This window comes from Scomber japonicus, chromosome 19 (genome assembly GCF_027409825.1).
Source record: "Scomber japonicus isolate fScoJap1 chromosome 19, fScoJap1.pri, whole genome shotgun sequence".
In the NCBI taxonomy this organism is placed as follows: domain Eukaryota; kingdom Metazoa; phylum Chordata; class Actinopteri; order Scombriformes; family Scombridae; genus Scomber; species Scomber japonicus.
This window is the reverse complement of record NC_070596.1, coordinates 17,678,836-17,802,970: the sequence shown is the minus strand read 5'-3', so window position 1 is coordinate 17,802,970 and position 124,135 is coordinate 17,678,836. Positions and strand designations below refer to the sequence as shown.

At 39.7% G+C, this 124,135-nt stretch overlaps 10 protein-coding genes across 17 annotated transcripts; 6 read left to right on the top strand and 4 right to left on the bottom strand.

Moving 5' to 3' along the window:
• Nucleotides 1-9,225: 9,225 nt before the first annotated feature.
• On the bottom strand, nucleotides 9,226-21,340 carry traf2b (Tnf receptor-associated factor 2b). 4 transcript variants are annotated; one of them, XM_053340307.1, is made up of 11 exons: nucleotides 21,263-21,340; nucleotides 15,804-16,006; nucleotides 14,718-14,796; nucleotides 14,403-14,501; nucleotides 12,082-12,243; nucleotides 11,908-11,982; nucleotides 11,535-11,609; nucleotides 10,402-10,632; nucleotides 10,004-10,307; nucleotides 9,598-9,746; nucleotides 9,226-9,493 (listed from the first exon to the last, which is right to left on the bottom strand). In XM_053340307.1, the coding sequence occupies exons 2-11, from the start codon at nucleotides 15,977-15,979 to the stop codon at nucleotides 9,275-9,277; spliced, it is 1,569 nt and encodes a 522-aa protein (XP_053196282.1). In that variant the 5' UTR covers nucleotides 15,980-16,006; nucleotides 21,263-21,340; the 3' UTR covers nucleotides 9,226-9,274. The 4 variants fall into 4 exon arrangements, with proteins under 4 accessions (XP_053196282.1, XP_053196281.1, XP_053196279.1 ...); XM_053340306.1 differs by lacking the exon at nucleotides 21,263-21,340 and adding an exon at nucleotides 16,476-16,489; XM_053340304.1 differs by lacking the exon at nucleotides 21,263-21,340 and having other exon boundaries at nucleotides 15,804-16,150.
• A 612-nt stretch (nucleotides 21,341-21,952) lies between these two features.
• Nucleotides 21,953-26,804, top strand: coq4 (coenzyme Q4 homolog (S. cerevisiae)). Its single transcript, XM_053340019.1, has 7 exons — nucleotides 21,953-22,022; nucleotides 23,171-23,314; nucleotides 24,505-24,601; nucleotides 24,704-24,806; nucleotides 24,957-25,086; nucleotides 25,480-25,573; nucleotides 26,511-26,804. Exons 1-7 carry the CDS (start codon nucleotides 21,953-21,955, stop codon nucleotides 26,674-26,676), a joined length of 804 nt encoding a protein of 267 aa, XP_053195994.1. The 3' UTR covers nucleotides 26,677-26,804.
• Nucleotides 26,805-31,387: 4,583 nt separating this feature from the next.
• On the bottom strand, nucleotides 31,388-36,732 carry bspry (B-box and SPRY domain containing). Its single transcript, XM_053340018.1, is given in 7 exon segments — nucleotides 31,388-32,532; nucleotides 32,994-33,118; nucleotides 33,204-33,229; nucleotides 33,395-33,625; nucleotides 35,262-35,360; nucleotides 36,231-36,681; nucleotides 36,683-36,732. Coding segments are annotated over 7 exon segments (1,518 nt in total). The 3' UTR covers nucleotides 31,388-31,996.
• A 3,744-nt stretch (nucleotides 36,733-40,476) lies between these two features.
• On the top strand, nucleotides 40,477-45,612 carry zmynd19 (zinc finger, MYND-type containing 19). The gene is made up of 6 exons (XM_053340191.1): nucleotides 40,477-40,654; nucleotides 42,423-42,482; nucleotides 42,565-42,671; nucleotides 43,339-43,479; nucleotides 44,006-44,186; nucleotides 44,396-45,612. Exons 1-6 carry the CDS (start codon nucleotides 40,604-40,606, stop codon nucleotides 44,537-44,539), a joined length of 684 nt encoding a protein of 227 aa, XP_053196166.1. The 5' UTR covers nucleotides 40,477-40,603; the 3' UTR covers nucleotides 44,540-45,612.
• A 4,679-nt stretch (nucleotides 45,613-50,291) lies between these two features.
• tmem141 (transmembrane protein 141) lies at nucleotides 50,292-53,089 on the top strand. Its single transcript, XM_053340232.1, has 5 exons — nucleotides 50,292-50,419; nucleotides 50,578-50,644; nucleotides 51,941-52,024; nucleotides 52,133-52,243; nucleotides 52,437-53,089. The coding sequence occupies exons 1-5, from the start codon at nucleotides 50,366-50,368 to the stop codon at nucleotides 52,496-52,498; spliced, it is 378 nt and encodes a 125-aa protein (XP_053196207.1). The 5' UTR covers nucleotides 50,292-50,365; the 3' UTR covers nucleotides 52,499-53,089.
• Nucleotides 53,090-57,310: 4,221 nt separating this feature from the next.
• On the top strand, nucleotides 57,311-68,701 carry sapcd2 (suppressor APC domain containing 2). The gene is made up of 6 exons (XM_053340296.1): nucleotides 57,311-58,140; nucleotides 61,858-61,991; nucleotides 65,913-66,059; nucleotides 67,234-67,335; nucleotides 68,338-68,457; nucleotides 68,566-68,701. Exons 1-6 carry the CDS (start codon nucleotides 57,333-57,335, stop codon nucleotides 68,692-68,694), a joined length of 1,440 nt encoding a protein of 479 aa, XP_053196271.1. The 5' UTR covers nucleotides 57,311-57,332; the 3' UTR covers nucleotides 68,695-68,701.
• A 7,865-nt stretch (nucleotides 68,702-76,566) lies between these two features.
• Nucleotides 76,567-77,549, top strand: LOC128380556 (proteinase-activated receptor 3). The gene has a single exon (XM_053340412.1). It carries the CDS (start codon nucleotides 76,614-76,616, stop codon nucleotides 77,502-77,504), a length of 891 nt encoding a protein of 296 aa, XP_053196387.1. The 5' UTR covers nucleotides 76,567-76,613; the 3' UTR covers nucleotides 77,505-77,549.
• Nucleotides 77,550-79,366: 1,817 nt separating this feature from the next.
• Nucleotides 79,367-84,724, bottom strand: LOC128380594 (zinc finger protein 329). The gene is made up of 2 exons (XM_053340462.1): nucleotides 84,438-84,724; nucleotides 79,367-82,749 (listed from the first exon to the last, which is right to left on the bottom strand). The coding sequence occupies exons 1-2, from the start codon at nucleotides 84,622-84,624 to the stop codon at nucleotides 81,134-81,136; spliced, it is 1,803 nt and encodes a 600-aa protein (XP_053196437.1). The 5' UTR covers nucleotides 84,625-84,724; the 3' UTR covers nucleotides 79,367-81,133.
• Nucleotides 84,725-84,843: 119 nt separating this feature from the next.
• Nucleotides 84,844-96,261, top strand: LOC128380413 (PH and SEC7 domain-containing protein 2). Of its 5 annotated transcripts, none has more exons than XM_053340224.1 (18): nucleotides 84,844-85,057; nucleotides 85,952-86,124; nucleotides 86,286-86,349; nucleotides 88,073-88,786; nucleotides 89,311-89,395; nucleotides 89,598-89,937; nucleotides 90,029-91,051; nucleotides 91,963-92,043; nucleotides 92,144-92,256; nucleotides 92,350-92,408; nucleotides 92,540-92,629; nucleotides 92,734-92,777; nucleotides 92,878-93,047; nucleotides 93,567-93,637; nucleotides 93,777-93,922; nucleotides 94,035-94,179; nucleotides 94,811-94,957; nucleotides 95,073-96,261. In XM_053340224.1, the coding sequence occupies exons 4-18, from the start codon at nucleotides 88,256-88,258 to the stop codon at nucleotides 95,358-95,360; spliced, it is 3,333 nt and encodes a 1,110-aa protein (XP_053196199.1). In that variant the 5' UTR covers nucleotides 84,844-85,057; nucleotides 85,952-86,124; nucleotides 86,286-86,349; nucleotides 88,073-88,255; the 3' UTR covers nucleotides 95,361-96,261. The 5 variants fall into 5 exon arrangements, with proteins under 5 accessions (XP_053196199.1, XP_053196201.1, XP_053196200.1 ...); XM_053340226.1 differs by having other exon boundaries at nucleotides 85,952-86,174; XM_053340225.1 differs by adding an exon at nucleotides 85,720-85,774 and having other exon boundaries at nucleotides 85,952-86,349.
• A 9,602-nt stretch (nucleotides 96,262-105,863) lies between these two features.
• On the bottom strand, nucleotides 105,864-115,098 carry pax8 (paired box 8). The gene is made up of 11 exons (XM_053339766.1): nucleotides 115,077-115,098; nucleotides 112,382-112,547; nucleotides 112,028-112,225; nucleotides 111,733-111,809; nucleotides 111,388-111,513; nucleotides 110,685-110,860; nucleotides 110,363-110,483; nucleotides 109,875-110,120; nucleotides 109,139-109,240; nucleotides 107,883-107,972; nucleotides 105,864-105,934 (listed from the first exon to the last, which is right to left on the bottom strand). The coding sequence occupies exons 1-11, from the start codon at nucleotides 115,096-115,098 to the stop codon at nucleotides 105,864-105,866; spliced, it is 1,395 nt and encodes a 464-aa protein (XP_053195741.1).
• Nucleotides 115,099-124,135: the final 9,037 nt, after the last annotated feature.

The window sequence follows — 124,135 nt, the reverse complement described above, 5'->3', positions numbered from 1 at the left end:
GACACTTTCCACGTATTTAATGAAATCTTCCATGTTTTGAAGTGTGTGAGTGGGTCATCAACTTTTTCCTTGGTTACCTTTGACAGCTTTCTTAACTGTCATTTCTTTTTCTTTCTTTCTTTCTTTCTTTCTTTTTTTTTTTTTTTTACTGTGGCTCCGTCTTTTCAACCGTGTCTCCTGTTCTCCGCTGTTGTTTTCATGCTCCCCTTTAAATAAAATTATGCCCTGAAAGGTCAGAAGTCTGAATAAAGTTCCCCCTTTTGTCAGTTTATTTATTTACAAAAAAAAAAGACTTTTGAAGTTTTTCTCAATAAAAACCTTTTGATTTTCTTTTGTGACTCAGTTGAAAAAGCAACTAAAGGTTTATTTGAGTCCAGACATACACTCAACAAAGCCACTAAAACAGGGTCAACACAGATTACCATGGGAACCACTGGTTTATTACAGGCTTTCTACAGTACACATAGATAATCTAGTAAAGCTTTTGTAGATGTCAGAGGTTTATAAAATCCATCTCAACCTTCATTTCTTCCTTACTGTAATTGTAATAAGGCTTAAAACTGAACACATGAGCAGATGTTGCAATAAAGACAACTAAACTTCTAAATTGACAAAAAAAGATTAAGATTTTATGCTGTGAGACTGAATTTGGACACCAAATGATGAAATTGAATGCCAATCCATCGAAAAGAGCGTCAACCTCATGGTAGTGCAGGAGGAAAGGTCTGGAGAGCAAAGATCATTTGTATTTATTGTCTGGAAAACATGATTGCACCAAATTTCATAGCAATCCATCAAATAGCTGTGAGATGGATTGCAAGAGCTTTCATCTGCATCTCATGGTCTTCTTCAGCCAAAGATGATCCTTTAACAGAGAGAAAGGTTACAATTCACCGATATATGCGTATACTACCATCTGTTATTCGATGTTCCAAAGAGGTCCCGTAAAAATTAGGAAATTCTCATCTGCTGGGGAGGACCATGAGATGTGGTTGAAAGCTCTGGAAGAATCTAGTAAATGTGCCTTAAATGAAAATGATTTTTTCAGAGCCAGAAGTCACGTGACAGAAGAGCTTTTATAATTCAACACAACCCCTTTCCTGTAAGGTATGTGCCTTGTGGTCATCAAAATGACCAGAAGTCGTGACAGAAGAACTTTTAAAATGAGTTGAGCCACTAAAAATATAGTAATGACTCAAACCCCTTCCTCTAATGGGGTTTACGCTTCCCCTCTTTGCTGTATTTAACAATTTGTCAACCACGTATGTCCGGAACAGTCTTGAAAGGGGAAGATTCGAAAAGGAAGTTCAAATGGAGCCAACATTAGATACTGTGGGTCCATGATAGAACTGATGCAGGTCCAACTGATCCATTTTTAATGTTAGTTCAAGAGTAATGGGAGGTTTAAAGTCAACAGTGTCCACTTTAAAAAAAAAAAAAAACATCAATTCATCCAAATCACAAAAGAACAAAAAAACAAATTTTCACTGTCAACGCTCGTGTCCATGCAGTTAGCTTTAGTTTTATTCTTTCAGGTTTGAATTAGAATTAAACAGGTGGATCTGAGAAGCTGATTCAAAATTGCATTGCACTCCAAATAATTGCTAAGATAATTTACTAAAAGCCAAAAATTGTCAACCACATAGTAGCGCTAAAGGAAAACTCCAGAACAACACGAAAGTCAGTAAAACAATCTCTATCTAAAACTATCCGATCGCCTACTGTAGCTGTACATTTACTGGCATTTAAGCAGTGTTACATGAATGACACTAAATGACTTCACATGTATCAAGCAAGAGGGTATGGATGTGTCATGTAGTTCACAAGGTATGTGTGAAAGCAGTTTTAGCAGCTAACTTGACAGAAACTTGGTGCTTTCTTTGATAGGAATTCCCACTGAATTCTTACATCATTACTTTCTGCTGGCAGTAGCTCTTGCTGTGTCAGTCTCACCACTGAGCTACCTCAGCATAATAGTGAACACAAACGTGGGGTTTTCAGCACTTCAGTTTAATTTTGAGGTACTATTTTACTTCCTACTCTACACTACATTTATTTGATTGAACTTTAATTACTTTTCAGATGGAGATTTGACACAATGGATATCTAACAAGCTTTACAATACAACACATTGTTGAAGATGAAACCGGTGGTTCCCAACCTTTTTGTCTTTTGACGTCTTACAAAAAGCAGTGTGTAGTTCAGCTTCATTGTTGATTTTCATTGTGCTTCTCTCTTCTATCCTTCCTTTCTCTCCTCTCAACCCCAACCGGTCGAGGCAGATGGCCGCCCACTCTGAGTCTGGTTCTGAGGTTTCTTCCTGTTAAAAGGGAGTTTTTTCTTGCCACTGTTGCTCATGTGGGAATGTTGGGTCTCTTTAAAGTTAAAACCTGAAGAGTTCGGTTTAGAACCTGCTCTATGTGTAAAGTGCCTTGAGATAACTTTGTTGTGATTTGGCGCTATACAAATAAAGATTGATTGATTGATAGTCAGGGTCATGTTGCAGATATCTATGAGTTGTTAACGTCTCCACCAAATAGTGATGTTTCCCTCTAAACTTCACATATGGTTTCATTTCAATAAATGTTCAAATAATCCAATATTTCACCATGAGTCAAACATTGGAGAAAAAATGTCCAAATGGAGACAAAGTGACACCAGCGCTGGATCATCTACGAGATATTATTGTATGTGTACTGTTAACATGTTATCAATGTTTCATTTTTTAAATATCACAGTTACCATCCATACTGGTATTGCCGTTTTTTTCTTTTTTTCTCTTGCTGTTCACTAGTCGTTCTAAGTCAAGTGGTTGGTGGAATCCACACCTCAACTATAATGATGACAGGTTGTAAAGAGTAAAACCTAAAACCTCTGTATATCATGTTAATTAGGCAAACTAACCAACCATCCATCCATCAAATTATCTGCTGCTTAATGGGGGCTAGGTCATGGTGGCACTAGGCTGAGCAATGAAACCCAGACATCCTTCTCCACAGCAACACTCACCAGTTCCTCCCTGGGGATCCCAAGTTGTTCCCAGGCCAGGAGAGATATATAATCCCTACAGTGTGTTCTGGGTCTGCCCTGGGGTCTCCTCCCAGTTGGATGTGCCTGGAACACCTTTAAAAGGAGGCATCCTGACCAGGTGCCCAAACCTCCTCAACTGGCTCCTTTCAGCAGCTCTACTCCTAGCTTCTCCTGGATGTCTGAACTCCTGACCCTATTGCTAAGGCTGAGCCCAGCTATCCCCTGGAGGTAACTCATTTTGACCGCTTGTATCCATCATCTTATTCTTTCAGTCACGACCCAAAGCTCATGAACATAGGTGATGGTTGGAACATAGACTGACATAAATTGAGAGCTTCACCTTCAGGCTCAGCTCTTTCTTCACCTTCAGGCTCAGCTCTTTCTTCACCAGAACTGTCAGGTACAACACATGCATCACTGCTGATGCTGCACCAATCCACCTGTCAATCTCTCGCTCCATCTAAAGCCTGATTTATGCTTCCGACGCCGTCGTTGACCTTTCGAAGTTCTGCGTCGAGGGAACGTATCCTGAGATAGCTGAACCCCTTTGCTTGGGGCAGCAACTCTCTCCCAACCCTGTGTGGGCAGTCCACCCTTTTCTGATTCTGATTTCTAGATTTGGGGGTGCTGACTCTCATCCCGACTGCTTCACATTCGGATGCAAACCGTCTCAGTGCCCGTTGGAGGTCATGATATGTTGAGGCCAACAGAACCACATCATCCACAAAAAGCAGGGAAGCAATTCTGTGGTCTCAAAGCTCAACACTCACCTCCTCCCGGCTGCGCCTTGAGACTCTGTCCATGAAAATCACAAACACAATTGTGACAAGGGACAGCCCTGAGAGAGCCCAGCACCCACTGGGAACAGGTCTGACTTACTGCCGAATGACTTGAAGCAGCAGCTAGTACCCAGTACCCCAAGCTGCCCTAAGTGATACGGTCATAAGCCTTCTCCAAGTCCACAAAACATCCAAGACTGGATGTGTGAACTCTCATGATTCCCATCCCTGCAAGGTTGAAGGGCTAGTCTGTTGTTCCACAGCCAGGAGGGAATCCACATTGTTCATCCTGTTGTTTTGTAGATGCAGGACTGAACGCAACAGGAAGCCTTTCCTGTCATCAGACTGTTTAATGTGCTGAAGTGACGTCTGTAGTTTTATTTTAGACTGTGTGCTGCATACACAAGGTTTTTTTTTTTTTTTTTTTTTTTTTTTTTTTTTTTTTTTTTTTTTTTGGGAGTTATATCCTTTAGATTTTTTTTGATTTAACATACTGTAGTGCACTTTTTTATTAGGATTTTTTACGAGTATGTTATCATTATTTATTACAAATATATACTTTTTTTATTCGTACAACTTTTGGGTATAGTTCATTGGATAGTGAAGGATCAATATCAAGTATCTATCTATCTATCTATCTATCTATCTTTAAACGGTCTGTTGCAGAAAAAACCTTCAGTTTGGCCAGTAGAAATTTAGGGTTCTTCTCAACGTGTATTTTCAATTGAAAACAAAACGAACTTCAAGAGTCAAAAAGACACTGAGACAAGCGGAGTTCAGTGCAGTAATAGATTGACTGTGCATAACATAAGTAGACCAGGGCTGGTCTGTTGACCAGGCACCGAATGACAATCTGAGACTTGCAAGATTCATCTAAGTAAGATCTTATTTGCTCTGACCCTGACCATTCTCTCACACATGACGTCAAACATGGCCTTGACTCATGGATGTCTTACTTACAGCTCTAATACGTCCATGGCTTGAGTGTGCTGCCAAAAAATTAAGCATTACTTGTCATGATGACCTTGAGCATGCTGCAAAAAGTTAACTGTTATGTGTTACACGTCATTTCAGCAATTTAGTATTGAATTTCCATAAAGTTGAGGAACTTGTAAGACAACTTTTAAGAGAGAGGTCAAAAGTGCTGCAGCAGAGGTCAGGCTATCCTGACCTAATACGGGTTGAACACTTCCTATAATGCAACCAATGGCATTTTTAATAAACGCTCCAAGCCTGGTAAATGCTCACTTCTTAATAGTCCACGCCCCAGTTTGTAAAGCAGACCTGGAAAGACTGTCATTAGAGCCAAAGAGGTCATTACACAGCTGCTGTCACAGGTCAATAACTATTCCTCCTAAGTTGACCTTTTTGTGGGGAACCCAGTGGGAGTTCCCCCCGTAATGTTTTTAGTATGTATTTTTTTATGTAAAGTTCTGCAGAAACCATTCAAGGCAACACATTCTGTAACATCTGAATAGAAACAATGCTCAGTTTATCGTGTTCGGATATTCATATCCGCTATAGTTAAAGAACAGTCTAACCACTTGTGATCTAGTTTTGACTCAGTTGTGGGGTGTATGTGTGGTTTCTGTCTTCACATCGTGTGTGCACCGCTTGTTTACTGACAATCGCTCAGTGCACATCCTACAAGAAAAAACCTGAAACTGTCACAGAACCACGACACATATCATCAGCATAGCTGCAGTTAAAACCATACCTCAGTTTTATACTGAGAGCCTCATTTATAATTGTAGATATGTCATTGCTTCTTATGTATCATAGTAAAGTCCATCTACTGTAATCCAAGACATGCAAGCAAGGGTTATGTTGCTGACAAATGTTTTGTATGACCAACAGTCCAAAACTCAAGACTTTCTGTTTACTTCCACACAAAACCAAAGAAAGCAGCTACTCCCCACTGTTGAGCAGCTGGAAGAAGGAAATTGTTGGTATATCAGCTTGAACAATAAAACGTATGTTTAATCCAAATATTTTATATTTTATAAGACAACATGCCACCAGTGTAAGCAAACATATGCACCAATATAAACTGTATGCATGGCACAATAAAAATATTTTACATACAAAAAAATTGGCATCATAAGTTCTAAAATTCATGAAACATGTTGCAATACTATGTATAATCATTAAAACACACAACAGCAGGCCACTAGACTAAGAAGCTATGGACATTTTATTATGTACTAGCTTCTGTATCCATAGCTACTGTATGATTGTTGTAAGATGGAAAGGATCATATTTAATAGAGCGTATTTGAGTTTAGTGATAAATATGTTTTCATTTACATATTAACTGATTTAATGTATAGTTCACAGTGAACGGTGAACAGTGATTTAAATAGTATGAGTATGTAACATAGATTATATACAGTTGGGGAGTAACTAGTTACACATAATGGTGTTAAGTTAGTTACAGGGGTTACTTAATTATAAACTAAATGTCTGTTACAGCAAAATGTAAAAAGCACAAAAATGTGTAATTAAGGCTTGAGAGTGGCCATGTTCCAGTGGAGGAAATTTTAAAAAACATTTTATTCTGAAATCAGAAAAGGGCTCAAAATAACAATAAATAATAATTTGTTTACTAGCTGTTAAAATGCTATTGAAATGGAAAGTTTCCATGTCAAACCTGAGGAGACATCTGCAGGTATATAGCCTAGGTATCTATACAGTAACTGTAGTCACATTAAAGTAGAGAAGGCAGGCTTGTCAGGTGTGGGGGACTTTTGTGCAGTGATACAGGGGGATATTTTGTTTTGATATACAGTGTCTGTTTCTGTAAACAAGTAGTTAGGGTTTTCTACATATCAGCCATGAATACTCTGCCTGTAAATGGTCATACTCAATGCATCTACTGTAATGGGATTTCCATATTGATTGATTTATTCTACAAACAAGGCAACACAGTTACTCATCTGTGGGTTTAGGTAGTCACATCCTCTGACCTTAGGTGCCACATCAATACTGCGCCATCGTTACCAAAGTGATTCATGGATTCCCCAAAACACCACAGACAGTTGCCTTCACTGTCTCAAGGAGACAGTAAGTATGTCTCTCTGCCAAGATTTTAGTGAAGCCTTTACTGTGAACTCAAGGCCCATGTCTGGCCCTAAATGTGGAAAAATTCCCTAACATGGGCTTTAATGGTGTCACAGTACCAATTAAGCCAACGCCAGACTTTTGACTTAAATAAAAAAATATATATTATAAGTCAAGTCATCATAAAATATCATTATTTTAGAAGAAATTAGCTCCCTTATACATCATTTCAGTACAATGGTTACATTATATTTCAAATAGGGTAACTAGTAACCTTCCCAAACCTGATTAGGTAGTATATAAATGCGTTAATGCGTATAATCACAACAACAACAAAAAAAAAGAAAAAATGTAAATAACATAATCACATATTATGAATGAACAAAGTGAAGCAATCTTAAAGCCTAACCCACCTTAAATAAGGTGTGGCATATTATAATTATAGAGATATAATATAATCAAGGTATTTTATACAAATATCATTATTTAGTTATAAGTTATAAGATTTGAGTGCTTAAATGGTCACCTTAGGGCAGTGGTAGGAAAATAGCAAGCTGTGGGCCCTGCAAAACCAATATTTGGCCCCCTGAAGAAAGTTTTTACTTTCATAGTTTAGGTCAATATCTTTTTATATACATTTTCACAAATCTACTGTAGATAAACTAGATAAATACACGGCTCCTGTAAATCCTAATCACTGTAATATAACCGTCTTATACATAGTAGTGTTCTCACACAAGAGAGGGATTAAAACTATAGGTGTGGTAACTAGCACAACAAGATTTGAACAATGTATGCTGCTGAAATTAAATCTAATTAATTAAAGTTTAATGTGTTATAATTAAACAACTTTAATCTACATGACCATCACAGATTTGTTCTTCACAAACACAAATGGCTGGCAGTTGAACAGAAATTGTGTTGATGCTTTTTTCCCCCATTGTCAGAGAAAGTCTTCATCAGTGTTTTAAATCCATATTATTCTTAAATGACTTAAAGTGACCCTTACAATTGTTACACATTTTTTGTTTAGGTTAAAATGCTATTAATAAGGTAATGGCACTCTAAAATGTTAGAGAGATCCACCAGGCATAGAAACTCATTATTTCATTCTCACATGGTTCTGTGAAAACTCTGACCAATCATATCATTCCATTGTACTGGTGCATGCCCCTCCAATGAAAAAATCCTTAAAAACTGGCTCATGCTTGAACCTTAATAGCTGACCATTGCCTTAAGGTGACAATTCTTGTAGCATTCAGTATCACACCACAAACCATACCAGTGTTTTTTTCAGGTTTTAGCCTATTTGCAACAAATATAACTGCAAATTGATTTATTTATTCATTCACTCAGATGTTCCTCAGCGGGTAATGCTCATGGAACCAGCAAGTCTTCCTGGAGTCTGAATTCAGTGCATCATTTTCATCATATGAGACGATATTTGTGTTTTTCCAACCATTCCAGGCAGCCATAGACTTCCATTAATATCTGGGTAGTTCTTCACATATATGTCTTGGGATTTTCTATATTTGTCATTATTGCCAACATGTCATATACCGAGCCAATCCATATGTTTGTCCAAAAACTATTAAAACATGAGCCACACCATTGCACCTGATTATCTTGAAATGGCCCTAAAGACTAATAACGTAACACGGCTGCATTTACAGTTCTTCGTTAGCTTGTCATGTAACGTACCGCAATCTTTTAAATACATTTAAAAAAGGTTGTGATACGTAGCATGACGAGATAGCAAAGCACATAAAGGGAACCATGTTACTGCCTATGCTCTTTGGGGTCTATATTACTGCCCTGCTGAGACTGTAAAGGGTGTTACTAGTCTTTGGAGCCGTTTCTTGACGAAATCACATGCCTACTGGTGTGCCTCACCGACATTTCTTCAAATCTTTTGAACAACATCGGAGAGGAATAAGATTCATCATGCTTTGGATACAAACACAATACTTGTAAATAGGGTCAATTCATTGTTGGTTTGGCTCTGCACTCTGAACTTGCCCGCCTTATTCTCTGACTTCAGTAGAGCTAACATTTTTGTCTAATATCCATTTCTCTTTGTAAAATCAAAACTAATGGCTGCTTGAAATGTTTGGATAGATCCCCAAAAAATACAACTTGACAAGGAACTGGTATGATTTGTTCTATTATTCTTATGTTAATTTATTATTTATATACAAGTATATATTATATTGTCTGTATATGTAAAAATATATATATTTTTATAAATGATATATGTAATTAATATAAATATATATGTATAATATTTTAGGTGCCATAGAATGATCTTGTTTACTATATAAATTGTATTTAATATAATAATAATAATAATTATCATCATTATTTTGATTTGTTTGTTTTGATGGTGTAACTTCCACAGCTGACACCTTACAAGCCTGTGAGGTCTACAATGGCTTTTATGAAAATTGTGTCATCTTTCAAATAGGCGCTCTTGCCAGCGAGTTTTGCCAATGGACAGAAGAGTGGGCAGCCACTGGCGATGTTCATCTCACTGATCGGCCTCTGAAAGGAGGTGGAGGTGACATCCGGGCGGAAAGCATCGATAATGTGCTCCCTGTTGTTCTGATCCAGGAGCATGAGCGTCACCTGGGGGAAGACGAGGAGAAGGATCAGCTTGTTTTGTGCCATTTGTTGTAGGAGTGCTGAATTACCATTAGTGATATAATAATTTATAAAATCACTTTTCCTACCTTCTGGCTGAAAGGCCATTTGAGCAGAGCGTCAGACTTGCCCTGCATGACGACAAAGAACAGGGAAAGATGGGTTCCTCTACCCGTCCCATCGCCGTTCAAATACAGCCTCAGACACATTTTGTAGCCGTATTTGCTGGAGTAAAACGCTGTGAAGAAGAATACAAAATGAATACATAACCAAAGAAGCATGTCATGTGAGATTAGGTGTAACATGTACACTCCCTGAAGGTCAGCTAGGGTGTAATGAAGTGGAATTTCCCTTGTCTGCAGGCCAAGGGATGAAATAATTTAGATGTCACACGATCTTTGCTCTCTCAAATTCAAAAGCTGGGAAACAAGATACGCCACATGAAAAGAAAGACCTTTGAAATAGAAGATAGGTGGTGATTGTCTTTCATCTTACCTGGTGAGAACATTGCAGGTGATCGACCAGCCACAGCCTCTTGTCTTCGGCGTGAGAAGTCAGAGATTTTCCAGACAAATATCCCATCATAAGTGCAGAACTGAAGTTCTTGCACCATCTGTTCCGTCTCAGACAGCTGCAAATCTCTCATCGTCAGCGTCCTCTCTAGCTGACGCACTTTATTGGACAGATTCTCAATCTTTTCTTGGTCTAAACGATGTTGATGGGAGAAGGCTTCCAATGTAACTGAACTGCGCTCCACTTCCCGGTTCAAGACACAAACAATGTTTTCTAAAGCATTCACCTGTCATGAAACAAACAAAAAAAGCTTTTAGATCTTGTTCCATGCGTCTTATTCAAATCCTACACAACAGAGCATCAAATCTGCTGAGATTCACCTTTTTCTCCAAGTCCACGGACTGCGCAGAGGCTGCAGCTCCCGCACCCACACCCATAGCAGCTCCCTCCTCAGGAGCCCTGTACAGGCCCAGACCAGAGTCTTCCTGCCACTCACCAGGACCTGAAGCATCTGTACTTGTCTTAGTTAGCGACAGCACCATGGGCAGCAGCAGACGCAAGTGCTCCATGGTGCTGCTGTGCTCATGATCGCTGATCTTCCCGTTCTCTATCTGAGAGGGCACACAAGAAACAACAGAGCTGCTACATAAACTGAAATGGTTCAACTAGAGGGCATAAATGTGTGCTAATCAGGTTTTAGCAGTGGTTGCCTTTTTCCATATACTAGTGAGAAGAGTGCACAAAAAAACAGCACAGACAAAAATATCTTTGAATGAATTAAAACACTTGGGCAGAAAATGATGTTTTCATATATGCTGCCAGCTTACACAAAAAGCTGATTAAGAAAATAGATAGATATTGTTATTTATTAGTCATTTATGCTGATATGGATATATCTGCTAAAATGCTGAAGCTAAAGTCAGCTGATATTCCTGGCTGTGCTGATGTCTGGCCTCCTCTGTGTTTTTTTCCACTTGTTTTTTTTCCCCCACCCTCTTTAGTGAGCTATTATTGTGCCGATTATAGTTTGACATTTTGGGAAATATGTGTCAGATGAGAAGCTTGATACCATTCTTGTATGTGTCCACTAAATATGAGCCACAAGGTGATTAGCTTAGTTTAGCATGAAGACTGGACGCATGGGGAAACAGACTGTACAGAGGTTTATAAAACTTCACTTATGAGCAGCTCTAAAGCTCAGTAATAAACATGTTATGTCTCATTTGTTAAATCTAAAACTATGGTTTTAAGAGGGGTTATTTACCGGACTATTTCTACTTCTGGAGGTGTTGGCAGGAAGATTTTATTACCTTTGAACAGAGCTGAGCTAGCTGTTTTCCAGTGTTTATAGTCTGAATGCTCCTGGCTGTGGCTTCATATTTAACACACAGACATGTGAGTGGTGTTAATCTTTTCATTTACCTAATAAGCAGATTTCCCAAAATGTATTTTTGTTGACCTGCTTCAATAAAAACAACACTATAAACAGCATTTTATGTGATATTGTACGTACCACTGATTTACAGCCCACTTCACTGAATGGACAGGCACTCTTGGACTTGGCACAGGACTTGCTGTGGTCATTGAACTAAAAGTAGAACAGAAACAGTAAGTGCATCAAATCCAGACAAGAAAGTGAAAGGCATGTCAGAAAGAAACTTAAATGATCATAAAGGAAACTAAGTCATCATTTCACGAAACCTTTGTTTGACCATTAACTTTCTGTTCAGAGGATCAGTATGTGAAACTAAAAGGCTTGTAGTCATATGATTAGTTGGCTTCCATTTACTTAGTATTTTCTGTTAATTGCCATTATTCTGTATGATTTTACATATTCTCATCTAACTGTAAGGGAATTTAAAGGATAATTTGAGTAGGACTCAGACCTTTTCTCTTGGGATCTTCTTCTTTCCACAGTCTTTACATTGCAAGGGAAATTTCACGCATACCTCGTCATGGGCCTAAAATACACCAAACGAGTCAAAACAGAACATTTATTTTTTATTCATGAACGTAGACACAACCAGCAAATGCGTCACAACATACAATGTGTCTCTCACCTTGATGTCTTTAAAGTTGAAGGTCACTTTGCAGTATTTGCAATTGAGTGTCCTTGCTTCACATTCTCTCTCATCATGTCTGTCCTTCTCTGTACGAAGGATTAACATTTGACAGGCCTCGCACTGTATCCGCTCAAATTCACAATGACGTTCATGCTGAGCCTAACAAATGGGAGGAAAGATTATCATTATTATTATTATTATTAAGGCCACTTCCTTCCTGTCTGCCTGTCTGTCTGTCTTCCAGAGCAGGTGTATGGTTTTCATTGCTTTTCAGAAGATAAAATCAAAGGACAGTTGGGCTTTATAGTTTTACAGGCTATGTGAGCACAAAAAGAACAGCAGTACAATAGAAAATCAAAACAGGTTATATAAAACTCTCTGAACCTTTAGTAACCCATGGCCTGAGATTGCACAAATAAACTCTTGTAACTGACAAACACACCCATGTATAAGTGGTACAGGATGTTCTGTCAGCAGCAATGTGGAAAAACGAGCTGAACTTTTAATCATTCGTTCATCTCTGCAAAGTATAAACAAGCAGATGGCAACTAACAACATGGTAACAGCAATTTAATTAAGAAAATCATGTGAAATAAGTCTGGTTCTGTAAGTGTGTTTGTTTACTATAACCGAATTATGAGAAATATTCTTAGAATTATAATGTATTCATTTGCACATACGGTGTATGATTTAAAAAAAACAAAACAATATCTATATGTAAAGCAAGTGAGATTTTTAAAAAAAAGAGTAAATGTGTGAATAATCTGACCTTAAAGCAAACACAAAGGAATCCCCCCCAAAAAGGGAAATAATCATCAGATGTGGAAATGAAACAACAGAAACAGGAGCACAAAAATGAGTAGAAGTACAACATGAAAATACTTTTTTTTTTAATCTATTTTTTTCTACAAAAAGCTTTAAAAAAAAAAAAAAGAAAAAAAGGTGCTCTAAAGTGGTTGATAATCTTGTGTAAAAAAATCCATGAATATGTTATTTTTGAAAATTGGCGGGAAATTGAAGGGTGGTCTCGCGAGGCCACGTGGAGGTGACGTGGAGTTCGTGATCCCGGAGGTAACTTTCATAATGACTCCCAACAGCACGCTGAAGCCACAGAACAGGAGCCGCAGGTATGTTAGCCTGTTTTTCGCTTCCACTCCTCTCTCTTTATTCACACTCTACACCAGCAAACCCTCAACTGAATAACCGAACATATTATGAATCATTTCTAACAGCTGTCCGCTCAAATCCCTGTACTTACCACACCGCCCAGACACTATGTTTAGCCTATTTTTCCGACTTCGTAAGACCGGTCTTGGGCGTGTATGGCTAGCGAACTACAGCGCGGATCCTTACAGACAACAGTGACTAAGGCGGCAGCCCACGAATATTCACACAGGCATGGGTGTATCACACCAGCATAGTAATCATTTATAGAAAATGCAATAAAGCTAACGGACAGTTTGCTGCCATACTCATAGAGAGAAAGCACGTGTTACTTCATCAAAGAGGAAGTTTGATCAACATGCTTAACAGTCAGATCTGCCTTTGCAACCACATGCAAAATAATCTACAGTATCGCCTTTGTGTTCCTATTTCAAAGATTTCCTCTATCACATAATTTTAACTGTAGAGCCTTATTAAGAGTGCTAGTTATAACGTAGGTTTAGTAATACCTTTAGTAAATATTTAGCTTCAGAAAGCAACCTCCTTTATTTAGGCACTGACTAACTTGCCCAACATAAATATTTAGTCTAGAAACAAAACTGTGGACAGATGACATTTGATCACACCAACACAAATAGTATTCACGATTCATGAAGGGACTTTCCACAGCTGTACAAACCACTCAGTCTGAAAGATGTCACTTACTGTCTAAACCTGTTTCCTGTTTTTAAGTCCAGTTTGTACATGAAATGCTTCCCTTGTGAACTAGAGCCTAAATCTAGCAGCTTTGTTATCATGTAATAGTTAACTGACCCTTCATTCTCAGGGAAGCTTATCTTGCTTCAAATAGCTTTTATATCCTGGTATTTTTCCACTGCTGGTAACACAGGGACTTTCCATCCACTTCCTGTTTCAGCTGCAGTGCATGCAAGAACACCACATGATCCAGTCAAAGGGCTTTAGGGGAAAACCCATTCAAAGTATGTCAAGCACACACACGTGGGTACTGATACTAACTGTACTGTTTCAGTAACTTCAATGATGTGGTACAAACAGAAAGAAATACTCAAATACTAAAAAGTAATACAAATACTCTAATAGAAAGCAGAAGCATGATCACAGTCACACAAGGGGAAGTTGAACATATACTTCACCTCATACTCTTTTATTGATCCTGTCCAACTGCAACCCTGGTTCAAACACCTAGCAGGCAGACTTGCTATTTCTCGCCCTGCTGCATTGTCTGGAAATGCCTGGTGGGTAAGCAAGAACAAAGAATCCTGTCAGCTCCTAATTATAATAGCTTCCAGACATAGTGGGCTGCATCGTGGTAGACTTCAATGAGGGGAAACTCTGTCACATTTTTTCCTTCATACAAATACAGTGTGACTGTGTTTATGTTACCAAGAAGATGTCTCATAAAGTAACAATGTGGATTGATACTTTACACTGCATACTGCAAAACTTACCTCACTACTATTAAGAATGGACATAGGCTCCTCATATATTTCTTCTTGGCGGCAGGCTTCACATGGCTTTGGGCCAGAACTAACAAACAAGACAGGTTTGGGATTGTATAGTGAAAAACAGTTGGTGGGTGCCAACACTCAGAAACAACTACCCTGCTGATCAACTGCTAGAACAACTGATGACCAATGTGGACCACATAACAAGTAGATGAATCATTATGACAAGCAGCAGCAGTGAAAGAAGTGGTGTATTGCAGTACAAATGCTAGAAATTACAAGTTTGATGAAGAGTGGATAGATACTGGAGAAGTATGAGACACATAAATAAGTGGTCCACACACACACACACACACACACACACACACACACACACACACAAACAAAAAGCACATGGGAAATCGTCACCGTCTCATGTAATGAGTTCTCATGTACAAACAAAAGAAGCTTTCAGACGGGTCATGTGAAATCCCCTTTCACAAACATCACTCTGAGCCTGACGTTTTTACATGTGAAACAGAAATTCACATGTAATGAAATCCACATGGTACAAAGCATTTGTGGCCTTTAAAGCTTTTTTCAAATGTGACAACTCATATTTCAAAAGTATTTAAATAGATTCAAATACATACTTAATATTAGCTTAATATTTTTGTTGTATTTTGCTTCATGTATAGTTGTTTAATATCACCTTATATTTTCTGATACTGCCAAAGTATCATTAAATATAAGGTGATGGAGCAGTGTATACTTTATGACTACCAATTGCATTCATGCAGAAATAATGACACATCAGTGAATCAGCAATTAATGTCTGGGATGGAACAAAGTGGCGGAAAAAAGAAAACACCTTTAACGTGAATCAGCATGGGAACATCCTTGTGATTCACTGACTTCAGTATTAGAATCCAGCCATGTGAGGATGAGTCTGCATAATGTAATTGATCTTGAGTGCAAAAAAATCCCCAAGGCGAGCAGAGATAGGAACACAGGATGTGTTGAAGCATGTCCAGGGAGAGGGTAAGCATTAGGGTGGGGAGGGGTTTGCATGTCACACGGTTGTGGGTGGTCTGAGGACCTCCGGTCTACCTGGTGAGCTGCTTGAAGCAGTGTACACAGAAGCGGTGTCCGCACTGAGCCTGGACAGGCTTCCTCAGGACCTGGAGACACTGCTGACATTTGTACTTATTCTCCATGGGCACTGACAGGACACTGAGGGGGAACCCTGGTAACGAGTCGATGCAGTCCAACGAGATTCGGGCCATTCTTCTCCATCAATCTGGCACTTTATCCTGTGAATGAAAACCACATAAAATAACTTAACAGCCCAACAAAAACACTTATTTAAAAACTCTTACTGCTTTTACATCTATCAGAGTGTTTTGTGTTTCCACTGACACAACTACTGAGTTATACAATGGTGATCACAACACAGGTTTTCCAAATATACAAATAAGTTGTTAGGGCATTAATTCAAAATAGTGGAAAACCATTGATGCCATGATGGAACTAAAACAAGTTTGCATGTGTTAATACACCACCTCCAGTGGCTGATTTGCTGTTAGCGGGTCATCACTGTAACTCTCATTAGTAGATCACATTAAAATACCATTCACTTATATAAGAGGTCTATCTGGAAGTGCATGCCAAGTCCGTTGACCTGTTTTCATGAGAAGAGGAACAAATTATCGTTATCGTTGATCTTTGACAAAAAGAGAACGGATGTCTAGAATGTAAACATCGCTGACGAAGCTGACTTACGGCAAAGATAAAAGCCTGATGATCAGAAATCGGAAGAAACAGGAAGAAGTCACTAAATAGTGTACTGTGTATCATTTGTCATCTATTCAAAATTCAACTGTTCAGAAAATGTAAAACTGTTTGTTCGTCAAAACATGTTGAAATCCAAAAGCTCAGTCTGGACAACAGACTTCACATAAACGACTAACTTGAAATTCATTGAAATTGATCCAAATGCAACAGATCACAATGGCCGCCAGTTGTTACAGTTCATGAAATACTGGTCAGATCACGAAGCTACTTGTTACAACGCCACCATGTGTTCCATCTGTGTGCGTGTTTGTATTCCTTGAGTATTGACCGAGTTTTTTAAATGTTGCTCGAAGACAAGGGTACCAAACTATGCATCATGAGAGGCCAGCTGGTCTCAATCTTCATGCTGCATGTTGTAACACTGCGGTTTGAGTCATGATGCCATTTGCTGCAAAACACTTGGAATTTACTAATGAATGACGTTAGCCGGCTAATAATTGTGTTTGTGCTACCATCTAGTGGTGTGCTCTGTCAGCGACATGTGCAGCACATTTTGGCACAACAATTAGCTTTTGTTTGGATGGCCTGAGGGGTTCATTCAAACCTTTATTTTGGTGGGATTGCTAAAAATAACAGGAAGTACTGAGAACAACTCTGTGGCACACAGGAACATCCGCTATTAAGGAGCATAGCGTACAGTCCTTCAGATGACCCAGGGCTGGGATAAGCCCAGGATAACACACGTAGTATTTATCCAGCAGAGCAGAAGTGAGTTTGTGAGTTTGAACTTGTCTCTCTACCTCTCCTTTTTCACTCGTGACAAAATATGTCGGTCGCCTTTTGTAGACAACTATGTTTGCCTTTCAGCGGAGAAATTAAGTTGACTATGTACTCGACTATATAGCGCTATGTATGTATGAGTATTAAGTTGACTATAGGCCTATGTGTATATATATTTATATGATTAGGCTATTATTAAGTCGACTTTATGTGAACTTCTCTTTTTAAATGATGGTGATTAATGAAGCCATATAATATATTAAGTCATCTCTTTTCCTTCAGGCTAAGCAGCAACTCAGGCTAAGCCTGACAATTAGCCTGGTCCGGACCAGGTTAGTTTGCCAGCATAAATTGCCGTGGTAACTGAGCTTGAACTATGCCGAGCTTGCTTTACGAAACCGAATCTGCTGGAAAATGAGCCAGACTAACGAAATAAGGAGTCTTCAGGCTTTCCTTCTACGTAATACATTTCATCATTAATACAAAGTTCATTCTTCCATCAAGTCTCAGTAAACGGCAGCCAATCTATGGGCAGCAACTGATAATGCCAACAATTCAGCTATTTACTATACAATGGACTATATTAATCCATCACCATTTAATTTGAGGGTCTTAATGCTGAGCGTGTATATATCTCCACAACATAGCGCCGTATGAAAAAAGTAGCGCCCATGGCATGTTCACTACTTTCTAACCATGTCACAATGCAATGCTCCACATTTACAGTCACACAACTCTACAGCTGACGGTGACGACACAAAACAACAACGATTAGTTAGTGTCCAAAATATTCTTTAGTGTCTATTATATACACAATAAATATTATATAAGGAGTCGTGAAGGAGTGAATAAGTGAGTGATTTTGGACAGTCTGGAACTTTCTGCTTCTGTTTCACATTAAGCATGGATAAAAGCTTGGGTGATAACATGTCCTAGCTTCTTATCAGACACGTTCTTCTAAGAAAGAAACAACAGTGTTATCTACCACACTGTGTGGGTTGACTGATCACAAGAAACGAGCACCAACTGTCAAAATTACATTGAGTGAGATTAAAAAGCCAGTTGAACTGTGTCATAGTAATATTTAAAAAAAAGTTATTTTCTGTTTGTAACATGTAAACTATGAGAGAAAAATCCCTTAAGTGGGAAATGTGTGAGAAGTGTTTATCTGAAAAACCAGCAGATGTCATCATATACCGAAATATTCCCACGTCTACACAGATATCACTGCCAGTAAATATGCATGCAGCTGTTTGTTGCTTTATTGGGTTACACAGCTGCAGAAAATGGTTTATTATTCGGTTTGTGTGCTCTGTATGTCAACATATAGTTCATGCAAGCGTGTCAGGAAAACCCGTAAAGATTATCAACTGAATGCAGCTGAGCATGTCCTTAGATGAAAATGAAGGCAAGGTAAAAGCTATATGCAAAATATGTAGCTTATCTGGTTTCAACTCTGCACAAAAGTCCCATAGCTTTAGGCATTGGCTCTACGTCCTCATTTGCTTTAGTAAAAGCATATTTGAACAGAACATTTGTCAAACCCATCAATTAAAATCCAGTCATTCAAAATGTCACTGAACCCTGTCACACAAATGTCATGAATGTTTGGTTATAAAATGCTGAACAAACTGTCCAGACAAATGCCACGGAAACTTTTTTCTGCTGACAACAACAGGTCGTAGCAAGACTTTGGAATAAGGAGAAAACTACATGTTTTTTTGCTGATGTGGCTAAAAGTTTAAAAAAGAGCAAACCCAAATCCTCTTTTCTGGAGAACAGAACTGTTGTGTAATGTATTTATCTCCTTCTCAGAGGACATACTGGGACACTTTTATTTGGATAAAACCTTTGAAGCACAAAGCGCTTCTGTAGCCGAGTGGTTAACGTGCATGGTACATATTGGGAACATCCCTGGTTCGACCCCAGCAAAGGACCTGTGGTGCAAGTCAATCCTTCTCTTCCCCCTATCGGCCTATATGCAGTTATGTTTATTACATTTCTGAGTTATAATGAAGATCTTCTGATCAAAAGGACTAAAACAGCAGCTACAAGACATGAAAATGTATCTTTAAATTTAAATTTCTCCAAGTGAAAGTGTCCCAGCACCTGACTGGTTACGACACATTCATTTTGTTGGCCAGTGCTGATTTTTTTAAAAATGTGACCCACCAATTAAAATTTTCTTTCTTTAAGAGAATTTAATGAGAAACAAAAAAATGTCATTTAAAAAAATAAATGCATTTCCTTTCTTAGAACTATAATTGGCAGAATACAGAAACATGTTTTAACTTTTCATTAATGTTATATTGAAATTAAATTGTATGTTCATTAGTTATTTAAACATGTTACATTTTTCTTCTTGATATTGGGCATGTTCATCAGGGTGATGTTTTTATTTTTAAGTGTCTGATTAAGTTTGTTGTTCCTCTACAGTTTATTTATGGACTTGAAGGTTTTACAAATGATGAGCTTTTTGTCTCCTTCCTTCACAGTGAAGAGCAGCGGCTGTGTGTGCTATATGAACCAAAGTGCATCTCTGCAGAAAATTGATGAAGCGTCTCACAAAGAATGCCACGCAACCACCAAACAAAGAGAGATAAAGATGCTGGTTCATACCTGTCTCTCTTTATCACTCACTCTAACCTTGTTTCCTGTCTGGCAAGACTTAACTGGCCACTGTCCAATACAAACAAGTTTTGGCAATAATGTGCCAAAAAATCATCTTAACAATAGAAAAAAGAAAATGCCATAAGGATCATACTTGTGACCGAATATAACCAGAAATGCATTAACCCATATTAGTAACACATGAATGTAGAATTTCAACTAACATTCACAGTACTCCTGGTATTGTTTCTATTTTTACTTAATTAACATTTAAACCTGCTAAAAATAAAGTCATTTGCTAAATCCTAACTTTTGTGCTAAAATTTAAAAGCATTTTAACTGTTTAAAACAGTATTACTGACATTTTGTTATAATTCAAAACTAAACACTAAATAAGTTTTGCTGCATCATTTTTGTATTGGTTTATTTGTCATTGTTTTGAAAACAAAGTAAAAATAATGTTTTCTCAGTTTTAAACTTTAGTCCCATTATACTGAGAATTAAAAAATTGCAATATTATTTTACAGTGAATGTTGTAGAGTGATGACTAGTAATTAGTCAATAGAAGAACACTGTTTAGGTGGTAAACATTTCACATCTTTCACTTCTCACAACTAGTTTCACTGGGAATTCACACTGTTCTCAGGGTAATTTTTTCTGAGAAATCATACTCAACACAATGGCTGACATTTACTGTCATGAGTAGTCTGTGATGCATTTCACTATAGTGTGTCACAGGCTTTATTTGTCCAACACTGTCACAAAGATTACATTTCCAAATACTGAAGTCAGACAGCACTGTTGAGTGATATGAAAAACAGCCCTGAGCCTGGCTTTACTAAGTAAATGCAGTATACACCCAACTCACTGCTTGGACTCCGTAACCATAGAGACCTTGAGACACTAGTAATTAAAAACCACACAGAAACTATCATTAAATCACGTAATCTCCTCTAGAAACCATCTGCTCACTTCTCTTTCTCATACACCATACTCCTACAGTTCAAAGTCCTACTCCTTCCACAGAAGACTAACAAAGTACAGTCACACATTAAACACAAATAACACTGCTGGGTAAACAGAAACTTGGACTGTATCCAAACATTCAACTGCACTGTAAGTCACTGTCGAATGAAGTTTCACGATCCTGCATATGAATTGGCAGCTGCATAGTCAATTTCCAGTTCCCAGTAACCGTCCCTGTGCAGCCCCTCTAATATGAGACAAGCACAACACCACCGTATCTGGCTGCAGGCCCACAAGGACCCGCCATGTTGCTGCAGTGTTTCCTGTCCTCCTGTACACGACTTGCACTCTCTGAACCAAACTCTGCCTCTCACAAACCTTTCCCTCCGTGATGAAAACAAGTCTGAAATCTTACTCACCAAGTTTGTAAGGGTGACCTCCACTTATATGAGGCAGACAACCCTACCCATGTACTTTTAGCAGAATGAAGTGACGCCTACACTGTGGAAACACGTGACCACCAGACTGTATAAAGTCACCGCATCGAGAGCTCAGTATTCAAACACTGATGTATGTGGAAATAACCCTGGTGTATATAAAACCCAGCAGCTTATTTTCCTACTACTCATTTCTTTTATCAATCCTTTTTTTTGAGCTGTCATTTTCTACAAATAACATCTGATATCAAACCTGCGCATTTTTTTTATCGTAATGGATTGCTAACGTCACACAACTTTCTGAAGCTAACGTTAGCTTACAGTCTAAGTTAGGCAGGAGTTTTACAATTATTATGTGTTCCGCGACTCAGTTAGCTAACACCTAATTCGCTTGTTTTCTTATTTATTTCCTGTATAACTAACCTTGGCGTCTTGCTTGAGTTTTTGCCCGTAGACAGAAAATGAAATTGAAGGGCAACTCAACCTTTAAATGTTTACAAGTCTGATTCTTGTGGTTAATTTTGTGAGTCAAGGCAGTTGGGAGGGGCGGGGTCTATGCACCACTTGGGTTAAGTATTGTAAACTGACTCAACCGGTTCGTTTGGGCTAGTTTGGGCATACCCGGTGTCTAAATCAAGTGACACATCTACCTGCGCATGCGCATTAGTTGAAATGTGGCTACGCATAGTGAAGAATCTTCATCGGTTTAATCACCGACACCGACGCGTTTTGACCTCAAAAGGTATGAGCACTGCATGTATGGTCTGTGCTATGTGTGGTAATGGAAAGCTACCACTAAGTTTGGGTAAATTAACTGTTTTAATGCAGCTAGACATTAATGAATGTCGAAGTCTAGCTGCTGACATAATGTTAATGTGTTAGAGGACACTTGCAGGAGACACTCATCAGCTGTATTTTAGTCAGCATTAAATGAATATCTGAGATTATTTTACAGTGTTATATCGGTAATTAGCAAGTTAGTCAGATAGTGTCGTCTTTGCAGGACAAGCAATATAGAAATAGTCCATCTCTGAGGCGGAGAGATGGATGCGACCATCTTCCAGAGTAATGATATATTGCTACTGAAATTAGTTTATATTATTTTGTATAGAGTAACAACCAGCTCCTAAACTCTGCCCACAATCAGTAGTTTTAAGTATTCACCTTTTCTCCATTTACTGTACACTGACACCTGAGAGTCTGTTTTCACTGCGACCTCTAACTCTCAGGATATGTACCGTGTACTACAGCCTGCATCAGTACACTGATATTTTTGAGCTTTGTTATATTCTTATTCTGTAGATGTGTTATTGTTATATGGTCAATTACGTTTTTGTGTCTATGTGGTTTAGTCAAATTTTAAAGTTGTTGAAATGTGAAAATAAATGTATGAATAACTTGCACTTTCTTTTTTTGTGGACCCAGTATTTCTGCTTTTATTCCATTTTGAGAGAATATATTAAAGGATTATGGCAAAAAAAATGTCTCAGTGGTGTAACCTTAAAAACTTTGTACCAAATAATACACTTAAATACACTGTGGGTGGATACGATATTTAATATTTATCTTTCTTTCTAAGGGGTGTCATGATCAGCAGATTGTGATACACACATACACCTAATCATATGACATAGTTACTCATTTGAACAGAGAAGATGAATAATAAGAATTCCCATTACAGTGGTTACACCATTTGACATTTTTCAGGAGCATTCAGTCTTTTGGTAAAAATTGTGCAAATGTCATATCAAATGACATAAAACCAACAAAAATAGAAAATGTACATTGAAGACCCATATGAGGGGAAATAAACAACAATCAAGTGCATTATTAGTCTTGGTCCAATAGGATAAATGTTTCTGAAGTTGCTGCTGTACCCTTGTCTTGCAGTGTGTGTCCAAAAGCTTCACAGTGACTTTACAGACAGTAACTATGAAGGGTTGTATCCAGGACACATCCCCACCACATCCATCCAGAAAGCCTTGCTGGCTGTCGGGTCTGGGGTGGTTGCATTGCAGAACCCCTACAGACATGGTGAGACTCACACATGTGGCTATGAGTCTTTGTCAATCTTTTTTTGGTCATTCTATTCTCATTCTCTTTTTTCAAAATATGTCTTCTCACTGGAAAAAAACCCCCACAGTATAACCAAGTCAGACAACAACATGCAATAGTAAAAACCCTAATGTTTCAAACTTTATAAAGTTTCACAAAAATGTGGACTGGCCCAAGCTGTAGTGACTCATCATCATCATCATCATATATTTCTACAGATGTCTACATATACAGATTTTTCTCTCCAGCCTTAAAATGAGGCTGAATCCTAGCTGACTCACTGCAGTTTGTAGCTTCTTTCTTGTCTGTTTTATTATACTATACTGTTTTAAAATATGTTCCACATTATTTAACACATTCTTGTCCCTTTTTATCTGTTTTACACTGTTGCACTGTTAAGTTGATAAAATCTCTGTCAGCCAGAGACCCTCGTCTCATATCAGAAAACCTGCAGTCTTGATATGTGTCCTGAAGTACTTTAGAAATTTAAAGAAAGTTTCCTGTTTTCAGAAAAATGATACCAACAGGGACTGTACCTGAGATTCTTTTGAATGTATAATTCAAGTAGAGTCAGTCATCCTCAAGCTTTTATTCTCTGGAGGTCACAGTTGCTTGCAGAAATGAGAAGACGAATAGAAAATGTGACCATATGTTAGCCACCCTGAAACTTATGGAGGAAGAGAACTCATGTGGAGATAAGTTTAGAACCAGCAGGTGTCTTTAAAAGGATACACCTGATATCTGTTTGTTAGTATCGGTTGATCTCCAAGACTGTTCACTCCTGCATTTAAAATGTATTTTCCCTTCTTGCCTGATAAACACTCAGCTTCCAACTCAAGGCTTCCAGTAAGTAATGCAGACTTTCCATTAAAAACGTTTCTCCACCCAAACCGAGATAATACTGATGACGTCTGTTTATTTTATCAGACTTTAAACATCTCCCCCACAAGACATCGAACAGCTGGTGTCACAGGCTGAGTGCTACTCACTGTGATGAGTGAACTGATCTTCATGTGTAAAATGTATCTAGTATTAAGTACTGAGATACTTTTAAGTAAAATTATAAACTCCATTATGAGTCTAAATGCACAAATTTGACATTCCTTGAAACCTATTTTATTAATGTATCAAATTTGACAGCCTATTTAATTCCATGAAAATCTTTACAGACATGGTTGCAGTGCTTGGAGAGACGACGGGACACCTAGCGTTAATAAATCTCAGGGACAGGATGAAAAACGACCCTGAAGGCTACACTATCCTAACGTGAGCCACTATAATGTTATTTTATAGCTTTCTGATTTAGGTGCTTTTAAATTACATTTCCTCCATTGTGTTTCATGCTAAGTAACTGATCTGTTATTACAGAGAAAGGCCCAGGATCCGGCTGTCTACACTTGATCTGACAAAGATGGCCTCATTACCTGATGGCTCTTTTGGGAGAGAATACCTCCGTTTTCTGGAGGACAATGTGAGTGCTGTTTGATGGGTTGGAAAACATTATAAAACCTAAATGTATTAATCAATTTATATTTGAGAGTGATCTGATCACAATAGTTTTTTTTTTACCAACACCTTTTCGTTAAGGCTCACTATCATGTTTTCTTAAATTGATTCTCAGCATGTGACCCCTGACACGAGGGCAGATGTGAAGTTTGTTGACAACGAGGAGCTAGCTTACGTCATGCAGCGATACAGAGAGGTCCATGATTTGTTGCACACATTACTGGGCATGCCCACCAACATGTTAGGTGAGTCAGGCTTCACATAATTTGAAAATGCATGTTAAATTGTTTGTTTATTATTATTATTAAAAGGAACTTCTCTCATCGTTTTGGTAGCCAGGCAGTTTTGAAATTGTGTTTATAAATGATATTGCTAAGTCTCAGCAAGAATAATTACTGATTAAATTCACTTCAGAACTTAATTGTGTCTCTTATACTCTCTCTCTCCATGTCAGCAAAGTTCCTTCTTCCAAAGCACTTTTCTTTAAAATGTTTACACTGAACTAACTGAAAGAGAAACAGAGTTTTTTGCATTCAGGTTTTCACCCAGAACAGTTGACTGCTTTGTCATTCTTTCATCTTTCATCTTGAATAATCTTAAATCGAATTGCTGTTTGTGTCTCATTCTGTTGCTTTCAGGTGAGGTGGCCGTGAAATGGTTCGAAGCTGCTCAGTTGGGGCTTCCCATGTGTGCTCTTGGAGCTGTGTTGGGGCCACTTCGGCTAAATGCAAGGTACAATCTGCACTGCACTTTTATCACTGTGCAGATTTTAAACAACAGCAGCCCAGTACTGAGACATTTAGTAAGCTCTGTTGCAGGATCATTAGAGGTACAAGTTGCAGTAAACTGTCAGTAAATAGTTTAACATTACCATATAGTTATTTTGTCCAAAATAATGTGTAATACCAAGAAACTGGCAATTATTATCCTTTTAAGTCAAGAAAGTTTTTTACTTTTTGTTCCAAAAGCAACTTAAACAATAACTTAGTTACTGAGATTCAATGAATAATTGATTAATCAACTTATTATCTGGGCTTACTATATCCTGAGTTTCGCCTCTCAGACTACATGGGCCTACAAGTTACCACTTAAATGACTAAATGACCATTAAAAAGTATTACCCCAAGCACCTACAACAATGCAGAATGCCTCATTTGTATCAGCAACAAATTATTTCAAAGATATTTTAAATATTCTTTTTAGGCTTTTGCCAAGCTCTAGTGTGTGGTGTGACAGAGTGATATTGTGATCCATCATGTGTGGGTAGTTAAGGTAGTTTGCAGCTGATCCGTAAGTCAAAATAAAATGATTATAGTCCATAGTCAACCAAAGAAAAATACTGGCAACAGAAGAAAATGCTGCCATGACACAGAAGAATTTGCGCTCCAGCTTTAGCTCGTAGAGGCTCACACATCGTCCACCAAGCATTTTAGAGTACAAATGGCAAATTTATGACCATTATCCTTTTCAGTTCTCACCTTTGCGTTGACATCAATGGAAACACCTATAACTGTAAATCAGTGCTGCTGGTATGAGGAACAATGCCAATTTCTTCAGCTGTGAATTACTGATCCTTCCTCATACAGTAACTGTTCCCTTATGGGGAAATTGCCAGTTTCCTTCTCATTGTTTAATCATATTCACAATGTTCTTTTCCACCTTTTCCTAGCCGTTTACAGTCACTGTTCAAATCCTTGGGCCCTTGGGCACTACAGAATGGGCGGCATGCTCGTTGTGTCCTCAGCATCTTTTATGAGAGGCGATGGGAGCAGAGACTCGAGGATCTTAGACAGGAGCTCAACATCATGCCTCCGCCACTCATACCAACAAGATGAGCACCTGAGAAAGAGCCCAAAGAAGATCCAGGTTTCAGGAATCGCTGCAAAAAAGACGTTAGCTGACAAACAAGAAATATAAGTGCAACACAATGGAATTTTTTGGAGAATGAAACTTAGAAAACTAACTGCTGAGGGAACAGAGTCGGGGAAATTTGACACTTGTGAAACATTGGCGAGTGGGTTCCTGATTAATTGTCAGATCTCAGCTGATGAAATGCTTACTGTAAGTTTTTATGACCCTCCAAGGGCTGAAAGACAGCAGGCCATGTTCATTCACCATTTATTGTTGATAATGTGACAGATGTCTATGTTTGTACTGATCAATAAAAAAAACAGAAAATTGAAAAACTGAATTGTGTCTGTAATTGGAAATATCACATATCTAATCAGTGTCAAAAAGAAATTTCGGTCCACTATTACTATATTTATGCTAATATTTGGTATTTATGTAATTGTTTTTCTATTTTAATACAACTGTCACCTTCTTAAGAAATAATAAAAAAACATTGCACTTGTAGCTGAATCCTGTACTAACACTAAAAGATGGGAAAGAAGCATATGGCAGGTTCCAAAGTCAATAAAGTGGAGCTGTGTCTGTTCTCTTAATGAGTCAATATGTGATAAGTAATTTTTTATTGTTTTTACAGGACATAGACAAAGAAAGGAAGTTGAATTGCGCACACTGTTGGGATGTATGAGACATGGAAATTCTGAGTCTTATCAAACATTTCTTTAAAACGAAAATAGTCACCAACAGTCTAAATGTAGTCACACTGCTTTTGACACAGTGCACAATGACACCTGGTAATTTGACTAATACTCCATGGTATGTAAACGGCAGTTACATTTGAAATATCCCCATAAATGAAGTAATAAAAACCTGCTGGCGTCTGAATCTTACAGTATTATATTGTTGTCCATCACATTTGTTTGTGTCTTCTCAACATAATTTAATTGGATTAGTGTTGAAACTTTGTTGGAATATTAAATTTACAGTGAACAGTGTTGAAATAGCACAGTTAGCATGACTAAGCTGTTACAACATTACACCACTTACTGCTTACGTGGAATTACCACATCCAGTGTTATCCACCCTGTAAATCAAACAGTCATACACCCTGATAAAATGATATTTCATCATCTTTCAAGGTTTAATAACTGGAACAATGATTACACATTGTTTTTCCTCAGGGCTTCAAACTAGTTTATGATTAATCAACAGTTGAAACAAAACCTTTAATGAGTCACTATCTGGTTTGTCTTTCATCTTATCTCGCCATGTAGTTCCTGGTTCTCATACTTTACATCCGTTATTGCTTCTCTCTCGCGATGAGTTACTTTCACTTTAAGTTTCCTTACTCTAACTCATGTCCAGTGTTGGGGAGAAACTAGTTACACGTTGCTTAATTTAACTACAAAATAAATATAACTGTAATCTGTTACAGTTACTGAGAAAAAATGTGATTAAATTATATGAAGTTACTTATGAAAATGTTCATGATTACAAAGAGGGTTACATCTGAAGTCAGGCTTTTAAGATTTTGCTCAGGAGGGTTTAGCCTAATTTCTTAATATTTAACATGTTGAATGCAATAGTACGGTTTTTAATTCTTTGAAATCAACTTAAAAAATTAAAAAATTGTAAATTAATTATGACATGTGCTTAAATTGTGTCACAGTACCAATTAAGCCCATGCCAGACTATGACTTTTCTATTTATTTCATTGATCTAAAATCTACATTTTCAAAGATAAATCTTGCTTTATAAGAAAAGGTCTCTTATAAATCATCTACATTTTCAAATGAGAGATAAATCTTACTTTATAAAAAGGTCTCATAAATCATGTCTGTAATCATGAAAAACACCTGAATTTAGATTTTGGTGGGCTTAATGGGTACATTTACTCCAGTAATTGAAACTATTGGAAAAGTAATCAAATGAAATCAGTTACATTACTTTGATTAAGTAATTGAAATGGTTACATTACTTACCTCATTTTAAATAGCCTAGTAATTTGTAATCTATTACATTTCAAAAGTAACCTTCTCAACTATGTTCATGTCTGACATTAAATGTGAGTGTATCAGTCTGTCTCTTACTGGGGTAATTTTAATTGGTTGTGACTTTATTGACTTTGCTGCCCTCTGCTGGTTTTATGCATTAACATCTGTGATGAAGCAGAGGTGTTCATTTCTGCTTCTTGCACATTGATTCCCTGTTTCTTTAACCTTCAGGCCACTTTCCCTTTTCCTAATGAAATAAAAGGAGCAATTTTAAATGCTGTGAATAAAAGTGTTGCAAGTCATTTGAAAGACAGTTACAGGTTTGATGAACTTAGACACTAGTAGTCATTCGTAAGTAGTAAGGCAAAGCAAGGCAAAGCAGTTTTATTTATATAGCGCATTTCATACACAATGGCAACTCAATGTGCTTTACATAAAACAGAAAAATATGCAATTAACCCCCCACCCCCACACTAATAATAAAAACAAAGTACAGAAAAATAGAAAGAGAGAAATAAAATGCTAGAATAGACCATTAAATATAAGATTGCGGCATAAACTAATGATTTGCTTTAAAATTATTAAAAGGACATAGAGTGCAAATGAAAGATTAAAATGTAAAGTGCTTTAAAAGAGCTCAATCATAAGCACAGGAGAAGAGAAATGTTTTTAAAATGGATTTAAAAATGTTCACATTTGGAGCTGATTTCAGTTCTGCTGGTAGTTTGTTCCAGTTGTGTGCAGCATAACAGCTAAAAGCTGCTCTTCTGAAATATATTCTTCTGCTTTTTCTGTTTCTCCTTCTTCTTCTTCTGTTTCTCCTTCTCCTCCTCCTCCTCCTCCTCCTCCTTATTCTTCTCCTCCTGCTCCTTCTTCTCCTTCTTGTTCTCCTCCTCCTCCTCCTTCTTCTTCTATTAGACTGTTATGAAGTGGAGATTTTAGTTTTATCATAATGTGGTTTAAATAAAGTTGTGTTAAAGTCAAAGTCTCCCCCTGCTACTTCTTCTCCTTCTTTTTCTGCTTCCTCTTCTTCTTCTTCTCCTTCTTCTGCTTCCTCTCCTTCTTTTTCTCATTCTTGTTCTTCTCCTTCTCCTCATTCTTCTTCTGCAGAGATAACACCCTCAAAGTCGGAGTACCTGGAGCAGACCCGTTTAAAATGTGATGCAGTTTAGATCATACCTCATGCCACACTTTACTAAACTACTTGGTTTTCCTGGACACTGACGCTGTTCAAGTACAGTGAGCTATTTGGACTTTGATGGAGAGAGCCTGATTAATTTGAAATGTATCATTTTTTAATTGAGTGCTTGTTCAGTCACCTGCTGATGTTGTGTGATTAGTGAATCAGTGTGCAGGAGGCCTGGCTACTTGCTTCTGACAATTTCTTCAATTTTTGTTTTTAAGCTGAGCTGTATATTGACTTTTTAAATACAAGGATGCATCTCTCCGTGCAATGATTTCTCCTTTCATCCAGCCACCTTTTCAACGCTGAAAGTAATAAGAATAACAGCAGTATTAACCTTTCAACTTTGCAGACTACTTTTTAAGTAGTTAAGTCATGTATTTGATACATGACTTAATACTTTTCGATGTGAATCTTCACTTTTAGATCTGTGAATGTTTTTACTGTTCAGTCTTTCTGTTCAGTTGTGATCTGTTCCTGTATTAGATAATAAGCTTTGTGGTACTTCATATCTTTCTGTATCTTTCTTTTTGAACTTCTTGTGTAAAATAACGTACACTGTAGGGCAGTCCTCCCCATGTCCTTCCCAATCTTTTGGGTCACCTGCCACCACTGGTCTGAATTAACAAACAGTTAATATTCAGCAGTGGAAAGTGACTTATTTAGACTTCTACAGACAACTTTGCTTTAGTTTCAGTGTTTGTCAGACTTTGGATGGAATTATTTCAAAATACGAGGATGCATCTCTCCGTGCAACAATCTCGCCTTTCATCTAGCTGCTCTGCGCTGTCCTTTCATTATTATGATTATTCTCTCATTTTCTTATACAAATTTACTCTATGGGGTGGTTTCACAGGTTGATCTAATCCTCGACTGAAGTGGCTCTTTTAATTCTGGAGGAGCAAAAATTCACTCTCTGAGTTGTGCAATAAATAATATTTGACTGGAGATCATGTAGGTTAAAATGATCTGCTATTGAAGTTATGATTATTCATTCCTTTATAACATGACAACTGCATCATCTAGTGGTGCTATTGAGCATAGCTGCCACAAGAACCTATGTGTAAAATAAACAGGTGGGATTGGAATTAGATTGTTGTGTGAGGTCTTTCATTCATCCAAAGCGTTTGTACTTTGTTGCAGTTATTACACTTTGAAGGCAAACTTGTGAGTATGAAAATAGCAACCCTCAGTTGAATATTGTTTAACTAGCTTTATATGCAGATCACATTGTGATGTGTTGTAAGGCTATTTCATTTATAAAGCAATTGTTTGTCCTTGAAGATAGTAGCTGAGTGGCCTGCAACCTACTACCATTTACTTAATGCTTTTATAGATGTAATTTAAAATATGAACTAGCCATTCTTCTGATAGTCATTTCCTGTCTGGATCCACCCAATTATAAACTGTTCTTGATGCATTCTTTATTTTCATTGCACCTTCAATCATCCTAGACTAGACTTTTTTTCTTTAAAAAAAAAAAAAAAACTTAATCCAGGAGGCCAGGTGGTGTAGAAATGCAGGACATATTTTTGAAATTACAACTTTTACCTGGACAAGGACCCCCAGGTCAATTAGACATCATTTCAAGTTGGTGCCCCCATTTTAAAACATAACAAGGCGCCCATGATAAATTATATTACAAAACAAAACCTTGTGTTTTTATGGAAATGTCTACAGAGTCAGAAAATAAAGCTATACAAATTGCAATAATATGTTTACTAAGGAAATAAAACAGAATGAGTTTCATTGTCACATCTATAACTGAATCAACCAGTTTCATTCTTTTATATATTTCCTTAAAATGGTGAAACTGGTGATAAAAACAATCATATTAAAACCAAATAGTGAAACTTTATCAAAAAACAATCATCTGTCACTAAAGTTGTTGTCATAGCACTGCTGTATAAATATGATCAACAGATAAAGAATTAGTCATTTAAAACAGTAAAAAAAAAAGAATCACAGCAAGTAAATAAAAAAAAATGAATGCCTTGAAAAAGCCAGAGTTTCATTGCTGCACAGATTGAGGATTTTAAACTGCTGATCATATTTACAGTAGAGAAACTCTTCTTGGCATTTCTTCACATGTTCGAGCTCATTTATAGTTTTGGCAGAAAGGTTGGTCTGTCAGTGCAGTATGGTGATACTGCGGTCTGTCACGGCACACGCCGGCAGCAGAGGGGCGCTGAAGTGATGCGTGACAGAGTGCAGCACGGCACTGGAGTCCGGTTCATAAAACAGCAGTGTCTGACTTGGCCAGTCGAGCAGCAGGCCAACCTTCTGGGGTCTCTTCACAACCTGTAGGGGCTCCTTCTTCCCTTCATGGCAGAAGGAGTAGTCCCCATCATAGTGTGACAGCACCCAGGACTGACTGTTGTAGCCCAGCCGAGCATCGTTCCCCGAGCCTTTGCGCTGCAGGCTGGTGTAGCATACCCCGACCTTAAAGGCACCACTTTGGCCTACATCCACCACCCAGTTGTGGGTACCAGAGGACATAGACAGCGAACCCAGAGCGTTGGGCCAAGAGTCAAATCGTGCGGGGTCGTAGGGTGGTGACTGGCGGGGTTTTTTGTGGAGGAAGGTCAAAGTGCAAAGGTCATCAGAGAGGGATAGGAGAGGGCTCACTGTGCGCTCATCAAACTTTAGATGAGACGAACCATAAGCTGTGGGAAGAAGGAAGAGGATGGACATCATACACTGATGTAATACTGTAAGCAGACATCATGTTTTAAAAAGATTTCTTCACTCTGATTAAATCTTTTGCTTGTATTTAGTACTCAGTGTTTTATAATGGTAGTAATTCAATTTTATTTGTATGCACAGAATCACAACAGAAGTTATCTCAAGGCACTTTTCATGTAAAGCAGGTCTAAACTATACTTATTTTACAGAGACCCAACATTTCCCCATGAGCAAGCACTTTCATTTAATTTTCACGAAGAGACAGCTTCACCCTTCTAGTTTGCCTAGGCTTGATTTGATTTGTAATAAAATGCATCAGAATGTAAAATAAGCATTTCTCTACACTCTCTGCTTTAAATAAATCAAAATTCAGCATTTTCATAGTTTTTAAGACATTATAACAAATAACACGATTTATACAAGTGGATCAAAATGTACTAACCATTTGGTCCCTGCAGCACTGCGGTGGCCCACAGTCCTCTCAGCAGCTTACTGTCACCGCAGCCTGGGTTCATGTTGAGCTGGACCGTATCACAGGGCTCCCCGATCCCCTCTCCCTCCTCAATTCTGATACAAAGACACACATTTAGAAAAAGGAGAAGAGGCAGTACCTCTCTGGAATGTCCTGAGTAAGCACGTGATAGATGATTACCTTTCAGCTATCTCCTGAGCACTTATCTGAAAGACGAAAAAGGAAGTGATTACTCTCCTGGAAATAGTAGTTTAGTAATTTATGATCATTATAAGGATGCTATTATTTGAGCACAACTTCCTCTGTTCTCTGAAAATGTTCCTACAATGATCTTTGAACCCCTTCCTGCAAAAAGGTCCCCAGTCTCTCACCGCCAGCTGTGTGTCTGAAGTGTGCGTCAGTGTGTGCACCAGGCGTGAGCGTGTTTGCGACAGATTTGTCATGGCTTGGCTCCAGTGGGCTCTCTGGGTGAGGAGACACTGCTCTACCCGCTCCTCCTCCCTCTGCACCTCCTCCAAGAGATGCTGCTCCTCCTCCTCCAGAGCTTCACGTACCGCACTGACCTGAGCAAGCACCTGCTCCCTTGCTCTGCTTGCCGATACCTATATAGAAAGTCAGGAGAGAAGAAGAAATATTGGACTTGTGATGAAGAGGAAAATAATCAATACCTAATATTATTAAGTTTAAAACATGATGTTCATTTTGCTGTCATGGAAGGAACAGAATACCAGCAAATTTTTACATTTGAGGAGAGAAGTGATACAGCAAATAAAAAGCAACAACAAAAAAGACCTAATCAATAAATACATTTTTTTAAGATTGTCAATTTTTACAGACCAGTTTGATTGATCAAATGGCTAATTAATTTCAGCTCTAATGATGATTAGCGAAAAAGTTGTAACTTGTTTTAGTTAAAGTTTTAACTGTAATACGTTCATGTTCTGTGTGTATTTTTGTTTGTTAATTGTGGATTTAATTCCTTAATAAGATCAATTATTATCATTTGCTTTAAAATCTGCAAAAATATATAGTTTTGTTAATCAAGGACGTTTAAAATATATACATAAAAAAACACTCATCAGACAGACACCGCTTTTCTCAGATGTGGCTTTCATTTAACACTGCTCTGAGACGCTTGGTTGCTTAGTCAGAGAACATACAGGACATTTCTTCCATGTTAACTGATTGTTTAGTGTCTTATAAGTCCACATGAGCTGGGCACCAGACAGGTTCTGGACACTTAAATAAAGTCAATAACTTAATCAATTAAGTCAGAGTTCCTGGTTGGGAAGGCTGTTGTAGTTTCTTAAGCTCCACTTCTCCAAAAATCAAACATTAGGCAACATGTGGTTCAAATAGTGTCCCTTTTTATGCTCCTAGTGCCAAACAATCACTTTGTGAGGTCAGCAGTTTCACAGACACATTTCACACGTGTGGCCCTAAACAAACACACTAGGTAGTGACCAGACTTTTAACCTCAACAGTGTCAAGTATAAGTTTGTTTTATGTTGTTGCAGAAAAATGTATTGCTTTGGTCATTTGGTTCTTGTGTAGATATGGTACCTGCGTATTTGCGTTACCTGCTTTTGTCGTTTGCTTGAGGTTTGATTTGCTCTGTGGTGACTTGTCACCTAGAAAACTATGCATGCATGACCACTGACCAAACGCTCAATGTGCTCAGAGAGGGAGAAAAAAAGAGTGACTGAAGAGTCTGAAGAACTTTGTTTTATAGTGGGTGAGTCAAAAAAACACCCAGTATCATTTCAAGCTATATTTGGTTACTGAGCATAGTGAAGCTTTCTGTAATTCATTTTGTATACATTTGAAAAAAAGATCAAGTTAGAGAAGAAGTGAGTATAAAATAAAGATTAAGTGACACCAACCTCCTACTGAACTTACTGAAAAGAAGTGTACTCCTAAGTATTTTTAAATAAATTCACACATTAAATAATATAATAGGACATTAATGTAAATAAATGTATGCATTTTCAATGAATACATGAGGTGTACTTTTACTACATAGGGACGATTTAGCTTCTTATTCCCCCTTTGTTTATATCTAATTCATTAATTTACATTTTGTTGCTTTTCTCTGATTTATAGGAATTTCACAGGGTTCAGTATCCACATATTCAACGCCAAAATGTCTCCATAGTGTTGTACCAAGTGTTGAGTTTGGCAGCGTGTCAGTGATCATTAGTATGTTGGTGAGTGTGGGAGATCAGAAGCGTCTCTCACCTGAAGCTTTTGCTCTTTGGCAGTCAGTGTCTGCTCGATAAACCTTTCAATCCTCAGCGCCTGCAGCTGCATTTTCTCACACACATCCACTAGTTGATTCTGGTGAAACACACACACACACACACACACACACACACACACACACGCACACACACACACACACGCACACACACACACACACACACACACAGTGGTTACTGAATAAACACACAATGATACCAGCACACATCAGCTGTAAGTGCAACAAGAAAATCCAGTCTTTTCGACTGTCAACAGTCACTTGCAAAACTTGTCACACCCAAGAAAGCGTTATGAAGTGGTCATATATGTGAACCAAATGGCAGACACTTCCCAACTTCTGCCTTAATAGAGTGACACGTTGACATTTATATGCAAAATCTCTCATTATAGAATAGAATAAGTAGAATACTAGATTATAAAGTAGGCTAGATAATAAATTGTCATATAGTTTTATCCATTAAATTGTTTTTACTCTGTTCCTTTTTTATGCCTTATGTCACATGATCTTCTGTGCAATATGCTACACTTTGAAGCACTGTGATTTTGTGTTGTTGTATAGGCTATGTTTTGTTTTTCTGTGCTTATTATGTATTGTTGTATATGTGCAGCTGCGCCTGGCACTTTTAGCCCAAGACAAATTTCAATAAATTTCATCTAATCTAATCTAATATTAATTTAAACCGGTGTAATAGCAAATTATAAGACAAATAAAGAATATAGAAAGAAGTTAGAAAGCGAATCCACTCTTAGAAATGAAAGTAACCTTCCTAGGCTATTTTTAACCTAGCAAATATCCTCAGCAAAGAAAACTTTATCCACCTTGTCTCTACTATATAGGAATAATGTTACCAAAGTTGAAAATATTATGCTACAGCTGGGTGAATGCATTCAGATAAAAAGCAAACAGCAGGTGAATTGCTCCACACACACACACATACATACACTCACCCTGAGTGCGGTAACTCTGGTGGCCAGAGGGGTCACAGTATGTCCGCGGCAGGGCCCTACGATGGCGCAGTGTGAGCAAATTAGTTTATGCTCGGTGCCACAGAACCAGTCCAGCTCAGACTCATGCTCCACACAGAGCTCACATTCACCGGAGAAGATGCCAGACTCGGTATCGGAGGCGGTCGCAGCCGGTGAGGTGTTGGTGTTGTTGTTGTTGGTGCTGGTGTTGGTGGTGGTGATGGTGTCCCCCACCTGCTGCTGCTGTTTGACACTGCCGCTTAAAACGGAGAAAATAGGCTGCTCACTATCCATCTCTTTGGGGTTGACGGTGTGTGAAGTCTCCTCTGGATGATCCGTTGATGAGCACACTAACTCGCATGTTACTTGCTCCTCAGTCATGGCACAAAAAGCGCAGCAGGTGCACCGGCAGGCAGAACTGGAGTCGCACCTTGCTATGACACAGGTGTAACAGGTAAGCGGAACACGGAAGTAACACTGACATCAGAGGTCAGAGCCAATAAAGGAAGGTTTCTGCTCTGCTGGTTTTCAGTCGTTTGGCGTCAGCTGATAACATTTACAAGTCTTAAATCATGGTGTAAATAAACCAGACACGGTAAGATTAAATAGCAACCTGACGTGCTATAAGTTGAATATTTACAGTGTCTCTCTCTCCCCCTGCCTCACCTTCTCTCATCTTCTCTAGGTTTTTTGGCCACTTAATAACCGGTCAAACTTCAGCTGTGTCCTGAAATAAAGCCTGCTCAAGTAGTGCTCAAAGTATTTTGGAGTAATTGTTTTAGACACAACAGTATACTGGGAAATTGTAAACATATGAGTACATACATATTATTTATTACTTATATATGTATATAAATATATGTGTGTGTGTGTGTGTGTGTGTGTGTGTGTGTGTGTGTGTAGGGAGAGAGAGAGAAAGAGAGAGAGAGTGCTTTGCGCCATATAAATGCAGTTTATTATTCAGTGATTATTTGACAGCAGTAATCGATGTTGTTTCATGATCAGTTTTATGTGTTGAAGATAAAAACTGATCAATTCTGCTCTGACAAACATCACATAAGGTGTTTCAGCTTGTGGACAAATAATCTGACATTCTCTCTTTTTTTGACAAGTACACTAAATTACCTTTTTTTATGATCATCATTGAACTTGTATATGCATAGACAGCTTAGATTTATACAGGGGTTTGTACAGTGGTGGAATGTAAACACTGTACTTCAGTACCATTATAGAGGTACTTTTACTTATTTGAGTATTTCCATGTTGTCATCTTCGCACTTCTGCTCCGCTACATTTTAGTGGGAAATATTGTACTTATTACTCCAATAAGTTTGTTTGACAATAGTTATAAGTTACTTTTATGATCAGTTTACACACATACTCTTATTCATTTGAGTACCCAACAGTGTATGTTGTAATTACTTGACAGCATTAAGATGACAACTGATTAAAATGACTACTTATTCTTTAGTAAAACATTTCAGTACTCCTTCCACCACTGTTTCGCCGATACAATTCATGGAAATAATTACATTTTTTTCCAGGTTGGAATGCAGGTGATGGATGGAAAAACTGTTTCATCATGTGGATAGCCTGTGAGGATCAGAGGTAAAGCCACACCTAACAGAGAGCTCTGTTTAGCAATAGTGTACAACACCCTGTCTGGAAAAGCTTGACTACTGTTTGGAAAGATTAATTGTGTGTTACATAAACTAGCTCATTAGATGTGGTGCTGTCCCAATACTCTGTTTTCATTTCTAAAATTACACAATGAACAATCCTAAAACATACACATAACATACATAACATGTTTATAATGATAAACTATTAGGCTGTTTACAGTGTAATATATGTTATTTAACATGATTTTATAAGCCATGAAAAGATTTTCTGTGTTTTCGAAATGTTCATGTCGATGGCATGTAAATGAAAAAAGACATTTACTTAACGTGCTGAAGTGAAATTTCTGTTCACTCAGCTATAAATACAAAGAACAAAGTTCAGCCAACTGATGTGTGACATGTTTGCACTGAGCTTACAGTGTTAAAAGTTTCCTGTTATTTGTGTCAAGCACTCAGAAGAGGATAATTGGGGGAAGTTAAAAACAAAGGTGGAAAAAAATGAATTTACACAACTTTGTGTCTTCTACCTGTCACTTTGATTTCCAACGGATCTGAAATCAAAGACCATTTGTTAAAGCTACAGGTAAGTTTGAGAGAAAGGAGATTAAATCTCAAGAAACCCAAACCAGTAGGAGGGAATGACCTCCCACTCCTGCCAGCTCCATGTCTGTGGGTAACTGGATATGAGTGATTGACAGGGGAGAGCCATGGCCTGTGTGGGTCAAACGTCAGGTGGGTTTCCACTTTGAAATGAGAACAGCACAGAGCTGCCATTGTTATACCAACATAAAAAGATGTTTTGTAACGGGTGAAACTGGAAAACACAAGACATACAGGTGCTCAGACAGCGATGCGAACAACTGGGTTTCCTGTGCATTCAGGTTGTTGTGGAAGAAAGCCCTAAACACATGAATCACTGGTATTCTTCTTCTCAGAAAAAAAGAAGACATTGAAATTAACAAAAATATTAAAGAGCAGGGTTTTTTTTAAATAAAAGAAGGTGGTTTGCATTTCTTTTGTACAGTTTTCTGAATTTTGAAGTATACATTTCACAAAAAAACTATTTATTTTTTCATGTCTAATGGCTGCAATGAATTATTTTCTTAATAATTGTTTTCCAATAAGTTTGTTTCATAAAATGGTGAAAAATATGGGCCACTATTTCCCAAAGCGTGATGTCCTCAAATGTCTACTTCTCCACCGAACAACAATCCACAAGACACAGAGTCAGTTTACTATTAGTGAAGACTAAAGAAAACCAGAAAATATTCACATTTGAGATGCTGGAATCATAGAATTTGGACATTTTAAAAAAAAAGCCTTAAACTGATTAATCAATTATCGAAATAGTTATTAATTATTAATTAATTTAATGATTGGCAACTAATTGATCAACCAACTAATTGTTACAGAGCTGGTCTTATGTAAAATTGAAAACAGCATGATAATTAACAGGTCATTGATAAGAAAATGGTGGTGTTTGTGTTCATTGTTTTGCCGCTTCTATCTCTTTCTGGACTTCACACTCGAAGCAACTTCTTTAACTGTTCCTTCTCCCTTTAAAGGACAATGACTCTCAATTTACTCTTTGCCCCTTTAATGCAGTTAGACACATCTAGTAAAGTTAATAATGAACAGGCATCAGACAGGATAAAGGGAAGGCTTTGATTCTTCACTGTGTACATTATGAAAGTTGATTTGTCACAGACAAATGTAATATTACTGCTGGTTAAAATGAAGAAAATCACAAAATCAGAAACTGGAGATAAAAAAGTTTTCTCCTGATAATGACTGATTTATGTTACAGAAACAAGAGAAACTCATTAACGCTCTCTCAGAGTGTACATGTTTCCAGATTCTCCAACCAGGCTCTCACTCAAGTTTCCATTTCCAGTCAGGAAGTTTCTGTGTTACAGCTTTTGATCTCCAGAGGGTGCTAACTGACCTTCATGTAAGGGGTAAAGATGCTGAACACATGAATGCACATCTATTGGTTCCACATGAACTGTACCAGATTATTTCAAGTAATAACTGTACATAATAACTTTTTATTTTGTAAATAAATCATGACTTGGGCTGCAATGGTGTCACAGTAACAATGCAGCCCATGCCAGACTTGTGACTTTTTTCATAAAATATCTTTATTTCAAATTCCAAAATCTAGCCTACATAACTAATGATAAATTATCAAAGAATAAATTACATTATTTTGATTAAGTAATAATTGAAATAGTTACATTACTTATTACATTTTAAATAGAGTAACTAGTAATCTGTAACCTATTTCGAAAGTAACCTTCCCAGGCAGCCCTGCTGGCACATCATATGTATAATATAATACATCACTGTCAATCCCAACAAGCCATCAAACATTTCGCGCGAAAATGGCTAGAAGTGGTCACGAGAGTGTCATGACGTAATACCTGAAACGGGCTGTGTTGACGAATCCTCGTCTCCTATTGGACAACACGATCAGATGCGTCGTATTAGAAGCCGTAACGTGATGTTTGATTGGACGATGTGAGCAGCGGCTGGAGCCGGCCCGCCCCCCAGCGGTGTGTCACCGAGCTGCTGCCGGAGAGAGTCGGAGTCAGGGCAGACACTCACCCACTTAAAGCGAACTGGCATCGCAACGGGGCTGAGGGGCTGCCCCCGACGTGTTTTAAACCTGAATACCGTTTAGGTTTGGATCCTACGCCTCGCTCTGTCACCGCCCGCCTGTCCGTCCTCCTGATGTCGGATTTCAAGCTCGGGATCGTGCGGCTCGGCCGTGTGGCCGGGAAGGTGAGCTGGATCCCAGGGCTGCCATGTGCGGCCGGGGGAGGGCCCGCGGGGGATCACAAACGCCGCTGGAGAAAACGGGTTTTGCGGTGACTAATCAGTCCTAGTCAACCGCTTTAACGATTACCAAGCTGTCGTCGTTGCGGGAGTGGTTCAGTTTTACCGATTTTCGCCGCATTTGAGCGGATTAGAGACGCCGGCCGTGCGGAGCTTTCTGTGGCTCCGCCACCGCTCTCAGCCTCGCTGTGGAGCTAACGCTAACTAGCACGTAGCGGGATACGTTAGCTGTCGGTTCACGTTAAATAGTGCTAAGAGGTGCACACACGGGTCATAATTTTGTCATTACCCGTGTCGTATTGTGTAGTAACAAATAAGGCTGGTTTTATAGCGGTGGGTCATGTTGTATTTGTGCTCGGTGGTATAGTTAGCAGTGCCACGCTAGCTGTGTTATTGGGATTACTCGGTGAAGTGTCGGTAATGAGGAAGCCATCGCCATGCTCCATCAACTCACTCTTTTGTGCAACGTGACAAAGCCTCGATAGGACAGCTAACTGCTCAACAGCTGTCTCTTGCCTCTAACTTGCATTATGTTTTCTTTTTGTTGCTAAAGCTGCATTCACAGTCGCCACAGACAGGCAGTGGTGTTAAACTGGGGCTAAATGTTGGTCACTTGATGCCCCCCCTGGCTGCTCGTGTCACAGGACTCTCACACCGTGGAGAAGCAGTTTTGGTTGATCTGTGACAAACCGGCTGCCCACCTGCAGAGTGACAGTGCTCCTGAACTGTCACTCTGCTAATATACATGGTGTCACTCCTGGCAGTCCAGACAAAGTGTCACATTGCATGTTTCCACCCTTTTGGTATGTGGATAACACCACCCATGCTCTGTGTGTGTGTGTGTGTGTGGCACTATGCTCGAGTACCACCTTCTACCAGAGAGCTCAGGTATCTCTGTAAACCATGTACACTTGCCTTTGTGGCTCCTTTTTAAAAAAAACAAAAACAAAGTCCAAACACAGTGGATGTAGACACTCATGCTGAAACGTGTCTTTTAGAGATTGAAAACAAGGTATTTTCCTCTTGATATGTACACTGAACACGTGGAAAACAGATCCTCCTTGTGTTTATGTGTATTGCAGCTCACATGGCCCCCACTGGTCGTGACCAATGTGGCCCCTGTACACATTTGATAAGCAGTGTAGTTTGACGTTTGTACAACTCAGCTAGATTGTGTACAAATACTCACCAAATCCTTATTTGGACATGGTATTTTTTTCAGAGGAGGGGGGCAATGCAAAAAATTCCTTTCACTTCTAACTCCAAAGAGTAACTAAAGTCCATGTCCCGGATTGCCAAAATACAGAAGTGGTTTAGACAGTCATCGTCTTCTATATAAACCAGCAACCACTGCACTGACGAAATATTTAAATGTAGCATCTTTAAATTATTTGCTGAGCTTTTTATTTAATATGTATTTAATGGAATAACATACTCAAATAGATCTTTATGAAAGCCTGAAGGTGCTTATGAGGTGAGGTGTGAAGTCTAGCAATGAAAGAAAGAAGTACATTTAGCTGACATAATATTTGATGAGTTTGTAGGGGTGCTGCTGGATTTTTTTCTTTAGGTTCCTTTTATCTGTTCCTGAAATGGTGATTATTTTTTTTTTGTGTGAAAAGGTAGCTGCTTGCCTGTGAGTTGTGGCTGTTACTGTTTCAGGTGTTAACAACATGGATTTAAACTCTCCTCTCTCTCTGTTCTCTCCTCTCAGACAAAATACACACTGATCGATGAGCAGGACATACCGCTTGTGGAAAACTACGCCTTTGAGGTAAATATGAGGATCCGACTGCAGTTTCTGTTTATCACACCTATTGCTTGATATTAAACATGGAAATGATTTCAATGTACAGGCGCGCATGGAGGTCGACGCAGACGGCAATGGAGCGAAGATCTTTGCCTACGCTTTCGACATCGGCAAAGGTCGCTGGGCGGGAAGGCCATTGCATGAGCTGCTCTGGTAAGTCATTCGTTATATCAGGTGTAGGGTGAACATCTGCGTTTCAGTTGGAGCATCCAGGGTCAAGCCTCAGTGTTGGCAAGCATCCATAATGTGGAAGTGTCCTGGAAGGCGTCCTCTGATTAAGATCACACTAAAAAGTTACTAGTGGAACTTCTAGATATAGATTTTTGTTGTTTCAACTGCACGATCAAACACTGTCTTGCTAAACATTAAACTAACTAGAAAGAAGAAGAATCCTGTACATATGTTTTTTTTTGTAGGCATCAGTAAAGCTTTCACATCCATTAAGTATCGTAAGGAATTTGGTTATTTCAGGAGATCGATGCTACATATCTTGCAAGTTTTTAGTCTGCGGTTGCTTGTTATTGACTTAAATGGATGAATAAATTTATCCTTGGCCAAATTTTCTTTAATTATGTGGTAGTATTTGTGAAAATGATGGTGAGCTGTTAATGCATCTTTAAACTAGAGAAAGCCTAAAAGTCCTGCTCATAGCCTTTAGAGTAAAGTGTTGTGAAGTAAACAAGGAAGCAACTAAAACTGCTGCTCTTAAAGTACTGCGTTCCTGCTAGCACATCCACATCAGTGATTAACGTCCTTGTCTTAGTCAAGCTGTACTTTTTTTCTGGCTGACTGAAAGATCTGGAAACATGTTTTTCCTCAGGGAGAAGCACAGAGGAGGCATTGCCCCTAGTTTTCAAGTCATCCACATCAACTCTGTGACAGTGGACAACCGGCTAGACAACCTGCGGCTGGTGCCAGTGGGCTGGAGCCCCAAACCAGAGGAAATTTCCAGCAAACAGAGGTAAGATTCACCAGTGATGCATAATAATCATGCTGTGTTTTTGACTATTGACCACAAAAAAACTAGCATTGCATTAGCATCACATTGGGATAATTGTTTGTTTTTGTGGTTTGTTTGTTTTTAAAAAAAATTGGTTCAAAAAAGTTTTCTGGGGTTTGCTGACCCTTTAATGCTGTTGAGAATATGAAAGTTTAATTGAAGATCGATTTTGAATCAAAGTCAATACTTACCAATACTATTAATTTTCTTTTAAACCCAGCCGTACTAAACAAGACATCTGAGGTAGCATCTCAGGCTTTTGATCGACCGTTTTCACCGTTGTCTGACATTCTATAGACCATACAACTAACTGATAAATATAGAGAAAATAACAGATGAATCAATAATGGAAAAAAAAGTTGGTTGCAGCCCTAATTGCAGGACTATATAACATTTCTTACATCTTATCATAAGTATTTGTTGTTAATTAAGTCAGTCTTGACTTCTTGGAAGTACGTGCCTAATATCTCTTCTCTTACTCACCCAGAGAGCAGTCTCTCTACTGGCTGGCCATCCAGCAGGTACCGGCCGACCCGGTAGAGGAGCAGTATCTGGAGCTGAGCCGCACACGCTACTACAACGCTAACGGGGAGCTGGTGGAGGAGGAGGAGTGCTCCTGCACATACTACGAGTGTCATTACCCTCCCTGTTCACTCATTGAGAGGAGGGTACGTACTGTAGCTACTTCTGTAAAGGGAAAATATCTTGAAACTTGTACACTGTTTTAATTAATTCAGCTACTTTCCAAATGGTGATTTATTCATTTATTTTACTTTTTAAAGTTGCAGATAAAATCCACGCACAACTCATAAGTGACATCTTACTATATGTTGGATAATAAATGCATCTGATAATCTTAATCCTCGTCTTTCCGCAGCTCCGGGAGTTCAACATCTGCGGTCGCTGCCAGGTGGCACGCTACTGCGGCTCCCAGTGCCAGCAGCGGGACTGGCCCGCCCACAAGAAGCAGTGTCGAGAGCGCAAGCGGGTGCTGGCCCTGGAGTCGGAGCCCGAACGATGATCTGCCCTCATCCTCGACTGGGAGAGGAGGAGGGAGAAAGGGGGGACAGGGTTTGACTTGTGGGAGGGGAACGGGGAATGAAGTGCAAAATGGGGGCAAAAGAGACTAAAGACAGAGGACAATGTTGGTTGCTTGGTTGTTTGATGGACTCGGGGGAGGGGGGGGCTGAGAAGATGGAGGAGGGGAAGGAGAATAAAACAAAAAGACATCTGCCACTTCCCAGAACTGGTAATTCTCCATAGCTTGCTTTCATGTGGATGACGGGGAAAGGTATTATTTGTTTTGTTTTTTGTTTTTTTTGGGGGGTTTTTTCTTTATTTTTCTCGAGGACAGAGGCCCTCGAGCTCTACCTGCTGCTATGGTTTTTTATGTGAGGGGGGGGGGAAAGCTGTCTCGTTGATGAACTGGACAAGCTTCTTTAGGACCACAGTCGAACACGGACAGTTGTCGTCATCCACTTTAGTTCCTCCACCCAGCCGCCGGGTGTGGTGACGTCTGTGCAAACGGGGGACCCAGGGGCTACAGTACCCTTCGTTCAGCTGGTACAATGGGACATGGACCTTTTCACTGTATCGCTCCCTTTTCTGACCTCTCTGGTGCACACGGCTGCCGCCATCACAGTCATCGACACCTTAGCCCACCTCCCTGTTTGTCGTACTCTCCCCTCCGCAGACAACCACGACACACATCAGATAGATTTCACTGATTGAATCACACTACCAGTATTGTGTGTGTGTGTGTGTGTTTGTGTGGGAGCGTGTATGTGCGTATGCTTGTGTGTATGTATGTCCTGCCAATATGTGCTGAAGGACTTTTGAAATGGTCAACACGGGCAATGGGCAGGGTTTAATGTATGTCTTTTCTCTTAAAGGGGCCATATTACACAGTTTTAAATGTCATATTTAATCATAAATTGAATTGATGGGTTAAAATATTTTCACTGTTCTATAATAAAGTAGCTGCCAAATAAAGGCTCTAATTATTTTCTAGATGTTTTCTTGACCCATTCTTTTAATTGATTTGATCAGACAAAATTTTAATTGGCCAAAGTAACTGGAAGTAAAAAAAATAGGGAAAGAATTTATTTTTTTTAAATTGGATCCCCTTTTTTTAAATTGGCAAAAATCTCCAGTTACTGTTTAAAAAGGAAAAAAGAAGCTGGTCCTGGTGTTAGTTGGTGACTTTGGATCTTTATCACAATCACACAAAGTGCAATGCTTTTTACGTTGATGGCCGAATAAGAAACTGTTATGGTCTCAAACTAATCTGATGATCACAAGGAAACAATGTTAGAAATGATGTCCACCAAAGTCTGGCGCTCCCCTGTTAACTGGTTTAAATCCCTCCAGTCAGACTCAGTTTGCTGGTTTTTAAAAAGTCTTCTCAACGGTATTTTTGCATTTGCAGGGTTACGCTATGTGTTTGTGTGTGTGTGGTTGAGGGGGGAGGGGGGTCTTGGGGGGCAGGGATGTTCGGTTTCTTGTGTGAGAGTTTGCTCTAAGGGTAATTTTTTGAAGAAATTCTATCAATGGAGCTATATTTATTTAAAACATTTGATTGTGAAACATGTTTTAGTCCTGGTGATATTTGAAGGCAAACTCGAAGAAAAGTGGACAATATGGGACCTTTTCATGTCACTTCTTTTTTTTTTTTCCTTTGTTTTTGGGTGTGGGCATGGAGGCGGGGGGGGGGGGGGGGGGGGTCTGAACATTTCGTCCCAGCTACTTGATTTTTCCTGATCCTGAGTGAATGAGTCGTCCTCGATGTCGCCCTTCCAGATTTTTCCATTAAAAAAAACAAACACTGCACCACCTTTTTGTCACTAAAATCTTCCATGAGAGAGAGAGAGCGAGACGTCTTGGAGTGTAAAACTTGAACCCCCGCCCCCCTTTTACACACCTTTGGTAACTTCGAGTTTGGAGAGTGGTTTTATGAACTGAACCATTTCCTGCTTTTGTTTTTCTAAGACACGGCAGTCCGAGTCAATTTGTTCTGTGTCAACTTTATCCTCAATCGCCTGCCTTCCTTGTATTACCTACAATGCACACCTGCTTAATGTGTCCTCTTGTGTCTTAGGTGAGGAGTCCAGACACTTAATAAGCATGTAATACACAGATGTACATGCGACTTGTTGATTGTTTATTTTGTATGTGTGTGTGAACAGGTTTTCAACACTGCACTAAAATTTAGCTTCCATGTTAGCGTATTCGTCATAGATGATTGGGGATGAGGGGGAAATGGGGGGGGGGGGGGTGGGGTTAATTTGGACAGAGTGTACAGATTGTGTCTGAGATACTTTTTGTTTTGTAAGAATATAAACATTAATCACCTAGAAATAAAGAGCTACAATATGTGAATGGAAGTACAGTTGGGGATAACTGACGGTTGCTTTTCCAATGTAAAATGATAATAAATGAAATTAAATGAACGTCATTTGTTGGAGTAGTTAAAGTTTGAATACTGATAAATGTAGCAACAGATTATTGTCGTAGGAAGGAAGGAAGCGAGGGAGGAAGGTCAAAACTGTAATGTCCCTTTTTTGATTCCAGCCAGAGATCTCTATTGCATATCGTATCCATCTCTCTGTTTGCTGTCTGCCAAATGCAGGCAAAAAAATGCCGAAAAGATAAATAAAAGGGAAGGAAGAAAACAATGAAGGAGGAAGGGACATAGGATAAGCAAGATAACAAAGATTTCATATGCTTGTTTGAAATAAAGGGTAAACGTTGCCTCACTCATTTTCTGTGACACTGGGAGAAACAGCAGGGTCACTGATTGGCTTCCTCATCAATATGTGACAAATTACCCAACGAGAAATGGGTTACCTAATGATGAATCAACCTGGATGACAATGAAACAAATTACTACAGTTATGTATTAATATTTCACATCTATCAGTAGGTTAAAAGTCTTTATCCCCGTGCTTCCCCTTGATCGATCACCTCTGATTAGAAACATATAGACATCAAAGTCTTTGCATACTGTATGAATCTGTAACAAAACACATGAAGATTGTAAAGGACTTCACTCTGTTAATGGGTTTTAATGGAAAAATGGGCAAGGTGGTGTATTACCTGAAAATGGGCTAAATGAATAGGAGGAGGTATTAAACATTTAAAAAACTTAAAAAATCGATCAGATATTACCGGAAAGAAGGGTAGAATGGGTGAGGAGGGTTATTATCCAAAAACTGGGCAAAATGGATAATGGGGGTGTATAAACTGAAAAAGAGGTCAAATGGGTAAGATTGAGATACCCAAAAACACTGCAAGGTAGTAATGGGTAATGGGTTAAATGGGCAAGGGTGTGATATTATCCAAAAACTGTGTAAGGGAGCTAAAGGGGCTTTGGGTATATGAAAAATGGGTAAATGTTGAAGTGAGGGATATTACCTGAGAAATAGGTAAAATGGGTGGAGTGTGGTTAACCCAAAAAATGGATAAAATGAGCAAAGGAGACACTGACACTGGACCAGCCTTTTGCCTATTTAACATTCCTCAGAGAGTTGAGTGGAGGTCACAGGCCAGCTGCAGTGAGCTGCTGCCTCCTAGGGCTTCCTCCATCCACCCACCACACCCAGACCCTGCCACCCCCAGGTGCTCCCCCAGGAGCAATACAGACCTCATTAGGTCCCCCGAGGGGTAATGGTCCCTGGGGTTGAACACGAAATGTCTTTTTAGCAACAGATGTAGCTCGTTAGTAAGACTGATTTCAAAACTTAATTAGAATCCACTGCTTTTCATATTATTTGGAATAAAACTCACTTTAAGAAAACACATTGAGCAAAACTTTTTTTAATTAGAAAGAATCTCTAAAAGACCACAGGCTTAACAAGGGAAAAAAAGACTACATGTAAAATAGCCTATTTTGTTTGTTGTTGTGATCAGATGCCATGGTATGGTACCAAATCATTAACATGATAGAAGTATGAAAGGAAGAGCATATAGCTCAATTCAAACGCTAACCAGCACAGCTGAAGTTAACTCACCTTAACTAGGCAGATGTGACAACTCTCTGCTGTAGAGAGTTGCTGCAAACTTTTAAATCTTGTAGCGCCACCTACAGGTGAAATCATGTAAAATGCTGCAGACTTTTCCAGCATCACCATCTGGAGGCTAAGATTTTGCTGTAGTTGCCATTGACTGTCACATTTAATAGATATGACAGCTAATAAGTAGTATGGTGTTGTTCTATTAATAGCCACAAGGTGGTGCTACTGGTGTCATGCTTTAATATACATGGAGAGCATGTGTACCAAGTTTCACTTGATTAAAGACAATAGAAACATAAAAATATCATGTTATATTATTACTGTATGAGGATTTTCTACTTTTTCTTTATTTAATATAATTGCGAATTAAATATATTTAGGTTGCTCAGATAAAACAAACAAGTTGAAGATATGTCACCCTGGGCTCTGACACATTTTAATGACCATTTTGTTACTAAAAGATAGATCAATGACAAGAATAAGGCTATGTATAGCCACCATTAATATTTGTAGATCATTTATTTTTCTTGTTGCCCTGTGTTAATAATATAAAAAGCAAAATAAACAACAAAAAATAAGCTTGTGCAACAGAAACATATGATTATATCATTAAGTAAACACTTTGAAAACATACTTAGCCTTCCTTTCACTGGTTTTCTGCTGTGAATCACTTTTATCATCCTGTCTTCTCTCTCTTGTATAACAAGCAACAGATGTCCAGCAGCTCTGTTGTGGCCGTCTGGTAACTTAAGCCTTGTGTTGTTACTTGTGTCTCAGCGGTAGTTGGATTTTCTCCATCTGCCTCCTCTTCTTCTTCTTCTTCGTGCACATCTCCAGTCACCAGCAGATCACTTCTCCTCTTTGAGGTCACTGTGATGTCAAAGTTTAACACAGGGGTCACAGGGGTCAGTGGGGTCTGCTGTCCAGGCAAGTCCCACATGGTATGCACCGTACTCTAAGAGTTTACTGTGACAACTTTATTTCAACACAACCTCCATGTTTTAATCTGTTTATTGAGCCCCAGACTTAAAGCTGCTATGCTTTACTTACATCAGTGGTGAGAAGTACCTAAACACATTTGCTGTCAATGTATGTACAGAGGTGCTGCACAATAAAACATGATTTTGGACTGTAAATTAAATTATAATTACATTTTATGACTGTGCTGTCATGAAACACTTAAATGGTGATGTTAATATTGACATTGACATCAAAATAATAAAAATCTGCGTTTTATGGTTTGAAAATGGTTCAAACTGTCATCTGCTGCTTAAGTACAATTTTGAGGTAATGTTACTTCTACTACACACTACATTTCAGAGGGAAATATTGTTCTTTCTACTTATTTGACAGCTTTAGTTACTTTTCAGATGAATATTTGGCACAGTGGATAATATAACACGCTTTTAAAATACAACATATTTTTAAAGATAAAACCACTGACTTTCAACCTTTTTCTCTTTTAATGTCAGCAGTGTGTAGTTGGGGTCACATTGCAGATGTCTGTGAGTTGATAACAGCTCCATCAAATAGTGATGTTTCCTTTAAAGTGTTCATTTGGGCAGCTTATTATTGTTTTAAGACAGACTTGAAAAAAATGTGAACATAACCTCTAACATTTGACGTTTGATCAACTGCAGTTTCACCTCCTGTCCATTGAGCGGCGCCATTGTTTGATACAAACTGCCGTTCTCGCTCCTCTCTGTATGTTTTTTTGGCTTGCAGATGACGGAAGTTTTATAACAGCAGAGTTATGTGTACTGTTCAGTGTCAGCATGAGCTAGTGTTTTTATTTATATAAGACTTTAACCTCCAGTTTCTCAACAGAAGACAACATGGTGAACATCGGTCTGACCAAAGTGGACGACGCGTTGGCGGCCAAACACCCGGTGAGCTTCATGTTTGATGTTTTTCCTCTGAGCCCTGCAGGATATCTGGAGGACACTGACTGTCAATGAACCAGATGCTGCACATGTTGTCCTTTGTGTATTGTACTGGGAAACAGCAAAGGAATGACGTTTTTTATGTATTGTCTCGTCCTGTTCAGGGTTTGGGGAGGTATGCTGCCTGTCAGTCTAAAGCCTTCATGAAGGGGACTGGGAGCTTCATACTGGGTGAGTGAGGTGCATGGATGTGTCATAATAGCTTTTATATTACATCCATGGTGAGGTGTCATTTCCCTCAGTGTCCACCACATATATCGATATATCTGCTGATAACTTTATATATACAGAACAAACACCATTTTTTTTTTGCAATGATCCCTCAAATGTCCTTATCATGGTGGCATGATATTTTACAGCTTAATAATATAGCTGATTTTTCACACCATTTTCACACTGTTTCTTGACTGAGTCTAAATAGCTCATGAACTAACAAATCTTAAGTAAATGTTTACTAGGATAAATGTCTGAACATCTGAAGACAAACAGAAATATAACAGAAAGAAATTCACAGAAACTACGAAGTCCCCCCCCCCCCCAATGTGCCACAAGATGGAGCTGTGTGTTATGATGTTATTCACTGCATTTTATTTTTATTTTTATTTTATTTCCTCGATTTAATGGATTAGTTTTGGACTTTGTCCTCTTTGAAAACGATTTAATTACTCAATTATCAAAATAGTTTTGTGATTAACAACATTATTAAAGTGATTAACTTCATAGGCTGTGCAGGAAACTGAAAATGAAGGTTGACTCTATGTTGCAATAAAATCTAATGTGATGGACTTCAGACAGCGATGTGTGATATTACACACTAGATCAGATAGCGATACTTTGTATACTGTTACAGTTAACCGTCACCTCAGTGAAACTATTATTGGTGGACATTTAAAGACTTTTGTTATAACCCTATTTTCCAATGCAGGAATGGTTGTCGTTGTTTTTTTTATTTATAGAGCACATTTAAAAACAACAGATGTTGACCAAAGTGCTTTACAGAGAGATTAGGAGCTTGTACGTATTGCATGCAGATGCAAGGCTGATGAAAATCAATGCTAATAAAATGATAAAAAGGTAATGTCCACAGATTGACTTCAATTGGCGATGTTTCAACCCCCACCCCCCCCACCAAAAAACTGACAGCGATCCAACTAGGATCAAAACAGAGTTTATATAAATAAATGTGTGGTTTCTGCCCCCTCAAAACCCCCTTCTATTGATTTAATATCTTTTGATTTGCCAGAAATGATCAGACGCAGGGTTGCACCTCCCTCCATATTAAAATAGATGCGCTATCCGTGCACAGTTTCCCTTTTTAAATACAATTTCAAACCGCTTGATTGAGAAAAACAACTGCAGTTACAAGTGTAAAAGGATTTGTGGTGTTGTGGCAGCTGAAATAAGTGTTGAATGAGTTGCTTGTTCATCATGGCTGCCACTGAGATGTCTCTTGTGCTGCTTCTACAGGTACTGCAGGATTATTTGCTATTCAGAAGGTTCTGCAGAAAAAACTTCCTTATCCTCTTCAGTGGAACCTGCTCATTTCCTTAGGTGAGAAATGACTAACACACAAGATGTCCCAATTATTTGCTCTCCAGCTGCACATAATGGCGCTCTTACTGCTTTCTTTCATCTCTGACCTCCTTGTCTGTCTCTCAGTGACGTCGTCAGTGGCCAGTTATGCAGTGACACGCTGGGAAACTCAGAAATGCTCAGACCTCTGGTTGCTACTAGAAACTGGCAAAGTTCCGGACAGATCGCCGCCACAGGGTGAGTACAGTGTGTGATTCTGCTTCTCGCAATTCCTCATGCCTCATACACTGGAACATTTTGAAATGTGGAAGAAATGGTGTTCATGATTAAATGTAAGGTTCATACATTTTAATGCAGGACATAGTATTCTCAACAGACTTTTTTGAGACTTAATGCTTCACATTTATCTCTCCTTGTGTTTGTCTTTCAGTGCCTAAGCCAGAGGAATCAACAGGAACTGCGAAGACAAAATATGGCGACGTGATGGAATAAACACGATTTTATAAACAAACTTGTTTATCTTCTGTAAATAACGACACATTTTCAGAAGATGTACTTTGCTGGAGAAAAGCTGGGTATGACATAAGACATTCTGTATTTAATTGCATCTAATTTCTGCAACAAACCACATGAAGGAAGTGTTTTTTTTCCTAATTTGGGAGTTTGTACAGCTTTTGAATTTCATAACAGCATTAACGTGTGGATAAAGTTTTCTGAATCAGAGGTCAGGAATTAGTTTGGGTTTTTAGGGAGGAATCAGATGTTAAGCTTGTGATCCGGTATTATTATTTGGATGTGTTTGTTTGACATGCAACAGAATTAAATCTGCAGTACCACTTCAAGTCAGTAGTTGTCACTGTACTGTGTACCATAGACACAGGAGGGTCAAACAACCAATTATGAACTAAAAGACCAGTTTGTTTTTTTGTCTTTTTGGTCAAATCTTTGTGGGATGATTCATCCTGATAAATAAATATTCAGGACAGCAGTGTAATCAACTGGAAATCATTTTACCCCTGCATGTTTATCCCATCTCATTTCACTGATGATGTAATGAACCCAGCATTTATAAAATGAATAAAACATCAATCTTGTTGGGATTTATACGCAGTTTTTGCATTTTTGCATGAGATAAATTCCACATATATGCTAATTTATAAGTTATGGTAACATGAGCAATGAGCTTTTTTAACCGCAGATATTTGGACATGTCAAAGCAGGAACAGCAGCGGGTGTTGGCCTGTTGTATTCAAGTGACCCAGTAAGCCATGACAGTGTGGCAGTGAGCCAGTATACTTAATAGCAGGACCCTGAAAGTGACGCAGCTAAATGGAATTCAGCCTTCATTCATTTCATTATTTACACCTGTGCTTTTCCTACTGTGACATGTCAAAACGTCTTCTGTGAAGAAGGACTTTAAATTGGGAAGATTACAAAATATGAAACCCATTGGAAATTCACTATTTGTCTGCAATGCTTCATGGAGGAATTACAACAGAGGGTGAAGATAATAAATAAGTATTGAAGGAGGGACAGTGACATTTAGTGTTCTCCACTGAGGGATTTAAGATATACCTCCATCCCACAAATGGTCTTCTGGTGAGTTTACTGATAAGTTTGTATTTCCCTCTTTAATTTGAATGTTTTTTGTTATTCAACAGTAAACAATACAATTTAAAAAAAACACCACACATCATAGAGCATATACTGTATTCTCTATAGTGCATACAGCACAGAGACAAAAGGCATTGATCCATCTTCACTTCATCCACAGACACAAAGACACCCACATGTTCTTGTTTTTCACAAAGCAGAGGGGGGAGGAATGTAAACAAAAAAAGGAACCCAATCAGAGTACCAGTGTCAAAAATGATTTTAGAGTGAAGATATTTCAAAATAATCATCATATTCTCAGGACTACAGACAGTAATTCACAGTTCCTGGGTCAGAATAAGGATTGTCACTAATTTAAAACAGACTTAGGCTACAATATACAACCTGCCCTGTACAAATATTTCACACATATCCAGTCATGCCTGTTGAGCCTTGCACGCTTTTTGCCTCCCCCGCCTAAATTGATTTTGATTGAAATATAAACACACAAAATAGAAGGAAAAAAAATCCTCTATCCAGCAATGTGGAACAGAGAGGTATACTGAACATCCTGCCAGGGCTTGGCAACAGCCCAAAGGTATTACTATTTTGAACTTCTGCCATCCCCATAAAGCTGCCAGTTCTTGAGACCTTACACACAAAATGATGGAGCATTCATCCCCTTCACACTGTCAAACGATATCAACTACATGTAATGTCAAATTATTAATTATTGAGACCAGTTTCATTTAAAATCTCTTCCAAATCTTTAAGAGCTGCAGCCAGTTGCTCTTTATTCTCATATTTACAATTTCTACCAGTGAGTCATCTTGTGTTGTCCAGACAAGAAAAAAAATATTATAATTTAATTGTGCTTTTTAAAAATCCAACTGTGACTCCAATTTGTTTGCTGAACTAGTATGTGTTAGTAACATTATATCTACTGGAGTGCAGGTCATTGAAACAATGGTGTCTTTCAAGCACACCTCAAGTGAATTAAGCGACCAAAGTCCAGGATTCCTTTGATTCATGGAGAACGAGCCAAAGAAATGCACTAATTCTGAGCTCACAGCGGTGGAGTGGGAAATGGGTTTGCAGTCTGAATGGGAGATCCTCATAGTAAAAGCAATCTGAATGAGGGAAGATTTTGGCTTTCGTTTTAATGTTCTTTTTTTCTCTCCTCTCCTCCATCTCTGTGCAGCCTGAATCCACCCCACTCTTTGCTTGCTCTCGCTCTCGTCCTCCCACTGTAATTCAAATCTGATTTAACACCTCCAAGATTTTGAAGTCTCTTTCTGTGTTCTTCCCCATCCAAAAAAATAAAAAATAAAATAAAAAAGGCTTCATGAATTGTATAAGCTCTCAAATCCTTTGTCATATGCACACTGACACAGCTTAAGAAAAAGACTAACAGAGAACAAACAGGAGATAATGAGCGTGTATGTGTGTGTGCATGTGTGTATGTGTGTATGCTACATAAGACTGACTGGCCAATGGAGCTGAGAGCATGTACATGTCCAATGACACCAAAACAAACAGCGGTTTGGACTGGCTTTTAGCACGCTCGGCAACCCCTGGCATGGTTTATAATACCTACAGTGTGTGTGAGAGAGTGTGCATGTGCGTGACAGCTGAAGACAGAGATGAGGAGAGCAAGGAGTGAGTGCTCATTTGTCTGACTGACCTCTGTGAGTGGAGCGATTGCACTGAGCTGAGCTCCTACTATACAGTGTGTGTGCGTGTCTCTCTTCCTCCTCTTTCCTTCACTTCATGTCTTTTTCTTTGGTTATATAACAATCAAGGCTGAAATAGCAGTCCAGAAAAAGCCCTACAGCAAGAACAATTTACATTTTTGCAGCTCCAAGAGGAAAACCAGAACAACCACTGGGCTTAATCGCTATTCTGAAACACTGTTATTGAGTATTTGATCTCTCTCTTGCCTGCAGTCATTATCAATTTCCACAAATTAATGTGTTAACGAGAAGAAGTGGTGTATGATTGATTGTCAGAGGGAGTAGTGAGCCCACGTGTTTGTTATTGATTGTCATCCTTGTGATTCAATAACTGGTCTGACACGGAAAATAATTGAATAGCACATGTACAGTGAGGCTTAAATTACAGGGAGTGCTTTGTGACAATGTGACAGTATATTCAACATGAATCACTTGTCAAGTTTTTGCAGATAGGAATGGGATGAGCGTTCATGTCTGGGCAGGTCAGAGATAAACACGGGTCTGTGCAGGGACTGAGAGTTTCTCCTTGTGACTCATCGCTTCAGAGAAGACAAACAGAAAAAGTGTCATAAATGGTTTGAATGTGTTTTGACTGTGTGAAAGTTGGGATTCAAGTTGTGTGCAGGGACGCAACACAGATTGAACACAGCTTTTCAGACTGACTGAAAATAAATCTTGATATAATATCACAGCTGATACACGATGAAAGGATCTTAAGAGAGAAGAAAAAATATAATATATAGTAGTTTATTTCATGTTCTAATGAAATGAAGTTTTAGATATTAGGCTGAAAAGCAGGGACATACTGTGCCTGCAATGGAAAGCTGGACAAAAGCAGATACAGAAAACAGTAGGAAGACACAATAACATAAACATCTACAGTCTAATAACTAACACACATAAAAACATGCAAATAAACAAGCTTTACACCAAAACTAGAAAACAATGTAAAGTTAGTTTTACTTAAATTCAATTGTTAGTTTATTAGAATAAAAACAACTCTTTAGCATTTTGAAATCTTTTCCCACTGTATCCAAAAGTTTTAATTTTTTTTATGACAACAACAACAAAAAAGTATCCTCTGACAATAATACAATTTTAGAATCTGAATGATCTTTATTGACTAAGCATGTGTAAGGAATTCGAGTCCAGTTCAGTGGCTCGACGTGAACGTAAAACACAAAATAATATATACTAATCTTCAGAAAGGTACACGAGGAATTATATTTACATGTAAGGTTATATATATAGTTTCCGTGAACTGTAAACAGGATACAAATAGTGCATTGAAGTGAAGAGAACAGGGACGGCTGAGATAAAAGGATAAAAACAAAAATGTTATTTAATTTATATTATTATAATCATTATTTAAGTGAGGAGTTACCAGTGTACTTTTGATACATGTAAACTAGCCTATCTCAATGGGATCCAGTTAGTCAAGAATGATCACTTGTTTACTTCATTCATATTACAACTTAATTATGGTTTAAAAAGGGGCTTCAATGTTATAAAAAGAGGGGGTTTTGCTCCTCATGTTGGCTGAGTGGGGGCTGTAAGGTGATACTTCATCCAGCTCTTTCTGATTAAGAGGAGGCACAGTGTCCAGGCTTTATGAATAACGTCTCTGCATTAGTAATAATAACAAAAGCACAACTCAAACTGGAGCTCACCTCAGCCCTCCGCCAATCAGCGCGCAGCTCGTGCACACCGCGTCCAATGGCAGGTCCCAGGACGCTCGCTGGCAGCCGTTTGAAGGCGGTCCTCTGCATAAAAAGGAAAGTTTGGATCAGAGAGCAGCGGAGTCTCAGAGAGGAGCCACACGAGCGAAACTCAGACATTTAAACTAAAAATCTCTTTCAGGTGAAGTGTTTTTGCTGTTTAATGAGCGATAATTCGGTTTATGACTCTGTGCATGCTCAGGTGTGCGTTTTTATAAAGTTAGCCGACTTGTGTTGGTGTGTTTTTGATTGATTAGTCAGTGGGAATAATCAATAACCTCCATGGCTCTGATAGCGACCGACCAGGGCTGCAAAGTGAACGGGACGTCGGTGATTTACGGCAGAGTTGGGCCAAGAAAAGAGGTTCCTCAAGGCAAGGCGGACGGCTTTAAAACGACCAAAATGCAGCCCAAAGACACGGAGTATTCAACAGATGGCCTGCCCAAAGCCTTCCTGCACAGCCTCAGGACCCTGTTTGACATTTTGGATGACGGGGGTCGCGGTTATGTCCACATCTCAGAGATCGAGAGTCGCTGGCAGGGCGCAGACACCCGGGAGCTTCCCGGTGGGGTGCTGACCTGCCTCAGGAGGGTCACCCCGCCGCACGGCTGCCTCACCTTTGAGCGGTTCGTCGCGGGGCTGCGGTACTCCATGCTCAACCCGGACCACAGCGCCCACTTTAAGGCCCAGGCTGCCGTACACCCACAGCAGGCTCCAAAGCAGCCCCAGAAACCCGCGCCGCTGTCCTCGTGTAGCGTCGGGACCCGAGTTGAGAACAAGGTGCGTCCTCTGGGGCCGAGCAACGTGACAAACACCCAGCAGCAGCAGCAGCAGCAGCACCGGGCGTCCTCACTGCAGGCCCGGGCCAGGGCCGAGGAGGGGGGCGGGTACCCCCCCGCGTGTGGTCCGGCGAGGTACAGCGCGGGCTTCGAGAGGTCCGGGCGGAGTTTGGAGAGAATTCCCGTCGCTCCGGAGGGGGTGTGTTACCGAGCAGACCCGGGCCATGTCACCAAACCAACCCAGCCACAGCAGAGCAGGGTCAGGTCAATTGAGTCGCTTGCTCTGGAGTCACCGCAGCTCCAAGGATCAAGTAAGTGAGAGCATGAGAGGCAAAGGTAAAAAAAAAAAAAAGATGGCTGTGACGGGCTGTGAGGGGGTGGGGGGCAGTTCAATGAGAGGGAGAGCTGAAATCAATAATGACACCCTCATTAATCAATTAAAACCCTGTCCTCTAAAGTCCTGATTCTGCATAAGGCTAACACACACATCATCACAGATCCAATCACATCTGATGCTGCTGTACCTGCACCTCAGTACGTCCAGCCCTTTTATAGATTCATTTCAGTTAGTACTGCAGTAATAACCGGTTGGTTATTTATAATTGTTTAGCCTATTGAATGTTAATGAAATGGTGAAAAGTGCCCATTAAACTTTTCTAAAGCCCACGGTGAGATCCTCAGATTGCTTGTTTTGTCAGATCAACAATTTAAAAAGTCAAATATATTCAATTTACAATGATACCAAACAGAAAACCAGCACACTTGAATAACTAAACCAGTTATTGTTTCAACATTGTAAAACCTGACTTAAAACAGTTAATCAATTAGAAATATTGCTTTCAAATACATTTCGAATTGACTAATTGATTAAACTTTTAGTGTTGTTTTACCACAGCTGCCTATTAAAGGTTAATGTGGTATGCCGCTTACAACCCACTGTAAGGTATTTCTAGTTCATTTCTTGTTTGTGCTTCAGTATCAGTTTGCTGCTGATTTGAAACAACGATCTTATCTGGACATTAAAAAGTATGAGGATGTGGGTCAGAAGTAAAGCTACTGTATCCCTGAAAACCTACTACCTACAACATAATGCACTGACTATTATTCCCATGAGCAAGCCACTGATTGCATGCATAGCTGAGCTGATATGTCCACTGCAACACTGCAAGCTCGGATCTCACATTATAATTTAATTGGGAGCACTGAACCATGTTTTTCACACAAGCCCACAATGTCTGCAGAGTGCTTGTGTGTCAGTATCTGTCATTCAGCAGGAGTCTTCCAGAGGTAAAAAACTGTGACTTTAAAGGGAGCTGTTCCCTGAATCTCAATTGGAGTCAGCAACGTGCTGGGGTTTGGGGTTTGACAACACGCTCCTCTCAGGTATCAGTATTACGTCACTGCTTAAACAGGCCTGTTTTAAAGGTCTGTGCTCCAATGATGGGTGCCTAGTTGAGTAATTGCCGTTGTTAATCCCAGGTCAGGTCAGAGATTATGTTAGAAATTCCTGCAGAGATTTATCCACGTTGAGGGTTTTGCCTTGTAGATCTGCCATGGCCCGAGACCGGAGAACGTGTGACGGTCAGTTTTATGCGTGGTCATTTGTTCAGTTTTTCCTCTGGTGTGCTGGATCTAGGCTCGGAGAGCTGCTGCCAAGTAATTCCCAGTTTGCTAGCTCATTATTTCGTTCATACATACAAGCTCTCATAGCGACTCACTCTTGTTATTTCTTCACATCACAATCATACTAGACGTCTTTTACATGCACGCTCTCCCTCTCCCTGTCTCTCTCTCTCTCTCTCTCATACACACACACACACACACACACATATCTAGAGTCTGCTCGAGTTTGCCTGATACAGCCAGGCCTGCCTGAAGCCATAAGAGTAACACTCCCTTGCTCCTTCCCTTTAGAGCCCTCGAGGCTTTCACTGTTCACACCACTTGCACTCAGGACAGTGTTGGTTCCCAGATAGATAGATACAGTAGATAGTAGATAGTCAGACACACTGTCACTTATTTTTGTAGAATTTTTGTCACTGGCTGTTTTTTGTTCTATGTGTGATATTTTTTTAAACATATCAACTTGCTCCCAATTTTATGGCAACAATTTGGGGCAGACCCTCTCCTGTTTGAACATGAGAAAGCACCCATATACAAAGAAAGGTCCTACTTAGAGCTTCAAACCCTTGTCAATGCATTTGAGATGAACTGGAACCAAATCCAGACTACAAACCAGGATTTATCATCCAGCATCATGCAGCAACTCTCTTGGGAACTGAATGGGAGCAAATCTCCGCAGCCAGTGTCCAAAAACAAATTCTGTATCCAAAAATCACATATGGGTGTAAGATTTATGTCCATGTTTTGTCCAGGCGTCCACATACTTGTGTCCACTTAGTAGACAGACAGGCAGACAGAGCAGCAGTGTCTGTGCTGTAATCTCTCACATGGAGCCAAACCCTGCTGGATTAGTCCTGATTACAGCAGGCGCGCCAGAACACACTGAGCGACGGCAGTGGTGAAATTCTGGCCAGCAGCACCCTGGACAGACATCACCACACTCACCACACTCTGACTTTCACTTTCTCCTGGTTTTTTGGGATAGGCGCACAGTGGCGGTGATGCATGCAGTTATATCTAGAAATCTGATAATGATAACATACTTCAGCAGCTACCAGAGAAATACTGAGGAATACAAACAAAGAAAAAGCAGTCACTGAGCTTTGCCAAGTTTTCACAATCAGTTTAAAGGGCCGGGATGCTAGTTTCACTTCATCAGAGTTACATGTTTATGGAAATATGGCAGAAAACATGCTAAAAGGTGCAAGAAAGAGATTCAAACCCAGAGCCTTCTTGACCGAGGCCAAACAGACACGCATGTGATGAAAAGAGGAGTTGTAGGAGAAAGCAGAGAAACCTTTTTTATCGGTCATCAATGGTGCAACAGAAAACTGTCTCACAGCTGTTTACATTTGACTCACACTCTCTCTTAAGATTAGTAAGATTGTATTATAATCATGTTGTGGGAAACGGTGGTAAAGATGATATTTTCTCCACCAAATGTATCTTTTGTGATCAATTTTATTAATTTTTGACAGATAGATTAGCAATAAGCAGAGTTTACATAAACCTATATTGTGAATGTCTGATAATAGTACCAATAATGACAGAAACAGTGACAACAGTAAAAAAAAAGAAAAAGAAAAAGAAGAAGCAATAATAATCATCAGGAATGATAAAACATATCCAGAAACATAAAATAAAAAAATAAAATTTAAGAAAGGAAAAAGATTTCTTATCTGCTGTTCATGCATCTCTCTTGCTAGAATTGAAAACAGTGTTTAAGGTTTCAGGGTTTTTGAAAGCATCAATTCTGGGAGGGTATCCAGTACTTCTGAGGTTTTATCTTTACAGAGCCCAAAGTTCAGATACTTCACATATTTTCTTCTGCATCACTGAACTCATCCCCAGTGCAGTAATTAAACAAAGGACCACGACTGTTTGCACAATAAACAAGTTTCCTACCCGTTACCGTACCAACACAGAAACTTCAGCATATAGTAGAAAACAGCGTGTTGTATTAATGTATTTTATGCTACAGTCATTACAGTGTTAGTCTGTGTTTAGCTCAGTGTGGACCCAGTAATGGATGTAATCCAGCAGAGCACAGCTCCCTCCTGTGGTCTACACTGGCAGAACCAAATCAAAATGTTTAGTAGTTTTCTTGGTTTTCTTTCTCAGTGTTTGTCTTCAGATGTGTAGATTAAAATGGATTTTTATATTTCTGAGTTCAGGAGCTCATTTAGAGGCACCTAACTGTTTAAGGTAAGGTGTAAACATCAGAAAGTATCTAACACAATGTGTTATGTTCACTTGTTCACTGATAAATGTGTTTCTTCATAATGATTTCTGTATGCCGTTAAAACAGTTATGTTCAGATGGCAAGAAATAAAGCTGCAGTTCATACAGAGTGCATTCCTCACTGCATTGTTGAAATGAAGGACATCTGTCTGCTTTGTGTCTAGGTGTTGTGAAATCAGGTTTACCAAGATCTCAGAGCGAATCAGCGACAGGATTTACTGGCGGCTCCAGGCGACACGGGCGGAGTCGGGACGAGCAGAGGCGACACACCATATCTAACGGAGTGGATTATGGAATGGTTGGTACACACTGATGTTAACGTATACAGTTTTCTATTCATAACCTATCACCTGACAAACTGGTTTCTTTATGGACACTAATGATGGGTGGGTCCTTCTGTGGAAACCCATCCAGTTCATCTCAAGTCACCTGCAACGCAAAGCTGCTTTTTGCTACTAGACAGTTAACTACACACAGCATTTCAAATCCACTTCTTCTGAAATATCACTTCATTGTCTGCTGGGACCACCCAGTAAGAAATGAAGCTCAAATAAACGCGTGGCTGATATTAATATTAAATATGTCACAGTAGCTTTTGCTACAAACTTAAGAACATTTTAGAAATCAGTGAGCTCTGTTACTGTCTGTGGGGATAAATCATTTATTGTCACTAGTTTACAATTACAAGCTCACTCTTCAGTCAAATAAGGCAGATGATCGTTGAATCTGAGGCCGACAGTGTGAACAGTCAAGTTGTCAGACTTTTCTGGAGTTGTTTTATTTCTTGTTAAAATACAAGTAGAATGGAAATGATTAATTTAAGGTTTCATTTTAAGATTAATCTGCCAATTACTTTCTTTATTGATCATTTGGTATTTAAAATGTCAGAACATGTTGAAAAATGACAGTTCAAATGTCCCAGTTTTGCCCGAGCTGAACGTTTCAAGTGTCCTGTTTAAGTTTACAGCGACTAATGACACAGTAAATCATTGTGACTGTGTAAGATGCTAAAAGGACTATTTGATTGTTAAAATGATTACTGATTCAATTTCTATAGATGAACTACTTGTTGTAACTCTAGATGAATTAATTAGTCGACTGAGAGCAAAAAAAATTAATCGGCAACAGTTTTGATAATCAATCATAGTATTTTAAGCAGTAATGCCAAAACGTTTCTGCTCCCTACTTCTCAAATGTGATGATTAGTTGTTTTCCTTCTTGTTTTTCTGTCTGGTGATAGTTATTTGGATGTCTTTGGATAAGTCGCTTTTGGCTCCGATAACGTGTTACTCTTTAAGTATGAAAATACTGTAACTTTGCACCAGTTGTTAAAACTGACAAAATGTGACAACAATCTGACATAAGTGGGTAAAGATGTTGGAGTGGAGATTCCCCCTGTGGGTGCAGAGTCGTACACTTTAGATTTTTCTTTGGTATCTTGCGTCATTTTAGTTGTGTTGAGTTGGATGAAGAAACAGAGGATCAGTGCTAAAGACTTTCAGAAAGAAAGAGGTGTGTTTGGACTTCAATGGTCTTCAGTCTGTTTGTATCAGAATTCAGATGTTGAGACTTTAATAAAAATAAATCTTTACATATTTATGTAGAAAAGTAAACAGTGGAACTAGAAGTACAGTATAAAAAAGTTTTCTAGTTCAAGCTCCATTTCACTTTCTATTGGCCACCACATTCCCCTCCCATCCCTCTGCCCCCTACCTCCCCCCCCTCACTCTGCCCCTCCCACCCTCCAGTCCTGAGCTCATGCCTGCTTTCACTCTCCGTCTCTCCCTCTGCCTCACCATTTCTCTTTCTCTCCAGCTTGCCTCCTCTCCCTCTTTCTCTCCCTGTTTGTGTCGCCGTCTCTTGTCTTTCTTTCCCCTCGGCCTCTGTGTCTGGAGAGGCTGACTGACCGACTCCCCTCCTTCTCCCTCCCTCCCTCCCTACCCCTCTCCTCCACCCCCCTCCCTCTGTCCCTCCCACCCAGGCCGACTTGGCCCGCTACTGCCCTGATGGTAGTGAGCCGGGTCGGGCCCAGGGGCCTGGTAGAAGTAGAGGACTCGCTCGGCCGGCCCGGCCAAACCTGGACAGCAGTGTGGGCCGCTTACACCACTGTCTTCATCCCCCTCAGCAGTAGCCTCTACAGCAGCAAGGCCCTGCAGTTTTTCCTCTGGGTGAGTAGGACGAGAGGGAGAGGAAGACGGAGGAAGACAGGGAGAGAAGTTTGTAGGAGACTCAGGAGATGAAAGTTTGTCTGGGAGATGGTTTTGTCAGGAGTTCATTTCAGGATTGGAAGATTAGGGTGATATTTGATTGTGACAGTGAAGAAAAATGGGGGAGATAAACAGTTGTGATGAAGCTTTTGGCCTTGTTTTTTTTTGGTTTGAAACCTGCCATGGAACTGTAGAGCTTCTGGGTTTATACAGTTGCTGAAATAAGCAGGTGATTAATCAATTAGTTCATTAACAGAACTTAATTGACAACTTAAAGAAGAAATGCTGACCATTTACTAGTTTGAGTTTTCTGATTATGTGGGTGTGCTGCTTTTTGTCTGTTTCTATTAAAGTAAATTAAATGTCTTGAGTAATCGATTAGTCCTATGGGCTTCAATGTGAAGTCCTCGGATGTCTCCTTTTGTCTCAACGAACACCAATCCCCCAAAGATTTTCAGTTTATTATCATAAAAGATTAAAGAAATCAGAAAATATTCACATTTGAGAAGCTGGTATCAAATAACTTTTTATTAAAAAATAACTCAATTAATTCATCATAAAAAGGGTTGCTGATACATTTTCTGTCAATCAGCTAATCAATCAATCGACATATTTGTGCAGCTCTAAATGTTAATAGTCCTTAGCTGTTACTGTTAACTGTTTTTGAAACTTTAAGCTTTGTTTGTTGCCTCTGACCTGCCGTTGTATTGTTGCTCTTCAAGGTTGGAAACGCGCTGCTCTGTGATGCTTTTGTAGATGAAGTTTAAAAGGCTGTCATGTTGTTCTTTGTGTTTTTAACTGAACAGCTTGTGCACCGGGTGTCATGTTATTGTAGCCTATGTGCGTTGTGTGTATTCACGGCTGCTCATTCAGTCAGCAGGGACATGTACACAGAGCTCGCCCACCAACATACAAGCACAGACTTTTCCATAACCTTTAAGCCATTTGCTGTTCTGCTTTCTCTCTCTCTCCCTCTGTGTGTGTGTGTGTGTGTGTGTGTGTGTGTGTGTGTGTGTGTGTCTCCTCTTCTCTGCTCCCTTTCATTTTCAAGCTGGTGGGTTTTCCTGCCTGTGGCCCACCACACATTCATGCAGCCTGACACTGGGTCATGCTTCATTCTAGGCACGGACCATACCCCCCCTTCTCCTCCTTTTCCCCTAAACTCCCCCCTCCTCCTCTTGTGTGCACTCTCTCCTCTGGCTTTCTGGGGGGAAAAAGCACAAATATGTTAAACAGGGTTTGACTTTGTTCTCTTTAACACCTCTTCTCCTCTGTGTTGCAACATGCCCCCCCCATGTGTGTTTGTGCTGCTATTTTACATCGATGAGCGATGATCGAAGGAATGTAATGAGCATCACGGGGGACAGGATGAGAGGAATGGGTGGATAGAAAGATGACACACCAGGTGGCTGAATGCCAGCCATGAGGCCTGGACTGTGGCACTATGCCGCATGGACAGCCTGGTCAGCACAACTCATTGCAGCCTTGCCGGCTCGCACAAACACACATACACACACACACACACACACACATTTTCTCTCACACATCTCTCCCTCTGTCTCTTTCACAAACATACACACTGGGGTGGTCATAGTTGAAGTGGGTCTGCTGTTTACCCCATTCTTAGGTTGCTGTGCAGTTGCCATGACGCTGGGCTGATTGCTCCTCTAAACGTTGTTCAGGACGGAGAGACAGAGAGTCCGGCACAATTGGTATGGCGCCATTGTCTCGGCCAGCACAAAAGAGTTTGTTGCAGATGCCCTCGTGAAAAGATGGGAGTTTGTCTACCACGTAGACGGCTGGCAGCTCACTATCAATGATTAGATTTAATCTTGGCATTGGTCTAAAAGCTGCTGGCATGGGAAATATGAAAAAGTTGAATGTTTTCTGTGGAATCCCTACGGAAATGAACTTTTGTGTTCCGAACCAGTTTTTGTCTTTCACTCTTTTCCTGTGCTCCCTTTTTTTCTTTTAACTGCTAAAACATGTCCTCCTTTCCAACTCTCTCACAGTTGAAGCAAATGAAAGAGCTGGAGCAGGAGAAGGACTCCCTGCTCACGGGCCTGGAGGTGGTGGAGCGGGCCCGGGACTGGTACCAGGGTCAAATCCACAATGTCACAGAGAGACAGCGGCAAGTCGGCCAGAACTCCCACTGCACGGTCAGTACACTCACTGGTCTGTAAAACCCAGTTAAAAAGCTGAGAGGAAAAATATAAGAAAGCATTCAGAACATTAGTTTTAATCTAGACCTTAAAGACCCCCTCTTAACGTATTTTATGATGGATATAAAATACTCTACTTTTAATCATAATGTATGTCTGATACGGCCCCCCCCCCAAAAAAAAGGCTTAATTATCTTAAAATCCTTAAAATAGCATCTACTCCTTCTACCTCATTAAAAAATTTGGGATAGACCGATCTGATTTTTTTCAATCCTGACTGGCTTAATTATTACTGATGTTTAATTAATAAGATGACTCATCGTGTGTGGAAGAGACTGGGCTCATTCTTTTATGTGTACGGCTAAATCTGGCGTCACTTAAACATAACATGGACCCCAGGAAGAGTAGCTGTTGCCTGGGTAACAGCTAATGGGGATCCAAATAAACTAAACTAAACATGCTTTCATAACTTTGTAAAACAAAATGTAAGTAAATTCAAATAAATATAAATGTACCAAATTTTTAGTTTTTGTTGAGAGCATGATTGGTTAAGGTGGTTGAATTGGTAGAACTGAAGCTTGTGGGTGGGTCTCTACTTTGATAGAAATGATAATCAGTTTATAAACTAGTATGTGTGACATGAATGACAAGAGAAAGCAGAAGAATGTATCACTTCTCTTTATTAAATTAAACATTCAGTCGTTTTTACCATTATGACCATTTTATTTGTGGAAATGTTTTAATTTAGGTGCAAATGAGATAACTAGTAACATTTTCCACTCCTGCCTGTTTAATGGTTAAAATAATTGTACCAGCTATTTGAGTCAGTAGCGGAAAAATATCTGAAATCTGGTATCAGTAGTGCATCTCTAATATTAATCTCAAAAGTTTAACTGCATGATACAAGATGTCTCCTCCTTAACTGTAAAGTCTAATTTCAGTGTTAGGCTTCCAGTTTCCACATCTTATTTGTGAAAGTTGCGTACTGGACCACAGTATATTGTTTGGGCTTCCTGTTCCATGCTGGGAACTGTGGGGGGATAGCTAAGTAGAGAGCTGGAAATAGGTTAAAGAGATACTAGGTACTCAACACATTAGAGTACCAGCCAATGATATTGTTTACATTTACTATTTCATGTTCACTGCTTACTTAAATTTCTCTTGTTTTCAGGATTTTCTCACAGAGGCCAATCAGAGTCGCATGAATGTTCTTATTCCCAAACTGCAAGAAGTCAACCGCTGCCTTAATGACCTTATTTCCTGCACTGGGATGGTAAGTGTTAACTGCCCATACAGTCTATTTTTTGTGATTCCAGTAAGATTGAAGATAAGTCGAGTATTCCTGAATGTCTCACGATATGTAAAACCATTGTAACTGCTGCGTAATAAGAAGCGTAACTAGACTTACACAGTGTTGTTGTGTGTGAGGAAATTGTGATGTGAGAAAGTATTGATGAATGGATCGCCCTCTGCTGGAAAGTAACAGGAATGCGACCTGATTGTATTGAGGCGTACTCCACCCGAAGCTCTTACTCATCATTAGAGACATTTTAGCACAGAAATCCAACACAGTGGCTCAAAAACAACCACAAATAAACACCCATATGCTGTAAGAAGTACGTATGATAATAATTGTCATTTTTATTTGTGAAACCAAAACGACAGTTTAAAAATCCTGGCATCGCTGAGTCCCAAATAAAATATGTCTGATATGTTGTGGAGGGCACAAGTGTAACATTTTTGTTGCTTGTTAGGTTGAAGGTTTCTTAAAATAGCAGTCAGGGACATTACTTGTTCAGACCTTTTAATCCACTCACTCACACACCACTGTGTTGACTGATTCTGATCTGGCATCATGACATGAGACCGCAGGTTTCTCCGCGGGGGGCTAACTCTGTTGTCACACTATGTGCCAATCAAACTGTTTAGCTGTATTAGGAGAAAGTTTATGACCTGGCTACCATAGTGAAAACAGCCAAGCATCACCCACCACCAGCTGGAGTGTTTAATGATGAGTGTATTGAATCCCCCACGGAAATTGGTCAGAGTGGAGGCAATGTCAGCCTGAAGATGGAAACAGAGGTTAACAAGTTGATAATTTGGTCTAATATTAGCAAAGAAATGACTGGCTGGAGCTGAAATAGAGAAATGAGGTGAGCAGGCTGTAAATTATGTCACTACATGATAAAACAACCTCCATAAAACAATATTGATAATATGTTATAGTATATTTACGGTGGAGTTTTCCGTTAACACTTCCCTCTTTGTTTCCCAGCAGTCATTTCCTTCAGGCTGTGCTCAGACAGCAGCGCTCTCCTCCAGCTCCCAGCCGCCGGCTCCAGCTCCTCCACAAGCCATCCAGAGACTGAAGGACCAGAACCGACTTCTCACACAGGTTTAACACCGTCTATATATCACCACCAAGCCCCTAACAGCCAGTCACTGTAGCCTTTTGGAGTTTGAATGTCACTCACTTAAATATTCTTTCCTTCTTTTCATCAAGGAGGTGACAGAGAGGAGCGAGCGGATCGCCCAGCTGGAGCAGGAGAAGTCAGCTTTGATAAAACAGCTTTTTGAGGCTCGTGCCCGCAGCGTGCAAGACACCAGCGCCATGGACTCCACCTTCATCTGAACCCCCCCCCCCCAATCTAACGCCATTATGTCACAGTGTCATGGCTAGGAGATCATCATGATGTAATGTTGACATATCTGACTGAAACGGTCCTAGCTGAGCCTCGTTTACCCGACTGACCGCTCCTGGCAGTGACGCACCTTTGGCCAACATCCTCAACCGTAAACATGTGACCACTCCAACCCTAAACCCCCCCCCCCACACACACACACACACACACACACACCCACCCTCGAACCAAATCACGCACTACCTAAATGTAAACACTCAATAGCGAGAGCAATACTTGACCCGAATGACTTGACTGCTGCCTTCACATTTCCTACCTAAACACTCCTAATGAGCTGAAAAGCCTGGAGCAGTATCAAGAAACCACCAGGGTCTCTTGAAGGATTACAGCAGCTGCAAGTTCTCCACTCCGACTCCCCCGAAGACTGTTTACGTTTGCTGCTCGGCTTCACCAAGAAAAACATGAACTTTTACTTTGACTGAGGATCCACTGAAGCTGAAGTATAGTGGTCTAAAAAGCTATCGGACAACAGGGGACGATGGTTTTTGTTGGAATAAAATGCCATATTCTTACAGTTAAATTATCAGCTGCATCTGCTTGCTGTGACCTATCCAATTACATTTTTGTTTACATTTTTTTAAAAGTTTGGTACCTTGATCTAAATCATATATATTGACTTTGCCCTTTTTTCTCCATATTTCTTATCTAATAATGTAAATTAGTGATCTCACATTGGCTTTCGAACACTGAGAGACAAGTGTTACTGAGAACATTGCCTGTAAAAGAAGAACAGTTTTTATATTATAGTAGCATGTTTAACGTCATCATGAATTTTGAGATGTTTTTTTCTTTTAAGGATGGATTAAAAAAAAAAAAGAGATGGGTGATCAGCCTACAAGCTGACGAGATGTAGAGGCAGAGACGGACGAGAGAGGTTTGAAAGTTTGCACGTAGAAGAGAGCTGAGGAGGATAAATCGTGGTAGATGGCGAATGTGTCAAAGCTGCGGGCCGAGCTCCTTTTGGTTGAGATCTTCTGACGTGAAGTCAGAAACAAAACTATAATCACTTCGGCTATTCAGTGCTACATCCCCTGTATGTGTTTGCAGCGGATTCTCTGCATGGGTCATATTTTTAACTCATGATATTTATCTTTTGAGGAGATTTCTGTTCGAAAAATGGAGATTAAATGTTAGCACAGATGTCAAAGCCCTCGTTGTCTTCAACAGACGGCTTTAGGCTAAAACTGTTAAAACATTTAGCCATTCACAAGTTTACAAGAGAAATCTTTAGTTAGTGGGTGGCAGTAGGAGTAAAAAAAAAAGTTGTTTTGTAATGGATCTGTATGGTACCGCTGGGATGTCTGCACATAACATAGTTATATACTGTCGATGTCTGTGTCCCACTTGTCTGAGTGTATATTATTTTTTTTGCTGCTCGAACTACATTACGTGTGAGTGAAACTCTTTTCTTTCTGCTTTCTATCAACAGTACTCGGATGAAATGTAAAATAATAAACACAACCAAACGGGGCTGACTGTTCCTGTGGTTCTTTGCAGTGTTTCTCTCATCTTTACAATGCTTCACTGAACCTATTTAAGTGATTTTATGTCATATGTATGTAACGTCACTCAGTGTTAACAATTAGGATATTTATATTAAACTGCAGGAATGCTTAAATTAAAAAACCTTTTTCAGGGTATTTTTATAGGGTTTTGTACATATGTTGTGTTGGTCTTTTAGCAGATTGATCAATTCTTAACATTGAAGTAGACCAAAAGCTAAACTGAACAACTATTTTGCCTTTTTCTGCTTCCACATTTTCACATGCAGTGTGTCTGATTGTGTGCAGTGCTTGCAGTTAATTATATGTCAATGTATATTTCATTGAAAGATCTGTTTAAAAAAACAAGAAGCAGTGAATTTCCAGACTGATGTAATTCATGCACCACATTTCCACTTCACCCTTAAACGTGACCCTAAAACTCTGCTTTGTTATAATGAGGAGTGTAATTTAGCTTGGCTGGCTCTTCGCACAGACACACAGACTTGATAATTGGTGCAGTGAATGGAGGGTGGATACTGCTGAAAACTCAAGAAGCAATGTAGTCCAGAATACGTAATTCTACCCTATAAATGCAATAAATCAGCTGCTTTTGTATATTATATTACTCTAACTCTACTGCATGGCTGCATGTAACCAGCTTTTCTTTGTGTTATTTGCAATTTGACATCTTTAAAAATCCCCTCCACTCAAAGAACGTTCCTTTCCTGTTGTTTGAGCATCATTGTGTAGAATTTGACATTTATCTGCTGAGGATGTAAAGTTTCTCTGTGCTCACCTTCAATTTGAGTTAAACACGTGTAAGTATGAGCATGATTTGTGACATCGCAACTAGTTTGGAGCCTAATTGTTGTCCACTATGCAACTTAAATCATACACCTATTGTATACTTACAATATTGTATACTTAATACATTGAGAATGGACATTTCAGTGAAGAAGGAGATTTTGATTGCAAAACTCACATTTTGAGCTATACATAGCAGACTTTTCATTTCATCAGCATTGCTGTAAATGTGCCAGTGTGAGCCAGCTGGCCAGTTTTCATCTGAAGTTCTTTGGCAAAACCTATAAAGTGATAAAAATATACAGAACAAAGACAACAAGAGGCTATAAAGACAAACTACAACAAAACAGGACAGATCAGCCCGACTGATCAGCAAAACATCAGTACACACTAATACAGCAGCAACAAACACCATATTGGCACGTGAGCAACAAAACACAGCCAAGCAATTCTGACTACAACAATCTTTTAAAACATGCAGACATGCAGAGCATCAATAAAAACAGTTGATAACAATGAAACACAGTAATCATTATGTTGATCTTATCGATAAAATGTTTTAAGATGCAGTTATGGGTGAGTAAAATGGTAATAAACATCTAACACACAAGCCTTGCAGCAAGTTGTAAGACACAACTGAAGGAGAACACACCGGGTTGTAGTAGATTTTCCATGCATACCTACGCCATAGCCTGGACTGATCCTTTCTGCAGGATAATAAACTGACAAGATGCCCAATAATGAACGACATAACTATTTGAACCTTTGTACTGCTGTTTGTGGCAGAAAAGAGAATTCCTAAAACTAATCTGCAAATATCACATTCATTTAATGCACCTGGTAATTTGAAATTAAAACTTCAGGAGGCTTCAATGATCTTTGAAATGGTTCTGTTTGGACAAAAGCAGCAGTGTGCCGCCGCTGCGTGTGTGTTTCGGCTCAGGTGCAGAATTTAGCAAACCTCTGAGAATCCTCCATGAGAGAGACACATCTCCTGTGGACCTGACACCAATACAAACAAGTTCAGACACAGACACACAAAGGTAAACAAGGCCAGGTCGAGTTTCAAGAGATGGTCTATCGAACTGTTCAGACAGCCTGAAACACACACACAGAGTAACACACTGTGGCACCACAAATACAATGTAACGTAGTAGAGAAGCAAACAGAAGATTAACAATAAAATAATCAGCAAGCTTATACAGCACAATAGATTGATAATGTTAAGATTATGTCATGATGTTTTGATCATTGCATGAGTCTGATAAGCAAAAGGTCAAAGGTCACAGGAGAGGTCACTCAGTAACACTCAAAAGTAACTTTCTAACTATCTGTAGATGCTTCATTCAGAAGAAGAAAATACTTTAAACTCATATTGTACCAGTGAATCGAGGCATAAATTAATCTGTGGTCGTCAGTGGAGACACATGTCCCTGTTCTGCCCGTTGGGTTCAGTACAAACCCGCTGACAGACATCACACCTTGAAACATGTCAGCCTCACGTAACACATTACACATTGTTACATTGAATTGAATCAGAAGTGATTGTCTGGAATGTTGCATCAGTTGTTTACTGCCGATTTTCCGTCAGGCACCATCGGTTTGTTGCATCATTGCCAATCGGTGTGAATGGATGATGGCTTGCCACAACATGTCCTCCACATAAACCTAAACTCTTCTTTAATAAGAATTTTCCCCAATTAACTTTAACACTTTCATGTCACTTAAGTGTTTATACATATGATTTTTTTGGGGATTATTTTATTTGTAAAAAGGTGTGATGGGTGTAAGGGGGCCATAGCAAGAGACCCGGGGAGAGATCCTCAGCTTCCACACCCTCGTCTCAATCTGTGATTGGATGATCAGATGAAGCAGGATCCCTGAAGTGTTGGGTCATCTTCCAAAAGGTGTTTTCCATTCATTTTGAGACGAGAGCTCCCAATCTGCTCACACTGGGACAGATGTACACAGGAGTCACAAGGATCAGGTGGAGAGAGGGGGACACCTGTCACTTTAGGATAAGACGTTGCAGTATTCTGTTTGAGCAGGTGAGTGTCATTTTGCATACACCCACAACTTTCCATCGAAAATTTGGAATATATTTACATAGAACATTAGCCAAATGTTTCAATGGAACCAAACTTCTGACTGATGTTGTATCTTGTGTAACTTCTTCAATTTTGTAGCCGGGTCTTTTACAGTGGAAACAGTCTGGCGTAAGCTGACATTATTTGTTCTGCGGTAGATGAGGCTCTGCTCAAACTCAGGTTGCACATTTACATGTCACCCTTAGATACAGAGATAGTGGGATGTGCTGTTTGTCGACATGAACACTTGCAGACAATTATTCAAGCCCGTCATGCAACATAGAAGCATCTCACACAGCTCTATTGGTGTGTGAAAAGGAAATATGTGCAGAAGTCTGCAGTCAGTATGACAGTAATATATAGAAGTTAAGGGCAGAGTGGATCCATTCATTAGATGATTGAACCACAATTAAAGGTAAGATGCTTTATTTACTATACAAAACTACTTGGAGAGAAATACACATTTCATATATGCATGAGTCCACTTTTTTCTTAATCAATTGTATATTTTAATGACTCATTGTAATGTGGTAAGATTATGGATTATTTCAGAGGTTCAAGTACTAAAGTATTATTATTATTATTATTATTATTATTATTATCATTATTATTATTATACATGCTATGTTACTTCCACAAACTCTGATCAAAAAGCCAATCCATTTCCATCAATGTAGGATACTGGATAAATACAATTTACTGAGCTTTGAGAATTTTAGTTTAATTTCAAATTTGTGTCTGGTTTATAATATTTTTAATGGTTTGGCTCATCCTCCACTATGTGACTATGTGTACACTTGCTCAGTAAGTTCTATTAGATCTTCAAAATATCCTCTATAAGAGATACCAAACTATTTCATTTGTCGTGCTACATTTGGGCAGTTTTTTCTGTGAAAGCCACAACTAAGTTAAAAGCCCAACCTGATGACATAAGGAGCTGAATCATTATTTTTCTAAAAGGTTGACTTGAAGACAGTTACACAGTATTTTGAACCGCAACAGTTACATGGAAGATAAAGGTGTCATTCAGTGTTTCATCTGAACTAGGGGTGGGTGACGTCGACTCGGACATACAAACAATATAACATAGGGAAATTCAGGTGGTCAAGCTGCAGAGGTGTACAAAGAAGTAATAAAAGCAAATACAAATGCAGCTATACAATATGTAGTTCCCATTTCCATCAATACAAACACCCACACACACACACACACACACACACACACACACACACACACACACACACACACACATATATCAGACTATGGTCACTTTTGGAGACATTACATAAACTTAAATGAATTTCCTGCAGACCCTAAACATAATTATAAGCACCGCTTATAACCGTAACCTCAACCAATGACCCAAAAATCTGCTTTATCCCAGATGGTAAATAAAAATTAAATGAATTGATGCAGTAACTTATGACAAACTACACACACACACACACACACACACTAATATACAGAACGATAAATACTTCATATACAGTGGACTACATGATCCCTGCGAGACAAACTCTGCATCAGCGTTAGAAACAACTACTAAAAAAATAAAATAAAAATTGCACCATGTAAGTGTTGCACAAGGATTACAATTGCACATCATATCCTTCCTTCCTTTTGCCCTAAGAGCTTAGTTGGACCCTTTTGTGTGGATGAACACTGAGGACCAGGTCTTCACACAACTGAGCAGCTGACATCTGGTCACATACAATGACTCTAATCACAATATTAAACATGCGCTGTCGCTGTGACTTATATTGGTCTGCGCATGTTAGCAAACACACAAATCAGTCGAAAGGACAAGATGTTCTCAAGGACAGGCTTCTGTACAATTGACTGTACAACTTCCATAAGAAGAAGATTTGCTGTTGTAGTTTTTGCACATTTATTTAACTGGTTATCAATTTCTGTCCCTAATTATTTATACATATTAACTCTTTCGATGGGTAAATTGTTGACATTTGTGAGAGAGACTTCTCTTCCACTACATTTAAAATCTAAGCCCACCATTTTTGTTTTTGTGATGTTAATCTGAAGGAAATTGTCAGATCACACCATTTAATGAAGTTCTTCACCTTTTCCTCAAAACCACCCAAGAATGAGTAGTCAGGCAGGCAGGCAGGCACCTTAAACAAATGTGTGGGTGGAGACTAAAGCATGACACTCGTTGGTGTACAGTCTATACAGTAAGGAGATAAAACGCAGGCTGATCAACCTAAGGGGAGAAAATAGTTGTGTTGAATCCGAGCCTCGGATTAACTTCGAGATCCATCAGTTTGCCGACTACCATTTGGTGTTGGATAGTGTGAAATGAAAATCTTATCTTCACGAGACTGTGAGGTTTTTCCAGGGGTTCATATATACTCTTGGTCATTGTTAGCAGTGTATCATCAACCCTCTGCTCTGGTTTTTTGCAAATTGATAAGGATCCAAGAAAGGCGAGACCTCAGTGAGGAGATGTTTTAATGCTATCTTCTCAAAACACTTCATAGATACTGAGTCACCCATTAATTGGAAGATCGTTGGTTTGATCCCCAGCATGTCAAAGTGTCTTTGGGCAAGATACTGAACCCCAAGTTGCTCCTGAGGGCTGAATGAAAATGAGAAACTCTTCCTGATGGGCAGATTGGCATCTTGTATGATAACTCTGTCATCAGTGTATTCATGTGTGGGTGAATGTTGACATGTAGAGTAATGTGCTCTGTGGTTGGAAGACTAGAGAGGTGCTAAATAAATGCAGCCTATTTATTATTCATCCAAAAGGTGATTTTTTCCCCCTTCTCAGACATTTAATTTAAAGGATTTTTAGAGGTCACACATGGTAAAGTAAAACTTATATAACAAGAAAGAATCAAACTTTTTTTGTGTATCTTTTTTCTTTCTTATCATTTTGTGGCGACCTAGACGTATCAGGTTAGGAAACGCTCCAGGGAAGTGCCATTTCCTCACAACTCCAGACTCTTTTATTAATTAATAACTTTTTTCCTCCTAAAAATGCATATTTCAAGTGCCATAAAAAATTAAAAGCTACTTCTTAAAATAGACTCCCTTAGAGTTGCTCTTCTTAAGTCAAACTAGTGCAAAACTCATCAACATGTAGTTTTTTTTCTATGTGAAGTAAACTAATTATTGGCCATAGTCTGTATATTAATTATACATGAAGGGTTTTCAAATACATGAGCCCAAAATCTCATTACCATTAGATAATGACAAAAACACAACCAAGTGCATCCTCTACATCACAACCATACCTGCACAGTTGTGTTGTAAGCCTTATCAATTCTCTATTGATCTTTATCACACAACTGATACTCTGAAGTATCAGAGAATCCCCTGAGAGATTTTTATACAGCATTATTACTTTTATCACTTGGTGTTTGTCTGTTGTCTCGGACTCCTGACCCTGATGTGTGTTTGTCTGGCAGGTCTGGCTGGCATCCTCTGACGACTACGCTCTCTGAGTTGGTCTTCATGGGGATTCTCTACATCAACTCCTCTCTGCTCTACGTCTCTCACAGACCCATCAACTACACAGGCGATGAGAGGACGGTGTATGAGCATTGCAAAGACATGCCTGCTGTACTCATTTGGTATCTGGGCCTGCAGTTCATTAACATGTTCCTGGGCATCCCGGCCAACATCATGGTGCTGTGGCTCATTCACAAGAACAAGGGTGACTCCTCCACCTCAGATATCTTCATCCTCCATCTGGCAATTATAGATGTCCTCTTCTGTCTCATCCCTCCCCTCGAGCTGGCCAACATCGTCTTTCTCACCACCAGCAGCACCTGGTATGTCCTGCGCTTCTTCTACGGCATGAAAGACTCCTCACCACTCCTCCTCTCCTGCATCTGCCTGGACCGCTACATGGCTGTGGTCCACCCCATCACCTTCACTGAGCTCAAGGACCGCCAGCACAGAGCGATTCTTGCCATCATAGTGTGGTTGATCACTCTGGCCTACGCCTCGGCCAAGTGTGTGGGCAACATCGTCAACTTCGAGAAAGTCTTCACAGGGATGATCCTTGCAGCGTTTGCCTTCATGGTGTTCTGCAACATAGCGATTCTCCTGGCACTCCGGCAGTCGGGGCCCGGCAGAGATGAGATGCACCCTGTGAAGAAGAGAGCCTTCAAGATGGTCCTCATCATCTTGGCCATCATTGTGTTCAACTACTTCCCACCTGTTGCACTGTTCCCCTTCCAGCACTACTTCTCTCCAAAAGTGTTTCGCTGCTACATTCACTATGTTGCCTTTGGCTTGATGGACTTCAGCAGCAGCATTCAGCCCATGCTCTATCTGTCCAAGGAAAAGCTGCCATGGAGCTGCTGCCAGACCAGTGCAACACGGATCCAAGATAAATGAATGTTTATCATTTTCTGTGTTCTGAAAGTTGTAGATTGAATGCATTTTTGTTGCGAAATATTGTTTTATTAACCTTTATTTTACCTCGAAAGACCATTGAGGAGGAATCCTCTTTTACAATGAGAAACATTAACAGCAACACAACATACAAAACAATATTAGGTTAAATTAAAAAAAGAGAAGAAAGAAATACAATAAAAATATATCAAATAAAACATGAATAAATACAGTTACAGAGTTAAGATACAGTGAATTTAAAACATTTACAATCAAATAAAGAAGGTCTGGGATAAGGCTTTTGAACAGCTGTATTAATTTTAAAGTCCTTTTGCAGATTGTTCCATGTGTAAGGCGCATTATAAGAGAAATACATTTTTCCTATTTTAGTTCTGACTATATCAGACTATTTTAGTTCTGAGTATAGAGCAGCAACCAATTCTGTGATTGAATACCAATATTGTATAATATAAGAAATACAGTAGAATAAGTTGTGCTGCTGCTTGATCAAATGTGGCTAAAAATATGTTTAATGGTTCCCAACCTGGGGTCTGGCTCCCCCTAAGGGTGACTCCAAAAATTACCGTTTGAGCAAAAGCATGTAGATAATATTATTCAATAGCATGCTGGTATGATTGAAAGACTTTTGGGAAGAAACCTGTCTTTAAAGGATCGATCAAAGTGGTGGTATGTAGCCATGCAGATAGTTTGTTTTACTTATCTGGGGTTTAGATACTAGAGCTGGAAAGATTAGACGATTAATGTGATTATTGGTTCATCATTCCAGTAATCATTCAAGATAAAAATGCCAACACGTTCCAGGTTACTGCTTATAAATGTGAAGATACTCTCCTTTTCCTTGTCTTATAAGATAGTATGGTTTTTGGTGAAGATGTCATCATGGGCTCTGTGAAATTGTGATAGACATTTTCCACAATATTTTAACATTTTTTAAGCAAAACAATCAGAAAAATTATTGACACTTGATAATGAAAGTAGTGTCAGCCCCAAAAGATGCCACAACTGTCCTCCTCGAATACAATGGAGGTGAATGGGATTTTGTGCTGTAAGAAGTAAAACACTTTAGAGGAAATTTAACACCAATGTTTATTTCCATGAATAATAAAGTAACCAGGAAACAGTTGCTGTTTTCAGTTCGTCAAAACCACAGCACATTAAACCAAATCTAACCACATGACTAGATACAGCAGAAGTGGCTTTCTTTGTTATTTTGATGATCTGACCATTCAGTAGAATATGCTACATATCCAATCAATTTGATGGGTCGAGTGGTCATAAATCACATTTCACATGCAGCATTCCTGTCTGTCACAACATCACCATTTAACTAGCAGAGCTGAAACACTTCCTGGCTCCTCAGAGAATAAAGAAGTTTGATTCTCGTCGACTTTGCTTACAGGGACAGAAAGTGTCCTCTGTGGCGAGAAACCAAACATGCATGCCCTCATGTGTGTGACGTGGTTAAGCAGGCTCTTTTCATCCTATGTGTCTCGGGTAATAAACATTGAACAATTGGCGTGCAGGTGGTTGAGTGCTTAGAGCACATGCCACATATGCAGCCGACCCCGGTTCGAATCCCAATCAGTGGTCCTTTGCTGCATGTCACACTGAATAAAAAGTGTCTATGCCAGACAAATCTTAAAAAAAAAAAAGACTGAACCATTACGTAGACTCTTATCTATAGACTGCTGTATTTGCTTTCATGGATGGAAACATTTTTAAAAAGTACCTCACAGAATGTATTTGTATGTATAAATGTAGTTAGTTAATATTTTTTTCTGCACAGTACCTCTCATTTTAAATAAAAGCACACTTGTAAAGGAAAAAATAAGACATTCAAAATATGTTGGTTAAGGGTTGTCTTTATTTTGGACACAAATTGCACAAAACTAAGTCACAATAACCTCCTAGTAGCAAACACTCAGTTTAACTGCTATGCAGGTATATCAACCAGTTGCCACAACAAACAGTAGCCGCATCATCAAAACAAGAGTTGCTTCTCCGGTGTGTCATAAGTATTTTTAGGACACATTTCCTTTTAGCACAGTGAACAACCTACAACAAATCTACGGTAGAAGCTCGACATTCTTTGAGATCAGTATGGCTTCCAAAACAATCATTGATTTGCTATTGAAAGCTGGTCAATTAGAACAGATTATGTGCGCTAACATAATTTTTAGCAAAGTTATTACATTAATACATTTGTGTCAGTTTAATGGATCTGACTGTTGACTGTATAGTTAAAGCTATATACAGCATTATATTAATAATCTGCACTGAGAATGGTGGACCATACATGTCTAACCCTCTGGCTACTACAAAGTGTGTAAATGTGTGTAAAAGCTATTTTATTCTAAAACAACATTATTGTTTTTTAACTGACCGTGTGTGAGGCAACTTTGTCCTCTTTACAGAGAGGTCAAAGGTCAGGACTAGCTGGAAAACAGAAACCTGGATCTGTCATTTAGTGTCTCCCTCAGAAACACTTCAGATGAAAATTAATTTTCTTGCAAAACATGTCACCAATGTTTTGGAAATGTACGGCAAGTGTAAAAGAACAACTTGTTCTTTTATGGTCCCATCTTTTGTCTGTAAGTCTTACACTGTGTTGTGAGAGGGAATGGAGAATATTAGAGTTTATCGATAAAATTTAAATAATTTATACAGTATTGGCAAATATGTTGACCTATTAAATCACAACAAATATAACAGTGTATTGCACTGTACCACAAACATCACATTGAGGTTTGAGCATGAAGGTTCATTTGTGACTATGGGAACAGTAGTTTCACAAATCATCTTATCTCAAGGTCCTCTTACAGTTTTTTTTTCAACCACAGAATACAATCTTTTAGGCCACATTCAGACAGACAAGAGCTGCATGAAAAATCTCCCCTCCTTCACTAATTGGAAAGGGACAACGCCACTGATTAATCCGGTTGGCTCATCAAACACATCCAAGCACACATTTCTGTTAGTTTGCTTTATAATGTATTGCTACTGTTTACTGCTACAACTTTCTAGAGTTGTCAAAAATCATTCTTCATAACATTATAAGCTAGTGTTCGAGTGTCTGATGAGCCTTTAAAAAAATCAGGGCTCTGTTACTCAAACCTAACTCCCTTGATTGTTTTTCAAATCTAACCAACCACTAAATAACAACTGGGTGTATACAGGGTGGGGTGCAAATAGGGCAAGGTGGGACTAGTTTGGTGTTTGACAAATTACCAAACTCCATCTGCTGATGTAGGCCATAAAATGTGGTTGAAGGCTCATAAAAAATCTACTAAGTGGACCTTGATTAAAGATGACTTCATTTTTTTTTTTTAAATCAAGTACAACTTTTATATCACAGATTGAAGTAGTTGTGTGCACATTCACAAAACCTCAGAGGGTTAGGTGCTGGATACAAAAATTCAATTGCAATACAAGGAGTATCTGCACACTAGAATCACAGCTCCCTTTATTAGCAACTTATTGAACTATTACAGGTCTTCTTCAGGAAACCTACCCAATAAAACTAGCCAATAAAATTAAAAGGAGCTCTAACTCTCTGTGTAGGTACTCCTCCTGTTGCAGCAGCTTTTATACTATCCACCTCTAAGGAATTTTTAGCAGTGTTGAAAAAGTGTTTCTGAACCTGAAGGTTTGACTGGGTTTGTTTCAGCCTCGCTCTGAGCCTTCTGCTCCTTGGCTGCGTGCATCTTCAGGTGCTTTTTGAGGGACGACTGGTCAGTGTAGGTCTTACCGCACAGGCTGCAGAGGAAGACCTTCTCTTTGGTGTGGACCAGCTCGTGACGCTTCAGGTGTCCTGACCTACTGAAGCTCTTGTTGCAATACGAGCAGCTGTACTCCTTCTCTCCTGTGTGAGTCCTCTGGTGCAGTTTAAGGCTGCTGGCCACCGTGAACTTCTTGCCACACTCTTTGCAGCTGTACGGTCTTTCTCCTGTGTGCATCCGCATGTGTATGGTGAGGTGGCCCGCCTGGCTAAAAGTCTTTTTACACAGCTCGCAGCTGTAGGGCCTCTCTCCAGTGTGAATCCTGTAATGTGTTTTGAGGTCACCCAAGCCATTGAAGCGCTTTCCACACTGAGCACAGCAGTATGGCTTCTCCCCAGTGTGGATCCTCTCATGTATTCGCAAGTTTCCTGCATTACTGAAAGTTTTCCCGCACTCCTGGCAGCTGTAAGGCCTTTCTCCAGTGTGCGTCCGCAAGTGGACCTTGAGCTGGTTGTGCTCGTTGAAGCGCTTTGCACAATGGGAGCAGGAGTACGGCTTCTCTCCAGTGTGGATACGTTTGTGTATTCTGAGCTGACTGGGATGGGCGTATGTTTTAGTGCAAATATTGCAGCTGTAGGGCCTTTCTCCTGTGTGGGTACGTTTGTGGGATTTGAGGAGGTCAGCCCGACTAAAACGCTTGCCACAGTAGTTGCAGCAGTGGGCCTTCTCACTGCTGTGAGTCTTGATGTGGATGTTGAGTGAATTTGCTTGACTAAATGTTTTAGGACAGGAGGGACAACGCAAAAAGTTGTCACAAATATCCAAAAATTCATCTGCAGGAACAGCGGGTGAATTATTGTCCTCGTGATTCTGTATGTCTGGCTTCACGACATGTTGGCTCGTTCCCTCAGGATCAATTTCTGATTCACTGTAATATGTCAACGCAAGGCTCTCTGATTTGTCATTGTCATCATACTGTAACACACCATTCTGCTCCTCTTCCTCTGTCTTAATATACTGTCCACACTCATCCTTCACGATGTAGCTGTCAGAAACAATGGTGACTTTAACAGTACTATCACTGTCTCTGGAGTCCTGTCCGGGGCCTGAAGATGGCGGCAGGTGCGCATATGCATCACAACTGTAAGTGACCTCTGGGCTCTCAGTTTTTATCTGCTTCATTGTCAGATTGAGAACAGGTGAAGGCTGGGAAAGGTCTATGGCACTGTTGTCATCCAGGTCTGGCTCTGTTTTTATGGATATCAAGTTTTGGGTGGACACACCTACCTCTGATGTGTTCACACATGGTTGCTCTGCTATATGATTAGTCTGCAGCACAAAGGAGGTAGAGGATATGCGCTCCCTCATCTTGTCTTTGTGCTTCCTCCTGGAGCTCTTCTTGTCACTGCTGCATATCGACATGGTGAACATGCTCTGGGAGGAGCCGAGGGGAAGATTGTTCCATTCTGAGGGTTCACAGCTTTCAGTGGCATCTTGTTTGCGTGTATCTGTGAAAAATAAAGACCAACAGAGTACAGACTGTCATTTAAGTGTAATTTACAATCATAGATACTTATACCACAGCTAAAATGTCAGGGAATGACAAAACAGATTTAACAAATTCAACTCACTCTAGTATAGGCTAATTATGATTTAAAGTGGCATTAACTGATTTTTGGCCAGTTTGGTGGCAGAAGAATAAACACAATATATCAATACGTCTCGCTGCCATCTACCACCAACACAGACACAGAGCAACGTAAGCATTCATTTAGAGGAAGGACAACACTTGACAACACCAATACAACAAAGTAAATAGTGGCCCTAAAGGTTTCTAGCCTAAATCTATGCTTAAGAGCTAGGTTTTAGGTTTACATTTAAAGGAAACAGATTATGTCTAAGACTGCTAACTCTGCATGGGTTGACATACTGCTTTCCTGCTTCTGTGTGTGTGTTATTTTAGTTGGGCTCAGACTGCGGTGATACTGCTTCATCTCAGCTATTTATGAAACACTGAAACTTACAGATCTACTGTGTATGTAAAATTGCCAGTTTTGCATTACCATGTGAACAGGACATTGTGGTACTAGAGACCTTACCTTACGACACTATAATTACTGTAGTATACAGTGATCAGGCAAATACTGCTTGATTAATACTTGCAGCACCTAGTTTTGAATGTGCTAAACCCTGCATGTCTTCTTGCTCTTCTGCTTGTTTCAGTGTCATACTGGTACCTTTAATTAAAACTCCCCTTCCACTCAAAAATATATTTTTGTCAGTGACTCCATGTTGGAGCTTCACTGTGCAGACTGATGTATGTGTATGTGCAGAGTTTGAAACTAGAAGGCTGTTTTTTACCTTCAGCTGTTGAAGTGGTAAGTTTCTCTGAGCATATTGAAGGGTCCAGTTGTACAAGTGTGCATACTAACAGTGACTTGGAATTTTTAATTAAGGAGAAGGAACAGATGTCATTTTAAGGATATTAAAATAAACTTTAAAAAAACTTAGTTTTTGTGTTTGTACATCAGACAAACATAATTATTCAGAGTAGCGTGGGGGGAAGGGATCTTTAAGTCTAGGGAAACACAAACACACACAGGCACAGTGTGTTGGTACTGCAGGGGATGTTTGAACAAAAGGTCAGTGACTCCATGAAGCTACAGTTAACAGCAAACACAGGCATGCTCCATTGTTTACCGACTGTAGGTGTTGCGGTTCAACCAGTGACCGTGTTCACTGGTGACTTTCACCCGAATGCGTCCTGGTTGTCGTGGTGACGGCAGCCGTTATTCGTCTTGTCCTTTTTTGTTCTTACGTTATGTAAATTAAATAGGGTCGCCAAGAAGAAACAATGACATTTCTTGAAATTACTTTTAATGTCGGAAAAAGTATAAATTAACAGAGCAGTAACTTGTAGCCAACGTTTGTTTTCCCACATTAAAAGGAAATTAATGCTTCTTGCTGAGCACAATTTAACTTACGTGAATGGTTAGCGTAGATATTACACACATGGGTATTTAAACCTGACCAATTTTAAGGCTTTTAGGAGAACAGGTACGTGTTCTGTTCGTGTTTGCAACGACTGAAATCACTACCAGACGCTGTTTATTGACATAAGAGCAACCACTCAGCTGAAAGTCGCTGATTAACACGGTCACTAGTTAAACCGAAACACTGACCACCATAGCGTTACCTCTAACAGCAGACTTCTTCTCTGCAAACAGCAGCCGCTTCAGGCCCTCGTTTTCAGACTCGATCCTCTGTATTTTGCCCTGGTACTCGGACAGGGTCCTGTCCACTGAGTCCAGGATGTCGCTCACTGTCGCTTTAAAGATCTCATTCAGTGAAGACTCCAGGAGCATTTTCAGATCGTTGGCCATGTTAGACCGAGCGGCTGCCGCTGTAGACACCTCAGCAGGTAGTTTGTGCACAGCTGACACTATCTGGACTTAAAAAAGAGGGTGTGTGCTGCTCTGCTGCCGTGTGCGGAACAGACAAAGCAGTGTGACAGTCGCTCGACAGTCGGTGTGTAGTTAGGCTCGTAGCTCCTTAGCGCCGCCGCTGGTCTGGAGTAGTACTTTAGATTAGCCGGAGCTAACGTTACTGTGAGACGTTTAGTTACACAAATAACAACCATGGTGATAAAATAGTGTTTAATTAACAGGGAAAACTGGAAAAAATATAGCAGCACTACTGGGTTACCACCACTAACACCACTAGTATCACTACTACTATATTAATTACTACAACTACTAGCTAGAAGAAACTAATCCACTACAACTGCCAGGATCCTCACATAAATGCTAAGTAACGGTAATGCTAATATTTTTTTAACACCAACGGTTATCTTAATGCTATTTATGCTAATGACACTGATGCTAACTAACACTAAAGGTAAAGGCGTTAGTCATTAATGCTCATGATTAAAACGTTGCTACTAATGAATATCGACGCTGCATAATATTACTTAATGTGCTAGTTGCTGCTCTGTTGTTAACGGCAATAAAATGAACTGAAATGCTAACGATAAACAATGGAGTGAATGGAAATGCTAAATGCCGTTGCTAATAGGGTAATAAGGCTTTTGCAAATGATGCTAACCGCTAATAATGTGAACAATACTAATCCCAGTTATGCCGGTGACGCTAATACAATCAGCAATGCTAAAAGTATAATGCAAAAACGATTTCTACAATTTGTAAAGAGGCTACTTCATTTAAACACATAAGGATATTACTTAAGAAAGAAGTTAAAGTGAGAAAAAAACAAAGACAATGTGTATTAAAACTAGGATTCTATGACCTTTGTGCCAGTAGTTAAGCCTGAAAAACGGTTTCATCACCCAGATTAACACCCAGCTTCCCTGCTTGACAGCCAGACACTCAGCCAAGAAAATTGCAAAACTATTTGCTGTGTAACTAACTAACGACTTGCGCGCTTTGAAGCTTTCTGGTTTTACCACATCTTCCCTGCAGGTGTCATTTGCAAATTTTGCAGGAATGAAGTTGAGCCACTCCCCTCACCTAACAGGTATTGGTATTTGTGTATGCCTCCAGGGCAGTGGGCGTAGGCTAAGGCCTCTCAGGTGTCTCTGAGTTCCTGAGTCATCTGCCAATCACAAGTGGTCTTTTCTTCCTCCTTGTTGTCACTCAGCAGCTTTCTCCTCCTATCCCTTCTCTAAATTTTCCTCTTGTTTTCTCCCTCCAGCCAGATCTGTAGCGAGACCAGCAAGACAGAGGGAAATGGACATCTGATCTTCATCTATCCAAAATGGACAGGAAGCACGAAGGAGGAGGAGGAGCAGGTCCAGACTAGGACTTGTGACTTGCATGCATAGTGCGACACCAAAGACTAAAACGCTGCCTGGCTCGAGAGTGGATGTGAGGCTTATTTGTTGTGCGCAGCAGGTTTAGACACAATCAACTGAGGGGTAATTGTATGCCTGTGTGTATGTATGTGTGCAAGTGAATGTGTGTGTGTAGGTTTTTGACAGCAGTATAAACCCACTGTAACAGAGTGCTGTGCCTTTCCCTCCCACAAGATCTCACTTAAAACCTCACAAGCCAACTGATCATATGATGTTGCCTGAAAGAGCCTGAAGGGTGGTAAGTCATGCTTCACAGTTGAAAAGATTCCTTTTAATGAGTTTTTTTGTTCTCGGATGCTTAAAAATGTTGAAATGAATGTGCATGCCATGTTCATTGGTAGTAATGGATACTAGGCAGGGTGTATCCTCTATTGACAGATGCTATTATTATATACATGCACACTCATTCACGCTTTCACAGCTTTCACTTTGTTTAGTTTGGAGATGTTCCTCTATTTATTTTTTCATTTCTGGTAGATATGTTTTTTTAAAACATCTGTACTTCTCTTTTAATATTGTGTTAACGTGTGATGTGCAGTTTAAACTTCCCATTCATTGTAAGGAACTTCTCTTTTATTTTCCACTTAGGGAAGTCTGTGACATATATGGGTAATATTACATGTGGCTGAAAATATCCTAATAATCAGAAAGTTTCTGAAACTCTCTGCAGCCGCCTGTGTTTTTTTTTTTTTTGTTTTTACCGTCTTTATCATCAACAATGTGGCTAAAGATAATGTCACACAGAGAGGATTAACTATGTTATATAGTTAGATGTAATTAATACTGCATAAAGAGGGAATGATCCAAATCTTCAATTCAGTCAACTCAGAAAATCTCTAGAAAGGCAGTATTGGATTTAAAATGTTTTATAGAGTTTAAGTTTCAAACTGATTTACAGTTGACTTCCTTTGTCAGCCTTAACTCATTTACGAAGCACTTGCTGCACCCTGACAGGAACTGAGAAGTGAGCATCCACACAGGATGTGGTCAGGTCAAGTCTGTTCCGGATGTGGGTTGCATGACGCCAACAGAATAATGAAGATAGAGAGAAATATAAAAAAAAGTGAGACACAGAATGAAAGAGTTGCAGATGAAGGTGAGATCAAATTGCAGTAGTGGGACTTTTCTTTTTTAATGTTCTGTTTCTGGCCTTGGTGCTGTTTGTAGAGTTGCCCTTGCTTTTGTGATGGCAACATCATGTTTTGACTCCTTCACAGTCTTATCCATAAGCCAGGGTCACAGTGCAGCGTGGTGATAATATGATAAACACAGGACGAAGTCAGTTAAACTTCTCGCCAGAGACAACCCCTCAGCCCCACCCTCTAAATCTGCACCATACACCTCTAGCTACTTTGACTGCTCTCTGTCTCCTTTGCTCACTTGCTCGACTGACTCTCTTTGTCTGTGGTCAGGAAGTAACATTTCATTTAAAGTCATTGTGCTGCTTATCTGTGACGCCATGTCAAAAATAATTAAGAAAAGCAAGTCAAATGAACAAGATGGATTAAAAATAGACAAACACTGTAGTCAGACTGGATTATGTTGACACACGAGTGGTGAGTGTGTGTAGTATTTTTATGCTAAGACGGCTATAAATGATTCTATGTCAGTTTTGCTTTTGCAGAGTGACATCTAATTTAAAATGTTTTACTGAGTAGTGTTAAATCTATTCTCTATCACAGATGAATAAAAAATATGGTCAAGATTGCTCTACAACCAAGTGTAGTAGAGTCTTATGAAAGGCTTTTTTGTCTATTGGCTAATCAGATGTTGCTCCTGGAGATTCGCCCAGCTTGTGTTTTTTTTTAATGTGGCATTTATGTAGTTCATAAAGAGCCACTTAGTAGTAGTACAACTTTTCCACACACGTGTTTGAGAATTCAAGATCTTTTCAAGTTGCTTGGGGGTGGGTGGGGTTTAAATATTTTTACAACATTGGTGGATGTTTTCTTTTGTCATAGATATGTGAGTGGCGCCATTGGATCATGTTGATGTCATGCTTCAGGATCTCACATTTGCGTGACCTTACGAGATGATCACCCTTCATACAGCAAAGGAGGACATTTTGTAGCCTGGCAACATTTACAGCAACAGCATCTTTCACCTACAAACATCGTGACAGCTGAACTGTGAGGGAGACGCTCATGGAGGAAGAAAATTTGTGCTCCTCTCTGCCATTTATTACAGATTCAGTCCTTCAGCAGCCTCAACAAGACTCATGCACCGCTGCAGAACACTCATACATCAATGGAGAACAGGAAGCTGTTGTGTGGGGCGAGACAGAGGTGCAGATTAATGAGAAACACGGGGCAGAACAGCTTCATCTCTCCCCACACGGAGGACGAGAGAGTCCTGAGGAGGCTGAACAGTGGGAGCAAATAATATGGCCAGTGCGCCCCATGACCTCTACCACTGCTCCACTTTCCTTTGCTACAGTGCTATGGGACATGCCCGGCACCGCCTTAGAGACGCCCACTCTCATAACTGACAGCAGCTCGGCCAATGAGCTGGACTCTGGTGGTGTGATGAGTCTAGATACCACTTCCCCGTCACTTCAGCAATCCCAAGACATTAATGCTGAGCTTTTCACTCAAGAGGAGCGAGAGGAGCAGGATGAGATTGAATCGTGGCTCCTTCTGAACTCAGATTTAGAGTTCACTGGAAACGGCTCTGAGGTATGTACTGCTTGTGAACAGATGTTATGTAATGCTGCTGTTAAAATTAGAAATCACTCTGTTTCTTTTTTTAAAGATGATCTTTTTCAGGCTTTTGCCTCAATTCGACAGAGAGTGTAGAGACAGGAAATGTAAGGAGAGAGAGGGGTCTGACATACATTGCAGGTCCCCTGGTGAGGATTCAGACTGTGGACGTTGTGGTTATATGGTATGCTCCTTCACCACCAGGGCCCCGGGCTGGAATTCTGTCTATTTTTGTGTGTATAAACAATTTTCTGCGTCATTAACCCACCTTTTACTGAACGTAGGCTTGACTCGGGCCTCTTCACCCCCGTCTTTATCTGTTTAGATTCATATGTGTAGGTTAATACAGAAAGTTAAGCAGGGGTGGGAGGAGTGGTGCGGAAGTAATTTTGATCAGATGAGACTCTGAGGGCTGCTTCTTACTCATGAACCCGCTGGCAATCACAAGTTTTCTCACATAATTCAAATTCATGATCGATGGCCTATGTTGCAATTTCCAGCCATGTGATGCTGTAGATGTGCAAGAGGCAGCGACACAGGAAAAGGAAGAGCCAACAACACATGAGCTGGTAGACGATAATAAGGGTACGTATTACTCAGTGCTGAACATTTTTATTAGGCGTTGCATAGCATATGTTTCTAATTTAGTTGCTTGCTGTGTTTTGAGAATAACGTTCATGACTCTTCTGTAGTTTTGTGTCATTCTGATCTGCTTATTTGAATTAGAAATGAGTTTTGGTTTAACTACTAAACTGTCATGTTCACCTATATCTATAAAATCTTCCAGAGATCCCTCTAACTACGGATTCAGAAGAAGAGGAGGGACACCCAGCTGTATCAGATGCTATTGAAACTGTGGACTTCTTTGATATTCTTGACGATATTGAAGACTCGGAGGATGGGGCGGACAGTATTATAGATCTACGGCCAGAAGAGGAACGGGAGGAGTCAGATGTTCTGCTGACTGGACAGACAGACTCAGAGGAAGACACAACTTCAGTAAATAGTGTTGAGACTGAAGAACAGAGCGAGGAGGGAGTCGAGGTAGAAGAGGAGGAGAGTGTAACAAACGTGTCCTGTAATGAAGAAGGTGGAGAGGAGAATACTGTTAGCTGTCTAAATGATGTGTGAGTATCATAGACATTTTGTGCTTTCATATTGATAATTATGTGTCATTATAACATTAACGTAATTGCATATTTCATCCGCATTTTGTAGGGAGGCTCCTGTAGAGCCACAACAAACTGACAATACTGGACTAAGCATAAACCCAGATGATTTCATTAATTTGAGGTCAGATACAGAACAATTAGATATTTCCGATGAAAGTCCACATTCTGGGAGTGAGGAGAAGGACATAGAGATACTAGAAGAGTCACATGAAGATCCCGCAGGTCAGACTGAGGAGCAAGAAATGTGCGAAGATGTAGATGAGGAGGTGGACGCTGAACAGTCGGAGGCTACTCAACAACAGGACGACAACGAAGAACCAACGATACAGGAGGCAGATGATGTGGAGAAGATAGAGAACTCTGAAGAAATACTAGAGCTGACTGAGAAACAGGAGCACACAGGTTGTCCAGAGCAACAAGACAGTGACCAAACGACTCCACAGGACGTAGAGTCTCCAGCGGATCCTGAGCGCTCAGAGTCGGAGCAGCTCGGGACGATAAAAGAGAGTGAGCAGATCGAATCGGAGGAGCAGCACAGTGGAGAGTCTGACCTGCCGCAACATCTGGAAGAATCATCGCAAATGGAGCCAACAGAACTGTCAGCCCAACCCGAGGGTACAGACGAGCAAGAGGACTCTACTCATTTAGAGCAGACAGTTTGTGATGAATCAAAAGCACCTGAAGTAGCAGAGCAGCAAGAACAGATGGAGCTATCGGATCAGAATGAGCAGTCGCTGCAAACGACCGACTTGTCCCAGCCAGCAGTCTCGGAGCAGTTTGCAGAGACAGAGAAGACAGATGACTCAGAAGTAACAGAACAGCTGTCTCCTAAGAGTGAAGTCGCACAGCAGACAGCAGAGACACAGTTAGATCAGGAGATGTCTCATCAGGCCGAAGAAGTAGAAGGAACAGTTGTGGCAAACGGGGAACAACCCAAACCCACAGAGACAGTTGTGCCGCATATGAATGGAGGTGATGTGGAGAGAGGCATGGCCTGCTCCCTCGCCGAGCGGCTCCATAAGCTGGACGGGATCCAGCGTGTAGATGTGGTGAAGCACATCGACAAAGAGTAAGGATTTATTTTATATGTTTCATTTTTAATTTTTAAAAAATGTTGGTGTTATGAGAAATGCTGTAGCAAATGTGTGTAAATGTCAACAAACAAAGCATCACTGAAAACACTCACAGAGCCTGTTATGGATGCTTCACACTGATATAACATTAATGAGGCACTCACCAGATTTTACGCAGTGCAATCAGTTTGCTGTCATAAGGATTGCCGCTCAGCCTGTTAAAGCAGTTGTTAAATGTCTTCTGTTGTTTTGGAGGAGCTTTCTGAAGTCTGAGACAACAATAACCCTGGTGATGTCATCTGACTTATCTCGACTCGGCTTGGGAGTATTTTGCAAATCTTTCAAGTCTGTTTTATAAACGGAGAGATGTTGAGGTTGGGCACTTAGCCAGGGAGAGGTGCAGTAATCTGTTTATAGTTACACAACTTTATGTAAGTGCGTCACGAAATCACTGAAATACCCCTTTAATTTGTGATATTGGACTTCTGTACATGTGATTATGTAATTTTGGTATTAGTTGTCATAATATTGGGATATACTAAAAAAAAAAAAAAAAAGTCCCTTCCTGTTCTTGAAGTTGGTGTTACACTTAAATGACGTAATTCCTGATTTTTTTTTGGACAATTTGTGAAATAAATAGAAGTCCTCCATATGCTTAGGTCCTCTATATGCTTAGCCATCATATTCAAGAAATGTTTTTTTTAAATCCAGACCACATCCCTTCTTTGTCTACAGTTTACATTAAACAAGGCATTAAAGCACCAGTTATCATCACAGAAGATAATGAGTTAAAGATTTTGTTTTATTTGAATTTTGTCTTAAAGCAATTTCCTTAGATGAATATAAAACTGATTTTGTATTTCTATTATTAAAATGATTATAACAGAAGTTTTTTTTTTTTCTGCAGTAATGACTTCAGCCGTGCTGTCGGGGAGGAATACCTCAAATTCTTTGACTTCACTGGGAAAACTCTGGATCATGCCCTGAGGTGAGAGTTACAGGAGTGGAGCTTGGATTGTATTCGATGACATCTCGGAGAGAAAAAGGCTCATAAATGTTTTATTTCCCTTTCGGTTTCTGTCTCTCAGGTCTTTCCTCAAAGTGGTTGTACTGATAGGAGAGACGCAGGAGAGAGAACGAGTGCTGCAGCATTTCTCCTGCCGATTCCACCACTGCAACCCGGACACCTTTTGCTCTTCGGGTGAGGATCTCTTTACATTTTATTTGATATTGTGTGCACTCACATGTGACAGATGCATGTGTTATTTTCTCTCTTTTTTTTTTATACCCTTAGAGGCTGTGTTGGCTCTTACATGTGCTTTGATGCTGCTCAACACTGACTTGCATGGACAGGTGGGAAACATTTATGACTGTAAAAGAAATGAGTAATGACATCTTAAATCTTGTTTTGACATTTTATTACCAGGTGATGTCTGTGTCTGTGTGTGAGACATTTACTAATTGCATGTTTTTTGTGTTAACAGAATGTAGGAAAGTGCATGTCTGCCTCTAAATTTGTGTCCAACCTAGATGGGATGAATGAAGGAGAAAACTTCAACAAAGACCTCCTGAAAGTAATACTTTAGTTCATATTTTCAAAAACATATAATGTAGCAAAGTCAAGTCCAAGTTGGTGGAAAGGTGATTAAAAACGTTCTCTTCTCCGTCTGGGTTTCAGAGCCTTTACAATTCCATTAAGAGCGAACCACTGGAATGGGCCGTGTAAGTGGACGGTTGAAACTTGATTTTCCTCTATATCTCCCTGATCTTACCCCTCACACATATAATCTCACATATAATCATTTTCCTTTGTGTGTTAAAGTAATGAGGAGGAGTTGAACTCTGTGTTTTCGGAGGACAACACAGGAGACGACGCAACGCTGCGGTCAAAGAGTAACCCCTTCCAGGATGTTCCACACGATAAGAAGGCCTCACTGGTTAAACAGGGATTACTGCAGAGAAAGCTCCACGCTGATATCGATGGCAAACGCAGTGAGTCACACACAATGACAAACAGATGATGTGTTTGTCAGCTATATCTTGTTTTGCCTTTTAAGAATTATTTAAAGGCAGAATCTGTGATTAAGTTAATATGACATTAAAAAATATAAACCAATATTAGATTAGATACAATGTCAGGAACAAAACATTAGAACTGTTTTTATTTCTGATGTCTGGATTTGCTATGGAGGATGTGTATTGTAATCTGATCGTCCTGTATCCTGTAGATGGTTTTGTTTTGGTAACACAGTTTCCATTATTCACTCCCACAAGAAATACACAATGTTCTCTTGTTAGTTAAAGAAATAAAGAGATTAAATAAAATATCAGCTAATTATATACTGTATAGTTGAGATACTTCTTGGACATTTTGATAATGCTGTAGGCAGCTTCAGCTCCTCATCAATATAATAAATGTTGAATTTACTAGCTTAGAGTTGTCACAATGTTAAATTCTGAGGCCTTCATCACTGCTGTTACCGTCTAATCTTGAATGTTGCTGTGTTTTAGCTCCGTGGGGAAAAAGAGGCTGGAAGACTTTCTGTGGAGTGCTGAAGGGAATGGTCCTCTACTTACAGAAGGTCGGTAACTCATCTTTTGTTCAAAGGTTTTCTCCTTTTATCGAAGTGTGATTTATATTATTTTGTTATTGTGAATCTGTTTCTGTAATGACCCCTCCTTGTGTGTGTGTGTGTGTGTGTGTGTGTGTGTGTGTTCCAGGATGATTATAGGAAGGAGCAGCAGACTAACGAGGAGGTGGTGAGTGTGCACCACTCGCTGGCAGAGCCGGCAGCCGAGTACACCAAGAAGCCACACGTCTTCCGTCTGCAGACTGCTGACTGGAGGGTTTTCCTCTTTCAGGCCCCGTAAGTTGTAGCACAGTTGGAATATTTGTGTGTGTGTGTATGTTGGTTGTGTGTGTGTGCGTGTGTGTGCGTGTGTGTTCAGCATTGACAGGGCTGTTTGTTTTCCTTTCAGATCCAAAGTGGAGATGAATTCATGGATCAGCCGCATCAACCTGGTTTCGGCTCTTCACTCCTCGCCTCCGTTCCCTGCAGCTGTTGGCTCCCAGAGGAGGTTCTTTAGACCGATCCTGCCCGCCTCGCAGTCTGCTCAAACCCTGGTACAAAATCCTGCCTATATTCAGTTTCATTACTGTTACTAGTATATTTTGATGAATAGTATTTATTTTAAAACCAAGTAAGAATGTGTTTATCATAGTTAGTCAACTGAAAATATCACAGGTTCAGTTCCTGGGAGATTGTAGTGATCCTAGATCCACTGTCCACCTCAGAGTTTTAATTCATGCCAAAGCTCCAAAAATCTTCTAGTTGATGGTACAAAACTCTTTGCTTACCTGTGTTATGACTTTGTGCACAGGTCCTCTTCTTGTCATCACTCTTTTCTTCTCCTCTCTGATGTCTCCCAATGCAATGAAGAAGCTTATTTTACCATATAAACTAATAATATACAGATATTTATAATAAATTTGCTTTTTGTTTCTCATATCAGGATGTTTTTGGACGATCCCTGTTTTCCTGTTAATATGAAACTGGCTGTTTGAATGATTCCCTCCAACATAATTCTCTCAAAATGTAGTTTAATAAACAGGACTAAATCACACTGTGCACATCTGTACTGTGTAGTTTCCTGCTATGATTCACTTCTCCTGCTTGGTAATAATTTTTGGATTTGCATAAAACTGATTTGCATGAAACCTTTTAATCAGTGTCTGTGCTCTGCTTCCTGTCCAGGAGCGTCAGCTGCAGTGTCATGCAGGAATGCTGGAGTCCTTTAAAGCGGACTTGTCGTACCTGCAGGACAACCCACCAGAGGGCAAGAAAGCCAAAGCCAAGGAGCTGGAAGAGCGTCGTGTCAGAGCAGAGTACCTGCAACACGAGGTAGAGCAGAGTGTTGTGAGTGAGAAAGTGTGTATATGAGTGTGTGTATGTGTGTGTGTATGTGTGTTTTCTGCTGATGAGCGTCTCTTGAGCATCTCTTCTTCAAACCCCACAGATGTGTCGATATACGATATACATCCATATGCTGGAGGTCTGGAAGGACTTGAAGACAGAGGACGGCCCGTTGAGCACCACGGACCTGAACCAGTTTGATAAAGCAGTGTGCCCAGACTCTGCCGGCGAGGATGAGGGCGAGGAGGAAGGCGGGCTGAAAAGGGCCTACTCCAGTCCTTCTTTGGAAGTGGAGATGGCTCCTGCAACTGTGATCAAAGTCAGACGCAATATCTCTGAAAGACGGACTTATCGGAAGACCATCATTCCCCGATTTAACAAAGAGGCCTGAAAGGAGAAAATCTGACTGGTTTATGGTACTTTGAAAATGCTGATTTAAAAAATATTTTATATTTGAGCAGAAAGGACTTTTAGTTTTTAAAACCTGAAATGATTTGTGGAAGCAGAGAAAGTTAAATCTGCCTCAGCAAGTTATTCTTTGTCTCAGTTTTTCAGCATTTTTATCTTCAGCACTTTTAGAAAAATACAGCTCAGGGAATCCTGAACCTTCAAATTCTCTGAGGAAAGGGGAAAACCTGACTCATCGGTCTAATGACTCATCGGTCTAATGACTCAAACTTTCTGGACCTAATTTATTTACTTTTGTTACAACTGTGGTCTGGTGGTTTCATTTGTATATTTTGCAAAATGTGCCTTTAAGATGTAAACCACAAGAGGGTGCTGTGGTACAGGACATCTGTGAGTGAATGTAGGCGACAGGATGTGCTGTCAAGTAGTTTTTGTGTTTTTAAAGATATTTTATGTGCTATTTGCACTTTTGCTGTTTTAGGTATCGATGTATAAAATGTTCATTTCTTGTCAGTGGAACTTAATGTTATTTTGTTTATATGAAGGTTTGTTTGTTATGTATTTTTTCTCTTTGGGAAAAAAGTTAGCTATTCAGTACTGGAATAACTGGTGGTGGACGTTAACACTTGTTTTCTCAGGGCCTGTATTTCAATTATTGTCTTTAGGTACTTCATTTGACCTCATTTGACCATTGAGGATTGCAGGTTTTATGAGCTACAATGTCAAAATATCTGCCAGAATAAGACTTGCACTGTAAAAATTGTAGACATGTAATGAAAGCTGTGTAGTTTTTCAACAAAGTCAGTATTAAAATGTTCCTGGTAACATCTTCAGCAAGTTTCAAAAACTTTTCCACATTAAATTTGATTTTGTTGCGATTTTCACAAAAACATAAAATGTGATTTATTGTTATCAACCCAGTAATGCAGTGTGTGTGTGTGTGTGTGTGTGTGTGTGTGTGTGTGTGTGTGTGTGTGTGTGTGTGTGTGTGTGTGTGTGTGTGTTTCCAGTCCTGGTTGCCATTCCATCACTTTTCTGTTAGCTTAATGAGAAAATGCACTTTCTTACCTCCAAACATATCATTCTGTGTGTAAAATCTTGTTTGCCACAGAACTCATTAACTGACTTAAGGAGGAAGAACAGATTTAAAATACTAATCACAGCGTCCACAGTGTGTCGCAGATGGATCGGTCAGCATCAAACGAGTGAACATCTAGTGCTCTGTCAAAGTGTCAATTGAATGATTTAATTCAGGAGAAAAGTACAATTTTCATTTTTTTACACATACTGCATGTCTACATTTGCAATGAATGACTTAACATGTCACCACAAATGTTGGAGCAGACCTAGAAGTGTTTTTCTGTGTGTGTGTGTGTGTGTGCGTGCGTGTGTGTGTGATCGCTCTCAGTGGCACGGGCCCCATTTTGTTCTCTTTCAGCCTGACATGTTGAGCAGCCGTCAACCTGGGGTGGTCAACAATAAGGGCAGGATGTCTGGAATTAAGCCCCCCCCCCCACCTCCAAACACACACACACACACACACACACAGGAATGTGATATGACAATAGGAAATGCAATGAAGAGCACAGACAATACAGACAAGCACACACCGTCCTGTCTGGGAGTCTGAATGGGATCAAGGCAGCGGACATTTCTTAAAGATTTTTCTCGGCTCGACAGACAGACATGAGGACAAACTGTTAATGTGATAATACTCACCTTGTTCTCTGAATGGAAGCAGTCTCCATTCATTCACTGGAATAACAACAACTCATTAAGATAAAGTCAGATTCTGTAGATGAGGGTGACTGATGGGCCACATGAGTGACAGGGGCCCGGGGCCATCGCGGTACCTTGAGAGGAACGGGAGGGGCGGCCCCACACGCTGAAAGGCGACGCCATCTTGGCTAACCTACATGCTCTCGAGCCTGTGACGAAACGCTGAAACAAGAGGCAGCCATTAGCGCCTCTTGTTTTTCCAGATCATATTGAAATGTTTAATAAGTGTCTGTGCTGAAGGTGCTTTGGTGCTGGCGTCATAGAGAAGCTCTCCACCAAAGCTCTTCTCACATGGCCTGTGGACCATGACTTCAGTGGTGGTGGCCTTGTTTTGGAGTGCCATCTTCCTCCTCCTCTGCAACAACAATAATGACCGGCTGGAGCAGCAGGGGCTGCATTAGCTGCTGGGTTCAGAGGGCATCCTTCCCAAGGAATTGGCCTGTTTTTGTTCCATCTGCGCCACTCCATTCTCGGGGCTGGAGAGCTTTGTGAGACTCAGTCAGGCCTGGGTGGGTAATTAAAAAGGCAAGAGCTCAAGTTGTGATCATTAGGGGCTTGTCCAGCTTGCTTTTTTTCCTCTCCAGCCTCAAAAAATGACCCCAACACATAAGGTCACCTCTGAACCTTTTTCCTTTTTCTCCTCCCCCGGCACACAATGTGGCTTTGAACACTTCTCAACATCTACAATGCCTCAGTAAATATGTGCCACAAACACCTGCAAACACTTGCCAGCAAACATAAACTGTACTGTAGATGTTCACATGCATCTCTGGGATTATTTTTTCTGGGCTTGCCGCTGCCCTCAATGTTCCTCCTGACGCACATTCTCCATCTGCCACTGACGCCTTGCACGCTCTAATTGTTACTTTTTTTATCTCATATCTGCACTAACACTTGATATCTCCCACTCTGGCTATTCAGAAACATGTTTTGTTTTTTTGGTCTGTGTGCCCCCCATCCCCTCCCTCTGCCTCGTCTGTTTCTCTGTGTCCATCCTTCCCTCTTGACTGCTGGTGTTGTAATGTGGCTCTCTCCATCCAGGGCCCTTGAAGTCTCTCTCTGGTCCTTTCAGGCGTTTTTTGTTCTTCCACTCAGACTGTTCGCCTCTTTCACTGAGACATTAACTCCACTCTTATTCTCTCCTGCTTTCATCCACTTGTACCAGAGAGGGTCTCATGTACTTTACCACTCTGACTCCAAAAACTTGAACATAGTCAGTAAAACTGTCTTTTGAAACTTTTAAATTAGACACCCCCAGCACTAAAAACTCTTTATGAAGTCGGATATTGAAGCACATTTGGTTATAATGGTTTTAAGCCTGTTTTTTCACTACCAAAAATTAGCATTAGCATTATCGCAGTTAGCCATTGACTGTAAATGCACTGTGCTTACCAAGCTAGCAGCTGGCCACTATGGTTAGGATCAGCTTCACCCTCACATCCAAACATGGTCACTTCTCATCACTCCTGGCTCCAAAAATCCAAGGTGACGGTCAAAATGCAAACTCGAGGCTTCAGAATGGGAGTCCATAAACCAATGGGTGATGTCACAGGGGGGGTACGTCCATTATTTCTTTTTTTTATAGTTTATGGTTTTTCCACAAAAACAGTTTCATTATCTTGTTGAAATCCTTAAAATTGTGTCCACCTCTTCTCCCTTATTAAAAATTCCACAGTCTATACATATGCAAATATATTTTATTTATTAAAACTTGCAGTGCGGGACTTTTGTCTGCTGCCATGGCACTGTGATGTGGTTTGGGTGCAGTATGCAAAGTCCGCCCTGGCCGACAGTTGTAAACCAGTCATTGCCAGCTGACATAAAACGAATCACTAACGGTGCACCAGTGTGGAAAAAGTCATCACAGACACCAGATACAAAGATTCCAGTATACAGTGAAATACAGAGAGATACATAGAGTGGTGATAGGCTTAATCAACATTTTGTGAACTTGTTTGGTAAAACCTTCAATATGACGGACATTCATTTATATGTGTTCATTTATATATAAGTCCTGCAATGCAGCAGATGTCTCCTACTTCACTGTAAAGTCCATTCTTCGTGTTTGTGCAGTTGAGGCTTCAAGTTTCAACATCACACCTGTTTAAGTTGAATATTTGATCAGATTTGGCTTCCAAACTATTTGTGATGTCACAAATCCTGCTCGTATGTCTGCACTTTAAAACTGGGTTTCAGTGAGCACAGAGAAACATTCCACTTTCACCAGATGAATGTGAAAACCTCTTTCAAGTGTCAGACATCATTCTGCACAGTGAAGCCCAAACATCAAACTGTAGGAACAAGAAGAAAAACATATTTTTGAGTGGAGGGGGACTTTAATTTGAAAAGAAAAGAGAGCCTCTGAAGAAAAACATATCCTTCCCCGCCTGTATTTTTGACTCAGACTGCACTCATTAGTGTTGCTTTTCTCATGGCCAGACTCCAACCCAGACGTTTTCATTTTATTTGCCAATCAGACCTAGTCCAAACACAAATCACTCTTTAGATATGTCCCTTTTACAGACGCCCGCTTTTGTAGCAAAGGAGCCACTCGTTCAAAGAGTTAAGGCAAGTGCCTTGCTTAAGGGCATTTCAAAGCCTGACCTCTTTTTGCCCTTTCATCTTCCACAGACACAAACACACACACACACACACACACACACACACACACACACACACACACAGACACACTCTCTCCTCAGGCGCAGATTCAGCGGCTTTTAAGATGCAGGACAAACATACTGGACGCTGGGACCTTAAAGTCAACGCTGCATGAGTTAATGCAACATATACATCAGAGCAAGAATGTTTCAGGACTAATCTCCCCCATCTTATATCTTTTCATCTTTGAGCTGATATCAGTGTGTCAGCATCAAATCCAAATGATTTCTTTATGTAGTAATCTTTAAACTTCTCTTCAGGGATAAACCAGTGTTATCGGGACTGTGTGATGTTGAATGAGCTATTTGTCGGCTGTGTGTTTGACTCCGCTGGCCTCCACAGGTCAACCATCTCCCTCAGGGCAGTACCTGATACCTGGCAGATTTTATCCACCTCAGTGTGTATAGTGTTGAATGTGTGTGCTTTGAAAGGTGCGTTTTTCTTGATGTCTCCCAGTCAATAGTAACTTCCTGCCTTCGGGGCCTGTGTGCTGTTTAATAGGCCGGCTGATACACAGGGCACCTGTGTTTCCACCCTGACTGATCCTACACAGGAACACCCTCTGTTTGGCCACTTTGTTTTTTGACTGGCACATTTGTTCCATGTGCATTATGGTTAAAGGTGGAGGAGATTAGATAGCGTCTTGAAATTTGAGGAAGGTGTTGTCATTTGAAGTCCACTCAGGTGTTCTGAGGCATTTTCTTCGGCCCGAGAGAGCAAAGCATCGAAGTGTGTGGCACTGGTCCAGAATGAAATACTTTATGACATCCTATACTGAGATTCATGGAGGATGAATCTTAATGACTTAGTTGACTTTCCCTGTAGTGTCACCAGCAGGTCAACGTTTTCATTTATTCAGTCATTATTAAACCACAATCACTTAAGATACCATAAATTACTCCTCAATTTAACCAAAAATGGATGAAAATCCATGAAAACCACCCATTAATTGATATCTTAAAATGCCCAGATTTTCTAATTGAGAATGTGTTTCATGGGTTTCGGTCCAATTTAATGAATTTTGAAGGGTTACTTCAAACAATTAATTAGTCCATTAGTTATCCCCTTAAAAACGTATTAATAAATACATTAATTCCATCATTATTAATGGGACTTATAGGGTCTTATGATTTGGTTTCATAGTGAGTGAAATATGTAGGCTAAACAGGAATTAAATGGATTAGCACTAAATTTTATACAGACATTCATAGCTCCTATAAATAATGTATCCTGCTGAGTTTAACAACCCCGTGACTTTCACAAAAGGGTCAGTTTTGAGGTTTTGAGTGAAATGTCCCGACAACAATGGGGTGGACTGCTGTGAAATTTAATTTGCACATTCATGTGTGAATGCATTTTAAAGGCTGATCCCCTGACTTTCAGTCTAGAACCATCATCAGGTAAAAAACAGTCCTTTGGTTTATGACCACATAGAAAATGTAAAAGTAATGACATTCCCAACAGCCTCAACTGTTCTCAATTTGTGTTTGGTGCTAATTGGCCAATGTTAGCATACTAACACATGCTAACACACTATACTGAGATAATGAATATAATATGATACACCTATATCTTAGAGTTGTGCACATATTACCATGCTGACATTAGCATTTCACTCACTGCTGTGGCATTTTTAGCATAGCTGAAGACACCTAAGAGCTAATTTAGAGATTGGTCATTTACCCACATCAGAACGCAAGAGTGCTCTGAGTGCCACAACTGAAGGGATGTAGAAGGGTGAGATGCAATATTTGCTCAAATGGGAATAACAAGGCACATATTTGGATGATCTTTCACAAAGGTAGCTGACTTTGAGACTGCATAAAGTTGGTTTTGGAAGTTAAAACATTTTTCAGTATTGAGCAAAAGTGCTTCAGTGCAACAACGCCTCATCAACATATGTACACTAAAAGCACTTGTTATTGCCAGTGACAGGCTCGGATTGTTATTATAAGTGTCTGAAAATATTATGGAAAGGACGCTACAGAGGAATAAAATGTTTTTCTTTATCTGTTGCTTTATCCAGTCTGTTTTGTCATTGTGTCTAACCAAGTTTTGAGCAGGGGGAAGTTTTGTTCTCAAATCGTGTGAGAGTTTTTTTTAAATATTCAGCCATGACAAAGATGGAAAGAGGAATGTCAGGAGGAGTTTATTGTGTACAGATAGCTTAGTTTAGTGTTTTCTAAAAGATTTTCCAGGTCATGGCTGAATATTTAGCTGGTTTCTGCAACAACTCAACTCTCAACTTCTGAGATTTCAGAGCGTTAAAGTTCTCTTTTAAGTCTTGTGTGTAAGTGTGTAAAGCCAAAGAAGAATTATAAGTTGGTCAACAGTGATGTCAAAATCATCACAGCAGAATGAGGATATCAGACTGTGAAAGGGCTCCAAAATATTTGCGACAATTCAAAGAAAAGCAGGATGTAAAAGGACGACAAAGGGTTGAGAATAATCAGCCATGCTTTGTCCAAAACAATTAATAAACAAGGTGATGGGTTCACTCTCACAATCTGGGTTTTCTCGAGGGCCACAAAGAGCCTGCAGCGCTGCCATTCACAGTTTATAACAACAGCGTGTTCTGCAGCTCATTTGGACGGACAAATTCTGTCAACCTACATAATACTTATTTGCTGGGCTGAATTGGTTGGCCAGTGTCTCTGGCCCAGAGATAAGTGGAGAACTTTCCAGATGACTGGCGCAGGACAACCCAGACCCGTCATCCCACTGATTGCCACACACTCCTCTGCTGCCTTTTTGGCAGCATTTTCTCCAGGGGCCCCCATTCTGTCTTTGAGTTCGTCCCCATAATGGTAATGGGACACATGCCTTCTCCTCTGCACACACACTGTTATATCACACAAAAACACACACACACATAGACATTCTTGGTCTGTCTCTCCATCTCACACACACAGACACACAGGCACAGACACATACACACACACACACGCACATATGACACATGGACACAGTGTTAGTATGGCTCTGTGTTAAATGTAGTAACTCCCAGTCGCCCAGTCCTGCCAGCTTTGTCTGCCCTCAGCTGTTCCGGCCCGGTGCCTGTATTGTGCAGGCGGGCTCATTACCAGAAGCACTGTGGCCCGAAACCTCCTCGCTAATAGGCCCAGAGAGAGACACAGAGGAGTTATTTCTGCTGTGGCTTGTGTGTAGCAGTATAATGTTGTGTTTTTCACTCTTTTGGCAGTCAGACTGTTAATGTTTAACGTTTGCTGCCGTTATTTCTCTGGCCAGCCGTCAGCTGGCTGAGGAATTTAAAACTGGGTTTGGTTAAGAGGTTTGCTTCGTCCCTGTGAGGCACATCTCCTTGAAAGCTCCTCTGTATGAATGTATATGGATGTGTGTGTTTCTGCATGCCTGAGCAGGGAGCTGGAAAGAATGAGTGTCCGGTCAGTTGATGGGCTGTCTGGAGTGAGCCAGGACACTTGGGACAACAATGGGATGAAGTGCAGACTATTGTTTAAAGTTTACAGGGCGGTACGCGGTGTGTACAGTAGTGTGGCTGCAGGAGAGGGATACAAAGAGAGGGGTGTAAAGAGGTGAGTCAGGAAAATTGTGAAATGTGAGGAGGGTGAAGGCTTGGAGACACAGAGAGAAAGAGGAGTGCATACTGTAAACAGAAAGATGTCAGAGCTGATCTTCATCAGCAGGCAGATACCGCTCTGATCGAACTGATATTGAGGACTTTAAGTGATCAGACAAAAGCCTTCATACAGACTGATTCAAGAGTGGCATAATTAGGTCTGAGGGCTTCTTTAATGATGAATTAGGCCATGAACCACACAGAAGTTTGTGAACTGAAAATTATTGCAGAGGTTAGAGTGGTCTAATGAGACTAAACCACCTCCACAAAGATGATGAAACTCAACACTGAAATTAAATCAAGTTCAAGTGCCAATTTGTTTTGCTCACTGGTCAAAATCCCACTGAAGTATAATGAAACAAATATAAAATCAATATTACAAAAATGTGAGTTTTTTAAAGACATCTAAAAATGAAAAAAGGAAGTAAACAAACAAAAGTAAAGTAAATAAATACTTTACTAAATAAACTAATTTGTGGTCAGAAAATGAATTAAGAAATATCTATGGAGGCATCTATCTATCTATCTATCTATCTATCTATATTATAAAGCTCTAGAGAGTTTACTGAAAATAGTTTTTGGTTAAATTGTATTATACTCTTTTCACATTATAGTCATACAAAACCATATTGTATATATATATATAAACGAATTTACAGTCAAGTCTCTATATTACATATTTTGTTTTACGGTCTTTTTTTAGCAGGTGTAACGAATAAAACAGTTTGAATTTGGGGTTTTGTCATTTTTTTGTCATTTTCTTCATTTGAACTGCTAACTCTAACACAGGTGATAACAGCTTACACTGTATCGTTACTGTATTACTTACATGAGTTCAAATATGTTGCTACAGAGTATAAACTCAGTCTCTCTCGGCGCCACCATGACACCCAGTTTTAGGTGGTGTAAGTCTCGCTCACGGGCGAGCGCGCGCTTCCCGCTTCCCCATCAATCCTCGCGGCGTCCCGCGAGCAATGGCACCAGGTGGGCCGCGGCACCGGCGAACCGTGGCCTCGTTAACGCGCTGCAATAATGAGGCCGCAAAGAGGGACGAAATAATTGCAAATAAAACTACATGATGCAGAAAATAAAAAAAGAAATTAAACAGATGCGCGTGTTTTCAGGATCATTGCTTTCGTCCTTTTAAATTGCTGAGTTGCAAAAAATATGCAACATTTCAGGTTATGCAGCAGCTGACTACTAGGCCATAACTACCACGAATACTAATACTAATACTAATGATAATGGTAATAATACTGGCAATAATAATGATAATAATAATAATGATGATCAGTTTTACTCTAGTCTTTTTAAACACATATCAAACAAAATATCAGTATTATGGTCTATGCACCTTTACTGTAATTATTTAGTGATTCAATGATTTATTTATACCTTTTAAAATCAGTCATCCTTAAAAAAAACACACCAGCAAAAAAACAAAAACAAAAAACCCAACCAATTATACATTTGTCATGCTTTAATTAAAATAATTCTTTAGAAATTCATTATTTACATCTGCAATAATATTAATAACAATATAAGAAAAAATAGTCACAGTTCTTACCAAACATCAGAACATCAGCATGACAACAAACTAAATGTATTTGAAGCAAAACAAATGTATTTCAAGCCTTGTTGGTTTTAGTAGCCAAATCACCGTGCCTCCCACCCCCACCCCCACCGGTCATTCTCTGAGTAAAATTGCATCACTTCCCTGTAAGTAATTCATCATTTACAATATGTACATATTGCTAGACAGATTCATTAATTGTCTTTGAGGGGCATATGTGGTCATTTTGATGTAATTGTGATTTAACGTGTCACCCTTTTATGGTTCACTACAGGAAAGCTCTTTAAAAATCTGAATTTAGAGAGAAAACAAGTCATAAAATTGAATTTGCAAGCAAACACAGATCAAGAATAGGAAATATTTTTTGATGATAGGACAGGATTCACAATAATAAAAAAGCATTGTAAACAAAAGCAGGCATAGTTCAGTATAAAGAAGTTGCATATCCCCCATTCACTGGATCTGTGGTGTCAAGTTGCAGGTTGCGAGAAACAAAGTCTTTGGCCAAAACAGCGTTAAAGAGCTCGATACTGAAAATATGCACCATGTGAGGAGACGTCAGGCATGTGAAACAGGCCCAAAAAAAGGAGGAGTTCAGGGTTAGAAATGTTTAAAACGTGCATGAGTCAGAGTTACCCTGGGCGATGGTATCAGTAATGACAAATAAATAACTTATGAGCAGGTGTGAGACCATGAGAGGGTGTAAAAAAAATGTGCCTCAAGTTCACTTCCAGTTTTGACTTTCATGCCTTGGTCCGTGAGGAGATGTTTGCCAGCTGATGTAAAGTTCTCAAGCTTGTCTGGTTCCTGTCTTGGTCCGGGGCTAAATCAGGTCCACCAGAGCAGAGACTGTCCACTCAGCAGGGCAGCAGGGACTAGAGGTGGTCGTAGGCTGCAGCAGACGGTGGAGCGGTGCGGGAGGCTGAGCTGTAATAATAGGGTGAACCTGTGGGGGGAGACACAGATGGAGGCCTTCAGAGGTGGAAGGAGGTGATGTTGGTGCCTGGATCAGACTTTCTTTATCCATCTTTATCTGCAGCGCTGGGCAGCAGATGGTTGAGCTGAAAGTCAGACAAGCTTGGACTGTTTGTCCTGCGAGTAGATTGAGTCTTAACCCTTCTCATCACTCTTAAGGAATAATCAAAAGAATAAGAGAAATGCAGGACTTTCCTTTTATAACCAGTGGAGAAGAAATTCCCTAAATCTTAGCTGACATGCATCAGTACTTCTTCTAAGCTTCTAAACTGATACACAAACACCAGTCTAAACATTATATATAGCGTCAAAAACAAGATGATAAATCCGGTCCTTGCATTTTCGTGTGGATGAGTTTGGATCCTGGGTTTTAATTTCAACATTTCAACTTGATCTCAGCTCACAGTATATCTGCTCTCTGGGTTTAAAGACAGAGATGGAAAGAAATTATTTATGTTTTCAGCTGCAGCTTCTTGGAACTTAAATTGATGAATGTATATGTGTACAAGACAATGGAAAACTATTGTTAATTCACTATCTTTTTGAAAAAACCACCCTTTATAAGGGATTTCTAAGCATTAACATTTACATACTGCTTAGACTCGTCATAGTATCTCCTTATAATTGGTTTCTATACCAACTTTCTGAACCACAAATGTATTTTTCATTTATAAATACCTCATCAGTTGTTAATAAATGGGAGATGAATCTTCAATTAAGCTTTCAGAGAGCAGAGTGAGTGTACTTTTTAGGCTTTACACTGTTGGTGTATAGAGAAAAATTACAATGACACTATATTGTGGTTTCCTAAAACAAGCGAGCATAAGAACCATCTTGATTTCAATAAATGTTATTGAATGTAAAGTATACACAAACATTTTTAAATGCTGATTTGTGAAGCTTTTTTTAATACATATTGGTCAATTTTAACCTGAAGCGCATTCTAGGTAAAAGATGCACAAAAATAAAGGAAATATTTTCATTTTAAATATTCTTGGTCACTTTAGGAAAAGTCATAAAAATTCTGGTTAAAATAATGATGTTCTAAAAATGTAAGAATGGGTCAAATTTGATCTGAACAATTTGTAAGAGTTAATTCAGTTCATAAATAATTTACTAATGCTTTATATATAACTTAAAAGACTATATAGAAGTATCAGACTTTCCTTGTCTTTTTAGCACTTTGGTACATCAGGATAATCCTTCAAAAGACTGTTTGACCAAATAACTTTTTAAAAAGGGCTTAAAAACATCTTGTTTATATTTAACTGCAGACTAGAATAATACCTTATTAATAATTTGTTTTGGAAATGATTCTGATGGTTTATTAGGAACTGAAAAACTCTAAACCATAGACATTATCTATGACATCTAAACCACATTTATAACTGTGGACAAGATGGCTTTTTCCAAAGTGAATTCCAGAGACATTGGAGGGTCTTCCTGATACACTCAAGGGCTGAAAATATAAAGTAAGTGTGATGGTGGAGCTGGCCATCCAAAACGTATTCTTATAAATGGTTTATGAATTATTAACAATAATAAAAGGATTACTTACTAATACAAATACATACAATATTAAAGTAAATGTGGAGCACAGAGCACACAGTAGATCCTAGTTAGTAATGTGACTCATAGTTCACTACAGGGGATGAAAATGGTATTATATGACATGTGACTGTAAGTTTCTCATTTCCTGCAGCCATTCATTTAAATTCTGGTCATGACGGAAATGTTTGTGAATCATGAGGTCAGTGATTTATAAATTCTCAGGGGATCTTTATGAGTTTTTAAACTGATACTCCTGAAAAACACTTGAGATCACATTCATTCATCTGTAAAACAAAAGTAAAAACATTCAAAGGTGGGGGTGCTCATGATCAGCTGATGAGGTTGTCAGCAGTGTGGCCTTTACTCACCCAGTATACTGGAGTTGGTGAACCTCCAGGCTTCACTGTAGGTGGTGTATGGCGAGTGGCTGTAGGACTGACCCGTGTAGTCTGCGCCTGCTGCAAAACAGGAAAAAAAAAAAAATCACATCTAACGCTCACACCCAGAAAACACACATCAACACCATAGAGACGGTTGTGTTGGTTATTAAAAGGCAAAGCTGAGACATCGCTGAGAGCTGTGTTGTTTGTCTGCGTGCCAGCATCTGCTCAGCCTTAGCTCATAATTCACCAACAGTTAGTGCAGCCTGTAAACCATTAATCTGTGGTGCAGGTGGATGGCTGAGGGTAAAATCCCTCAGCCCAGTGATGCATGCATGCAGCTAGCCCTCTACGCCCTCTCTCTCTCCAGCTCTCGGCCCCTCGCGTTGTTCAGCCGCTGCCCTCTGAAATGCCCTCCTCCTCCTTCTCTCTCCGTCCTACACTTCCTGCTTCAGCCTCTCTGGCACTCCTCTTTCTTCTCTTCTCTCTCTCTCTTTTTTTTTAACATTCCAATATCTAATTGGTAATTATGTTGGCTGGAATGAAACCCCGTGCTCCCCACCTCCCTCCTCCTGTCCTAGCCCCCCCTTTCACTCAGTAATTGTGTATCAACGCTTCCTCACAGCGAGCCCACCAGAAAAATAATAAATCAGACCCTCTCATTTCGCGCTTCGGAGGGCAGACTTCAAATAAAAAAAGGCACATCACACACACACGCATAGACACACACACACACACACTGACTGTATGCAGGCATCCTGATGTAGTTTCATGTGCACGCCCACACATGCACACGCACGCACTACAAAGACCTCCTCCCCTATGTTCATATCCAGACTTACACCCCCTCTGCCACCCCTGCATCTCCCTCCTGGGCCCCCTGGTTCCCATGGCGATGTGTGGTCAGAGGTGTCTGAGTGGGGGGTGTGGGCAGCAGGGCGGAACCCCCAGCTTGTTCCTTGTACCCCCTGGGCCCATGTGCACCCGTTCGCGCACACACACACACACACACACACACACACACACACACACACACACATGCACGCGCACACAGTTCACCACCCTGGCAAGGCTACTCATTAACTCCGCCTGTCTCCCTGTTTATCTACAAGCCTCCATTCCTGCCTCTGTTTCTCTTCATTCCTTCTCTTTGCCATATCCTCTTCCCTTTCTATAAATTTTTGTTTATACCTAATTCTCCATTGTGGGTCAAATGTGGAAGAAAACAAACCAAAAAAAGTTACCTGCTACCATGCCAGTGATGGCAGAGGAGGTGTATCCTGTCTGGGCAGGGGAGGGGATGTGAGGTGGGTAACCCGGCAGGGTGGAGCTCACCATGTCACGCCCTGAAAACACACACAAAGACACACACGTTTAACAACAAGATGGAGGTTCAAATTACTATTCTGCATTTGTTACAGCAAGGACTGCAACTTTTGAAATATTTATTTGTTATTTGGTCTATAAAATGCCCAAGATAACAATCTTGGGCATCTGACAGGCTTTGGGAATGTTTCAAATGTTTTCTTTTGCTACGACCAGCAGTCCACAACTCAAAGATATTCAGTTGCTGCAACCTAAGACTAAAGGAAACAGAAAATGTTCACATTTAAGCCGGAATGTGAGATTTTAGGATATACATTTTATTAAATGACACAAAAAAGGGTTATTAAAATGTCTTAAAACGCCAAAAATTCCACCTGTTCCAGCTTTGATGTGAGTATTTGCTGGGTTTTTTTGCACTCTTTGATAGTAAATTAAATATTTGAATATCTTGGAAATTTACTCGGACAAAACAAGATAACCAAATTAGTCAAATTTCACCGTTTTCTGATTATTACCTGACCAGATGATTCATCAATACATTGATAGAATAACAGATCAGATTACTTGATAATGAAGGAGTTGCAAACAGAAATGCACACAACTTCATTTGTGTTTAATGAGTGTGAACATGAATGAGATGGATACCTGCATTACCTGAGATGATAGACTGACTGCTGAACTGCCCGTACACTGGTGCATGATGGGAGAATGAGTTGAAGGCATTGGGGAAATGGTTGGAGCTGCTGCTGCAGCTGTTGCTGACAGGCATGGGTTTCTGCAGCGCCTGCAGCTCAACAAATGCCAGGTTGGATGCAGCCGCCATATTTGGGGAGGGGCTCGTGCTGGTCACTTCTGGGGACATTTCCTGTTTTAGACAGAGCGGCAGGGACTGTAGGGGCTCTGAGGTGTTTACAGCCAGTGTGCAGGTGGGCAGGCGGGTGGGTGAGAACATGAAAACAACTGGTGAATGTGAGTGGAAGTAAAATGCAACAAAAAAACTCAAAAGAAGCAAAACAACTAAGATTGAGTGGCTTCAGGACACTTGTGCAACAGTCTGAAGGATATTTACGAGTCAGCATGTTGAGGGATTCAACTTTGTGCTTGACTGAGGTCAAAGGGTATCATAACATTAAGAGTCTTACCAGTCACCATGGTGTAACTCTGGTGTGCTGTCAGATTCCGTCCAATGGCAGAGCTGGATGTTGAGAGGCTGGTCTTGGCCTCATCTAAGCTGCCATTGATGAGGGACAGTGGGTACAAAGTCTGGGGATGAGGAACAGGGATTAGCTATTGGTGGAAAGAGTGCTTATGTGTGAGACGGAGCACACGTGCAAGTAAAAGAGAATCATCTGAAATGGAAAGAAAATAAGAAAGAAAGACTAAGGAAACAATATCCAAAAATTCTTGCTTTCATTCTAAGCATTAAATCCTTCGTAAAAACTCACTAAGCAGATTTGAACATACCTGCTCTGTCTTGCTACCGGAGGCGGAGCTGAAAGAGTCTGGTGGGTAGTGGTGACGATCAAACCCGCAGTCCAGGTGTTGCGAGGCCGCGGAGAAATGATCCACTCTCATCTGTTTCCTCGGGACGCCTCCGCTGCCCTGAGAGTCCACGCTGTGTCGACAACTCTCCTGGTCACCTGAGGGAGAGGCAGAGGAGGATGGAGAGTGAGGAATGACTGTGTGTGTGTATGTGGTGGGGGGGTGAGGAGTGGGGCAATTAAAGCAATTTGAATCATCAGGTAGTATAGAAAATGAGGATTCTGTCCTCAAAAGTATTTCATTAGGTAATGCTCTAAAATGACATATTTGACACTCATACATCCAAACATACTGTGGATCACTTTAAGTTCAGGGGCCAATATAGAGGAAATGGTGTTTTTTTTAGGTTTTTTTTTATTTTAGAATTGAGCATTGTAAATTAAATTTAAGATAATCTTAATGAAACACTTAATTGTTCATTCCTTTAAACATGATTAAAGTGTTTGGCAACTTTAAGATACATATTTTAGAGTTAACTTCAGGCAGGATGTCAAAATACAATATCTTGCTCAAGAAACTACATATTAACCTGTAGGATGTTGCCAAATATGAAAAGATACATAAGAGAGGTGCTGTTCAGCCAGACTTTGTACTCTGTTTTGGTCTAAGGGTCAAAGAGTCTTACTGTCATCGTGGCTCCTCTTGCCCTCGGTACTGGGTTGGGGGATACCCAACAAGCCGCTGATGGAGTAGGTGGAGCCCAAAGAGTCTGACTGTGGAGACTCTGGAGGGGTGACTGCCGAACTGGGGACTAAGAGAAAGAAAAACAATGGAGGACAGATTTGAGAGGGAGAGCGGAAACGATACTGTAAATCTCACCAGTACCGTTAACACAAGGTCACAGGCTTAATCCAGCCGAACAATGAGCACGCTCCATCTTTAACCTTAATCCTTCACCATCAGATGGTAATGCTTGGTGTATGTGGAAGGTAATACACAACCTCTATTGTGCATATGAGTTAAGACTTACTCAAGGTTTGTCCTGGACTCAGGCCTTTTCCATCCAGAGGCAGATTGAATGGCTGCTGGACTTTTGTTCGAATTATTCTGAAACAAAGAGAAGGAACAAGAACCATTTAAGTATCTTTAGATGTCGTTGAGTGTGTTTAAACTCAAAAAGAGTATATCAGGATTGAGAGAAGATGCTGAGGGGCTCATGGATATCACAAGTGTTTACTTTTGTCTGCTTAATTTAGCCCTGTGACTGCTGAGCCTATTTATATTTATACCTCGAACATGATTTCATTCATAATCCAGTTTGTCACCTGTTAATGGAGCTCACGCTGGGCACCGTGTCACTGTCACACACTCCCTCCGCCAGCAGCCGGTCCCTGATCTCCCAGGCGAACATGGTGGGATTCTGCCTTTTGTACTCTGCGATCTTGTCCACAACCTTTGGGGTGGCCACCTTGGGCTTGGAGCCACCGATCACGCCAGGCTTGATGCTGCCTGTCTCGTAGTAACTAGGGAAAAAATGGAAGAGGGGGGACAACTGTCAATGAAGGACTCTTTGACTTTTAAGAAAAGGCTTTTTTAGGTTTAGTTGACCAACACATTAAAGTGACACACTTCTACAGGTCAGACAACATGAACAGTAGCTTGTTTTTTGGTGTATTTACCGTCCCAGTATCTTGCTGACGCAGCCATGACTCACTCGGAGCTGCCGGGAGATGTCACAAGGCCGAACGCCCTGGTGGGCCATGTCCACAATGCGTTGCCGGATCACCTCCGGAAGTGGACGGCCATTAACAAACATTCCGCCTAGTTGGTTAAGACCCCCATGACCTGGGGGAGGAGGGGGGATGAACACTTATAAATGTCAAAGAACAGGAGGCATCAGCTAACGTCAACGTCAAAACAATGATCAAACTCATATACAACTAGACACACTTACATGCTCACTTCTATTTTTGTGTTGATTTATACTAAACTAACCAGGATAAAGACAAGAACCAAACTGGGGACACTGATTTTATTCACAGCTGCCCCCAGTAATGTCAAAAAATTTGTTTACAGTGGATAAAATACACTCTCAAATGTATTAGCATTCACACAAGTATAGAAAGTGGCTGTCAAAAAAAGCAACATGTTAAAGCTTCAGGCATTTTAGACGTTTTATGTGGCATACAGTCAAATATCTAAAGTATATACTGTAAAGGAAATGTTTGAATTTTCCTGGCATTACGTAATCTGTGCAACATTTCCATTCATTCTTTCACAGACGTAATGTGTCCTGTAAAACATTAGCAACAGTCGGCATTGTCAGGTGCGTAATGAAGTTTTACATTAAAAAAGTGGAGTACACATGAAAAGAAACTGCAGTGGACAAAATAAGGCCTGTGAGTAATGGAGAAGATTACATGAACATTTCAGAGAAGATTTATGGACATTTATTTAAAATGGAGAGATAAAAGTGGAACTGGCCAATAAATTTGGGTGTAGCTAAGACTTCTTTTTACTCTTTAAATTTGGGTCTAAACTGTTCAGTGTTTATTGTATGAACAATGATTATATAGATAAAACAATCAGCATTTATTGGACCTTAAATCACACTTAAATAGTGATATTTAGCCTGTATTTAACTTTACCTACAACAATAAAGTCCATGTTTTAAATGGTAAATTAGTGAATGATGATTGCTTAATTACTTACAGGAAAATCATCATGTTCTACCTGCAACTTTACACTCGCAATCACTTCTAAAACAAAGTTTGTATTTTTATTAATGAGTCTAATATTAGAGATTATTAGACTCTTTTATTAATGAAACTATGTTTACTTTTTCAGGAGTTTCAAAGTGACATGATGTTATTCTATACCCAGAGATAATTATAGGAAACAAGCAAAAGGCTCTTAGAAAACAGTCTAAATACTGATTATATGTATTTGAACACACAGTCAAAAATACATTTGAATCATTTCTCATAAATAACTATGTATATATATAATAATTCATATTTCCTCAGGACTGTGAGAAAAGTTATGATTCATGACTTATTGTTCTTTATGTAAAAATGTACGTTTTTTTTGTTACAATGTAAGATGTTAATGCAATTGATATTCTTTCAATATAATGCATAATGTCATTATTATTAATTCAGTTTTAAATGTATTTTTTAGTTTTTAAAACTTTGATATTGTTAATTACACCTCCTGTTGGAAATACTGAGATCAGTGAATAACCGCTGTAACTATGAAAAAAACAGACACCGTCTCTATATTTCATTATATTTGATTTTCATAAATATATTATAGTTGTAAAAAAAAAAAAAAAAAAAAGGATGGATGATTTTTGCTCGTTGCTGCAAAAACAACAGTGTATAAAACCCGCAGCGGCCTACAGACTGCACGGTGGTGACTCTGCAAGAACACCATTGCTTTTAATTTTAACCCATTGAGTCATTTCTTTCTCTTTTCTCTCTGCTTCTTTCTCCCTCTCTCTCTTTCTCTCTCCAGCTTTCATTTCCACATCAAACAGCGGACTGAGGCTGAGGGAGGGGAGCCTCTATTAACGCTGCCAGCCGAGTGTGGAAAAAAATCTCCCCGCCAAGCTTCATCAACCTGCAGGATATTAAAGCAGAGCAGCCCCAGGGTGGGTGGGTTGGTAGGAGGGGGGGTGACACGCACGCGCACAGACATCGCGCGCACGCCAAAACAAAGCACGCATTCATTACCGAAAATAAAAAAAAAGCCTTATGGATAGATAGATAGATAGATAGATAGGTAGATGATTTCTAACTATCTGAGACATAAACAAGCTCTCAACCTCCTGCTGGTCCATGATTGCAGCTGAAGAGACACTGACCAGGGGAGGATTGCTCCAAATTTATATCTGACAGCCTTAAGTGCCATCCATTTAACTTCCTCAATATCCTTCCTACACAACAACCAGAGGGGGGAAAAAACACACACAAATCGCCCCTGGGAGAATTACAATGAACAGACAAGATGCCTCCCTGCATGCCACAATGTGTTTCAATGTTTCACAGCTAATATTTGGCTAAATTTGACAGGACACATCCTAAAGTTTGCACAGATATCAAAGATGTCAGGCCAAATTTTGTATAAAAGTAATGCACAATATATCAGGAATATCACACAGATTAAATAAATGACCTTTCCTAAATGTAAGCTACATAAAGGGACATAAAAGTTAATGAGTTATTAATCCGAGGATAGATCACCTCTCATGGCAAAAAAACACAACATCTGTCTTAATCAAGACTTGTCTCTCATCCTGTCAGCAATAAATTGTCCAATAACTCTTCAGTCAGTGATAAAAGAAAAGAAGTTGGGCTTGTGTTGTTTATTTACCTCTCCCGGTGTTATGGGACATATCCCTGAGTTTTTGATGCGGGGTCCACCAGCTGAACGTGACGGTCTCCTCCTCGCAGTCCCAGTTAAAGTGTTTTTACTCCCTGTCCTGCCCTGTGTGGCATGAGTGTGCTCCTCCTGAGCGCCCCGCTGATCACACGCTGCAGGAGTACAGGGGAGTTTGTCACATGTGATGGCTCTGAGCTCCTACAGAACAAATGCTCTGGCTGCTGTTCATGGTGGCACTCTTGTTTGTCACCATGATGAGGAAATGCAATGCAGAGGTGGCACGGCTAAGATACTGTGTGTCTGACAGGGTTTGTTGTCTTCAAATCACTGAAAGTCTTTCTTTCTGTCTGAATATCAAGAGTTGGAAGAGCGCTCCATCATTTAACTTTACAAGTGGATAAAATAAGTCCATGGATCTAAAGCTATGTGTGTAAAAACATTAGGAATCTATTAGTACTTTCTCTGACAGTAACTGATGAAAAACTGTTACATAGCAGCTCCTGTTATACATAAAATGACCCTTTATCATTATGATTCATTTATCGCCTCACAATTATTACACTGAATTTGACTTTGGCTTCTTATCAGCAAAATTAAAGAGCAATAAATGCACTATAATGTAAAGCAGTTTTGGTTTAAGTGAAATGTTAATATTAAATATCACAAGAAATATCAAGTGAATATGAGTTGAAGGACTTTTCTCATCAGAGTGCTCCACCTCAGATTTGACACTAAAAAAATAAAAATAATAGTGTTGGCATTAAGACGGACAGTGAGACAAACGACTGGTGTCTTAACTCTTAACTAGTAGATACTGGATGTGTTGTGAATGTGCTCGCTGGCAGGTGTTATTGCCCATATTTAAGCCTTGTTTACAGGCTCCATCTGCTCAGCTGCTGCACACCTCTCCACTCTGCTACACGACCTTCTGTTAAAACAGAAAAGCTGCTGTACATTGAAACATTATGTTTGATGTTTGAATTTAAAAGACACAGTGAAACTATCTGTGTATCATGAATGCAGAACACACAGGCAGGAAGACTGGGAGTTTACATCAGCGGCAACAGTTGCAGCTATGATTTTAGACATAAAAAGCAGAAATGAACAGAGAAACCTTGACAAGGTCACTGTCATGTAACTGAAGTCCTGCTGTGTGCTGCTTTGAATTGAACCAAATAATTAGCCGATTATCACACAGTTGTAATTATGACAGTAGGTACAGTGTTTGGTATGATCCAGACTTATTTTAGTTTGTTGCTAAGAACATTTAACACATGGTTACTATCAGCTTACTCTGCATGGCCAGGTTTAATTAACTTCTGCCTATCATGTTTGTGTGTAGATTTACTTAATTGGAAGAAGAACATTTATCTTAATTGAAAAGTATTTTTGAAAAATATAATTACATTTAATTTCAAGTCTTGGCTGAATATACACACACAAATATATTCTGATAAATATGAGGTGAAATTAATCCTCAACATAGCTATAGATTTAATTAACTTCAATGTTTATGTACCGATTAATCAATAATGCAAACATGACAGGGATTCCTTTAATATTAATAAATAAACAAGATAGTAACAAAACATAGAAAACAACTTCTTGCTTTGAAAAAATATCTTTAAATATAACTGTCTGGGTTTTGATGATGGTGTTTATGATTGTGTGTGCTGCTGAGGTGTAATGTAAGTACTATTATAAATAAATATTATTATAATGATTGATTATTAATAATTGACAGTTTAGTCTAAAATGAAATGGATAAACTACAACTAAGTCAATTCCTGCAGGACTTGGCAGATATTTTACTTTCTGATTCTCTTATTTTCAGTCTTTTTTTAAAATAGTCTGCTTAAGTAGTTGATGCTTTTTCTCTTCTAAATATGAATCATTTAGTTTTAATGTCAATTTTTTATTGTGACTCCATAATATAGATTATGTTGGCGACAGTCGAGATTAAAGATTACAACCTTTTTTTTTTTTTTTTGGGTTATTTTTCCTATATTAGTCTTTTCACAGTTATTTTACAGTTTAACTACAGATTAGAGTAAATATTGCTACACATCATAAACTCTTACTGGGACCGAGCACACTTATTTTGAGGACCACATTTGAAAATGAATGCTGCACATAGGGCTTTTTTATTTTTTAATTGATCTAAAACCTCCGATTCACTCCTGAATCCAGCACACTATTTATTTTAGTGTTCAGCTCCTCCAGGAAGGATCGTCGCCTTTAAACTGAATATTGATGTTTTTTTCTTCTGCCCGAAACTTTCCCCTCGCTTGACCAGGATCACATTTTTAACCTACACCTAATTACAATGAATTATTCTCATGAATGTGACCTGATTTTCTGTGTTTCATCAAAGCAGAATTACAATTAGCCTAAAAAAAAAAAACCCAACACCATATAGTGGATGCTGTAGAGAGTGTTTTAAGATTATTTAAATTGAGTTCAACAGCTCACTGTGTTGTCAGGATTGCGGATTAATTGCTCACCATTTAGCCATTCAGCCGTCGCACAACACAGTTTACAAACCGCGTTTTCAAAAGGATGAAATAAACCGTTTTCTTACCTTTCCACGCTGAAGCTCAAAATAAAAAGAATCCCCAGCAGATATACTGATATTATCCAAATGATGGGACTCCGGTGGTGTAATACGGTGTGTGTCCGGGCTGTATTACGGGAGGCTGGGCTGCTGTTGTGTTGTGTAGTGTGCGCGCTGCCGATACTCAGCCAGGTTTTATCCAACCGGGGCTGCGCACAGGACGGCGCGCTGCAGCCATTGGCCGAGGAGGAGAGAAGGAAGCAAGAGGAGGAGGAGTGGCTTTATGGAAAAAGAAAGGGGGAAAAAAGTCCTGATGACTGACCCTGTGTTTTGATGGCATTACACCCACTGAGCGACTGTACGGAAACACTTGTCAAGGAGACGGCTTGTTTCCATTCACAGCGCCGCACTCTGTACGGCCGTGTGACGCCGTTTCCGACCGTCCGAGCGCCACTTTCACACACAATTTAGTGCTTGATTTGCTGCGATCCGTCACAGTTTCTCTCTGACAGGTAGACTACACCTGGCTGAGGGAAAAGACTGCAAATTGTGGCCCAAGTTTCCAAACTTTGTATGGAAAAATAGCGACAATTTTGCGCAAAATGACGCAAACTTGGCCAAGTTGGGGCTGACAGTAAATTAGCCTTTCCATTTCTAAAGGTATTTCATACTTCATGTCTCATGTGTCGTCCCTCATATCTGTCCTGTAAAAAGTGCAGCTACATATATTCTTAGTAATATTCAAATGCCTTTTGCTCAATAAGTTTGATCTTAATTATTTTCTATTCAGATCGAATTTCATGGCACCGCAGCAACAATAAAGCCCTTCATTTGTTTCTTTTCTCAGTATGAAATTGAATGGATCACTTCTGGCTGGGCTATTTAATGGCTCAACTTCAATGAGATTAAAGAACAGACAGACGAAGATACTTTCTACCTCCTTTTGGCAGATAAAAAAGTTAAAATTAAATAAAAATAGACTCGTTTGGAGAATGCACGAAGCAACAATGGGGAAATAAAATGAGTTAAAAAAACAGTTGTCTTTTCTTTCTTTCAACATCCTTCATCAATAGATTCACTTCCAGTTTGCTCAGTTTGATACTTCTTCTGAATAAAGTGAATATATTGAAAATGGTGTCTGGACTAGGCTATGTAACAATCTTGCATGAATCAAATGGACCTGTGGCTTCTGGGAAGTGCGTACATGGTCAATATAGAGTTGATTCAGGCCCTGTAAGCGCCTGATGTCACACCAGGGTGTCAGGATCCCCCTGAGTTAAAACGCTGTTAATGTTGTTCTCACAAGCCTGTTAAACAAACACGACACCTCTAATGTCAGCCATTCATGGCACCGTGTCGTCTGTCTGATGTAAAAGAAAGTTTTTATTCTTCCAGCCATATGGACTTTTGGATGAATTGTTTTATTTCTAATGAGTAAAAAAAACGAGTCCGGTTATAAATAAATCGCCTTTATGAATATTTGCAGTGTCTTTACAGGATTTACAACAACAAGCGCAAAAAAAGAGTGCATGATTTAAAACGAGCCACACTGCAGTTCTTATCTGGTCAGTTTGTGATTGAAGTCCTCCACTCCTCGTCTTTTAAAAGAAGCTATACATCAATGCCGCTGCAGGACAATTGGGGAGCGCCTGTTTTTAAATAAATACAACTGTAAAGAGACTAAAGGGAATCACAACATCAGATGGAAACAGAGCAGCTCCTCTCTGAAGAGACCAGAGCGCACAGAAGATGACAAGTGCCCGCAGGGAGAAGAAGTGGCAGAAAAGAAAGAGGTTATAGAGAGTTTAACAAGGGATTAAAACTCACAGATTGGTATCTATCACGATGATACTGAGAATTAAAATAGCGCTTAATTATACGGGTCCACATGCCGAGGGGCAGAGTTCATACACGCCCAAAATCCGGCCTATAATATTCAGACAATATTCCACTGTAGTGATGAAAAACTGTAACTGTAAGTAAGATCAAGCTTCATCATCCAACAAAAACTGTTTTCATAGGTTGTCAGATATTACTGAGGCTAATTAAGATATAGCTGTATAATTATTGTTAATTACGTCACACATATCTTGATCTTAACACCACCAATTTGCTACTGACTGCAATAGTGAATTAAGTGTTGATCATGATGTAGATTATCAACAGTTTAAACTTCAGAAGTCATACTAATAGAAGGCTTACACACATAAATATAGGCCTACATGTTTTCTAAAAGGATTGGTATTCTGTGGTAAATAGAAAACAAAAAATATGTCGTAAAAATCTCAAAAATTAAAATCTGATCTTAATGTCTCCTTACTGAAACACAGTTGACAGTTTAACGACATACATGCAATTCTGTAAATATGAACTTACTCATGAGGCTATTTGTCGTATATTTTTCAGGCCTACGTTATGTGTCTGAGCTGTAGGAAAAAAAAACATGAAATGAGATGTTTGGCGATGCTGCAAGATGCAACTTGGGGCTAAAATCCGGAAAATACGTTTTTTTAAAACAATAAAAGAATTTGAAGAAATATATTTTGCACAGGGTGTTTACATTGTTCATTATTAATTGGCATTTTTCTACTATTTCAATGCAAAAATGAGGGTTATATTTACATAGCTCTAGCCAACAATAACATGTCAGACCTATTTCCACATGGAACCGTTTGTCATTTTAAATGAATGATTCACCACGCAGGTTAAATCATGTCTTGAACACATATTCCTGGACTCCTCGGCCCTCTTCATGTTGCTGACTCCCTCAATAACGCACCTCATCATTTTCCCTCAGTTGTTAGTTAAGGCCCTCGTTGCATATTTTACGCGGGGTAATAACGCTGAAAAGTGCCAAACAATTAAGATAAATATGCCTTTATAATTGTGACATTATGTGACGGAATAAATAGACTACCTTCTCTGTTGCGTAAAGGTTTTTTTTATTTCACATGCGGCTTTTCCTCTTAGATGTTATACCTGACAAGATGCAAGTATTCACAAAGATACAGGCCTGTTGTAATGTTTGTGTTTCTCTCAGGGTGTGTCTGGTTGACGGGTGTATCTCCGCCCGGATTTACTTCTTTCCTGATTTTGTGTCACCAAGAAAAAAAGCATCGTAACCTGCGGCGACAGGTGCCAACAAGAGGTCAGACCAAACACTTCCGACTGCAGAGATAAGGACAACACGCATTACTGCACTCTAGGTAGTTTTGCGCGTATTTTCAGACTGAATCTGCTTTAAAAGAACATATTTAGCACAAACAAGTCAGGCTTCCAACTAGAAATACACTGGTTTCATTACAGATGTCTTGAAAGGTGTTTTTCTTTTCGTTTAAATCTGAATTTTAGTTTTTATCACATATAGTTGCTGTAAAAGAAGCGCTATAGGCTGTTTGTAATCCAGCAGGGATATCTTTAGAATATGACAAAAAAAAACATTATTTAACTTTCAACATGTAGATCAAAATTACAACACCATATAGGAAGCCCAAAAACTAGGATTATATGCAGAAACGTACATTACGAAATATGAAGGTATAAGAAGTTATTAAACGTAAAGGGCACAAAGAGACACAGATTAGAGGAATAGAACTCTTAGCTACAATGAGACCTATTGAAGATGAAGTGGCCTCATTTTGGAAAACTCGACAGGAATATTACATCAGTACATTTTTCCCTTGTATGTTTTATCCTCTTTCATCCCTCATTCCGTCTACAAACGCGGAGGTGTGAGTGACTTCGCGGTGCGCGCTCCCGCAGTGATCCATCGCCCTCCTCCTTCTCCTCATGCATGCGCGATCCCTGTAAGATAAATGCTTCCCGGGGAAAAGCCCCACTTAATGACAACTTTTATAAATCTAACGGAGCGCATGTCTCTTTGTGGTCAGCCAGTCGAGATGAGTCAGATAATTAGGTCATAATAGCGCGAGAAACACCTCAGTATTGATGATCCCATTAGGGCAATGAGTGCTGAAAGGCACAATATATTTTCCGCCCTTCTCTTGCTTAAAATGATTCAGTCACTTTTGGAAAAACATTTAAATTTTTTTTAAATATAGTTTAATTTATGTGTAGCGTATTTATTCACCCACATCCCCATTTTTAATGTATTTTTTTCTGTCTGTAGACTTATTTATTAAGTAAGGAATGTCACATTTTGTTAAGGGTCTTTGGGGACCCACAGAAGGTCCTCAGCTCAGGTGTTCCACTATGTCACCATGAAGTCTGGGATGCAACATATCCCCCTTTTAAGAAAACAAGGAGTCCATGGTAGATAGGAAAAAAAAGTGATTTTCCCATGAAAGCTGCAAACAGTTGGAAGTATCTGTTGCTATTTCTTCTCCTAAACAATGTTGCAGATATGTTACCATATGGAAACCACTCATGTTTATGTGTTGAGCCTGTCTTCCTAGCTGTTACTGTCATGATGCATGTGCCCCCCTCCTTTCTCCTCCTCCTCTCCGACCAGCCTTTACCATCTGTTTTGGCTCCCCTCCATTCGGTCCCCTCATCTTTTTCTCCTCATCTTCCTGTGTTTTGTGCACTGTCCACCCTCCCTCCAGCTTTGTCTGTCTTAGTCCAGCCCCCTCCATTGTTCCCCCTGTGCCTCCCATTTCCGCTTTGGTGTTGCCCTCTGACCCTGCACCCTGTCTTCCCCCGTCCCTCCTGCTGACGCCACCCCCCTCAACCCTCCCTTGGAACCCCAAATCTTCTTGTTCTTCTCTTGACTGCTCCCCCTTAAGTTTTTTTTGGGAGGCTAATAACTGTTGCCAGCAAGCACCACACAAAATCCCAGCGTGATTGCTATTGTGAGGTGTACAATGGCATACAGGCAGTAATGGCCATTAGCAACAGAGGGGCTTGTCCTGCGAGTAGTGTTTAGCTGTGTTTAGCCCACATGCAATTCAGACTGGTGGTCAGATGGTATTTTGCATAAATGTCATTTGATCAGCATCTGGTTTTACCTGCTCAGAGTCCACTCCTCTTGGTCTGTCATTGACCCCCTTCCTCACTTCATTTTGGATTCAACTTCCCCTAAAAGTGTAACAGGAATTTGCCAAAATGTGCAGTCATTAATTTAACCATTTACATCAATGCATTCAATGTGGGTGATGCAGGCCACAAACAGACACACACACACACACACACACCCCCATCGACACACACTAGTAATTGCAGACTTTGAGGATCAGAGCGACTGGTGGACCTTGTCTTCATGCCTGTCAGTCAGAGGTGGTCTCCATGGAGACAGGCATCACAAAGTTGGCAGTAGGGCTGTGATGTTTTGAGGGGCGTGGAGTCGAGCGTCCTCGTGGGAACTCAGGTGCTCCTCTTACAAGTGGAGATGTGGGCAGCGGAGTTAATCAGACGGATAGTAAAAAGAGCCTCATTATCCACAGAGCAGTATGTGGCTGTAATGCAGAAAATATCAAAGCAAAACTTTGTTAGCAGTCGCCGTGAATGTCAGCGAGGGAAACAAAACACTTGGTGTCATCTTCTGGATTCTTGTCTTGTTTCCAATTAACTTGCTAAAGAGACTCAAAACAAGACATGTTGAGGCCACTTTACACAAGAGGAAAATGTGAATATGCTTATGTGTCTTTGAAGATAACTCTAGATTTATAATTGACTGAACTGAATATTTCAAGAGAGACAAATGAAAAGATGATGCCATAAGAAGAACAAAGAGGACCTCATTCACCCTCATTGTTCTGGACTAAAAGTTTCACAGATTCAGCAGATAAAATTAAAACTATTTGTATGGCTAGACACCGGGTCAATGGAAAAATATTCCTTTATGTCAATGATTTTGGTTGAACTAACCCCCTAAAGGATAGGTTCACATTATTTTTAGGTTGGTCTTGTACATGATCAGGATTAGCGGGATTTTAGAGAGTTTTCAATCCTCCAATGCAACCCCACCCTCCCCACAAACCTATTGACTATAGCCTCCAAATAGTCTGTGGATTTCTAAATTAATTTAACTTTAATTTAAAAATAAATAAATCATTTTTTCAAAATAGTCTTAATGCTGCTTCCAAGTGGTCACAACAATACCTGGAATGTAATTTTCCAACTTTTTTTTAAATTCATGTTTTTGGCCTAAAAGAGCCTAATCCAAGAATTCGGACATAAAAAAGATTCCAAAATCTGACCCAAAAAACTCACTATGGCGGTCATTAAAACCCCCAAATTTCTAGAAACAATACTGATGACATGACTCCAGTGTCTTTAATGGGAGCTACCAATCTATGCCAATGCACATCTAAATAGTAGCCAAGAGTTATTGGTTGCTGCAATCATTTCTCTTGTCCGTGATGGCTGTGAAGTGATCCAATGCAAACTGGCCCCAATTTAAAACTACAAAGAATAATGTAACTTTGAAAGGTTCACTTAATTAATTTAGGCTGCTGTAGCTAAAGGCACAAAGATTGGATTTGAGGTAGAGATCTCTTAATGGCCAGTATGGAGAAGATGAATGACTGCAGAAACC

Coding starts and splice junctions, on each gene's coding strand:
- zmynd19 (XM_053340191.1), top strand. CDS start 40,604: ATGTCGGATTTCAAGCTCGGGATCGTGCGGCTCGGCCGTGTGGCCGGG. Junction 42,483..42,564: donor TGGAAAACTACGCCTTTGAG/GTAAATATGAGG, acceptor TTCAATGTACAG/GCGCGCATGGAGGTCGACGC. Junction 43,480..44,005: donor GAAATTTCCAGCAAACAGAG/GTAAGATTCACC, acceptor TTACTCACCCAG/AGAGCAGTCTCTCTACTGGC.
- LOC128380594 (XM_053340462.1), bottom strand. CDS start 84,624: ATGGCCAACGATCTGAAAATGCTCCTGGAGTCTTCACTGAATGAGATC. Junction 82,750..84,437: donor GAAGAAGTCTGCTGTTAGAG/GTAACGCTATGG, acceptor TATTTTTCACAG/ATACACGCAAACAAGATGCC.
- LOC128380413 (XM_053340224.1), top strand. CDS start 88,256: ATGGAGGAAGAAAATTTGTGCTCCTCTCTGCCATTTATTACAGATTCA. Junction 89,938..90,028: donor GTTAGCTGTCTAAATGATGT/GTGAGTATCATA, acceptor CGCATTTTGTAG/GGAGGCTCCTGTAGAGCCAC. Junction 92,044..92,143: donor ACTCTGGATCATGCCCTGAG/GTGAGAGTTACA, acceptor TCTGTCTCTCAG/GTCTTTCCTCAAAGTGGTTG.
- traf2b (XM_053340307.1), bottom strand. CDS start 15,979: ATGGCCCGAATCTCGTTGGACTGCATCGACTCGTTACCAGGGTTCCCC. Junction 11,610..11,907: donor AGAAGATCCCAAGAGAAAAG/GTCTGAGTCCTA, acceptor TTCTACTTTTAG/TTCAATGACCACAGCAAGTC. Junction 9,494..9,597: donor AATGGCCTTTCAGCCAGAAG/GTAGGAAAAGTG, acceptor GTCTTCCCCCAG/GTGACGCTCATGCTCCTGGA.
- coq4 (XM_053340019.1), top strand. CDS start 21,953: ATGTGGCTACGCATAGTGAAGAATCTTCATCGGTTTAATCACCGACAC. Junction 24,602..24,703: donor GAAGGCTACACTATCCTAAC/GTGAGCCACTAT, acceptor CTGTTATTACAG/AGAAAGGCCCAGGATCCGGC. Junction 25,574..26,510: donor CCACTTCGGCTAAATGCAAG/GTACAATCTGCA, acceptor ACCTTTTCCTAG/CCGTTTACAGTCACTGTTCA.
- tmem141 (XM_053340232.1), top strand. CDS start 50,366: ATGGTGAACATCGGTCTGACCAAAGTGGACGACGCGTTGGCGGCCAAA. Junction 50,420..50,577: donor CGTTGGCGGCCAAACACCCG/GTGAGCTTCATG, acceptor CGTCCTGTTCAG/GGTTTGGGGAGGTATGCTGC. Junction 52,244..52,436: donor GGACAGATCGCCGCCACAGG/GTGAGTACAGTG, acceptor TTTGTCTTTCAG/TGCCTAAGCCAGAGGAATCA.
- pax8 (XM_053339766.1), bottom strand. CDS start 115,098: ATGTCCCATAACACCGGGAGAG. Junction 110,484..110,684: donor CCGGTAGCAAGACAGAGCAG/GTATGTTCAAAT, acceptor CCTCATCCCCAG/ACTTTGTACCCACTGTCCCT. Junction 110,121..110,362: donor GAGTTACACCATGGTGACTG/GTAAGACTCTTA, acceptor TAAACACCTCAG/AGCCCCTACAGTCCCTGCCG.
- LOC128380556 (XM_053340412.1), top strand. CDS start 76,614: ATGGGGATTCTCTACATCAACTCCTCTCTGCTCTACGTCTCTCACAGA.
- sapcd2 (XM_053340296.1), top strand. CDS start 57,333: ATGGCTCTGATAGCGACCGACCAGGGCTGCAAAGTGAACGGGACGTCG. Junction 61,992..65,912: donor ACGGAGTGGATTATGGAATG/GTTGGTACACAC, acceptor ACTCTCTCACAG/TTGAAGCAAATGAAAGAGCT. Junction 67,336..68,337: donor TTATTTCCTGCACTGGGATG/GTAAGTGTTAAC, acceptor TTTGTTTCCCAG/CAGTCATTTCCTTCAGGCTG.